The following is a 144,179-nucleotide window of genomic DNA, read 5'->3' on the forward strand; positions in this document are numbered from 1 at the left end:
TAACTATTTTTATTTTTTGAACAATGAAAAATAAATAAAATTAATTTCACATTTCAATATTATATCTTTTATATTTTGCATGCATAACAAAATTATGACAAGCAAATTGATTGTCTAAGTTCAAACTGAAAATAAGTGGCATTGTAAGAACGTTTATATTGCGAGAAAAACAACTTACTTATGGATAATATAAATGAGTCGTAATCCGTAAAAGAATCAAAGTAAACATTTGATTCAAATCTTGAGAAGGATTATTATTTCGTCTACAATTCCAATTGGAGAAATGACTAGTCCTGCTATCGAAGCAGATGACTCCACAAATAGAGACATAGATGTATTCATTGGTAGAATGATACATTAGACTAGACCCAAGATGAATTAATTCTGATTCCATTTGTGAATTAATTCACTTATGTCGTTTATGGTGTGATTTATCTAAATCCTGAGTTAGTCACTGACAATGCTTATGCAACTCATGTGCTTTGATATAAGTGGAGGCTTATGCTCTAAAGATGATCGAACCCATAGCCAGTATATTGGATACCTGACTTGTGTGTGACATGGCTTTACTAGCAACAATGAAATTCATATCACAATTAAGGAGTAATGATATCCTCTTATTGGCATTGTGTGGATTGATAAATATAGAACGTGGCCACGGGTTGCTTGTTCTCAAACGAGTAATTTATCATAGTCATTTGTTAACAATAATCATATTAATCATTAAGAAGACACAATGGTGACAATGAGATAAAATAGGATTCTATTGAGTGAACGAATTTAACTTAAAGGAATCAATGATATCATATGAGGGTAACACATACATGATAAGGTCATTGGATAAAGCAGTTGGATGAATTGCTTTCGTAAAGAATATACAATAAGGAGTTTTCAATCATGGTACTTCTTGTGAACTAACTCCCTGATTAAATAATTGCGAATTATCGGAACAATACTTCTAGACATAAATGCAATCACTAGAGCCTAATTGTATATATCGATTGGTCCTCCGCTAGCTCAACAAAAGCTCGATCGGATCGTATTTGAATCAGAAGAAAATTCTACAACTTTGGGAATAATTTAATTGAGTCGATTTATTTGATGTGGAATTAAATTAGGTAGGCGTGTGAATTGTTCAACTAGAGAATTTGAATAAATAATTTTATTGAAAAAATAATTTGAAAAATCTAAGTGATCTTTGGATAAATTTGTTTTAATCAAGTAAAATTAAATTAATCAAATAAATTAAAATTAATATGATATTTTTGGAAGTTAATTTTCAAGTCAGACAATTGGCTCAATGGGTAATTGAACTTGAATATTGGACCGAGATCGTAAATTGAGTCCGGAAATACAAAACGAGACCAAGATCCAAAATTGGTCGAACCGAGCTTAGTATATGAAACCGGCCGACGGTCCAATCGATGGCTAGACTAGACCCGTCAAGTCGTCATTGACCGGACGAACACGGCACAACTGGCTTGGAGTACAGTAAGGTGTCACACCTACATCACGGACACGGTGCAGTGTGCTTGAGCAGCTCCTAGTGACCATGCAGTTGGTCATCGTGAGTTGAGCATGCAAGGGTTAAACTCCTCGGGACTCTGCCAGAGAATTTGATTTTAGATTAATTATTCCAAAAATAATATTATTTTAATAGTTTAATATTAAATTTAATTTAGTACTTATCTTAATACTATTTTATTAATTTAATATTAAAGTGATTATCTTAATATTAAATTTAATTTAATGTTTATCTTGTAAATAAACATTCTATTATTTTAATAAGATTTTATATTAAATTTAATCTAATATTTATCTTAACATTTATTATATTAATTTAATATTAAAGTGATTAAGTTTAATCATAATTGAACTCTAAACTCTCCCTAAATAAAACGAGCATTGGGTCATTATTTACATACACTTGAATTTAAGAGAAAGTTATAAAGAGAAATTTCTCCGAAGAAATTATTACATAAAATTTCTAAAGATATTTTTTTGATTTACAACTTGACCCAAAAGTTTAGAGAAATTATAAAATTACCCTACTGATAATTTTTGTGAAAAATTTTCTGATTTGAAGCAAGTCCACACTTGGTAGACGCAGGCTTAAGGATAGCAAAGAAGACTACTCAGTCAAAGCGCTCATCCTAGACGAATCGAAAAGGTAAAATTTTGATTAAGTGTTTATTACTTTAGATATCACAACCAAGATCTTGTTTTGGAAAAAAAATTAAACTCTATTTTCCCTAAATTTAATTTCAGCTGCATTTTCCAAACTCATTTTTCCAACACTACGATGGTAGCCAATCGATTCCAAAGGGTGTTGGAGGATTGCATTGACAGTTTGAAAGCTACTTCAGACCGTCAGAAATCATATGCAGATTTGAAAAGAAGAGATATAGAATTTGTGGTTGGCGATCGAGTGTTCTTAAAAGTTTCACCATAGAAGAAAGTATTACGGTTTGGTAGAAAAGGGAAACTGAGTTTAAGATTTATTGGACCATATGAAATTGTAGAAAGAATTGACCCTGTGGCTTATCAGTTAGCTCTGCCTCCAGAACTTGAGAAGATTCATAACGTGTTTCATGTGTCTATGTTAAGACGGTACAGATCAGATCCTTCACGTGTGATTCCTCATAGTGAAATTAAGATATATGACCAAATATGACTTACTCAGAAGAACTAGTAAAAATTTTAACTAGAGAAGTTAAAGAATTACGGAATAAACGAGTACCATTAGTTAAAGTGTTATGGCATCGTCATGGTTTGGAGGAGGCTACCTGGGAAACAGAAGAATCGATGAGATCACGGTACCTGAACTTATTCTCAGGTAACAAATTTTGAGGACGAAATTTCCTAAAGGGGGAGAGTTGTAACAGCTCAATTTTTAGTAGTGTCGGAAACAGTGGTTTGAGATCACTAAAATCAGACAAATGAGCTCATAAATTTTATTATTTAGTGTTTATAAGCAATTTATGAATTTAGGAAAAACTATGAATTAGTGATTTATGTTTTAGAATATTTATTAGATTAATTGGTTTCGAAAACAAGGAAATGAGACCTCGATTTCAGAAACTGAGTTGTAAATATTTTTATAAATATTTATAGAGTGTTTTAGGTTAGTATTAAAGTTTTCTTAGAAAATTTTAATGTCTTGATAGTTAATTAATTAAAAAGACTAAATTGAAAGAGGTGCAAAACTTATAAATTAAAGAAATAGTGACTAGATAGCTCAAATAATAAATAAGAAGAATTTAAAGAGCAATTGGGCCTAATTAAAAAGATTGGACGGCAAGGATATAAAAATTAGTAAGGAAATAATTTGAACTATGGACAAAATTGTAAATTTTGTAAAATTAAACAAATAAATAAACAATTAAAAGAGTTTCTAGAAAATTCTTCATATTTCTTTAGCTAAAAACACCATAGAATATCATTAGAAGCTGATTTTGCATATTCTTACTTCAAGTGAGTTCAATTCTTGCTTTTTCTTTGAAATTTTTATGTTTTAAGACTTTTACAATTAGATCCAATTGTCTATTTCATTAGTTTTTTATTTCATGAGTGATTTTGAAAGTTACCATTGATGATTTTTGGAAGTTTATGATGAATTAATATGTATTTGAAGCTTTAATTTTACTCATATGATGATTTTATCAAGTAATTTCAATAGAAATTAATTATTAGGACTAAATTGTGAAGAATAAAAGAATTAGGGTTTGCTGTTAGATTTCTATGAATCAAAGGCTTTAAAATAGCTTAGAATAATGGAATAAATTGTTAATTGAGAAAAAATAGCTCAATTGGTGGGAAAATTGATAATGGACTAAATTGTGAAAAACTGTAAAAGTTGGGGTAAATGTGTAATTTAGAAAATTTTAGGGCATAAATTGTGAAGTTAATTAGAATTGAATTTGATGATGATGAATGAATAATTTTGTATTATAATTCAAGAACCCAAAGACAAACATGAAAAAGGAACATTAACAGAATAGTTCCTGAATTTCTATAACTTCTACAAACTACCCTAGGTAAGTTCATATGGTTGAAATTTCATGATTAATTGTTAATTTAGGAACGATATAATGTATTATTTTGTATTTTTGTTATTGAATTATGATTATTGTAAATATATGAAAATTAAACTGAAATTTCAAATTAAGTGGAATGCAGGATTGAGTACGACTGTCCTGTGACACAAGATGAATTGACGGATAAGACCATGGTTGGACCATGGAAATTTTTGAATGTAAGACTATAGCTAGGATATGGAATTTTAATGAAAAGACCATAACTGGGTTATGACACATTAAACGTAAGACTATGGTTGGACCATGGCAGTATATGTATACATGTAAGACCATAGCTAGGCTATGGCAACCTGATGATAAGACCATAACTGGGTTATGGCATTACGAGTGTAAGACTATGGCAAGGCTATGAAAATTGTGTAAGACTATAGTTAGACTATGGCATCAAGAAAACGATGTATTCAAATCCGTAAGACGTTCTCTAATTTGACAAAGATTGTTAAGTATAACATGGATTAATGTGAAAGAAATTAAATAGTTATAGATATTGAGCTCACTTATGTGAATTCATCAATTGAAGTTGCGGTTGGCAGGAAATGTTGTGAAATACTTAATCTAAATGAATTATTTAGTATGTTTAGTAAGATTTAAATTTAAAGCTTATGACCTTACTAAACTTCATTAAGCTTAATCGGGTTGTTTAATGTTCTTTGTAGATTAACGAGAGGTCAGAGGATTGAATCAACACATCAAGCCACACTATTTAGATTAATTTGGTAGTTTTTGTAATGTAAATTTTGGTTTATATGGCATGTATAGAGTTGGTTTGACAATAAAATAGATTGAAGTGTGGTTGTGAATCTTAAATGTTTCTATGTAAGTAGTTAGAAATAGAATTTGATAAATCTATTGAATGAGTTAAATAGGTAGGTATAAGCAATGGAAATGTTTGAGATGTTATGTCATGTTGAGAAAATGTTTTGACTTGTATTGGTTGCATGGTTGAGATATATTGGTATATGAGATTGTTGTGCGCAGGTTGATGTTAAAAAGGGTGAGAAAAGTGGCCTTAAAATGGCCCATTTTCGTCCACAAGGGCAGAGACACGGACGTGTGTCTCAGCCATGTATAAAACACAACCTGACACATGGGCATGTGGTCTGACCGTGTGTCCCTTGCATTTTGAAATTTCAAAACAGAATGCCTAGGTTTTTACACACGATCTAGTACATGGGCGTGTCGCTTGGTTGTGTGACCCCTGCACTTTGCACACAGGCGTGTGGTTAGCCGTGTGGCACAAGTCAGAGAGTGACACGGGTAAGAACACGGGCTGAGAAACGGTCATGTATTTCACATTAAATGCCCACACGGCCTAAGACACGAGCGTGTCTCCTGGCCGTGTGAGCCACACGGTCTGGCCACGCGGGCGTGTGTCCCCTGTTTCTAAGAATATTTTTGACATTTTGCGAAAAAATTTTGAAGTCTTCGATCGAGTCCTATATACTTCTAATGCCTATTTTGGGCTTCGAGGGATCATATGAGTGTTTTATGAATGAATTATGATATATGTATTAAAGATTATGAAATGTTTATAATTAATCTGTAAAGTTCGGTAATACTCCATAACCTTGTTCTGGCAACGGATATGCGTTAAGGATGTTACAGAAATTCAATTTACTAATCATGTGAAAGAAACAATAACTTGGTTTATTCGGTGGGTAAAGATTATATTTCTGCAATGAAGAATATGAGAAGAGAGAAAAATAAAGGAGAAAAAGAAAAGGAAAATAAAGAAATAAAAAGAAAAAATTAAATTTTTCAAAAAAAATAAAAGTATAGGGACTAGTTTTTTAACAAATGAAAAACATAGAAAAACTACGTTAAAAGAAACACAGAAGGGATGAAAATAGAGGGAGAAGGAGAAGAGAATGAAAAAAAAGGAGAGGAAAGTTCAAAGAACATAAAAGACAAAATTAAATTGCTCAAAATGAAAAAATATAGAGATCAATTGTATAATTTAACCTAAGTTTTCGTTTGAAATGATGATTTAACGTGCCATGTCATCTTATCATTACATCGTTAACGACAATTAACACTTAGTGACTAAAATGTCACAACACGATAATGTAAGTGACTAAAACTTAACATTTCAAATATAAGTGACTAAAATGTAACCTGAAACAAACAAAAGTGACTATTTTAGTAGTTTACCCATTAATAAAATAATTTAAAATAAATTTATATTAAAATTAAAATAAGTAATTTTTTTATTTGTGAAATAAGTCATTTGGACAAAATTGGACAAACCGACTCAGAATTCAAGCTTGGAATTTTTAAAATTGGGCTGTGAACACTTTTAATTTTGTCACATCCTTGTATATCTAGTTATTTTAAATAATAGTATCCTTAAAATACTTTAATTTTTTTAAAAAATAAATTTTTAGTCCTTAAGTTGAAATTTTATAATGATTGAGATATATGTGTATCTTTGTTTTCTCTAAATGCCAAGATCGGCAAGGACTTTGGCTTCAAAATTGAAAAAATTATAATTAAGCCTCTCTAAAATGATAAAATATTAAGTCAATAAAATGTTACAATTATAGTTCAGATCCCTAATTTATATTTCAAATTTCCCATTAAACAATAAATTTATGGTTTAACCACCCTAAAATTATAAATTTTGAAGTTATTATAATGATAAAATTACATTTTAATCCAATTATTGTATTATGCACTAGTTAAATTCAAAATCGAGTTAAGTCGAATATACAATGATAGAATTGTATTTTAAATCCCTAATTTATAATTAAATACTAACACACAATAATAAATTTATTATTTAACCCTCTAGAAACGGTTTAGATTTGCTCGGTTTTTAAATCAACGATAAAAATTTTCTATATTTGAACCTAGTACCTTATGTTATAACAGAGTTTTCTATTAACTTTTGGGTAAACTACATCCAAAGTCACTAAACTATTAATAAGTTTACATTTTGGTCACACAACTTCAAAAAGTTACAAAATGGTCACTAAACTACTTGAAAATTTTCATTTAAGTCATCAAACTGTTAAAATTGTTTGTATGACATTTTATGTTTGCACCACTTACACCAATCAAAAGCTCTCATTCTCATTCTCTTCTAGTCTAGTTTTTTTTTTATGAAACAACTTTGAATGTTATGAATATGCGAATCAAAATCCAAATACCTTTTCTTTTATCTCCAACGATGACTATCAGATCGACTTAGACCTAAGGTATGTTCTTCTACTTATCGATGGGTATTGACCTATTGTATCAATCGACGGATCATCGTTTAGAGCCCGCTAGCTAGACTTCAAAAAAAGAAAACCTTAACAACCTAGTGACTTAAATAAAAACTTTTGAATAGTTCAGTGGCTTAAATGAAAACTTTTGAATAGTTTAGTGACCATTTTGTAACCTGTAACGCCCCAAAATTTATATTTCTGATTCAGTTAGAATATGACACAAATATCTGCGCTTTAGTGGTTAAGTGTTCGGGTGTGTGAGAAGTCCCAAGTTCAAGCCCCCTTTGGCAAATCTTGATGTTTTTCGAATAAAGCCTTAATCTGTTCAATAGGCTTATGTTTTATTGTTGTAAAACCATATCAAATGGGCCTGTTGGTTTAGTGGTTAAGTAGAGTGTTAGTTTGTTGGAGGTTTTAGGTTTGAATCTCGCATGAGTGTAGGAATATATATTTTTACTCGGTGAGGTGGCTTAGAGTTTGAGTTATCCCGAAATCTGTAGTGGATGGTTGAAATAGAGTAGGTAGTGGGATTTGGGTGATCGGTTTCCCAAAATTCTCTCTAGGAAAAAAATTATTCATCTCCCTCGGTTTCCCTTTCTTTCTTTTTGCCTTATGCCAAAATTTTCCCTTATCTCTCATTTTTGAATTTTTACTTTTTTTTTGAAATCGATCGTCCTTTCTTATTCTTGGTGTTTCTTTGCACAATATCGATAAGTGAAATTGTGGTATTTTGTAAGATGGATTTTCTAGAACACTAGTGGGGTTATATTGACTTTTGGCTGCACATAACGAGAATTAGGGCTCTCTTCGTATCGGTTCGTAGTGAATCGATTCAAGTCCACGTAAGTGTTCATCGTTTAGGGATGAGTATTTTGGTTTTGGGATTTCGATTTTCACAAAGTAAAACCGATTGTGGTGTTGGATTGACAATATGTAGGTTCTGGAGTGCTTGGGGTGCGGTTTAGCTTCAATCGAAACCAGGTGTGTACTCCAAATGCACTGAAAACAAGATTCGACGAAAGCTAAAAAGCATTCGGTTGACGCCACACGGGTGTGTGGTCGTCCGTGTAGGTAAACCATATGGCGATCACAGAGTGTGTCGACGAACCGGCCATGTGTGAGCGAAATGAGGTGATGAACGACTTGTGATGATGTGGCGAGCGTGTCGGAGACACGAGCTCGGCTAATCGAGCCGTATGGGCCATACAGATGTAAAGTTCGGCGAGCCGTGTGGTCCATTCGGCCAAGGCTAAATTGGGTGTGTGGCTACATGGGCATGTGGGCCACATGGGTGTGTGAGCCCATTTTTCTTCGTAGGGTTGCACGGTCGCTAAGTCTGATCGATCTGTAGGTCGATAATCATTACTTAGACCTCGTTACGTGATGTGATGTTGTGATGTATATGTTAACATATTACACCTAGCATGTATAACTACAGTGTTCGAAAATAAATGTATGATTTGTTTATCGCATTATAGCATTCCATATGGTATGATACATTGCATTATGGTGGGTTTGATGAAGTGAATGAAGTATCGAAGGCTTCAAATCTAAGTGCATATTTATGACATGTGCCGCATTACAATACTTTATGGTGTGTAGGGTTAGATGGGTGACTAAAATGTAACTCTGAAACAAACAAAAGTGACTATTTTAGTAGTTTACCCATTAATAAAATAATTTAAAATAAATTTATATTAAAATTAAAATAAGTAATTTTTTATTTGTGAAATAAGTCATTTGGACAAAATTGGACAAACCGACTCGTAATTCAAGCTTGAATTTTTAAAATTGGGTGTGAACACTTTTAATTTTGTCACATCCTTGTATATCTAGTTATTTTAAATAATAGTATCCTTAAAATACTTTAATTTTTTAAAAATAAATTTTAGTCCTTAAGTTGAAATTTTATAATGATTGAGATATATGTGTATCTTTGTTTTCTCTAAATGCCAAGATCGTGCAAGGACTTTGGCTTCAAAATTGAAAAATTATAATTAAGCCTCTCTAAAATGATAAAATATTAAGTCAATAAAATGTTACAATTATAGTTCAGATCCCTAATTTATATTTCAAATTTCCCATTAAACAATAAATTTATGGTTTAACCACCCTAAAAATTATAAATTTTGAAGTTATTATAATGATAAAATTACATTTTAATCCAATTATTGTATTATGCACTAGTTAAATTCAAAATCGAGTTAAGTCGAATATACAATGATAGAATTGTATTTTAAATCCCTAATTTATAATTAAATACTAACACACAATAATAAATTTATTATTTAACCCCTCTAGAAACGGTTTAGATTTGCTCTGGTTTTTAAATCAACTGATAAAAAATTTTCTATATTTGAACCTAGTACCTTATGTTATAACAGAGTTTTCTCTATTAACTTTTGGGTAAACTACATCCAAAGTCACTAAACTATTAATAAGTTTACATTTTGGTCACACAACTTCAAAAAGTTACAAAATGGTCACTAAACTACTTGAAAATTTTCATTTAAGTCATCAAACTGTTAAAATTGTTTGTATGACATTTTATGTTTGCACCACTTACACCAATCAAAAGCTCTCATTCTCATTCTCTTCTACAGTCTAGTTTTTTTTTTTTTTATGAAACAACTTTGAATGTTATGAATATGCGAATCAAAATCCAAATACCTTTTCTTTTATCTCCAACGATGACTATCAGATCGACTTAGACCTAAGGTATGTTCTTCTACTTATCGATGGGTATTGACCTATTGTATCAATCGACGGATCATCGTTTAGAGCCCGCTAGCTAGACTTCAAAAAAAGAAAACCTTAACAACCTAGTGACTTAAATAAAAACTTTTGAATAGTTCAGTGGCTTAAATGAAAACTTTTGAATAGTTTAGTGACCATTTTGTAACCTGTAACGCCCCAAAATTTATATTTCTGATTCTGTTAGAATATGACACAAATATCTGTCTGCTTTAGTGGTTAAGTGTTCTGGGTGTGTGTGAGAAGTCCCAAGTTCAAGCCCTGCCTTTGGCAAATCTTGATGTTTTTCTGAATAAAGCCTTAATCTGGTTCAATAGGCTTATGTTTTATTGTTGTAAAACCATATCAAATGGGCCTGTTGGTTTAGTGGTTAAGTAGAGTGTTAGTTTGTTGGAGGTTTTAGGTTTGAATCTCTGCATGAGTGTAGGAATATATATTTTTTACTCGGTGAGGTGGCTTAGAGTTTGAGTTATCCTGGAAATCTGTGTAGTGGATGGTTGAAATAGAGTAGGTAGTGGGATTTGGGTGATCAGTTTCCCAAAATTCTCTCTGTAGGAAAAAAAATTATTCATCTCCCCTCCGGTTTCCCCTTTCTTTCTTTTTGCCTTATGCCAAAATTTTCCCTTATCTCTCATTTTTCGAATTTTTACTTTTTTTGTTACTGAAATCGTATCGTCCTTTCTTATTCTTCGGTGTTTCTTTGCACAATATCAGTAAGTGAAATTGTGGTATTTTGTAAGATGGATTTTCTAGAACACTAGCTGGGGTTATATTGACTTTTTGGCAGCGGCACATAACGAGAATTAGGGCTCTCTTCGTATCGGTTCGTAGTGAATCGATTCGAAGTCCTACGTTAAGTGTTCATCGTTTTAGGGATGAGTATTTTGGTTTTGGGATTTCGATTTTTCACAAAGTAAAACTGATTGTGGTGTTGGATTGACAATATGTAGGTTCTGGAGTGCTTGGGGTGCGGTTTAGCTTCAATCGAAACCAGGTGTGTACTCCAAATGCACTGAAAACAAGATTCGACGAAAGCTAAAAAGCATTCTGTTGACGCCACACGGGTGTGTGGTCGTCCGTGTGGTAGGCCATATGGCAGTACACGAGAGTGTGTCGACGAACCAGGCCATGTGTGAGCGAAATGAGGGTGACAGACACAGCTTTGTGATGGCTGGCGAGGCCGTGTGCGAGACACGAGCTCGGCCAATCGAGCCGTATGGGCCATACAGGCGTGTAAAGTTCTGGGCCAGGCCGTGTGGTCCATTCGGCCAAGGCTAAATTGGGGTGTGTGGGCTACATGGGCATGTGGGCCACATGGGTGTGTGAGCCCATTTTTCTTCTGTAGGGTTGCACGGGTCGCTTAAGTCGACTGTGATCTGTTGTAGGGTCGATAATCATTACTTAGACCTCTGTTCTGTGATGTGATGTTGTGATGTATATGTTAACATATTACACCTAGCATGTATAACTACAGTGTTCTGAAAATAAATGTATGATTTGTTTATCTGCATTATAGCATTCCATATGGTATGATACATTGCATTATGGTGGGTTTGATGAAGTGAATGAAGTATCTGAAAGGCTTCAAATCTAAGCTGCATATTTATGACATGTGCCGCATTACAATACTTTATGGTGTGTAGGGTTAGATGGGTCGATTTTATCCCTATATTTGGTGTGCAAGGATAGGTAGGTCGATTTTATCCCCAAATGGTATGTTGGGTTGGACGGAGTTGGTGTGCAGAGTTGATGGGCATGTTCTGTTTTTCTGATCTATTATGCATGCTATATCTGAGATGAGCTAAGGCCTTGAGTATAGGTCTGATTCTGTTCTGAGTGGGCCTTAGCCCATACCGGTTCTGTAAAGGGTTCAGGCCCGAGTGATGTCTGTATTCCGTTATCTGACTGTATGCATGCTGAACTGTGGGTAGGTACACACTGAGTTTGCGAAAACTCACCCTTTATTTGTTTAATATGTTTAGGTAATCCCTAGCAGTAGATGGATCGGTGCAGCGGAGGACTCGACGGTGACCACAGCCACCTACCCATGGGCTTTATGTTTTAAATGCTTTACCACGTTATTTTATTATTATTTTGGGGATTTTTGAGTTGTAAATATGGACTTGGACTGTTGGTTTAGTTTGGGTTTTTGAACTGTGATAGTGGAATATAAATTGCAACGCTAAAGCATGTTTTTTTTAAAAAATTAACTAAGGTTTTCATAAATAAAACGGTATCAAGAGTTAATTGGATTTTATAACTTCCGCATAAGAGTAAAAGATAATAATTTGACAGATTTATTTTTATGTATCAATACGGTTTCCAAAAACACTCTCATGTGACATTGCCGGATTCGACCATAACATCTAGGCCGAGTTTGGGGTGTTACATAACATTTTGAAGCTGAGTGACTAAAACGTAAACTTACTAATAGTTTAGTGATATTGGGTATAGCTTACCCTTAACTTTATTACTTTATACCACATTGTCAAGGGACTTTCTTGATGTCTAACCATATTGATCAGTTTCATCCATCATGCTTTTATCATTACGCGCAAATAATATTCCAACATGTTGTCCTTTATATTAAGGTAAACTAGATCAGTAACCACCCAACTATTCAACTCATTCCTTTTTGGTCACCAAACGTTAAATGGCTAACAGAAAGGTAGCTTTTAAAATTGACATAATAATAAATTTAGCCCTCAACATTTATATATTGTGCCAATTTTAGTATTGTTTTTTAAGAATTTAGCCTTCAATGTTTACACATTACATAATTTTTATCCTTTTTACATGAAAACATTATTTAATATAGAACATGTAAATTAGAAATAAAAACAAAAAATAAAATTTGATTATTATTAAACTAGATAATCCCCAAAGACATTGATTTCCTTGTACTTCAAATGGCTGACAACTTGATATTTCTCAATGGCAATTGACTCATTTTTTGTTAGCTTGAGCTAGTTGCCATTGATGAAGCAAATCCAAACTTAAAAAAATTGAAGTTGTTAGAATTAATATGGTTAAAATATACCATAAGTCCTTATACTATTCACAAATTTGAAATTTAGCCCATGTACTTTTATTTCTAGGAGTTTTGTCCCTTTACTTTTCATATTTAAAATTTCAGGTCCAATTGTTAATACTGCTAAAATTATTTTATTAAATTTAGGTTCATCACAACACCATTTTTTTTAGTTACATGGCTATCAAGTGAGTGTTTTTTTTAACAATGTTAACAATTGGACTTGAATTTTGAAATCTGAAAAGTAAAGGGACTAAATTCTTGGAAATAAAAGTACAGGGGATAAATTCCAAATTTGTGAAGAGTACATGAACTTATGGCACATTTTAACCAATTAAAATTGGGTTGAATTACGAAGTGGGTACTTCTATATTTTGAGGAATTGAATTGGCTATTTTTCAAAATTTGGGTTGTTTTGTTTCTTATTATTGTTCTTCATTTCCATTGAGTCAAATGCAAGGACAATGTTGCAAAAGGACAAAGTGGCAACACTTTATTTGTCTTATCTGCCTGTAAAAATTTTCTTTTAATGCCAAATCCAGCAATCAATAATACGAGTTCATCCATGTTTTTATTTGAACTCTCAAGTCCCTTAGACGTTCAACTTATCCACTCCCTAGACTCAACTAAGCTTCTGGTGACTCTGGTTCTGGAAGTTGATGATTTTAGAGGCACTTTCATATTCCTTTTAACAGCAGGTTAGTTGAACAAGTAATAAGGCTTTTTGTGTTCGCAGAAGACGATAATAACGATGACAATAATAACAACAACAACAACAATAATAAGAGTTGGTCAGCTGAACCAAAATCGAACTGTTCAAGCGTGAATCTTATGAAATCTTTGAAGAGTGAATTAGTGAAAACCAAGTCATCTCAGCCATTAGTGTTCAATCTAATAATGGAGAATAGAAGTATCGAGAGAAAAGAATGAGAAAGGTGAAAACTATGATCTTGGTTGTTTGAGTCTTTCTATGTTTTAGGCAAAAGGGTCACAAAGAAAGCAAAACTATAAAAAGGATCAAATTGCATAATATGTAAATATTAAGGGTTAGTTTTTCAAAATCAAGACTAAATTGACATAATTTCTAATGTTGAGGGATAAAGTTGCTATTATACCACTTTTAAAAGCTACCATGTCATATTTCCAGTAGCCATTTAACGGCTGGTGAACCAAAAAAAAAACAACAAATAGTTAAAGAACTATTTTATAATTTTTTATAGTTAAGTGATTAAAAAGAAATTTACTAATAATTAAATAACTATTACTGTAATTTACCCTTTAACTTACAGATGCGGTTGATAGAGAGTTAGGCCATTGTATAAGGATAAACTTATGTTGAAAAGTGTGCACATATAGATCCGCAACCAACCATGTAATTAACAACCTCCCTATGTTTTTCTTTCTGTGTTATTAAATTGTCCACCATGTCTACTGTATTTAATGAGTTTGCCTAAGTTGTATTATAGCTTCACCCACTTTGTTTAATTCCTTCTCCCATATCTTAAATTGGTACTTAAGTTGAGTTTTGAAGTTTAATTTGATACCTGTATTTTTATTTTCTAATTTAATGCTCAAGTTTTTTTTGTCCTAATTAAACATTTGAGTTTGATTTAATGTTTAATTTGATAAATGGATTATCTTTTTGTCTCAATGAAATGTCTATATTTTTTATTAGAGTACACGTTTCAAATATTAATTAGGTCACATGATACTATTGGTCTAAATATCAAATTAAATATTGAAATCAAATCTAAGTATGAAATTGAACATTAAAACTAATCAACAATCTTTTATTTTATTTTAACTTTTAAGTTATTTTAACCCTTAATTAAATGAAATTTTTATTTTGACCCATCCTACAAATAAACAATTTTATTTATATAATTTTAACATAAAATTTTAACTTTAAAGTGATTCACATAGATATACTAACAACCATTAAAGATTGGGCATGATATTAACATATTTTATATTTGTCCAAGCCTGATTTGGCCCAAAATATAGGCTTAAAATTTACCCAAACTCATTTATATTTGCAAAAACTAACTTAAGCCCATTTTAGACCTACCCATATTATTTTTAAAATTTTTAAATACTTATATTATATTATTTTAATATTTAATATTTTTATATATTTTTATTTATTGAAAATTTTATATAGTCATCTTAGCATTATTTTAATATTTACATAAGGGTAGTATTATCTATTTCATATAGGTTTATTTTTTTAATGTGTTCTAAATTACATAATATATATATATATATATATATATATATATATATAAATAGGATAATATAAAGTATTATGAACGTAAAATGAGTAAGGTTAGACTCGAGCCTTGAATGTTTAAACCCGAGTCTGACTCATATTTTAAATAGACTTGATTTTTTTTTGCCTAAACCTATTTTTTAAACTTAATATTTTAACCTAAATCCTTCCAAATTTCAGATTGATCTTCGAGTCTCAACGTATAATCCGAACCATAAACAAGTCTAGAGAAATCTAATAACATAATTGTTTTTTTCATGGTTAGATGTTAAATACCATTGACATAGTCAAAATTTTATATGTTAAAATATAGTTGGAAATATTTATAAAAAGATAATCAGTAAGTTGTATTAATGTAAATAATTATTTAAATAAATAATAAACAAGAACTAACATCACTCTATATTTTTTAATTTCACAAAAATCAATTTCATCGTACGTACCAAAGTATCCTTAGTTGGGCGCGATGAAATCCAAATGCATTCAACTTTATTACTTTTAACTACATTGTCAACGGACTTTCTTCATGTCTAACACCGTATCCATCACTTTCATCCATCATGCTCTTATCCTTACACGCCAACAATATTCCGACATGCTGTCGTAAGCTAGATAAATAATTATTCAATATTTATATATTGTATTAATTTTAGTTTTAATTTTTAAAAATTTAGCCTACTTACACATTACCTAATTTTTATCCCTTTTACATAAAAATATTATTCAATACAGAACGTGTAAATTAGAAATAAAGACAAAACAAATTCAAATTTTGTTTATTTTAAATTATATAATCTCCTAAGATATTGCTTTCCTTATACTTCAAATGGTTGAGAACTTGATATTTTTAATGATAAATTAACTCATTTTTTTGTAAGCTTGAGCTAGTTGCCATTGATGAAGCAAATCCAAACTTAAAATTGAAGTTGTTAGAATTAAAATTGTTAAAATATGCCATAAGTCTCTATATTCTTTATAAATTTGAAATTTAGTCTATGTACGTTTATTTCTAAGAATTTAGCCCTTTACTTTTCATATTTAAAAATCCAGGTCCAATTATTAATACTGTTAGAATTATTTTATTAAATTTAAGTTTATTACAACATTTTTTTAGTTATATGGCTACCAAGTGAGTTCTTTTTAATAATGTTAACAATTAGACTTGAATTTTGAAATCTTAAAAGTAGAAGGACTAAATTCTTAGAAATAAAAGTACAAGGGCTAAATTCTAAATTTGTAAAGAGTACATGAACTTATAGCACATTTTAATTAATTAAAATAAGGTTGAATTACAAAGGAGGTACTTTTTATTTTCGAGGAATTGAATTGGCTATTTTTCAAATTTGGGCCTGTTTTGTTTCTTCTTCTTGTTCTTCATTTCCGTTAAGTCAAACGCAAGGCCAAAGTCGCAAAAGGACAAAGTGGTAGTACTCCAATTGGTCCTATTTAACTACACAAAATTTCTTTTGATATCAGATCTAGCAATTGATAATGCAAGTTTATCCATGTTTTTATTTGAACTCTTGAGTCCCCAAGTCGTTCAACTTATCCACTCCCTGGATTCAACTAAATTTATTGTGGCTCTGGTTCCGGAAGTTGATGACTTCAAAGGTACTTTCATCTTCCGTTTAACAACAGGTTGGTTGAACAAGTGACAAGGTTCTCTGTGTTCACAGAAGACAATAATAACAATGACAATAATAATAAGAGCTGCTCAACTCAACCAAAATCGAACTATTCAAGCATGAATCTTATGAAATCGTTGAAGAGTGAATTGGTGAAAACCAAGTCATCTCAACCATTAGTATTCTATCTAGTGATGGAAAGTCGAAGTATCGAGAGAAAAGAATGAGAAAAGGTGAAAAATATTATCTTGGTTGTTTGGGTGTTTTTATTTTTTAGACGAAATGGTTGCAGAAAGAAAAGCTACAAAAATGATCAAATTACACAATATGTAAACATTAAGAGTTAATTTTTTAGAATCAAGACTAAGTTGACATAATTTATAGTGTTGAGGGTTAAAGTTGTTATTATATCACTTTTAAAAGCTGTCATGTTATATTTCCATTAGCTATTTAACGATTGGTGAACAAAAAAAAAGAGAGTTAAATAACCATTTTGTAACCTTTTATATTTAAGTGACCAAAAAAGAAATTTACTAATAGTTGAATGGGTATTAATGTAATTTACCCTTTAACTTGTAGATGCAGTTGATAGAGTTAGACCGTTGTATAAGGATAAGCTTATCTTGAAAATTTGATACCTGAATTTTCTTTTTGTCTCAACGAAGAACGTATATTTTTTACTAGAGCACATGTTTCAAATATTAATTGGGTCACATGACATTATTGGTCTAGATATCAAATTAAATATTGAAACCAAACTCAAATACGAAATTGAACATTAAAACTAAACTAAAGTACTGAATGGTACATCAAAATGCTCGACAACAATATCAAGAGCAAGTAACATATTTGATTTCCTTGATTAAATGAAATTTTATTTAATTTTAGCTTTAAGTTATTTTAGCCCTTAATTAAATGGAAATGGAAATGGAAATGGAAATGGAAATGGAAATTTTTATTTTGACTCTTGCTATAAATTAACAATTTAATTTGTATAATTTTAACTTTAAACTTGTTGATATAAGATTTGGTGATGGACTTACATGTGATTAGAGGTGCTCATGGAGTAGGTTGGGCCTAAGCATAATATTAATATATTTAATGTTTGTTTAATCTCGGTCCGACTCAAAATATAGGTCTAAAATTTTACCCAAATTCTAATAACTCAAAATACTAAGAGCCATTAGAGATATCTAACGACATAACTATCTTTTTTATCCTTAGATGTTAAGGAACCAACGGTAGAGTCTAGTAGAGGCCCGGGGGGGCCATGGTCTCCCAATGTTTAAATTTTTTACAATTTAGCTCTTTGTAGATGTACCATGACTTCCCAAAAATATAAGTAGGCCCCTCAAGGTTTAAGATTTTTGCAATTTCTCCCTTTATAGATTGTCATGTTAGAATACTATTTTTAAAAAAAAATCAATTGTTTATATGTTTAAATCAGTTATTACGTTTGGAATACTGCTTCTTTTAGATCAATTATTTATATATTTAAATCGATTATTACGTAGCACATCTAATTTTAGCTTTTACCCCTACAATTAATATCCTAACTCCGCCACTGAAGATAACAACTTTAATTTCTATGTTAAATACCATTGAGATTACCAAAATTTTATATGTTAAAATCAGTAACTTGTATTAATGTAAATAATTATTTAAATAAAATAAACAACAACTAATATCACTATATATTTTTAAAATTCACAAAAATCAATTTCACCGTCCATATAAAAATATCCTTAGTTGGGTGCGATGAAATCCAGACGCACTTTCTAAAGCATAGAGTTGTTGGAAAGGAATCCAGTGCTCGTTACAAATGAGGTTAGCCATCCATTTGTGAAAATTCCTTTACACATTTTTAAAATAATATTTATTTCTCAATAGTATTCACGTTTAACAAAATATTCTCCATTTATAAACTTGGGCTCAACAACAAGTGAGCCACTTGCTCTTTTTTTTTAATTATTTTTCCTTTTCTTTTTTTATGTAGTTATTATTTTAATTTCAGTTGTTATGTTTAATAATTTCATTAATTAAAAAATAATTATTCTTGTAATAGAGTAGAGATAAGATTGTTACCACAGATTTAAGGAGAAATTATTTTATGAACTATTTTCATCATATTATTTATGGCCCTTTCTAATTTTTCAATGATATTTCAACAAATTTTTTCATATCATTAATATATTATTTTGGTTATTTTTTACTATGAATCCTGAATCCCCAACATTAAAATCTGAACTCCAAATCTTGAACCTTAATATTAAACTTAGGGTTTGTGGGTTGAGGTTCGAGGTTTGTGTTCATGGTTTGGGTTTAGAGTTCAGTGTTCGAGGTTTAAAATTTAGTGTTCAAGGTTTCAAGTTCAGGGTCTTGGGTTTGGGGAAAAATTATTAAAATTATATATCGATAACATGGAAAAAATTATTAAAATGTCATTAAATAATTGAAAAAGGACTATGAATAATATGGTGGGAAGGGTCCATAAAATAATTTATCAGATCTAAAATAATGTATCATTATTGATTGGTAAAATTGTAATGTGTTTTAATCTTTTAACAATATTTAAATTAATATTTAATATTTATTTATTTTAATATTTTGTACACCTACATTTAAAATATATACATATTCACAACTAAATAAAATTTTAGAGATTGTAATTATATAATTAAATTATGTTTATGTATAAATATAATTGAAAAGCTAAAACAGTTAAATGTTATACTAAGATATTGTATTGATTTTAATGGTGCGGTGATTAAAGTTATTATCGATACATGTTTGACATAAATTTAAATTATATTACTTACCCTTAATATTGTATTAAAATACTCAAATATAATGATGGAAATGATATAAAATGAATTGATTTTTTACTTACTCGACCCTCCTTGAGTTTTATTTGTAGATACTCTCGAATTTTATTTAATACATTAGTTCCCATATTTTTATCAACTTTGTCTCTACTCAATCTAATTCTTTATAAATCATGTAATTATAGAACCATTAAAAAAAAAAGGTGTACTAACAATGGAATGTTTGGTAAACATAGCTTTGGATTTTTTTAGCCGATTTGGACATAAATAAAAAATTGGGTAATTAAATCTTCTAATTATAGTATTTAATTAAAGGAGATTTGCAAGAGCTTGTTAAGCTAAAACCTCTAAAGCAAAAAATTTAAGGATGTGTAACTCTTTTCACAGCTGATTGAGAATGAGATATTAGGAATGACATATCTAACCATGCTTGCTCAAAATTTTCTTGAATATTTATGCACTCTCTTAATTTATTTTCAATTTACTTGTGAAAATGATTTATTATGCAATTTGACAAATTTATTCAGAGTATAACATAATTATCATTAATTTACATACTAAGAACATTATATAATTATCATTAAAAGTATAGTTTACAGTTATATCGATACACTATTAATATTTATCGGTTTCCACAATGTTAATATTTGCAAATTAAGGAACTTAAGAAATATTTTTTTAAAATTTTAAAATATTCATCAATATATATTGATAATGGATGTTTTAATTTTTTGATAATAGTGTTTTATTTTAATTATTTCACCTACTAAAGTATTATAAATAAAAAATATTTAATAATAAAATGTAAAATGTCTTTATTTGTCATTTTACACATATCAACTTTTAACTTTCATCAAATTTTATTAAATTTTTTAAATAAACAATTAAATAGAATCAGCTGATCAAATCTATTAATTAAATTAGTAATAGCGGATATATGTTATAAAATCTTTTAAAAATAAGAAATTAAAAATATAAATATAAAAATAAAAATAAAAGAGGTACCGACAACCGTGGGTCATTGCGTTGAAGTTTAGAAAACTATGGTGATAGATCGATATGGCATATCCATCAGATCGATATCCGCCCCAATTTCATCGTCGTCTTCATCCGTTCTTTAGAAAAAGTAAACACTAAAGTATTCATAGCTGATAAAAGCCCCTTAGCAGCTGACTGTGACACTGCCCCACCATCACCATCCCATCATTTTCACTTTTTTAATTATGCCCCTTAGCCTCCTTTTTTTTTTTTTTTAAATTCCTTCATCCTTTTCTTCTACCTCACTTCTTTTCATCTAAAGTTCACCAAGCATGGTTTCCATCATTCACGTCATGAGCTTTAGTAACCAATCTTAGATCTTTGCTTTGCTTTCACTTGTTCTTCTTGTATATAAAAACCCATCACCTCATGACCTTACACTAGATTTGACTTGAAAATCCCAAAGCAATGATTCCATCTTCATCGTCATTATCGTCTCCGATTGTTTACGCTTTGACCCTTTTCGTTTCTTTGTCCTTTCTTTTACTCTTTGCCCCTCAAATCCTTCCTCTCGGGAAACACCGGCAAGTTCCGATCTCTGCCCAGGATGAACTCGACGATCTCCATCTCTTCCGTGAAGCTATCACGGCGGCATCATCTCGTGGTGGCTCTTCCAAGGTTTCCCATCTGGGTACTATTAACCCCAAGCCCAAAATCGCTTTCCTTTTCCTCACGAACTCGGATCTCGTGTTCGCCCCTTTATGGGAACGTTTCTTTGAATCGAACGATGGTCTCTTCAATGTCTACATCCATGCCGATCCATCTACCAAGCTAAACCCCCTACAGTGGTCAATAAAAGCCAACTTCATCGCTTCCAGAAGAACAGCACGCGCCTCCCCGACGCTAATCTCCGCCGCCCGGAGACTCCTCGCTAACGCCATCATCGACGATCCGTTCAATTTGTACTTTGCACTGGTGTCCCAACATTGTATCCCTCTCCATTCCTTTAAATACGTTTACACTTCCCTCCTCGGCAACCCATCATCGGCAACCAAAGCCTTTTTGACTCAACGTTCGCACCAAAGCTACATCGAGATCTTATCCGATGCGCCGTATCTGCACAACCGGTACGTCGCTCGTGGCGACGGTATGATGGCACCCGAAATACCGTACGATGAATTCAGGGTGGGGTCCCAGTTCTTCGTGCTTGCCAAACGACATGCTTTGCTTGTGCTAAAAGAAAGGAAACTATGGAAAAAATTCAAGCTCCCTTGCTTAGATTTAGAATCTTGCTACCCTGAAGAACACTATTTCCCCACATTGTTATCAATGGAGGATCCTAAAGGAAGCAGCCATTACACATTGACGAGAGTGAATTGGACTGACAGTGTCGATGGTCATCCCCATACATACCATTCGCCGGAGATTTCGCCGGAGCTCATTCACACATTGAGGGAATCCAATTCGAGTTATTCATATTTTTTCGCTCGGAAATTCTCACCGGATTGCTTGAAACCGTTGATGGGTATCGCCAAGGACGTCATTTTCAGAGATTGAACTGAATTTGGTAAGCTTCCTTAATCAATTTCAATACTTGCAAAAGATGGTTTTTTATTTGACTGAGTTAACTCGTTAGAGACTGAGTTGAATTTTGAGAGTCCAATTGATTTCCGTTTCTGTCGTAGTGATATGGTTTGGTTGGTAAGTTAACAAGTCTCCACAATTTCAGGCTATAATTGCAAATGGGTGTTCATTAAAGTCAATAAAATAACAGTTTACCATTACACAGTTATTTTGATTCGGTTCTAATCGAATCAATTTCAAATATTAAAGATAATTTAATTGAATCGAATTGAAGTTTATTTTTTTTTATAATTTTATCAGTCGAGTTATTAGTTTAATAAAATAAAATCTTAATTCACATTGATTTTTGTAAATAATTTTAGTGGTTCAGGCTTTATTTATTGAAATAACCTCAAAGTAGGTACAAGACAAAGACAATTTCAAAGGTGCAAATTTGTCTTGAACTCTGAGTACAGAGTTTAATATATTTTTTTCAGGGGATGGAGGAGTGGATGGATAGTGTTTGTAATTAATTCTAATTTAAGCTATAATCTAAGTTTATTTTGGAATGATTGATGCCAACATTTTTTTGTATAGTTTAAAAAAAAATGTTGATGTTCACATGAATCAGTCAACAGCTAATGCAATTTGTTTGTTATTAAATAGATTGTGTTCCCTAAATCTGATTAAAAAAAATAATATAAAAAAAAGGGTACTGATGTCATGTGATTGGTTTCAGCAGGTGAGGTTGAAGAACATGGAAGGCTTTGGACTTTGAGAAACAAAGTTGGTGGTCTTTGTGTTCTATTGTACATAAATTGTTTTTTTTTTATATAAAAAATGAGTTTTTCTTTTTGATCTTAGGTTTAGTTTGAATGGATAATAAGTTTATTTTCGATGAAGTTAAAAATAGCGGTGACGGTAAAATTAATTACTGTAATTGTGAAATAAAATATTTCACTATATTACAACTATTGTCCATCTAAAGGAAGGCTTAAATAGAATTTTATTGGAAAGATGGGAAGGTAAAGGGGGCCAAAGAGTGGAGTTAATGGAGAGAAGCAAAGAGTAAGGTTTAAGTAAACATTGCTTCTTGATTTTGTGGTGTGTGGGTGTAGTTATGAAGATCTCCCATTTGCTCTTTTCCTTTTCCATATAGGCAAAAGCCTCTTAAATTGTAATTATGTATCTTATCCATACTTGAGAGTTGAGAATGAAATTTCTCTTTCATTTTCTTTTCTTTTCCCAAGTTATGAAAATTGAACACCCACTTATATAATATAATATATAAAATAATAATTGTGAAATGTTTTATTATATCAATAAATGATTGAAAAAAGTGAAAGTAAAATTTTTTCTTCGATATTTAGAACAAGTTTAAAACTTGAATTCATTATTGATGGAGGAGTTTTATCTAAATACTACTAACGAATTAAGATACTGGTTATACCAAAAAAGAAAATATTTTGTTGACTGAGTATTCTATTTGATTGGCACACATAATATTACATGGGTTTGGTTGGTTGTCTTGATGGGGATTTTATGTATGATATTAATAGTATGAATAGTTGCCTAAACTAAATTAGGGCATTTCAAATTTTGTTTACATATGTGTTTTTTATAAATGATTAACTCAAATTTGTTTAAATCTCTTTATACATATAAATATTATTTTTATTTAATATTAAATAATTTTATATATAATCATTTCTTTTACCATTCTTATATATATTTTATTAAAATTTTAAATATAAAAAACTTTAACATTATTTTATTTAAAAACATTAGGAACTTAGCAGAATCTTGTACCCGATCCTAAACAAGTAACACATGTTGATAGAAGCTCTTATACATCTTGGTAATGATGTTCCTATTCCTGAATCACTAGTTATTGTTAAAGATATTGCTGAAAAAGTTTTCTTTGAACAAATTCATGAGGGGAATCAAGAAGTTGAATCTGAGGTAGAGGTTACCTCAGTTGCAACTGGCCTTGCCGCTTGGAGAAGAACTAGGGCTGATGTTACTGAAGAAATAAGTCTTCTTATGTTTCAAAGAAGAATGTAGGGAAAAGGCAAGGAGCCACTATTTATTGATGCTCCTAAAAAACAACATTGAAGAGGAAGTTGTCTGAATCAGAATATGAGTAAGAAATAGACATTGAAGACTATGATCCAATTTTTGAAATTACTACTCAGATGCAGAGTGTTCACACTAAGAGGCCAAATGTACCTTCTTCTTCATAGAAGAGTTCCTGAGATGCTTTAAAAGGCTGCCAGTGAAGCAAGGTTTGAGCTTATTCAACCAAAAAGGAAGTTTCTCAATCTTACATATGCCAAACGGATGAAGGTAATGACTAAAAAAGGGTTGATTCCCTAGATAAACCTTGAAGAAAAAGGCTTCTATGACAATGACATTGATGTATTTCTAGAGCATGAAAAACTACTTTTCTTTGTGAGGTACATAAAAACTTATATTAGGAATGTAGTTTAGTGTTGTATGCTCACCTGAAGAAATCTATTAAGGATTCATCTCACAAGCACCACATTAAGGTCTTTTTATGAGGTCACTTTTTCACCTTCGATCCTGGTAAAATTAGTGACTTTCTCTATCATCAATGCATGGATGTTGTTCCACTGAAGGAACTGTACTATAATGAACTTACTGTATTGCTGTCAAACAATGTAAGGACTGCATATCTTAAAGACAATATTTCAAGGCTTCTGAGCTTACTCCTACTTACACTGCTCTTCATGCCATTGCCACCAAAAATTGGCTTACAGTTAGCCAACGAAATGTGGTAACTAAAATGATGGTCATGTTTTAGCATAAGATTGTCATATTCACCCCATTTGATTTTGGGTCAGATGATCTTTGATGAGATTACAAAGCATGCTAAAATGAAGAATGCAAGTCTTTCTCTACCTTTTTCCTTTTTTAATCTTCTAGATCCTTATGCAACAAAAGCCTTAGGTTATATCTAAGGCTGAAGATGAACCTATGCTATCCGAGTTGAAGTTTTCTTTTAAGTGGAAAATTGGAAAAAAAATGCCACAGTAAATGCCGAGAAAGCTATAAATGAGAATGAAGATGATGCTGAGCCTGCCACAGACCCAACTGCAATTGTCTCCACAATTGCCAAACCTTCCCAGACTGCTCAGAACAGATTAATGCAACACCTGGATGAGGAGATTGCTTGTCTGGATAAAAGCATCCAATACCTAGAGAATCATTAGAGGGTGCTTCATCGCCAAATGACTAGAGCTCAACGCTATAATCTGGATCTCCTTGCCCAACAAAAATAATTACTTTGGTAGTTTTTGAATAAAAAATGGGGAAGAGGAGTGCAACAAGGGGAGTGAATTGATATTTTTCTACTGTTGATTGATATTATGATGTTTTTTGGTGTTGCTTTTGATAATACAGAACCTATGGAATTTGGATGATGATATTTCTCCTTTAGCTTACCATGATTTTCTTTGTCTTGTTTTTTAATTATTAATGGTTTGATACTTATTTATAATCACAGTTAAATTGAATATCCTTGCTTGAATGACTACTAAATGTTTTTGTTCAAAAATTACTAGAGAGGAAGATTATCAGTGATGATTTTACCTACTAGTTACAACCCCAATTTCAACTTAAGAAATAACTGACACTAACATAAAACTTGACTTGACCGGCACAGTTTGGACCTTTGTTTGATGGCTTGTTATGCTTAATCGTGCAAGAAGCAAACAAAGGAACGATTGGATTGAAGATTTTTAATATAATCCAAGTTTCTTTGTATAAAACATGGGATCTTAATGAGAGTTCGACATTTGAGTAAAGCCCTGACATTATAAGGATGATTACTGAAGAGTGGCTAGTTTAGTGAAATATGTTATTGTAATTAATTCTAACTTAACAAGCCATATTACTCTTGTATAAGAACAAGTAAACCAAATTGAGTAAATCAGATTATATCTAAGCTTTTAGAGGTTAGAGTATAGGGGTGAGGTTGACATTTGATAAGTGCGTGAGGCTTAAATTATAATTTGTACTCGTTGATTATAGTGGACTAACTCTTTCCACAAAGCTGCATAGATGTAGGGGGTTTCTAATTTACATAAACAAACCTTTAGTATCCATATTTATTTTTCCTGTAATAGTGACTTAGTCCAGTTGTAACTTAACATATATCTAGACATAAATTTGATAGGACAAAATCAACAATCTAACAAAGTATTATAAACTTTTATTGATATGTCTCCTATAATTATTTGATAGGTGGAGTTTTTTAACTCGATAAACGAGGTTAAAAATAATCATATTGTATTTGATTAATATTTAAAAAATATAAATTGACGATTTCTTAATTCCGTTTGTAAAGTTAAAAGATTTGTATTGTCAATATATCAAATAATAAAATATTATAAACTTTATCGATACTTGAGAAGTGCATAAATTTCAATTTATTTGTGATAATTTTCCTTTTGAATTGTGCTATTTAAGTTCTTAATTATTTTATGTTGACTTGTATTTGATTTTAATGGAGCAAGGGAAAGAATCGGAGAAAAATAAGCTTAAAAAATAATTTTGACAAGTTTTACAATTTGGACTTTTAACTTGACACTACTTTAATATTTTGGCCTCGAACTACAAAAATTCGATTTAAGCCCATAATATACTATTTCGTAGAGAATTGAAAGATCTTACTTGACTTATTTCATGAATTGAGGAAAAAAAAAAAAAAAAACTAAGAAAGTGCCCAAACATGACATAGAAGTTCACGAGACAAAATCTACCAAAAACTTTAAAAACTTGCTTTAATTTATTAAGAACATTTTGTTTTTCTTCATTATATGAATTTTGCTTTATAAATACATAGTTTTAGATTTAGAATTAGATATAGCTACATTTAGTATTATTTTATTTTTCCTTTTTTTTCTGTGAGTTTGATAAATTCTTTTTTAGTCAAAGAGATTTCGAGGTTTTGCTTCTAAAAGCTTGTGATATCTAATTTGTTTTTAATGTTTCTTTATTCTTTGGTATTTTCATTTATTTTGATTTAATTACAAATATTTTGGTTTATTGAATAATGGATCTGTATTTAATAACTTAGCATATTTGTCTTCTTAATTAGAATTGTTTAATTACTCTAATAGTTGTGTTGAATAGCATGATTGAGTACAAGCTGCACATTTAATTCATGTTATGTAGATATCTAATTTAGTCTAAATAAACTTTGTTTGTGTGTTTGTTGGCTAGAATTTAACCTCTTTCAATTTTTAAATCTATTGATAAATTAAATCTTAGATATTCGTTAGAAAGTTATTTATCGATAACAGAAATAATCAATGGTGTTAATATTGGTTATCGAGAAGGTAAAAAGAGATTGGTTGCTAGGTGTTCGTTAGTAACTATAACCCATTTATCATAAAATATTGAAATTTATCTTTATATCGATGATTAAACTCATGAATCAAAATTGAAATTTTGTCTTTAACTAGATTCTCATTAAATTGATTTTCTTAAATTTTATTTTGCGATCTTTACTTTGCATAGTTTTAAACTAGTTTTGTATCCGTATGCGATGCACGAGTTGATTGTGTGTATTAATTAAAAAATATTATATTAAATTATTAAAAACTGTAAAATTTTTATAACATTTTATAAATATTGTTATTGAAAAAGTAAAATAATATAAATATTAACTTTTGATGATGATGATGATAGTTTAAATTGTAATCAATATAAATTAAGATAAAAAATTTTAATATTTAAAATAAACTTGAATAATTTCCCAATTATGAGTTCAGTTGTACTCTTAAAAAGAAATAGAATATAATTTAAAAATTAAAAGAGAAAAAAACTACGTAATGAAAAGATGTATAGAAAAAGAAACTATGCTCCTTCAGAAAGAAGAAGAAAACACAATTGGTAAGTAAATTAATAAATTAATATGATCTTTCTCATTTATCTATTAAATAAAAAATATTTAATATATTATATATGAAACTCAATTTTCAATAATTAAAAAAAAAGTGTACTAATGAAAGAGTGAAATTTAAATTATAGGAATTTGAAGCATATATTTATATTTTTCTATAATGGATATTAAAATTATATATAATAACTTAATATTAAGAATAAATTAAAATTGGATAAAAGGTGTATGTTTTTATATTTTTTTGTGTAATCTATGACTAAATTCAGGGGAAGTAAAAAAATTTTGGGGAGTCGGCATTAAGTTTTATATTTTATGATAGTAAAAATATAATTTTATTATTTCAATAGCCTATATTTTTAAAAATTTAAAGGATTAAATCAAAATTTTATTATTTTTGGGTGCCAAATTGTAGTTTTATCATTACTAGTTTAAAATTTTATAAATTATAAAGGAACCAAAATAGAATTTTCTATTTTAGGAAGACCGGACCCTCCCAGCCCTCTAACTCTGCCCTTGACTAAATCAATTATAGCAAAGATTATTGATATATTTGATCATTGTTATATGAATGGATATTCAATATTGATATATTTTTATAAGGAAATTAAATTAAAATAATATTCATTTTAGTCTTTCATCAATAAAGACACATGACAAATAATTAACATGCCAAATGACAAATTCTTAGACATGCCACATAAAATTGTTTTCTTTTATTGTAACATCAAATTGTTAAAGTGTATATATATTAGATGTAATTTTAATTTTAATTTCAAATCTCTTTGTTTTTATTTTACTTTTTTTATTAAATAAATAAAATTATCACCCGCTCTTGTAAATCTCACTCTATTTATTATTTATTTTATTAAGAATTTAATTTTGTTGGTTTTGACGCTATACTATATAATATATATAAACCACAAATTATTATCTATAAGAAAATAGAGGGAGGGTTGATTGAATCTTAACTCGATTGACATTAGTATTATTGTCAGTATAGGAGAACATAAATTCGAATACATTGAAGCGTATTAGCCTCCTATTTAAAGGTTGGAGGGTCATAACACTTCCTCCTTTACAAATGTACTTAACTAGTTACATGCCTACATTTTATCGTGAGATGCAATCATATATCTAAGTAATTTGTGATGCATGGAGTTCACTAACTAAATTATATTATGCAAAATGTTTGTTTATGATTTAGTCGCTACCAAAGAGGAACATTGACACAAAGTGCAAGTGTTCTAATCTGGGGCTGCAAAATTCCACTCTATAGCAGCTGTGATGGGCACCTTTTATCAATCATAACTGATATGTTTCACTGCCTAAATTATATTATGAAGAATGCTTTAATATACATGCTATAAAACGACAGGCATCAATCACGAGAAACACATAGTTTTGCATCATTCTGTTGGAAGGGCTGGTTTCTCATATTTACATGTCTTAAGAACAAAAAATGATGGACCATAAGCTCTCAACTTTTACATGTCCAATCAACAATAGAAGAAACTAAAACATGTACTGAGTTTTTAATACACATGGTATGTCTCATCATCTAATTTGAGCAAAAGGTACGTGGGATATTTTGGACCACTTGGGTCCACTATCCCTTTTGCACCGTTCTTCTAGCAATGCACATCTCGAGCTCACTATATGCAAAAGCGAAGCAAGCATGTCATTCCCCAGAAGAAATTTGAGGTTTGGGCAATTGTCGATGCTCAAGGACTCCAAAGAGGTGAGGTTACAAGAGCCATTGGAGGATCAGATTTCCAGCTTTGGGAAATTCACGATGTTGAGATGGGTGAGAGAGGAGGGTAGTGCCATTCCTATCTCATCTTGTGGAAACGATACTACATCTGAACACCCATTTGATATCCATAGGGATTTAAGAGAGGTGAGCCTATGCAATCCCCACTCAATCATCGGCTTACAGATATTGGATCCTTCAATATTAAGTGATCTGAGATTGGTAAGAATATTACCCCCTTCTGGGAAGGATATTGCACATTTCAACAATATTTTATTGCTAGTTCTTCTAGAGAGTTGAGGTTGTGTACGCCCTCAGGTAGACCTTGTAGTAGTTCACAATTTGCAAGGAGGAGCACATTGAGGTTTGTGGGGAGCAAACCATTGTCCGGAAAGCAAATCAAATTTGAACAGCTCCATATGTTTACGCTCTGGAGATGCTTGAGCTGGTTCAATCCTTGCGGTAGATCCTTAATCATATGACAACTAATGATATCAATATATTCCAGACAAGAGTTATCTTGAACTTCTCGAGCAATGGACTCTAGCTTTGAACACCATTTTAGCTTAAGTTGCTTAAGCGTGGAGGGCAACGAATTCTTGTTTATTCTCTTTAGAGATTCACAGCTGTAAATCTCTAACTCTTGAAGAACACATGCATTGCTGGAGTTGACATTTTGATCTTCATCCAACAACAAAAATTGCAAATTTTTGCAAAAATAAATACTTAGCACTTTCAAGTTCCAAGGCAAATTGCTCATTTCAAGAGAAATCAATTTTGGGCAATTGTAAAGCTACCATCGTAAGTGATGAGAAGAAATGCAAGGTTGTTGACAGCTTTTCTAGCCTTCCAAACTTCTTTATCTTCATTTGCTTAATGTTGCAAGGGATCTTCAGCTACATTAATTCTTCTACTTGCGGACATTTTCCAATACTCAAAACACCAACAGACATGGATTGAGTTAGCCATCCCCAATTGTTCTCTCGGAAAGAGCACACTCCTCACAATTGTTCTCTCGGAAAGAGCACACTCCTCACAACAATCATCAATCTCAAGGGATTCCACTTTTATTGATCTTAACATCAAACATTCTGTTGCACAACTAAACTTGGAAATACCTGAAAATGAGACTCTTTTTAATGAGCTATCTTCCGCAAAACCTTTGTACACTACCTTTTTGCACCTTTCAATTTTCAGCTCCGAAAGCATTGGAAAGTTTTGAATTGGAATTATCAATTTCTCACAATCACTAACTGTAAGTTTTTCTAAAGAAGAAAGATGTTCCGGCATACTCCCCGACAACAATGGACATTTTCGAATAAGGAGCTCACGAAGTCTAGGGAATTTCCTAGCTTCCTCGTCAACTTCACTCAAGTTCCAATTCCCCCATACAGGCGTGTCTTCAAACCGTAAAATCTCCAATGAAGAAAATGCAATCTTCATGTTTTCCCCAAAGAACTTTACTCCCACATTAGTTACACTTTTCAATCCCTTAATATGTACCTCTTTCAACAATGGCAATTTCCCAATTGATGGCAATGATAATAAATTTGGACAATCTTCAAGGCATAAAGATTGTAGATCATTGAAGGATGAATCTCCTACCCAATTTGCCAACATTGCACCACAATAGAAGGTGATGCTAAGCTCCTTAAGGTTTTTGGAAGGTTGAAGCCCATCCAACACCTTTTTATCAACATATTGTCTTTCATTCTTAAAGTCCTTGCTCCACCTCAATTCTATCTTCTCGAGTATTGACTTATCACATAATTTAGCCATCCAAGCATCTTGAGGCTCAAAAACATTCTGTAACCCTGAAATACTAAGTTTTCCCTTGAGATTTGACAAATCTTTTAACTCCCTTATTTGATATCCCTTATCTTCACCCAACATAAAATTGGATAGTGTTTGAAGATCAGCTAGTTTGCCAATGTTACTTGTCATGCCTTCTAATTTATTTGAACCAGTGATATCAAGATAACATAGGTTGACTAAGTTTTCTATCTCCAAAGGTAGCTTCTCAAGGCTTATGCAATTCTTTAATAGAAGGGTTTCTAAATTATAGAGGGTACTTATAGACTCGGGCAAACTTTTAATACTTGTCTGAGAAAAATCTAAGTACCTTAAGTGTTTTAAATTTCCCATAAAATCTGGTAACTCTTCAATCTTATACCCTCTCAAAGAAAGCACCCTTAACCATCTTAACTTCGGCAACAAACATTTTATAACATGATTGGTCACATAGCCTCCTATATATTTTGACAACCTTAATGGCAAAAATGTTCGTAAATATTGCGCTTCACAAATGCCCTTAAATTTTTTGATGCCATCAAAAAGATTTTGCATGTAAGATAAGTCGCGAGCGTGCTTCGAAACTTTCTAATTACCCTTCATCTTAAAGCATACTTCTCCAGCAATCGATTGAGCCAAGTCATTAATGAGATCATGCATAACATATCGAGAATTATCTCTGATGGACATTTGCAAAAGAGACCTTGACACTGGATCCCTGAAGTACTTTCGACCCAAATCATCAATGCATTGTTTATCTTGTGCTTCTTGTAGTAATCCTTATGCCGTCTATAGCAAGATTATTTCTTCCTCGCCAAACTCATAGTCCTTGGGAAGAATGGAGCAATATGCAAAACATCGCTTCAAATGTGAAGGAAGATGATGGTAACTCAATTGTAGAGCTGGAATTATACCAGACTGATGTTCTGATAACTTCCATATCTCACTTTGTAATATATCTTCCCATGCATCAAGGTCAACATTAGTGCGCAATAGGCCACCAAGAGTTTTAGCAGCCAAAGGCAAACCATTTCACTTTGTCACTATTTTCTCAGCAACTTCCTTTAGGCTTGGATGTCACCCAAAATCCCTTCCTCCTAATGCATGTTGAACAAATAATGACATACAATCATCATCTAATAAAACCCCTAAAGAATGAGCATAGAAGGCACCCATTGTTGATGAAACACCATGGTTCCTTGTTGTCACATTGATTTTGCTTCCTCGAGTTCTAGTTAAAAAAGGAGATTGCAAGATGGTCCATACATGATAATTTTCATTCTAGACATCATCTAAAACAATCAAGAATTTTTTCTCCGACAACACCTTCTTTAACTTTTCTTGAACTCTATTCAAATCATTATCATCGCATGGCTTGGAAGTGACTGATTGCAAGATTTCTTTAGTTATTCTCATAACATCAAAATCATCAGAAACACAAACCCATGCTTTGAGGTTAAAATGATTTTAAATGGAAGCATCATTGTAAACAAGCTGGGCAAGGGTTGTCTTACCGATCCCGCCCATTCCAATGATAGGAATCACGAAATTTGCTTCATTGTCACTCTTCAAGAGCAAATCAAGCATTGTTTGTTTGTCTTTATCTCTACCATGCACATGACTTTCAATCTCCACAGCAGTAGGCTGCAATCTTTCTTCTAGTCTTTTGGGTCTCTTGCAATAAATAATTTTAAATTGCAACTGGTTTCTTTGAGGTTCCAAATCTTTCAATTTGGCAGTGATATCTTTTATCTTGGACATCATATCTCTATTAAACATAACAGCAGTGAATGAATCAGGAATGAGTTTGGGTCTCTTACTTGAGCAACCCCAACGTTCCATCATCAAGTTGCGCCTGCCAATTTCGGTTGCAAATCCTCCACATCATACGCCAAGTTTTGAAGGTTGGTCAACTAGCTTTTCACGGACTTCTCTTTCACCCGTCTCTCTTCAGCATCATCAAGCACTGCACGAATCTCCTTCAGCTCCATGTCCAACTTATGGATCGCCTCTTGAACCTCTTTTCCAGTAGCGAATTGCAGGAGCTCAGACGAGGCTAACTTGTCAAGGAGAAAGTCGAAAACCTTGGAAACAACAACTTCTCGTATGACGGACAAGGCTTCAAGCAGTGACATGGTGGTTGTACTGAAAAACAAAATAAAGGAATACACGAATAAATTGGTAATGACACCAGTTCTTCTATATTTTCTACCTTTGTCATATCAATGCGATAGCCTTCGCCCTACTCACACAATAAATTAATAATAATTGCGAAAACACAATCGGAGTTGATAAGGAACCCACAAAAGAACATTTGGTAGAGGTGATGATGTTTATATTTTTTTAATATTTTATAAAGTTTAATTTATATGTCTTCCAATTGATAGTATGTCCATGTTTTCCGTGTTGTAATATTTTATCATGTTTTTAATTATTTTTAATACAGTTTCGTCTCTGTTTTACTCATTGATTTTGTGGATCTTTTCTTTGAAACAATTCCTAAAACTAATTGTAAATCTTGGTTGCATCTCCCCCAAGTTGGAAAATTTTTTTTTGGAATTAAATTATAATTTTTATAATAATAAAAATGTAATTTTATCATTTTAATCATTTATATTTTAATAATTTTTAAAATATTAAATCAAAATTTTATCATTTTTAAGGGGCTAAAGTGTAATTTTAACTTTTTAATTTAAAATTTTAAAGGACCTAAATGAAAATTTTTTCATTTTAGGGGGGTCAGGGCCCCTGTCAACCTTTTTAGCTACGCCCCTGATGGAGCCAGAAAATCTTTTTTGGGGGGGTCAGAATTAAATTATATATTTTTACGATAGTAAAAACGCAATTTCATCGTTATCTTTCAAAGATAGCTCGAGTTCGATGGTGCAATTTTTTTTTAAAAAAAAGAATAATATCAGTAATAAATTGTTAGAGGCAAAGAAGGATAATATTGTTGGCAAAGGTCGGGGATTTGGTGGTAAAAATGATTGAAGTAAAAGTGAGAAAGTTCTTAATAAAGCACTTCAGGGCCGGGGCGATAAATTCAAGACCTCTGGTAATTCTCGAATTTCACTCTCGGATTTCATGAATTCTATGGTTGAACTTATTAATCTTCAAATTGATACTATTAGTGATTTAGATGCTCCTAAAAGGAATGAGAATGGTTTACAGGGATCTACTCTTTCCGATTAATAAGGTTTTGAAAAAAAAATTCCTAGTAGTTTTATATGGATTATCTATATTTTTATGGAATTGTCAAGGATGCGCCAATGTTAAATTTTCGAGTATTTTTCGCAAGTATAATTTAGAACATAAGCCATATATTATTAGTCTTCTAGAAACAAGAGTTAGTGGCATAAAAGTTGATAATATTATTGCTAAATTAGGCATTCAGTTTTCTCATCGTGTGGAAGCTGTTGGATTCTCAGGAGGAATTTGGATAGGTTAGAAAGATTCGGTTCGGGTTGAGGTGGTTCATAACCATCCCTAATTTATTTTGGTCAGAGTCTTCGACAGCTCTCAACAATACTCTATCTTTATCACTTTTGTGTACGGTAACCCTGATAGATAGAAACGAAAAATGCTTTGGGAAGGTCTATATGCTACTATTCTTATTGGAGGGACTCCCTAGTTAGCTATTAGAGACTTTAATGCCATTTTATCTGACAGTGAGAAGAAAGGTGGAAGGGCCAAAGGGGTGAGGTGTTCGCTATTTGGGGAATTTATGGATACTACGGCTATGCATGATTTGGATTTTCGTGACCCTTCCTTTACTTGGCACAGAGGGGAGATTTTTGAGAGATTAGACATAGCTATTGGAAACAGAGCTTGGCTTAACGAATTTCCTAGAACAATAGTTACTCATCTCCCAACTCTTAAATCTGATCACAAACCACTTCTTCTTTCAATAAGACCAGAGCTTAGAATTTCCAAGGAGCGTCCATTTAGATTCCTAACTAGATGGTTGGAGCATCCAAGGTTTCCAGATTTTGTTAAGGATCAATGGGGGTTTCATGAAAATTTGGCTTCACTTTCTAATCTTTTTGTAAGGCTCAAGAAGTGAAATAAAACAGTTTATGGTCATTTAAACACTCACAAAGATAGTTGATGAACAAAATCTCTAGTTTACAAAGGAAGTTGGAGGTTTCTAATTCTAGTTCACTCATTCATTCAGTGATAGAAATCCGTGAAGAGTTGGAAAATGTCCTCCACCATGAGAAATTTCTTTGGAAACAAAAATCCAAATGTGGGTGGTTAAATTTGAGGACCATAATACTAAGTTTATTTTATTATTATCGTACCCTACAAAGAAGAAAATATAATTGTATTGCTACTTTGAAAAATGAAAATGATTCTTGGATCTATGATCATGAAGCCATTCAACTTAGAGCTATAAACTTTTTGCAAAAGTTGTATGGTGACCAACCTAGACTTATAGGTATGTTACCTCCTAACTTTTTCCCTATTCTGGATAATTGTGATTCTTGATTTTTAGGAAATGAGGTGTCAAATGATAAGATCAAAGTAGCCATTTTCGATATGGCACCGTTGAAGGCTTAAGAAAATGATAGTTTTTAGGCACTATTTTTCCAGAAGCTGTGGGACTTAATTGGTCCAGAGATTTATGAATGGGTTAAAAAGGTTTTTACTAGTAAGAGTATCGAGCCTGAATTGAGTAACATATTGTTAGTTTTTATTCTTAAAGTCTCTAGTCCCGATAGCTTTTCTCAATTTTGTCTTATTAGTTTGTGTTCTAGATGTTTAAATTTATAATAAAGTCATTGCTAACCGTTTTAAAATAGTTTTTCCTAAGATCATTGGCCGGGAGCAGGCAGGATTTATTGCAAGACGTAACATTATAAATAATATCTTGATTGCCCAGGAGGTCATACATTTGATATAGAGTAAACATAGGAACAAGAATTATATGGTAGTCAAAATTGATCTAGAAAAAGCATATGACAAAGTCCGATAGGAGTTCATTAGGGCCTCTCTCCGGGCTGCAAGTATTTCTAATATGCTTATTAATGTTATAATGTTTGCTATTACGAATTCTACCATGCAGGTGTTATGAAACAGTGCTCAAACGCAGAAGTTCAAGCCTGCAAAGCGTATTCGTTAGGGATGTTCACTTTCCCCTTACCTTTTTGTTCTCTGTATGAAATGGTTGGGACATAGTTTTCATCAAGCCATAGAAGGTGGCCTTTGGCTGCCTATTAGATTATCTAGATCTGGCCCATCCTTTTTACATCTTTTCTTTACAAACAATCTTGTCATTTTTGGTCATGCAGATGCTCAACAAATTTCGGTACTCAAAGACATTCTAGAGAGGTTTTGTGGGTATTCCGGGTATTAGATCAATACTCAGAAGACTAAAGTTTATTTCTCCAAATGAGTGACTGATACCATGGGGCTATAATTGAGTGATACCCTTGGATTTCAAAGGGTTCACAATCTAGGTACATATTTGGGTGTTCCTCTCCTTCATGAAAGGATTTTGAGAAGTACTATATGTTTTGTTATTGATAAGATTCGTAAAAAATTGAATAGATGAGATGCTAAGAAGTTATTTATAGCTGGTAGAACTACATTGGGGTAATTAGTTTTGTTATTTGTTCCTAACTACTTCATGCAGTCTATGATGATTCCTAAAGGTTTGTATGGTGAGATTGAACGTATTGTCAAGCAGTTCATTTGGGGTTCATCTGAAGGGTAATTAGAATGTGTTGTTGGTTAACTGGGAGTCTGTTTGTCAACCTTGATCTTGTGGAGGACTTGGCATTAGACATTTAAGAGACCAGAATATTTCATTCATGATGAAGATAGGATACAACTTAGTCTCCAAAAAGGATGATTTATGGGTTCGAGTTATTAGGTCCAAATATGGTATGAAAAAGGCTTTACTTGATAGGATTTGGCGAGGAAATTGTTCCACTCTTTGGAGAGTTGTCTCAAAGGTATGACCCTTAATTCAAAAAAATTTATGTTGGTTAGTTGGTAATGGCAACAACATAGATGTTGGAGAGATCCGTAGATTCCGGATGTGGGCCCTTTGATTGATCATATTTTGGGCCATAGTAATATTAACTTAGATTACATGCTTAGTGGAATGATAAATGAGGAGAGATCTTGAAATCTGGATCTTTTTCATATATGGTTGCTAGAAGGAATTGTTAGGCGTATTGTGAGTATTCCTCTACCTCACCCATCTGCAGGCCATGACAAGGTTTTTTGGACTATGAATTCAAATGGTATTTTCTCTTTAAAGAGTGCTTACTGGCATATTCGAGAAAGGAACTAGAGACCAAATGATATACAATGGAATCTTCCATGAAAATTTTAGGAACCCCAAAAAGTCAGATTCTTCTTATGGCTTGTTTCAAACCAGAAGCTGTTGACTACCACGGAGCATGTTAAGAGAGGGATAGGGTATGATAGCTCTTGTGATATATGTGGTAACCATTCTAAAGATATTTTGCATGTTACTAGAGACTGTCTGGTAGCTAAAGAAATCTGGATGCTAGCTCTTCCAAATGGAATTATTGGGTGCTTCTTTGTTGGAGACCTTATCCAGTGGTTAAAGGCTAATTTGCAGAGTAATGCCTGATCAGTTGATAGTTAAGTAACTTGGTCATATTTATTTGGCTTACTAACTTGGAAAATTTGGAAAAATCAATATATTTTTCTTTTACAGGGGGTTCATGAAAGACAGGTGAGATAGTTAAAATTTCATATACATGGGAGAAATAATTTTTTTCTTTTCACAAGGAAGATGTATCTAGGCAGAAGGAACAAAATTTAGCACTCCAGACACCAAATAGCTGGATCAGCCTTTGCACCGATGGAGCAGTTCAATTTGCTTTTGAAAATGTTGCAGCGGGGGGAGTTATAAGAAATAGACATGAAGAGTAAATTATGGGGTACAACAAAAACTTGGGCAAGTGTTCAATTTTTTATGCTAAATTATGGGTATACTTGATGGTTTAACCCTCATCCAGAACATGAGCTATGATGGTGTGAAAATTGAATTTGATAGTGTGGAAGCGGTCAAAGCCATTCAGGATTCATCTCCGACAAGTTCAAACTTTGCTCCCATTAGATGTATTCAATACCTATTGATGAGCTTAAGATCTTAGGTTTTTAATCATCTTCCTAGAGAACGTAACAAAACAATTGGCTGCTTGGCCAAAATGGCTTTGGTAACAAACCAATGATTGAAGAAGCATTTTGTAGTTAGTTTATTTATTTGCTTTACCTATGAAAAAAAAATGGTACAAAAGTTCTTGAAATCGATAAAAAAATCAATTAAATCATTGAGCTTTCAAATATTAGTAAAAGTTAAACACTTAAAAAATATTTTAAAACTTTTTATGTTTGAGATGATCTTGGACAATCATTTATTTAGGTTCATGTTAGACTTAAATTTTTTAAATTATAAAAATTAAAAAGATATTTTTAAAAGAATATTAAAATTTATGAATATATTGAGTAAAACTCAAAAGTTCAAAAATAAAAATTATAAAAATCATTTAAAATTTAAGTCCATGGACATTATGGTTGGCCAAATTCAATATGAATCTAGATAGTCATTTGTACAAATTTGTTTAGGATGATTTTCTAAAATATATAAAATTGTACTAGTACCTTTTAGGTTATATAAAAATAAAAAATGATTTAGAGAAAAATATATCTTTTTATTATTAAATTTAAAAAGTCTTAAATGTAAAAATAATCAAATAATTTGAAGAATAAATAATTTAAATTTTATTAAATTAAAAATTGGGAAAACTAAAAAAAACTCAAGAATAACGTAAATATTGAAGAAGCTTCGAAAGATAAAAAAAAAAAAAAGGACTAAGGGTTGGGGAAAATTAGAAAGTTCCAAATATGGAGATTGAACGTGTTGAGGAAGCTCATAAAAATCTAAAGTTAAAGAAACTTTCAGAAAGAAAAAATGAGGGTGTAATGTGTTGGTCAAGTTAAAGAAATCTAAAAATTGAAATGAGATCTTTTGAGTTGAAACCAAAATGGAAAGAAAAAAAAAGTTAATAGTAAGAAATCTAAAAATAAAATGAGAAATATGAAATAAAAAATAATATGAGAAATTCTTAAAAGGAAATGAGAGATAAAGGAATCTAAACAACGGGGAAAATTAATTTTAAGGATTTGAGAAATGAGTTTTTTTATTTATCTTTTTCATATATTATACGAATTGTTAATGTTAATTTATTTTTTGTTAGACTTATAGAATAAAGTAAGTTTAGATCACTAGCAAGTGAGTTAAGTTATGTGACGTGTGAACTATAAAATATGGGTGAGTTAAGAAGTGTCAGAATTTGTGCTCTAAGATATTTTTCGATACTTAAATCAATGTTTTAACAAAGAGAAATAAAATTAAAAGTGATGATAGAGTAAAAATGTGTTTTTGTATATGGTCATATAGGAGAAAGAGGTTGAAGCTTAACATTTATAATAGATTTACGGGCTGTCAAGATTTAAATATTACTTTATGATTCGTTGATGAAATTTTTCTTATTCTTTAACAATGTTGGCAGTACATTTATCATTTGTTTTTGTTAATTATGTAGAACCTTGTATTTATTGAAGAAAGACGAAACCATCATGTACCTCTTGACACTATTTATGTTTTAAAAAATAAGCCTATTGTTTTTGGGGCTTCCACAGATCCAAGTCCATTTTATTTGGGTATTAGTTGTCTCTTCTTTAAACGAGTGGTTTGAAATGAATTTGCTTGTTTCAAGTATGCAGTTGTTACTGGGGCAAACAAGGTTGTTGGACTTGAAATATGTAAGCAATTAGCTCAAGATGGGATCATGGTGGTGTTAACCGCTAGAGATGAGAAAAGAGGTCTTGAAGCTCTTGAAAGTCTAAAATACTCTGTACTCTCGGATTATCTAATTTTTCACCAGTTCGATGTAGCAGACCTTGAAAGCATTGTTTCTCTGACAGATTTTGTGAAGAAACAATTTGGGAAGCTGGATTTCTTGGTATCAATTATCCAACTTACATGCCATAATTACCCGAACCCTAATTTTCTATGACAAGATTTTCTTAAAACATTCATCTTTTGCAGGTTAACAATGTTGGGATATTAGGTGCAACCTTTTCGATTGCTCCCGATACTAAGGTTTGTTGGCTAAACTACCTTTATAAAAGAAAGCATGTGTCACGACCTAACCTATTGGGTTATGAATACTTAATTGTCTTATTATTTTTCTCTAACTCAGAAGGAGATAGTGGTTAACAACTCTATGTTGGCATTAAAGGTTCATGATTCAAATTTTGATTATAACACCCCTCTCTCAATTTCAAATGTACCAAAAAAAGAAATTATTTTATTTAAGGAAAATTTTCAAAGGCTAAGGCTCCGTTTGTTTGCCAGTAAAATATTTTCCAAAAAATGATTTCTGGAAAATAATTTACTTTTCTGGAAATGATTTACTTTTCTGGTGTTTGGATGAATCTGTGTAAAATATTTTCTGTTGTTTGGCAAATTTAATGAAAATATTTTCCGGAAAAACTATTTTTACATATATTAATAAATTTATATATATTAATAAATTTATATTTTAAATTATTTTACATATATTGCAATGATTTATTTATAAATAAATAAATCAAATTAAATATATAATAATACGCAATTATTGCATTGTTCATTCTTCATCTGGGTTTATTACATTGTTGCTCTAGATTTTGATAGAGCTTCATACTTCATCCAGATAAATTGCTCAAAAACTTCAACAAATGTAAATTTATAAAGAGGAATAGAAAATCAGAAAGAAAACCATTTGTATGACTATATAGAGTTAATAACTTATGCGTGAACTCAAATGTTGGATCACATAAACAACATTTTACAAGAGAATAGAAAAGATACATGACAAATGCATTTAAATGGGAGCATGCATACCCATGTTACGCCAGTGCATGAAAACTTACTTAAACAATGCCCAGAACATTAATAAGCCTACACCTTGCAGAGGAAACAACAAATGCAAAGAAAGATTATAGCACTACAATGGAATTTTCTCCACCAATGAAGATGGCTATTTCAAGCAAACAAATGGCTCTGAGTTTTAATTGATTTGTGCATTCATGAAGCTAAGAAGAAGAGCACATATGAGTTTCTTGATGGACATTTTATAACTTTCAATAATTAGGTGATCAAAAAGATAATTTACTAATAATTGAATGATATTTTTTTAGCTTTGCATAGTTAAGTAACCAAAAGGGAAAAAGCCATTGTTAAGTGGCCTCTACTATAATTTACCCAAAGATATATAAATACACTTGCAGCAATATTTCTTATTTCAATTTTTGAAAAAGTTAAACTTTTAATTAAATTAATATTCGATTAAAGTAACATTTTTAACTTAAAAATGTTCTAATTTTTACCAGCAATCTTGGCTGTTCTTTCCTAAAGGAAAAAAAGAAGAAGAAGAAGAAAAGAAACCTAAGCAAAAATAAGTTACACGTAGTGTTGTTGTAAGTCAAATTTTACAGGCTATTCTCTGCCATTTATCATCCACCCCCCATTATAAGTATACAAGCTGTGTACATTAATGCATAGAAGTTAAAACCTCCAAAACATTAAGTTCTTGTCTCTGCCACATTATTACAAGTATTTGCATGTTTAGAACATAAATTAAGGCTGAAAGCTAATGGTTCTTAGAGCTGTAAGACTGATTTAATGAAGAATATACACTTCACTAACAATGGGTTGAGCATAAATTCAACCGCAGATAAATTTTAGCTACTTCTTTCAGTAATCGACTCTTCTCTAGTTCTCTAGTTTCATTTTAGCTACTTCTTTCAGTAATACACTGGAGGATACAAGGAAGTAGAAATGAGAGCCGCGATCCCAGCATAGTCTAGCCTGAGCATGACATATGATAGGCGCTCAGAGTGGTTGCTAGCCAGCAAGCAGAACATTGCACCACCCAAGAAGGTAAAGAAAGGCCACCGTGTTATTGGTCTCACCATCAGGGGTGCTATTATGTTTGCCACATCCTCCTTCACACTTTGCTGCAATTAGAAAGAATAAAATGTATTAGTTGCATGAAGCTCCTACATGCATAGTGCAACCATTGGTATTAAAAGAACAGGTATCATTACGTCATAGAAAACCACTGTAATAAGACAATGAAACAAAATAAAAAGAAGAAATCAAAGAATTAGAATAAAATATCTGATTGATTCTTTTCATTCACAAAAAACCACTTTTCTGATAGAGCTAAGGGCTGCTTATATAGTGAAGCTTAAGCCTTCTCAACTGCTCATACCAGCTTTACAACCTCTTTAACCCTGCAACTAACAGTAACTAACAATATTACTGCTATCACCACTTAACTTTCCAAAATTATTAAGGATAACAATTTCCAAGGAGACAAGATAAGACATGAAATGTTCATGCATACACATTTATCTTAAAACTGTATCCACTATGGATCCATAAGGTTAAAACTGGCAGCTGCAAAAAATGTTACAGGATTCAAGCACCGCTACCCTCTCATTTTTCGGACTCTGAAGTGTACTCCCAGTAAGATCCTATTAACATGAATATACTAAAAGAAACTTTTGACCTATTACAATCGTGGCAGTTGATTTCCCATTGCAAGGACGCTAGCAAAATAAACTACATACTTCGTATTTAAAGTTCCACATATTGTGTTCAAAACATTGTAAGTTAAAGAGAAAAATTTGCAAGACAGACATGTACCATCTTGGTTGTTATATGCTTAAAGAAGATTTCCCTGGATAACAATACTAAGCTTTCCATGGTTTTTGCTTATAAGAGAAGCCTTTATTGAATCATGTCAACACAGTAGATATCAACTTTATAACTTAGCACCTATGGCTATAATCATAAGCCTTCAATTGTTTATAAAGATTCTTGAGTAAAAATTTTCAGTCTTTATGGATTCTCTGCCTCAGAAACAAGATTCAGTGTTGTCAGGGCATGCGCCTAGGCACACTTGAGCTGTGCGCCTTAGCACTAGACAACAGAAGTGCCTCAAACCCTTCCAGGCAATGCCCATTTAACCAGGCACACACCTTTTTTGCAAGGCAAAAGGAATAAAAAGCATCCGCCTTATATAAGTTCTCTTTAATTTAATTTAAATTTCACTTTTTTCATTAGATATACCTTTACCAATAAGAAAAGGGTTAGTATTAAACTCTATCCTTATCAAAATTCGTGTATTAAACAATAGACATGAACCATAAGTAAATCATGTATATTGACCAATAAAAGAATTGCATGTTCTGTAGATATAGATCACACTTTAGAGTTTATTATATATCTTATGCTATATATATAGACACAGAAAAACGCACAGATATACATATTGCACTTCACTTCACTCAAGCTACTGCTTTTTTTTTACACCTTGCACCTGAGGCTATAAGGGACAAGAGTAGCCCCTTCCCTAGTAAGGCAGCAACCCAACTATTCCTTTCTTACCTGGAGGCTAATGATATTCACTAACCCATAAAATCCAGAGTCCTCTATTACAGAATAATTTAAGGCTTTCTTCATTTCTTTAATTCACCACCAGAAATTCAATTAATGGGATATCAGAAACCCAAAACCTTTCTCTACTGCTCGCAGAAACTTAAACATGTATTTCACGAAATTTGGCTCAAACATAAACCCAACATAAAATTCTGAAATGATATTGTAGCGACAGAAGCTATAATTGACATACTTGCATATTATCTTTATAGTGTTCAAGTATCAAAACTGATATGAAGTACAGTCAACTTCTAAAAAGATAGAGGCAACCATTTCCTAACATTGATGAAAAAAACCACACCAAAACCTTGAATCGACAGAATTTACCCAAACCCAGAAAAAGAGCTTTAAAAAGAACAAGAAGAAAATGTGGACAAGTAAAGAACAAGAAAAAAAAAAGCTTTAAAAAGAAGATGCCATACCTTAAGTCAAGACCTTGCGAAGAGGAATGAGATTTGCCTGAGAAAGAGAGAAAGAGAGGAATGAGATTGGCCTTTGCCTGAGAAAGAGAGAAAGGGAGGAATGAGATTTGCAGAAAGAGAGAGAGAGAAAGAAGATGAAGAACGGAAGGAAGGGAGAAGGACTTTTACCTGGACAAGAAGGAGATGGAAAATGTCTTACACAAAAAAAATCTGTAAGACATTTTCCCAAAAACGAATGAGATTTTACAACCAGATCCTTGCAAACAAACAGAGCCTAAGATTCACTCCATTACTTTTTCATCTATATGAAAAAATAATGGAGTGTACTTCACATATTCAAATCTAATGTATAGTGCAATATAGGTAGAGGTTCATCTTATAGGTACTCAAAGAAACAATAAAGACACAGTCGGATGGGATTGTGTCATGATAGCTTGTTACAAATGTAGGTAAATTCGCATGATATATGGAGTAAAGCGACTGATGACAAATACGAGTTAGCCGAAGAATGCCTAAAAATGAACTACTATGGCGCTAAAAGAACTGCCGAAGCACTTAATCCATTGCTGCAACTATCCGACTTACCAAGGATCGTAACCGTTTCCTCCTCAAAAGTCATGCTGAAGGTAGAATCCCGAGTTACTGTAAAATCCCAATTCAGATCATAAGCTTCAAAAATGGTTGATGGAAAAGTTTCTTTGTTACAGGGTAAAGGTGAAAAGCTTAAAGGAGTGTTAACAGGTGTTACAACAGACGAGAAACTGAATGACTTAATAACCGAGTATCTAAAAGATTTTAAGGAGGGCTTACATGGAAGTAAAGGATGGCCAACCTTTATCTCTGCCTATACTGTCTCAAAAGTAGCACTTAATGCCTACACTAGGATTTTGGCAAACAAGTACCCAGATTTCTGCATCAACTCTGTTTGCCCTGGATATGCCAAAACTGATATAAACCTCAACACTGGTACAATAACTGCTGAAGAAGGTGCTGTGACTCCTGTTAAGTTGGCATTGTTGCCTAAAGGTGGCCCTTCTGGCCTCTTTTTTGTGAACGGTGAGCCTGCAACTCCGAAACCTTGATGATCGACACCAGGACGACGGTAAAATGAAAATGGACAACAAATCTGGTTGCGAAATGCAAATTCGTTCTGTAAATTCCCACTTTATGTGTGGTTTAATTAGTTACTTGTTCACGTTATATCTGAAATTTTCTGTTATAAGTTGCAATATATGGCAATTTTAGTTTTAGTTTATCCATCAAAATACTTAGTTTTACCACAAAGATGGTTGCTTTTAATGGGAGTTGATTTTTCATGAAGAACTTTCTGCCTCGAAACTGACATTGTTGCCCACAGATGCCGGTTTCCTGAGGGTGTTGGACATTTAAAAATAATAGTATCTTATTATTGAAAATAATTTTTAATGTTTTTTTTAAAAGTTGAATTGCAAGTGGTAAATCTTTTAATAATTTTTAATGTTTTTTTTAAAAGTTGAATTGCAAGTGGTAAATTTTTTAAGGGATATAAATAATAAAACTCAAAAGTAAATAACACAAATTTACTCAGTTATTACAGACCTTTTGCACTTGTGTGGTTCATTTTGTGTCCCCACAAGGAGGCTGGTAGTTACGTGGGGATTTGGTTGATTTGAAATGTCTTGTTGACTAAGGTATCACAAACCGGTTTGAAGGGTAAGGAGCATTTTCTACTATATTATTTATGGTATTTAAAGATTGCCTATATATGAATCACTAAAACCCTATGAAAAGATTATTACCTTCTTTAATTTATCAGTTCATCATTTTCAAACTTCAGACTAGAGAGGGTCCTTTGACTTCACATCATCAATGGCAGAGGTGACCAAGAGGTATTTCCTTTTTTCTTCACACACCATAAAATGTCTCTTCAATTTTTCTTCAAATTACATGCTGTTGATGTCTTTCTTTTAGGCTTGGAAAATAGAGTGAGATAGGGTTTTGTAGTTGGTGAACTAGGCCCCGTGGCTATCTTGCTGGATTTTGTGGTGTGTAACTATAAACTGCAAAATAGGGGTGAGTTAAGACGCGTCGTAGCTTATGTGTTGGGATGCTTTCTTATGCTTAATTCGGTATTTTAGAACAGAAGATGTAAGGTTGGAAATGGAGTAAAAATACATGTGGAAGAGGTCATATTTGAGAAGATGTCAAAGCTTAACACTTATAATCGATTTATGGGCTACTCAAATCTCAATATTGTTCTTTGATTGGCTAATTTAACTTTTACTATTATCTTGCATGTTAGTAAATATATTTTTCATGTGTTTTCTTGAAAGGTGTAAAACATTGGTTTAAAGTAGATCTGTTCATCGGTTAAGTCATCCAGTCCGATCTAAAAGCTCACCCGAAATATAAGAGGGTTTGGGCAAAAATATAAGTCTGAAAAGTGAGCTTGGATAAAAAATAAGATTCGTTTAAAAAACAGGTTGGGCCTCGGGTAAAGCATTTTGGCCTAAGCCTGGCCCAAATTCACTAAATAACAAAAAAAATGTTTTTTATATTATATTCTCCCTATTTTGCTACAATTTTAGTATTATGTTGTTACTATTTTGTTGTTATTGTTTGGATATTGTATAAAACTTATTTTATTGTTAATTTTGTTATTATTTTAAAGACATTTGTTAATTTTGTTATTATTTTAGAGACATTTGCTTCTTAAGTTGCATCTATCTTAGTATTATTTAAGTATACATATTTTTTAAAATTTATTTTTAATTTGTTGAGAAATATTTATTTTGATGTTTTTAGTATTTTTGATGTATTATATATATTTTAAATTTATATAAAAATTAATATGGGGGGTCCAAGCCAGGCCCGGGTTTTAACATTTTTATCCTGGTCGGGCTTGGGCAAAATTTTAGGCCCTTTTTTCGAGCCGGTCCAGGCCTAAATTTTTAGCTAAGCCCAGCCCAAACCCAGCCTAACCCATGCACACCTCTAGTTTAAGGTGATAAGAAATAAAAAATTAATATCGATTTAAGTTGTTTGATTCAAGAAAGAATGATTCAGATTAGATCTGTAAAGAAAAAATAGATAAGTTTAGAAATAAAGAAAATGAAAACACTAAAAGAAGAAATTTAAAGAACGAAAATAAATAAATAAATAAATAAACAAAATTGTAAAAAATAAAATAAAATATGGAACGAAAAACTGATGGATATGATGATAAATGGATAAATGTCTAATTGAAACTTTTAAGATATAAATCTTAACAAACTCAATTAATTACTTTAATTAATCCTTCAAGAAATAATGTAAATCAAATAAAGAATCATTGGCAATTTGAAGAATGAATTTCCACGGCTTGTTAAAAAGATCAAAAAGAAAGTACTTCAAAAACCATAAGAAATAAATCTTACACACAAAAATAACTCTAATTAACCTCAACAAAAAGAAGTTTAAATTAGATTTTCTTATTTGATTAAGAAATATAAAACTCAAATAATTAAAAATATCTAAAATTCGGAATAAATAAATAATAAAATAATAAAACCTAATAAATACAATATTAGTCTCATATATAATAAAAATTAAGTCTAAAAATCGAACCTAATATGATTTAAAAGTCTAAATCTCGTAAATTTGTAATAATCCCGTCCAAAAATTCTGCTCGCGCAGTCTTCACTAAAACAATTATAACTTAAGTTCCCAAACTCTAAATTGAGTGATTAAAAGTGTGTTTCGAAGCTAATAGATAGATCTTTGAACACTATGAAGATATCTCAACTCAAAAATGCCTATATCTCATTCAAAAAGTTGTCACAAGTCGGTTGAGTTTCCAAACTTGGAAATTGGCAACTTTGGTGAATGGAATTTAATAAATTTCACACCATCCGTGCATGTACCACAAGGTGTAAAAAGGCTCCCAATTTTTGGTTAAAAAATTAGGGTGAACTACAAAAATAGTTTGCCTTTAGTTCTATTTTGGTCACCCAAATTAATTTTTTTTGATTTAGTCACTCAATTTTTCGAAATAAAATATTTTAGTCACTCTCTCGTTAGTTGCTATTAGATAAGTGATGGGAAGCTAACGTGAGACTTTTTTTTTATTGGTCTAATAACAAATTTAACTCTTCAGTATTTACATATTCTATTAATTTAATCTTAAATTTAAAAATTCTATAAATAGAATCAAATGCATAGTTAGATATCTATTTTTGTAGTTTACCCAAAAACGATTAAGTCCCTCCGAAAAAAAAAAGCACACTCATTAAACTCTCATGTAATCAAATTGCAGTTCAACAAAAAAATGAAAAATTTTAAATATTTCAAAATTAAAAGATTTTTAAAATGTTATGTTAACAATGAATCTTTGAATCTAAACAATCACTTATTTAAGTTGATTCTAAATTTGAAATTTTTAAATTATATATATATTTAAATTTTAAAAAATTATAAATTTGTAAAAATATTAAAATTTTTAAAATTATTGAATAAAATTCAAAATAAATTATTAAAAAATTAAAAGTTTAAGCTCAAAATGAATCTAGACATATAATTGTCCAAATTTAATCTAAATCTAAATAATCATATGTCTCAAGATAATTTCTTTAAAATATATAAAATTTTTAAAATATTAAAAATTATTTTTCGTCGTAGAAATTGACACCGCAAAATCAATGTCACAGAATAATGATCACTACATCATTGTCACAGAATTTTTCTCCTTAATTGTGTCAAGCATTTTATTTGTTGAAGAAAATGAATTCATTATGTTAAACAAATAAACTATTATCTTTGGGGGTTACATAGATCTAGGTCCATTTTATTTGAGTTTTAACTGCCTTTAATGGTTTGAAATGAATTTACTCGTTTCAGGTATGCAGTTGTCACTGGGGCAAATAAGGGTGTTGGATTTGAAATATGTAAGCAATTAGCTCAAAATGGGATCATGGTGGTATTAACTGCTAGAGATGAAAAAAGAGGTCTTGAAGCTCTTGAAAGTCTAAAACGCTCTGGTCTCTCAGATTATCTAGTTTTTCACCAGCTCGATATAACAGACCCTGAAAGCATTGCTTCTTTGGCAGATTTTGTGAAGAAACAATTTGGGAAGTTGGATATCTTGGTACCAATTATCCAACTTATATGCCATAATTAGCATAACACTGATTTTCTATGACATGATTTTCTTATAACATTGATTTTTTTGCAGGTTAACAATGCCGGGATATTAGGTGTAACCTTTTTGTTTACTCCTGGTACTGAGGTATGTTAGCTAAACTACCTTCATTACAGAATGCCTGTGTCACGAACTAACCTATTGGGTCATGAATACGTAATTGTCTTAAAGTTTTTTTATGTAACGCGTGTCTTCACATATTCGAATCAAACGTAAAGTGCACTATAGTAAAGGCACTGCTGAGGGTGGTAAAACTTTGATAGATTTATGGCTACTCGAACGAACAATAAAGACATAATCGGATGGGGTTGTGTCATGACAGCTTGTTACAAATGTAGGTAAATTCGAGTGATATACAGAGTAAAATGACTGATGGCAATTACGAGTTAGCCGAAGAATGCCTAAAAATTAACTACTATGGCGCTAAAAGAACTGCCGAAGCACTTATTCCATTGCTGCAACTATCCGACTTACCAAGGATCGTAAATCTTGCCTCCTCTGTAGTCATGCTGGAGGTAGAATCCCGAGTTCCTGTAAAATCCCATTTCAGATCATAAGCTTCAAAAACGGTTGATGGAAAAGTTTCTTTGTTACAGGGTACAGGTGAGAAGCTTAAAGGAGTGTTAACAGGTGTTACAACAGAGGAGAAACTGAATGACTTAATAGCCGAGTATCTAAAAGATTTTAAGGAGGGCTTACATGGAAGTAAAGGATGGCCAACCTTCACCTCTGCCTATACTGTCTCAAAAGTCGCACTTATTGCCTACACTAGGATTCTGGCAAACAAGTACCCAGATTTCTGCATCAACTCTGTTTGCCCCGGATATGCCAAAACTGATATAAACCTCAACACTGGTATTATAACTGCTGAAGAAGGTGCTGTGACTCCTGTTAAGTTGGCACTGTTGCCTAAAGGTGGCCCTTCTGGTCTCTTTTTTGTGAAGGGTGAGCCTGCAACTCCGGAACCTTGATGATCAACACCATGACGACGGTAACAATGCAATCTCAACTTAGATGAAACGCAGCAGTAAAATAAAAATGGACAACAAATCTTGTTGCGAAAAGCAAATTTTTTCTGTAAATTCTCACTTTATGTGGGCCAATTGTACTAGTGTGTGGTTTAGTTCGTTATTTTTCACGTTATATCTGAAATTTTGTGTTATAAGTTGTAATATGGGAATGGACCAACTTTTGAATCTAAACATATATATGGCAGTATTGGTTTTAGTTTCTCCATTAAAATACTTAGTTTTATCACAAAGATGGTTGCTTTTAATGGGAGTTGATTTTTATGAACGAAAGATCTGTGGGTCCTTGCCCGCTGCTTGAAACTGACATTGTTGCCCACACAAGCCGGTTTCGTGGGGTGTTTTGAACCGCTATTTGGATATCTTTTTGGGGGATTATTATATACCACAAAAAAAAAAAAAGGGACATGAAGAGCAAAACTTGTGAAAAGATCAGATTTTTCAACCTTCTTTATTTTCTGTTATTGTTGACATTCAACTTTTACCCAAATCTGTAAAAGCTGACATCTCCAGCAGCAAAGAGAGTTCTTCTCTACTTTCTCGACAGTATCAATGGCAGAAGTAACAAAGCGGTACTGCTTTTTTTTGTCTTTCTTCACACACCAGCTATATATGTTAAGTTTTCTACACTCTGAACCAAATTTGTTCAACTTTCTTCTCAGATATGCAGTGGTTACTGGTGCAAACAAGGGAATCGGATTGGAAATATGTAAGCAGATGGCTTCAAAAGGAACCATGGTTGTTTTAACAGCTAGAGATGAGAAGAGGGGTCTTGAAGCTGTTGATAAGCTGAAAGATCTTGGCCTGTCTGATAATGTAGTTTTTCATCAGCTTGATGTTGCAGACCCTGCTAGTGTTGCTTCTTTGGTGGATTTCATCAAAACACAATTCGGAAAGCTTGATATCTTGGTATTTTTTCATCAAAACGCTACATTTCTTTTTTTACTTTACTTCTTTCCGAGTTCATAATTTGACTGTTGTCACTTGTGCAGGTGAACAATGCAGGGATTGGTGGCGTCAAAAGTGATCTTGAAGCTCTTAGAGCTGCAGGCTTTGGTAAGGTAGTCTCCTATCAATCCACTTGGTTTCCATTAACCACAGTAGAGAATTGTCTCTCCAATCCGTAGTTAATGTTTGAGAGATTCGAAGAGATTGCAGATGATGGGATTTGAATCCCTGAATTCATTGAGTATCTCATTTTAACTATAGCTGCATAAGTTAACTAAGTTAAGCCCTGGGTTTATGTTTTTCGATACTAGACTATAGCAGGTTAGCCTTTTGGAATTTGGATGGACCTAATAATCCCACACTTGGTTTAGTATAAACTCTTTATCCTAAACATATTTCTTGATTGCTTGGGGATTATAGCTACTAAGTGGTAAGTATTTAGTGATAGAAAGTTTATCCAAAAGAACTATCCTGAATGCTCAAAGATGTTTAGAACACCTCTTGTAAATGAGTAAGCTTCTTCCCTCGTTGATGCAGCCTGGTGCACAACCAAACTGGGGTAGTCTACTGACTCAATCACCAGAGTTATCCAAGCAATGCCTTCAAACAAACTACTACGGCGCCAAAAGAATGTGCGAATCACTTATTCACCTTCTTCAGCTATCCAAGTCACCGAGAATTGTAAATGTTTCTTCTTCTATGGGGAAGTTAAAAGTAAGAAGATGAAAATAATCAATTGCTGGTATCATAGGTTTCAGCCTAAATTTTCTTGTTGTGTCTCAGAATGTATCGAACGAATGGGCGAAAGCAGTCCTGAGTGATGCTGAGAATCTTACAGAAGACAAGGTGGATGAGATAATGAGCCAGTATATGAAAGATTTCAAGGAGGGTTCATTGCAAGAGAAGGGTTGGCCTGCTTTTATGTCAGCCTACATACTGTCTAAAGCAGCCATGAATGCCTACACGAGGATCCTGGCTAAGAAATATCCCAATTTCATCATCAACTGTGTCTGCCCTGGCTTTGTGAAAACAGACATAAACTTCAATAGTGGGATCTTAAGTGTTGAAGAAGGTGCAGAGAGTCCCGTGAGATTAGCATTGTTGCCTAATAATGGCCCTTCTGGTCTCTTCTTTGTGAGGAAAGAAGAGTCAGAATTTTAATCAAAGCTTGCTTGACTCAAGTCAGTTAAGCTTGTGAAGAAGTGTTTTGAGTGTTGTGTGGTTGGCGTGTTAAGTTACAGAAAATCTAATAAAAGAATTTGGAAGAATAAGAGTCATGATATTTGTAAAATAATAATGTAATCGACATAGCTTGTAACCAGACATGCAATGATCTAATTGGCCAAAATATTTGTCAACAATATTATTGTTCTTGTTGCAGTTTCAAGCTCTGAAGATACAATGGAACAATGCTAAAATGCTAAGTTGTAGCGTTTTATCCGCGTAATTTGTCAAAATGGTGAAAATTTGTCAATTCAAAACTTGCAATTGCAAGCACTATTGGATCACGATTCTTTGGCTATAGTCTAAGAGAAACAAGTCGGCTTTTGGCGATCATTGCATATACAAAAACAAGATTAAACCAAATTAGGATCAAATCCTCTTATAAAAACAAATAAATGCATACTAGTGGTTTAACAACTAACAAGACTAGACTTTTTGATTGTTGCCAAAATTAAGCTTTGTTACAATTGACCCGGTATTTTATCAAAAGGAGCAATGTTTAGATGGAGGGCATAGCACAGAAAAGCTAGTCTATAACATTGCTACTCGAGAAAAAGCTTCATATGAACATTATGGCAGTCTCAGAACCTTGAATCTACACTCATTCAATGTATTTCGTTATGGCAAAACAGAACTGCCACTATGATAACATTGTATAAAGCGTCTTATTTGTAAAGGATTAGCCGAGCAAGTTTGTCTAGGGAATGCAGTCAAGGGAGAGTCTAACCAGCAACATAGACAAGTTGCCACAAGTGCAACTTGAGTCAAATGGATAAAATTCTCAATTGAAGTTATATGCTCTCTTTGCTGAACTGACTGTGTTAGAGAGAAGCATTGCAATTGTCATAGGACCGACACCCCCTGGAACTGGAGTAACGGCTGCAGCAATCTTGCAGGCCTCGTCATAACAAACATCTCCAACTAACCGATATCCTCGAGGACTAGTTGCATCCTTTCACATGGAACAACATATTACTTGTCAGTTAACTGAGGGGGGAAGGGATTCCAGAAAAAAGTGAGCGACTCTAAAGTCTCACTAACCAAGTCAGAAGAGGACACAAATAAGAAAGAAAAGAATGAAAATGTGCACCTACCTCAACTGGATTTATTCCAACATCAATAATAACAGCACCTGGCTTTATCCAGCTACCTCTCACCATATTTGGCTGCCCCACAGCAGATATTATGATATCTGCCTGTCTTGTAATTTCCTCAGGATTCTTGGTTCTAGAATGGACAATAGTTACAGTAGCATCTTCCCTCTACCAATATCAAGACACTGTTAGTGGGGTAAAAATAAATATGAAATTATGTGTCCAGAGATAATACAAATGAGGAGGAGAAGAGTCATTACTTGCAGTAACAGAGCTGCAGGCATTCCAACAATATTACTCCGACCAATGACAACAGCCCTCTTTCCTTTAATATCAACACCATATCTATGCAATAGCTCTATGCATCCTTTAGGAGTACATGGAACGAACAAGGGTTCTCTACCTCGCATGGCAAGATGACCAATGTTCAATGGGTGGAAGCCATCCACATCTTTCTCAATCGTAACAGCATTTAAAATGTTCTGCTCATTCATATGCTGGTGGAAATCCATGAAGCAGAATTAAGAGCCATGATTACTTTCAAGCATGCAAACCCCATATACTACATATAGTATGATTGACATTAAGAGGATAAACATGCAGGTTTTCAAAATTAGATTAGAATCATACAGAAGGTAGAGGCAATTGAACAAGGATGCCATGAACCGAAGGATCACCATTGAAGTCCGAGATATACTTGAGAACTTCTTGCTCAGAAGCATCATCAGGTAAATTTACTTCAAAGGAGTTAATCCCTACAGATTCACAAGCTTTTTTCTTGTTCCGCACATAAGTAGCAGAGTCCTTCCTATCCCCAACTAGAATAACGGCTAATCCAGGAACAACTCCAATTGCTTCCTTCAGTTTTGTTACTTCAGCACTTATTTCTTCTCTTATTTGCTTTGCCACTGATTTCCCATCGATCACCTTAGCGGATGGCTCAGCGGCCATTGAAGCTGTATAACAAATCAAAACCAGCCTTAATGATCCCATATTCCCATTTCCATATGAAAATTACTGTGATAAAATAATTAAGCCCTCGTAATGCACTCTAAGCGTTTGACGAAATGCGACAGTGACAGAAAATAACATAAAAGAAAATTTATAACAATATATAATATAACAAACTGAAAACTTCCGTAAAATTCCCATACCAGTAATGAAACGAGAAGAACGTGGAGCGTGGAGAGAGAGGGCTCGAGGAAGGGTAGGGGTATTTGAGAAAACATGAAGTGGACCCACAAACCGGCGAAGGGAAACGAGACCATTACTGAAACGGGTAAAGGAGAGGCGATGGAAGGCGGCAGCGGAAGAAGGATCATTGAATATCATGGACACCATAGTGTTATGAGTCCGGAAACGACGGTGGAGTAAGCTAAACGTTGCGTTGGTATTTTTAGGGCGGAAAAGGAAGCTGATTCTCAGGTTTTCACTTTGCAAGTGGCTTTGGCGGCGGTACTCTGCGCTGCTCACTTTCTCTGTGTTTGCGAAATAACTATTTATTTTTGTTTTATTTATTTTATTTAAAAAGTGTGAACTTTTTCATTTCTATCAAATTTGTTTTTCTTTTGTTTGGGGTGAGAAAATGGGTTATAAGATATTGAGTTTGAGTTTAATATTTATTATATTTAATAAGTTTCTTAATGTAGTTAACTTGATTTTAAATATTTTAAAAGTCAAAATTAAAATCAACCCGAAATCACCATCCAAACCTATGTTGAAAATTAATTTAAACTAAATTACATCAGTTTAATTAGTTTGAACAATTTCGTTCGAGCTTACACTATTAAAATTAGAAGATAAAAAAGTTTACACTCACGTATACTTTTAAGTCCTAACAAATATGATAATAAAACACAATATAAATATAAGAAAATATAAAATGTGTTATTAACTCAAATTCTAGCTCACAAATGAGGAGGATGATTCCTTATTAAAAAAAGGCTCTTTTATCCAATAAATATGATTAATATAAGTGTATAGTTAGAATGAAAAATTTTCTATTTAGACTCTATAAAATTTTTAAAATTTTAAATTAGTAAATGTAAAATTACACTTTAATTTTTTAAAAATAATAAAAATTTAATTTAATTTTTAAAAATTATAAAGATATAGACTATTCAAATGGTAAAATTATATTTTTACTATTATAAAATTAAAATTTAATTTTAACCCTCTTAAAAATAATCAACCCATGTTCAAAAGCATCTTGTTCTGAAATTGTTATACCTAAATGATATTGTGCCTAATTAATGAATTAAAAGCATTTGGAGTCCCGAGTCCCTGTACTTTGCCTTTAAAATTCAGTTTCAATTTTTTTCCTTAGCTAAGCAAATGAGGTAACGACAACAGAAGCGAAAGTTTCTTTTTTTTTTTTTTTTTTTGGGTTTTAGGGTTTTTTACTCTAATAATATAAAAAATAAAATAAAATATTAAAATAAGTTGTTTGAAAGATTAAGTATTAAAATAGTACATTTCACTTGGTGGAGGGTGGCGCATAGGCGGCACTACTCTCAATTTCTGACCCAAAACAGTAAAAAGTAATAATAATAGTGATTTAAAATATTTAGAGACCTGTTATGTAATTTTTTCATTTTTGAATAGCTGCTGAAAAGGAAAGGAAAGGGTGCTGTCTGACAATGTGACGGCACCAAACTTTAAATTTGAATAATTTCCTTGTAAGCCCTCCTTATTTATTATTTTATTTTTATTTCCCTTCAACTTACTATAATGTGTTTAAACAAACCATTAATCTATTTTTGTAGTTAAATAAGCCATTTTCTTATGGTTTTTACTCATAAAAGCCCTATATTTTAATATTAAAGTAAATATATTTTAATATGTTTTTCTAGTTTGAATTGATATTTAAATTATATGAGTCAATAATAATTTTATATTGAATTTTGAATTGATGAATTAAACTAATTGAATTAAAAGTTAGTATAAGTGGTTCGGTTCAAAAGTCAAGTGGTTATTGAAAACGAGATATTAGGACCCCATTTTAGTAATTTAGGGTTGTAAATATTTTTATTAAATATTTATGGAGTCGTATTATAGTTGAATTGAAGTTTGGTCCTGTAATTTTAACGATTGATTGCTTAATTTAAGCAAAATGATTAAATTGTAAAAGAGGTAAAAGTTAATTACTATAGATTAAAATTAGTAAATGGACCAAAATGGGAATTAGACCATGGTAATTAGTAAAGGGACCAAACGAATTAGATCAAGAATTCCGCTGCAAACTTAAATGTTTAGAAAGTGTAAGTAAGTAACAATTTCATCAAACAAATTGAATTTTTATTTAGCATGAGATAGCGTTATTTTTATAAGTCAAACGAATTCTGGGTTTTCAAATAAATTGCAGTGATTTCTCCAGATTCAGCCATAATGTCTAGGTCGAGTCTGGGGTGTTACATGAAATTATACAAATATGCAAAAATAATTTTTAGTGCAAATATTCAAATATAAAGCCAATCTAAGTCAAACTCTTAAGGAAGAGTAACATCCAAATTTATTTTAATTAAATTTGGGTTAAATTTACAAATTTAATCATATAATGTTCATGTATTTAGGTTTTTGTATAACATATTTGAATTAAGATTTGAATATAAATATTTTCACGCATATAAATTTGATAAGGTAATATGTTTTAATTAATCTCTTTAATTGGCCTAAAATTAAAATCAACTTAATCAAATTGTTTTGATTGAATTGAATCAATTATGATAATTAAGTTGATTTTAATAAACTTTTGTTCACCCATAAAGGCATTGACTTAGTTTAGGATTTAAAATATTAATAAAATATTTTTTATTCAAAACTTAATCAAAATAATTCAATGGTAAATATGGTGATATAATAAATAATAAATGATATTTTATTAGTTAAAAATAATGTATGGAAGAATTATTTACATATTAGATAATAAAGTAGACTACCTAAAAGTAAAAAGAAATTATTATATACAAAATTCATTATGTTTATAAAACTCATATGCATATATTCATAAATATTATATATAATATACTTTAGTTATGTTATATGTGATATAAAATATTTCTATTATAATAAAACATCTATGGTTTTTATGAAGTCAATTTATATTATATTATCATTAAGTAAAAGTAAAATTAATTATTATACTTAAAATAAAATTATTTATAACTTATAAACTATTAAAATTATTTGAATTATCCTAAGCCTACATGACTCGAGTTTATCCGAATATGAGAGAATTTAATTCTGAAAAAATTTAAATTCAAAAAGGTTCGAGTACAAAAAAGCTCTAATTTAAAAAAATTCGAGCCCGAGCTAATCCAAACCCAAAATAATTTGAATTTGAAGATAACCCAATTTGAGTTTTCTTAAACTCAATCTTTTGCCACCTCTATTGTTTTTTTAAGGGAAAAATTTGTCTTTAGAAAAAATTAAGGGGTTAAAGCTAAAAATTTTGTATTCAAAATGCTTAAATTGTATTTTTTTTTTTTTAACTTTTAGGAAGGCTAAAAATGTCAATTTTCCATTTAACAAAGAAGTTAAAAGGAAAATTTAAATTATTAATATTTGGTAATGACTAAAGTTGCAATTGTCCCATCTAATCAAAAGCCACTCAAATAATATAATTTATTTTTCAAAGTTACAACTAACTATATGAACTTTTATCAACCGGAACCGATCTTTATAAGCAATAAACTAAATAGTTTAACTTAAATTATCTCTACTTTCACATAATGGGACACGAATCTTATTTTGATTAAATGATATAATGTATTTTATAACATGAATAAATATTAGGTAAGTTATAAAATTAGTCACCTGTGTTTGTTAAATTTACATTTTAGTCACCGAATTTTATTTTGTTACGAAAACAATTTTTAACAACATTACCTAAAATGAAAATAATTTTTAATGACTGCTTAAAATAATTTTTTTTCCATTTTTAGGTTTACAATTTCTGTATGGCAAATTAATATAAAGAAGAATTATATTATTTTAATCGCTTTATTAGGTTAGTTTTTTTTTTTTATTGTAATTAAAATATCTATCACCGACCACAAGTGATCTCTGCAAAAATATTATTAAGTTGAATTTTTGTTTAGCTTTCAAATCATTTCACCAATCAACTAGATCATTCATAAGATTATACAGATCAAGTCAATTAAGTTGAAACAATAATAAAGGCACATTTAATTCAGACTCCACTCCCGAGCAGCTTTGAAATGTTAATTAGTCAATAAGAAATTACAAGTGTAAATTGGAAACAGCTAAGACAATTCACTATTGGAATTTTAGAACAAAATTTGGGGTGCATATTTACATAACTTACAAAAATTTATCACTTATAACTGTAAATTACATGCATGTACACGTGCATAATTACCATCAGGCTTCCACATGTCTACGAATCTTTTTCTTTAGTTTGTCTTGCTCTCGGTATCTCTCTTGCCTTTCTTCTCTCCGACGCTTTCTTAACACCTGTTCATCCTTTGCTCTCTGTGCCTCTACTTCTTTCCGTTTTTCCTCCTCCTTGAGCTTCCGCTTCTTCATCTGCAAATTTAAAGCTATTTTTTCATTAAAAAGCTTCCACTAGCAAAACGCTTTAGCTCGTCAAGGGATGGAAATATAAATATCACACACAGACCTTGTCATTTCTAATCAACTGAAGGTGTTGAACAAAAGCATGAACTTTCCGTTCATGAGGCTCCATGATAACAGCTCTTCTATCTTCAAGAAGTCGCCGTTTCTGGTGTGGTATATTCTTGGGCTTCGATTCAAACGGGAGATCTGCTTGTAACGCCTTAGGGATCACAGGGGGATTGGATTTCCTTGGCTTTCTCTCAATTGGCTATAATTATAAACATGCACAATAAGAATAGTAAACGTAACAGAAATAGAGAAATAGTAGGAACTCATATTAAAACAGAAATAGCATTCATAAATCCAAATAAAGACGACCTTGTAGAGGGAATCCCTGTTAACAGGAATAAAAAGATTGTGTTCTCTCCTCAATACTGCGACAGTTTTCATTCCTCGCCAGGTCTTCTGACGAGGTTGCAACGAAGTAGTTAATGCATTATAGAAATGAGGAACTTCAACTTGAGTCCATGCACGCAAAAAGACAATGTCCCTCGTCAAAATTCGATCCTCAAAGATGCACCTTTCAATTCCTTCCCTAGCTTGCCCTCCCTTCTTTTTGGGTTGATTACCAATCTCTTCCTTTGCTGCCTGAGCAATATAAAATGCCATTAGCTTTTAACTGCTATTTCTTTATGCAGGACATGGATTTATTTGGGTTGTGTTAAGATAGCAGATAATGCTTTAATTACGTCATACCAAGGCAAGATCCTAAGAAGGATTCTTAGGCATGGATATTCTCCACGTTTTACCACTCATCTTTAGAGCAGCCACTATCAGAGAAGACTGGTTCTCAAAAGTAAATGCCATTGGCAGAATCTAAGATAAATAGTCATACAAATCTCAAGATTCTCAAGTCTATATGAACAAAACATACCTTTTTCACCTGCCAACGGATCCCACTCACAGTTCGAATTGCTGCACCCTCAAACCGAGCCACTTCGAGATCTGAAGTAAACATATCCTTGATGAGGGCTGTTTTCTTGAATATTTTACAGGGGTATCCAACTAGCTTGATTTTTTTCACTATCCGTGCTGCATGGTTGAACTCAAGTACGTATGCTGTTGCTATGATGCGAAATGCCGCCTGTTATGTCAAATAAAAACTGATTAGTGAGTAGTATAAGAAACGGAAAGGAACAATGGAGTGAAAAACAGAGCAAAGCAATAAGGGTTTGGAGTCATTCAGGCAACTCCAAGGGTTCAAATTGAAACTCACTCCAAATATACACTGTAAATGGTAGATCTAATAACCCTCTGAAAATAACAAATTGGATAGTGTCGAACATTCAATTTTTTACCATCCATTTCCAACCCTAGATTAATAATTCACACAACTTTAATATCAGGAAGGTTGTTTCTTAGAAAGACTAAATATGTACAATTCATTGACTATCAAACTACAGAAGTTCGACAGTACTAGAGGATGGCATTAGATTAGTTAATATCGGGATTGCAATAGCCAAGAATTTTATATACAGCTTCAGCTTTGACTTAGGAGCAGAAAGCAGCATGGTCAAGGTTGAGTTGCTGGCCCAGTGAAGCGATCAGTTTTGATCTTATAGATGACATTTCGAGGGATATTGGGCTCCAATCCAAAGCAAGATATGGCAAGGATCATAACTAATAGGATTTTATCTGATGGTGGAATAAGTACTGGTCACCTGATGAGCAAAGTAACCAGAGGTATCCATACATACATACATACATACTTTCTGATGAATCATTTTCTTCATTTCCTTCAGGGGCTGCTCCATTGCATAACTACAAAAAAGTTTTACCACTTAAACCTCTCATTGTATTAGAGGCCACATCTAATTTAGTAAAAGAAGAATATTTAATTCTCTGTATAACAATGATCCACCAGAACCAATAAATAACTGGGTGGTGATGTAGGCTTTAATTTCCGATGGTTTCAGGTCACCATTTTACCGGCACATCAGCAATATTTAAATATTCACCAAACCCAGTTACATATTATATCTTTTTGCTTAAGTTTTAAAAGTACGAAGATTAAATTGGCTATGTTTTTAGGAGAGGGACTAAACTGCCAGACGGTACTGTCAAGACTTCCCAGATTCTTGACTATATTATCACTCACTACCATCCTCACTTGTTCCAAATTTTATTAGGATCATAACATGAAAAGTACATAAAATTGAGCAAAGTGACCTGATTGTTAGATAAATTCTGAACAGCAAGCACTCCGGTCTTGGGTGGAGCAAGAGGACCCCAAAACATAGCAAGGCAATGCATATGTTCTGGAGTATACTTGAGCATGCGATGTCTTCCATTTTGGTCCTCAATGGCATAAACAGGCGTGGTCTAGTAACGCCTCCATCGAATTGAAACAATTATTGCATCTCCAGGACTTTCTTGTGCCATCTGTGTCGTTTTAGCCTCGTCTGGAAGAAAAAGGAAACCTCGTAGATCATGTATGTTCTACAACAAGATAGAATACAAACACCATAAGAATCACAATAGAGACACTATGCACCAGAATGTAGCACAGATTACCAAATTGTTATACTAAATATACCCTGTCTAAATCTCATCAAATTTTATTTCACAACCTTCCTATAGTTTAGATCTATATTTACTTGTTCAATAATGTTTTAGCTCTGAACTCTACTGCCAAAACAATTACCAATTATTAAGATCCAATTCAAAATCACTTGACAATAGGGTTAGAGACAGAACCAGAACACGGGGCCACTGTAAACTCAAGATAGAAACTTAAATGATAAGAGCTCCAATTGACATATAAACCCAGTATCATTAAGTGAAAGAATTGAATTTATTACATGGAAAATAAATAATTTTTACAAACAAGAGAGTTCTAATAAGTTTCGACTTTTCGCCTATTAATTTTAAATTCATTTAGTGATGAAGTTATTCCATTATAATATCGTGACTGAGCTCTGCCCAGCGACACCATTACGAAAGCAAATACTCGGTGCTCGTCCAATGACCTTGTTATAACTATGTTACCTTTATAGGATAATACCCGCTCTCCCAATATAATCTTATTTTATCTCATGGTAATCATTACATCTTCCTTTATGAAAAGTCAATCACTATCAAATAGTGATCAAGTCATCCATCTTTGTGATGGATGACCCGTAGGCACATTTACTTTTCATCAACCATGTAATGTCAATGAGAGGACATCATTTACTCATGTTTTGGGTTATAATTTTCACTGTTGTGAATGACGCTATATACTACAGAATTTATACACTTAACGCATCGGTTTTCGTTTCATTATCTATGTAACAGCCCGATTTGAATATTTATCTTTTGATTCAATTATTTTTATGAAGTCAATTTATATTATATTATCATTAAGAAAAAGTAAAATTAATTATTATACTTAAAATAAAATTATTTATAACTTATAAACTATTAAAATTATTTGATTGCATGACTCGAGTTTATCCGATTATGAGAGAATTTAAGTCTGAAAAAATTCAAATTCAAAAAGGTTCGAGCTCAAAAAAGCTCTAATTTAAAAAAATTCAAGCTAGAGATAATCCGAACTCAAAATAATTTGAATCTAAAGATAACCCAATTCGAGCCTTCTTAAACCCAATCTTTTGCGACCTCTAGTATTTTTTTATGGGAAAATTTTGTCTAAAAATTTAAGGGGTTATAAAAATTTGTATTCAAAATGCTTAAATTGATTTATTTATTTTAACTTTTAAGAAGGCTAAAAATGTCAATTTTCCATTTTACAAAGAAGTTAAGAGGAAAATTTAAATTACTAATATTTGGTAATGACTAAAGTTGGAATTGTCCCATCTAATCAAAGGCCACTCAAATAATATAATTTATTTTTAAAGTTACAACTAATTATATGAACTTTTTCAATGGAACCGATCTTTATAAGCAATAAACTAAATAGTTCAACTTAAACTATCTCTACTTTCACATAATGGGACGCGAATTTATTTTGATTAAATGATATATATGTATTTTAATATATATTTTAGGGATTTTTAAACAATTTTTATATCATGAATATATATTACCTACTTGTGTTTGTTAAGTTTACATTTATTTTGTTACGAAAACAGTTTTTAATAACACTGCCTTAAATGAAAACAATTTTTAATGGCAACACCTAAAACAAAAATAGTTTTTAGTGACTGCTTAAAATAATTTTTTTTTTCATATTTCGGTTCCTAAACCGCACAATTTCCCCATAGCAGATTAATATAAAGAAAAATTACTTTATTTTAATCGCTTTATTAGGTTGAGTTTTTTTTTTTATTGTAATCAAAATATCCATCACCAATAATAAGGATTAACCCCTCAGCACAAGTGATCTCTGCAAAGTATTTTTAAAGTCGAATTTTTGTTTAGCTTTCAAATTATTTCACCCATCAACTAGATCATTCATAAGATTATACACATCATGTCGATTAAGTTGAAAAAATAATAAAGGCACATGTAATTCAGACTCCACCCCCATTTGTTTTCCAAAGAAAAACAAAAAGGAGCTTTGAAATGTTAATTAATCAATAAGAAATTACTGTAAATTGGAAAGAGCTAAGACAAATTTTAGAACAAAATTTGGGGTGCATATCTACATAACGTACAAAAATTTATCACTTATGACTGTAAATTACATGCATGCACACGTGCATAATTACCATCAGGCTTCCACATGTCTGCGAATCTTTTTCTTTAGTTTGTCCTGCTCCCGGTATCTCTCTTGCCTTTCTTCTCTCCGACGCTTTCTTAACACCTGTTCATCCTTTGCTCTCTGTGCCTCTACTTCTTTCCGTTTTTCCTCCTCCTTGATCTTCCGCTTCTTCATCTGCAAATTTAAAGTTATTTTTTCATTAAAAAGCTTCCACTAGCAAAACACTTTAGCTCGTCAATGGATGGAAATATAAATATCACACACAGACCTTGTCATTTCTAATCAACTGAAGGTGTTGAACAAGAGCGTGAACTTTCCGTTCATGAGGCTCCATGACAACAGCTCTTCTATCTTCAAGAAGTGGCCGTTTCCTGTGTGGTATATTCTTGGGCTTCGATTCAAACGGGAGATCTGCTTGTAACGCCTTAGGGATCACAAGGGGATTGAATTTCCTTGGCTTTCTCTCAATTGGCTATAATTATAAACATGCACAATAAGAACAGTAAACGTAACAGAAATAGAGAAATAGTAGGAACTCATATTAAAACAGAAATAGCATTCATAAATCCAAATAAAGACGACCTTGTAGAGGGAATCCTTGTTAACAGGAATAGAAAGATTGTGTTCTCTCCTCAATTCTGCGACAGTTTTCATTCCTTGCCAGGTCTTCTGACGAGGTTGCAACGAAGTAGTTAATGCATTATAGAACTGAGGAACTTCAACTTGAGTCCATGCACGCAAAAAGACAATGTCACTCATCAAAATTCGATCCTCGAAGGTGCACCTTGCAATTCCTTCCCTCGCTTGCCCTCCCTTCTTTTTGGGTTGATTACCAATCTCTTCCTTTGCTGCCTGAACAATATAAAATGCCATTAGCTTTTAACTGCTATTTCTTTATGCAGGACATGGATTTAGTTGGGTTGTTTTAAAATAGCAGATAATGCTTTAATTACGTCATACCAAGGCAAGATCCTAAGAAGGATTCTTAGGCATGGATATTCTCCACGTTTTACCACTCATCTTTAGAGCAGTCACTATCAGAGAAGACTGGTTCCCAAAAGTAAATGCCATTGGCAGAATCTAAGATATATAGTCATACAAATCTCAAGATTCTCAAGTCTATATGAACAAAGCATACCTTTTTCACCTGCCCACGGATCCCACTCACAGTTCGAATTGCTGCACCCTCAAACCGAGCCACTTCGAGATCTGAAGTAAACATATCCTTGATGAGGGCTGTTTTCTTGAATATTTTACAGGGGTATCCAACTAGCTTGATTTTTTTCACTATCCGTGCTGCATGGTTGAACTCAAGTACGTATGCTGTTGCTATGATGCGAAATGCCGCCTGTTATGCCAAATAAAAACTGATTAGTGAGTAGTATAAGAAACGGAAAAGAACAATGGAGTGAAAAACAGAACAAAGCAATAAGGGTTCGGAGTCATTCAGGCAACTCCAAGGGTTCAAATTGAAACTCACTCCAAATATACACTGTAAATGGTAGATCTAATAACCCTCTGAAAATAACAAATTGGATAGTGTTGAACATTCAATTTTTTACCATCCATTTCCAACCCTAAATTAATAATTCACACAACTTTAATATCAGGAAGGTTGTTTCTTAGAAAGACTAAATATGTACAATTCATTGACTATCAAACTACAGAAGTTCGACAGTACTAGAGGATTGCATTAGATTAGTTAATATCGGGATTGCAATAGCCAAGAATTTTATATACAACTTCAGCTTTGACTTAGGAGCAGAAAGCAGCATGGTCAAGGTTGAGTTGCTGGCCTAGTGAAGCAATCAGTTTTGATCTTATAGATGACATTTCGAGAGATATTGGGCTCCAATCCAAAGCAAGATATGGCAAGGATCATAACTAATAGGATTAAAAACTAGTTCAAGGCTTCAAAAGGGCTTTTCTTGGGCTTCATGCATAACTACAAAAAAGTTTTACCACTTAAACCTCTCATTGTATTAGAGGCCACATCTAATTTAGTTAATGAAGAATATTTAATTCTCAGTATAACAATGATCCATCAGAACCAATAAATAACTGGATGGTGATGTAGGCTTTAATTTCCGATGGTTTCAGGTCACCATTTTACCGGCACATCAACAATATTTAAATATTCACCAAACCCAGTTACATATATCTTTTTGCTTAAGTTTTAAAAGCACGAAGATTAAATTGGCTATGTTTTTAAGAGAGGGACTAAACTGCCAGACGGTACTGTGAAGACTTCCCAGATTCTTGCCTATATTATCACTCACCACCATCCTCACTTGTTCCATATTTTGTAAGGATCATAACATATCCTCACTTGTTCCATATTTTATAAGGATCATAACATGAAAAATACATAAAATTGAGCAAAGTGACCTGATTGTTAGATAAATTCTGAACAGCAAGCACTCCAGTCTTGGGTGGAGCAAGAGGGCCCCAAAACATAGCAAGGCAATGCATATGTTCTGGAGTATACTTGAGCATGCGATGTCTTCCATTTTGGTCCTCAATGGCATAAACAGGGGTGGTCTGGTAACGCCTCCATCCAATTGAAACAATTATTGGATCTCTAGTCTTCAGCACTTTCTTGTGCCATCTGTGTCGTTTTAGCCTCGTCTGGAAGAAAAAGGAAACCTCTTAGATCATGTATGTTCTACAACAAGATAGAATACAAACACCATAGAAATCACAATAGAGACACACATGCAACTCTCTAGTTTTTTGTATTTTTCACGTAGAAACCAAATAGATTCCTGAAATTTTTTAAACAAGTAATACCATTTGAATCGAGAAGTAGCTTTTAACTGATTCAGTGTTCCACATTTTTCGATTTTGGAAACTTATTTATTCTGAATTCATATAATTTATGGTTCAGATATTTACTACAGATATAAGAGCCGTTCTTCAACAAGAAGCACCAATCCCTCGATAAGGCAAACAATCATGAAACAGCACTAGATACTATAAATTCTCCAAAAATCCATTGTAGTCAGTCAAACTCACAAAGTAAAGATATTTAAAATTCATGAAGACAGTGGTTCAACTAAAGTAGTGGAAGAAGCCACAAATTAACATGAGAGATGATCTATAACATTTATCCTACATGATGCTAGAACTACAGATTAAGTAAAAATATCTTCCAATCCTTAAAGTGAAAAAGGGGGCACCCATGGGCAGATAAAAACTAGAAAACAGTGCAACATATAGACACGAGAAAGACTATCATTCAGCAGTACAATAGCACAATATTAATAATCTTAAGTGTATTCTAACCTGCATGTATCCAACATTTTCCTCACCGAGACCAATTCCTCCAACCAAAATGGGATGACAGGGATCAAAATACTCTATCATCTCAAAAGGAACATCGTGAACTTCTAGCCTTAGATACATTCCTGTTCGGAATCCCTCAATTTCCAATCGGGTAGTCTCATCGAGATCGTCGAGTTCTGCTATATTAATTTGTTTCTGGAGTTCAATCTCTTCTTTCAACTGGAAGAACGAGAAAGATTTAGTGCTTAAACCTAAAAGTTAGATTATAGATCTATCAATAGAAATGCATAGTTACCTTGTCATAATACCCACTGTCATTCGCTTGACTGCGGTGAAACTTTCCCCCATTTTGTACATCAGTTTCTTCTTCCGGTGATTCGGATCCCTCATAAGTAATAGAAGTTAAGGTTGCAAAAGCAAGAAAGTTTCCCATATATACATCTTACTTAACAGAAATCAAAACCGAACTTTCATTGAGAGAATAAGAATCATGCAGTCCGGAAAAAGGCACAAGTGCAAGCAACAATCTTGAGCATGGATGAGAGAATACAGACAGCAATAGCAGGAGTGCGTACCACATTCAAACCCCCACCCCCTGCCATTAATAGAATTTACCAATATAAACAGCAAGAGATGGATCCAAGTAGGCAGAAAATAAGATTATAAATGGCTACATTCAAAGTAGTTTAACTAATAAAAGGATATTGAGCATCAAATTTTGCGCGGAGAGCTAGCTTTTTTAACCTCCGCTCCTCAATTGCATCATCATCTTCCTTTTGGATTCCACCATTACTAGAATCATCTTTCTGATGACTCTCATACTTCTCGCCAGTTTCTAAATCTTCAAAGTCACCATCAATATCATCTTCTTCAGTTTTAGCTTCTGACATTTGATTTCTGAGGGCACCTTTAGACCAATCACCAGTGACAAATCGATCACGAATACTCTCATATACTTCTTCTTCTTTCCAGTTCTTAAGTTCTGAAATTTTAGTGGATTTCGAACAGTCCTCAGTGTTGATGTTCCCACAACCTAATCCTTCAATCGAATTCTACAGTAATACAAAATAATATTAGAGATGAGAAAATATAAACAAATAAAATTATCAACAAGATGGCACACTGAAGCATCCATACATGTGAACTTCTGAAATTATAAATCAGTCATGCCTACATGGAGGACACACCTTTGCCCTTTGCCCTTTGGGCTTAAAAAATTCATCTTCATCACTCTCTTCATTCTCACTGTCATCCTTCACTTCATTAGCGGAAGTGTTTGATGTTGATGCAGATTTCCCATATACAAGCTGCATCAGGTTTATATTCTGTTTTTTAGAGGCCCTTTCCACCAGTGATGCTCTCCACTTTGATATGTTTCCCATGCCATCTTCTAGAAGGACAATGTTAAAATTGCAATTAAAAGCAAAACAAGATCTTGGAGGAAAATATCTAACATGATAATTAACCACTTCTGAAATTAAACTGCTAGAGACACTATCTAGAGACGTCCAATGCTGGGCCCTAACACTAGACATTTGAAAAGCTAAGTGTGAGCCAGAAAAACAATTTTTTTATTAAATTTATAATTTTTTAATCAAAATTAAACAATTCAGTTATTTACAACTAAAACAATTTCAGGCCCAGCAACGCTTGAAATATAAATTTAAGCCAAAGTCTGGCTTTAGCAGACTAAGATTATGAGTGCCTACCCTTGGACAGCTATGCTGTTATGTAGCCAAAATTCATTATATTGCTTTATAAAGCATAGCCTACGGTATAACGTCTATTAGTGGAGAAGTATTACACGTGTACAATAGAATAGAATATATGAACAGTACCCTCAGACTTCAGATCCTCCTCGTCACCATCAGAAAACTCTGAACCTGAACATGACTCGTTATCTTCGTTGCTTCTGTCATCTTCTAGAAGAACAATGTTAAAATTGCAATTAAAAGCAAAACAAGAACTTGGAGGAAAATATCTAACATGATAGTTAACCACTTCTGAAATTAAACTGCTAGAGACACTATCTAGAGACGTCCAATGCTGGGCCCTATCACTCTGACATTTGAAAAGCTAAGTGTGAGCCAGAAAAACAATTTTTTATTAAATTTATATTGTTTTAATCAAAATTAAACAATTCAGTCATTTACAAATAAAACAATTTCAGGCCCAGCAACGCTTGAAATATAAAATTAAGCCGAAGTCTGGCTTTAGCAGACTAAGATTATGAGCCCAGCACTGAATGTATGTGCCTAACCTTGGACAGCTATGCTATTATGTAGCCAAAATTCATTATATTGCGTTATAAAGCATAATTTCTAAAAGCATAGCCTATGGTATAACGTCTATTAGTGGAGAAGTATTACATGTGTACAGTAGAATATAATATATGAACAGTACCCTCAGACTTCAGATCCTCTTCGTCACCGTCGGAAAACTCTGAACCTGAACATGACTCGTTATCTTCATTGCTTCTGTCATTTTCACCTTCATCGTTGTCGTTGTCACTGTCATCATCTTCATCACCTTCATTCTCTTCATCTGTACTCTGCAGGTAAGTTAGTGTAAGAAAAAGGGGTTTCCAAACAATACAACCTCATCAACGCATTGGAGAGAAGGAAAGGATATGATTTCATGACTCTTCCACCTGCCTGCTATGGAACAAAACTATAGTTCTTCAAATACAAGCAAAAAGAATAATCACTAAATACCTTGAGGTTACTATGATCAACACCGTCTCCAAAGATTGCTTTTCTCCTTTTCCTACCATTGTGACTAAAAAGGGAAATTTTAGTTTTTTCCAACTTCTCATCAATTGGGCTCTTTACAGCCCGAAGTGATTTCACAAGGTCCTCACCAACATCTCGTTTATTTTCTATGACGACAAAAAGGAATGGTTAAGATACCTTCAACAATAGGGCGAAAATTATGAGAAAATGAAAGAGATTAAAAACCTTTATTTGTTGTTCCCCCCATTTCATCAACTTTAGAATACTGAACAAAGTGGTCATTAATGTTTATGTAGACTGCATCTTTGTCATACAAGAGATCCCCAAGTCCAGACATGGGGGCATAAAAAAGTTTTTCTTTGTCACGGAGTCCCTTCTTTTTTGCAGCTGATGGTAAAGGGCAAGGATCAGATAGGCCTGTAACACCAGCCAAGCTAAAGTCTCCAACACCGGCAATATGGACCTGATCACAGATTGTATATGAAACTTAGGTGCAATAAAACTTAAGTCATTTCCCAGATCAGATAACAATAAAAAGAATTAATTAAAGAAGAAAAAGATCTGTTATCCATATTGAAAGTGCAATACTAACAAGTAAAGATGATATTTATAACTTTGTTTCCATGTAGAAAGTCAAATTCAATTTTATTGATAAAAACGCAAGTCGTGAACACTGGTACTAAATGGAACAAATAAATGAAAACAAGCATGTAACACCAGCCATACAGAATGCTTGCAAGAACCAAATCCATCCTAAGAGCTTTCACCCTGGTGTACTCAGAACTTTAGAACTATTTCAAGATTACAAATATCAAATGCCAGTGTTTGGATCATTATTCACCTGAATTAGATTTCAGCCTAAAATACAAATCAAATTCATAAATCAATATACCAGTTGTGGTGGATATAATAAAGAAAATACTGAATTTCACCCCAATCAGTTGACATGACATGTAACTCACAGAATAGAACAAAGAAATGAGGAACAGAACAACAAATTAGCAAACACTAATTAACATGAGCATATTAGAAGCTCAAGGTCATATCATTAACTAAAGAAATGGGCTTGGAAAAAATTATCCAAAAGAAAATATATGGATTGACAGGTTATTATCAAGGTAGAGACATCCCTAGTGAACCAATCTTGGGACTAAACATGATTCACTCTTTTAAACATTAAGATCATCAAGTACAGTGAGGATGCTTCCACCCATGGGAAACTTGATCCTGATACGATATGAGGCTACCACAACCAAGTTAGCGAGGAGCCAAGGTTATTCTAGCAATATCACAAGCTAAGAAACCGAATGATTCTTGTAAAAGAAAAAAGGTAAAGGCTGGAGTTCTAGGGCATAATGGCAATGGATGAGGCCATCTTTCATGGCAACTATAGCCTTACTGAAAAAATATAGCAGAATCTTCACTGTTAAAATCTTTTAAATCTTTAAAAATACCCAACAGTTTAACATGCAGCATAGCAATGATTGTTAGAAAAGATTCAAAGGGCATACCTTAGTTCCCTTTTTCAAATTACAACCTCGCAGATAACCGTAAAGCGTAACATTCCTATCACATTTACTGTTCATTTGCACTCTCTCAGGGGGAGTAACATCTTCAAAACGGTCAACCAAGAGATACGGATGAGAAGTCCTCCACGATAAAGGAGGGAACTTCATAACAGATATAAATCTTGCAAGATTGTGAACTTCTCGCTTGGGATACCTGTTAGATAAGAGGGAGAAGCAACAATAAATCTCACAATTTAACTTATTAAAGTAAACTGCCACGGAATTTCACAGCTGAGCATAGTCAAAATAGAATCTTAGGTAGGATGCTTACGTCCCGTGAATGAGACCAGATAAATAAAACAATTTAGCTCCATCATATATTTCTGTCCAGAAACGGTGTTTGAGACGCTGTTTTGTTTTCTTTAGTTTCTTTACGTCCTTAAACTTATCAAGGTGAGTAAGAACTCCCATCACCTTTGGAAAACCATGAACTTGCAATATGTTAAGGAATTCAAATGTTTCCTACAAAATACCAAAAAGCATCTAAAACATAAAAAACTCTCACTAAATGGAACTTGACATTCAAAGAGAAGATTTATAAAAATAATAATTTTCAAAGAAGCAGATTGCCATCTTCTAAAAGTAAAAGCTATGGACAGCATAACAAAAATATTCAGTATCTCACCATTTCAAAGCCGTAACTTCCATCAATTAGAAGCAATGCTAGATCAGCAAACTTTGCAGCATCAATCATACCATTGATATCATTTGGACACTCAACAAACTGCAAGCGCCGCTGCTTGCCTAACAAGTTCAATGAATCCCACATCAGACAAGGGAGCCTCAACTCCACTACTTTTCTAAACAAGATAAATACATATAAACAACTACTAAAATTTAGGGAGATATCAACCTGATACTATGGTTATTGGTCCTCGAACATCAGGTAGATTATGCTTTGTGTAATGCTTTACGAGAGTCTTGATTAAAAGAGACTTTCCAACCTGCAACAAGTAAAACGTTCAACAATAGTTAACCAATATAATGATGGGAAAAGACTTCTAGATGTTACCACATAGAGTTAATTGTACACATCCAGACAGACAGATAGACAAATTACTAAGTCGTAAAAATCTGAAACTAGGCATCAAATGGCATTTGGAACAAACAATTTCCAAGGTTTTCTAGGCTGCAGTTCTATATTCAATATTTCTCTACTTGATAACGTCAAACATAAATAATTCCGAAGTCAGCACTTTAAAATCTACATTATTCTGTTATTTCCTGCAAATTACATCAATACTGATAGAAAATTCTTCCCTCCCCCTCTTTTCTCTATTCAAAGGTTTCTTCACCCTTTCTTTATAACACATATTACAAGGCAAACATATGCTATCCGTAACATCAGAGCTCCTCACAGAACTATGAAATAGTGAAATCTCAAACGAGGAAATTAGGACATCCTTAAATTAAAGTTTCAATCCAATATTAGGCTAAACAGCACCGTTTCTCCTCCAGCAGCAGCTCTCAATCAAGTATATATATTTCATTGGTCCAGGATGTTAGAAAAGGACTTTATATTTCCTTATAATTTTCTTTTACACTCAATGTAACAGGCAGATCTGATTCAAATGGAACCACCTCTTTTTCAACCTAGTTCTTATAGTGAAGAACCAATTTAGACATCCTAAAAGGACAATCAAATTAAAAAACTCCTCTATTCCATTATATCAATTACTTTGGTTCCAAAATATAACAAAAAATAGAGAATAATCGTGGAAGTAAGAAATTTACCTGAGGGGGCCCCTGCACCACGACCACAAATGGAGGCAGCTCACCATAAGAGCGATCGATAACAGGAAGATGAAGCCTTCGTTGTTCTTTTTCAACAGCACGCGATTGCAAACGCTTCGCTTTTGCATTGGAACGAAAAGCAAATGCCTAATATATACAACGAAAGATTAATTTAAAAAGCCGAAGAGAAAATTCATAGCAAGTAAAAAAGAGGAAAACAATGGAACCTTAGGATTTTGCTGCTTCTGGTCGGAGTTTTGATCCTTGTTTTTGGCTTTGGTTTTCTTTTTTGCAGAGGCACCCGAGTGGCGAGAGCGGTGAGCCTTGTGAGACTGCCCATCAGCGCCACTATCCATGGCCATGGCAGCTTCTTGGCGAATAGAAAGGGAACTGGCAGTAATATGTTTGTTACTATTGTGGCTAACAATTGCAAAACAAGTAGAGACTCAAAGTGAGGAGGCACTGGCAAATTATATTTGTTGAGGCGGAGAGTTCCAGAGGGGCTAGAATTAGGTTTTAGTTTAGTCTAGGGTTGGCTATGTTTGATGTTTTTATATCCTTTGGATTTTTTTTTTAATTTTGAATTTTTGCAAATTACTTTCAAATTTCATACTTTTTTCAGGAGCTTTGGAAAAGGGCAAATTACTAACAAAAAGCCCTTTTATTTCGTTATTTATCACTGGAGAAGCGTTTTGTCCTGTTTATTGGGGTTAGGATTTTTATTATTTTAAGATTAAGATTAGGGTTTAGTAGTTTAAGATTTTTAAGATTTAGGGTTTTAGTATTTTTAAGAGAAAAAATAGTTTAATTAGAGTTAAGGGTTAATTAATTAAATTAACTATGAAATTAAAAAATAATTAAATTAGGGTTTAGGGTTTTTAAGGTTATGGTTTTTGATTATTTTAGGATTAGGGTTTAGTGGTTTAGGGTTTTATTATTTTAAGAGAAAAGTTAATTTAATTAGAGTTGAGAGTTAATTAATTAAATTAACTATGAAATTAAAAATCAATTAGATTAGGGTTTAGGGTTTTTAAGGTTAGGGTTTTTATTATTTTGGGATTAGGGTTTTAATAGTTTAGGATTTTAGTATTTTTAAGGAAAATTTAATTTAATTAAAAACTCTAACCTAAAAACCTTAAACCCTAATTTAATTGATTTTTTAATTTCTTAGTTAATTTACTTAATTAACCCTCAACTCTAATTAAATTAATTTTTCCTTAAAAAAACACTAAAATCCTAAATCTTAAAAATCCTAAACCACTAAACCCTAACCCTAATAGTAAAATAATCAAAAATCCTAACCCTAGAAAAAGGGACAAAACACTTCCCTAGGGTAGCGTTTTGCTGACACATACCTTGACTTCGCGCTTTCGGTGAAAATGATCATTTCCTGTAAGTAATGAAAAAGTCGGACCATTTCGGTAAATAACGAAATAAAAGGGTTTTTTAGTAAATTGCCCTTTGGAAAATTATATTATTTTTAATGATATTTAATTTTTTTAAACATTTTGTGATTTTATTAGTTTTTAAAAATTATAGTCGGGAAGTTTCTTTTCCAAAATTTTGAACTTTTTTTTGGATTATTTAGATTTTCTTCTCTTCTTTTTGTATTGTTTTTTTAAATTTTTAGTATTCAACCGAAAATAGTTGGACAAATAGCATGTATTAATTAGAATAGTTAATACCCTTTTCAATTGTCTTTATTTGTTCATTTTAAAAAGTATAGAAATCCAGTTATTCCTTTTTAAAAAATCAATTTTCTCAAAATTGAAATTTAGGTGTTTTCACCCAACTTTTACCTTATTCTTTTTAATTAAATCGTATATGAAAATATATTTACATTATTTACTATGCCACATCATTATTTATAAAAAAAATTGCCACGTTAGATTCTTTTAAGGAGAAAAATTCTAAAAATAAAAATAAACATAGAAATACAATTAGAACTACAAACTAAATTAACAAGCTTTTAATTTATCTAAGTTCTTACTCTTCTTTTCACCCTTAATAAAAATTTTGTACTTATTTAATAAATTCTCTATTTATGATTCAACTTTAGTTTCGATTAATTAGCTCCAAAATCATTTTTAATTCGTGTCTAAACTACTATCTTGATCTAACTAGATGATCTAATTCAAACAACATCATATCTTATAAATAAACTAAAAACAAATATGTTTAAGAATAAAATCAAAATGAAATTGACTCGAAATTAAACAAAATTATTTTGATATATCATTTAAATGTATAGTTTATGATCTATAGTTAAAAGAATTGAATTTTCAGACTAAATAAAATTATTAATACATATATTAAAAGCTAACTACAAACTTAATTTAAGATGTTCATGGACAAATTGAAATTAGACAGACCTATGCATACTTGTCAAAGCTTAACTCAATTTAAAATATAGGCCTCAAATGTTATCCAAATCCATTTGAGTCCGCCTATTATTTAATATAACTATTTTATTTAATAAATAATAATTATATGTCTTTTATTATGGTTTTATGTATTTTCCTCTTTTATTAAGCTTTTAAATATAAACAATTTAATAGTTTTTTATTTATATTATAATATAGTATATGTAATTTCAATTTGATTAAGTTACACGAGATATATATATATATATAAAAGTATATATTATAAATTTGAGAATGGTCTGACTTTATTCGGTTTTCAATATTAGAGTCCTAAACTTATGTTATCTCTTTTTTACTCAACTCAAAATTTTAAATTTAATATTTTATCTAAACTCTCTCAAATATTAGACATACCTTCAAATGTAGAGGTTAGACCAATCCTTAAATAAATTTATTCAAAACTAAAATAAAAACAAAAACAGAAAAATTATAATTATAATTATAATAACATTAAAACTTGAAAAAGAAGGTTTGTAAAATTAAAAAAAACTAAAATAACATTAAAACTTTAAAAATGTCAAATTCATATATTAGTCCCTATACTTTACAAAAGTTATGATTTAGTCCATATACTTTAATTTGATCAATTTTAGTCATTGTACTTTTGAATTGGTCAATTTTAGTCCCTATACTTTTCAATTCTAAAATTTTGGTCTTGACCCAAACAACATCAATTAAATTCATTTGGTTAAATTCAATTACTAATCTTTTTATTAGCATATCATGGGACTAAGTTTGGGTGGCTAGTAAATTTTTCTAAAATTTTAGAAGTTTAATAAGGTTTATTTTAAAAAAATTTGGGGTCTAATTAATTTTTTTGTGAGATTAATGAGAATTTCCAAAAATTTTAATAAAGTTTGAAGAAAGTTTCAAAAATTTGAGGGGGCCTAATTAAATTTTTCTAAAAACTTCAAGAGAGAAATGAAAATTTTCGAAAATTTTGACGGGCTTAATTAAAATTTTCTAAAAATTTCAATGGAGAAATCAAAATTTCCCAATTTTTTTGGGGGGAACCATAATGGTCTGCCTCTAAGTCTTGTACTGTGCATACAGTTATAGATTAATTCATATTCTCCTATTAGATTATTCTAGATTCCTATAGTTTTCGAATTTTAAATTTTTAGTATTGATACAAATAACAACTGCTAATCTATTAACTGAATTTTTAAAGAGTAATAAATAAAAATAACAAGTTGACATAACATTATACATATAATAATATTTTTGTCATATTAAATTTCTAATATAACAAGAACTAAATCTACAACTTTTTCAAAGTATAGAACTAATAGCAAAATTCACCTTAAAAACACACAACCTAAAACAAAGCTCACCCAATATTTTGTAATGTTGAATCTTTTTGCTCAACATATTGTTTATACGGTTTTGGATTTATAGATATTCTTAAAAAAACAATTTAATATTTATAAAATTACTTACAAATATCAATTAAACAATATTAAACAAATTCTTATAAAGAACTATAGTTTAATATGGAATTGTATATATGAAATTTTGATTTGATCCAAATCTTGTAAATTATTAACACAATTATTGATATTACATTATTTTATATTTATATATTGCATACATAAATGTTACATTTTAGATACTTATGTTTGAAATATTATGTTTTAGTCACTTACATTGTCATTTTGTTACAAAATGGTCACTTTGTCGTTAAAATTTGTGACCTCCTAAATAACAACCCAAAGTGACAGTTAAAATGGATTTTGAATGTCAATGTGGATGTCCAGCTGAGATGAGAAAAGTTAAAATTTTTTATGAAAATAAAATACAAAATTTTACCTTAAAACCAAATTTTATCCAGTTTAAAAAGAAGTAACAATTGGGTTTTTTTTTTATTACCATCAGAGAAAAGAAGTGAAGAGCAGAACGACTGAAAAGAAGAAATGGACGTACCAACCTCTATATTTGCTTGCTATTATGGTTGCTCACAATATACAAAAAAATAAAGATAAAGCATGTCTTTTTTTTTTTCTGTCACATATATAGAAAAATATGAAAAGATGGACCACATTTTTACAAAAAAAAAACCATAATATCTGAACCCAAAACTCAAGTAAAGAACAAAAAAACTCATTACTTATTGTAATCCATGCTTGGACCCTCTATTTGATCGATCATTTGTTCTTCCATTTTGAATAAAAAATTCTATCAATTGATGGAGCACTCAATTTGATTTCTACTGTTTTGATTCAACAAAAATGACCATGAAATGGAAACTTTTTTAGTCAAAATGAAAACGAAAACTAAAAGAAGAAAGAAACCAAGGGTTTCTTTTCAGTTTAATAATTAATCTGATGCATTGTTTTTTATTATTTCAAGAAACTAAATCAATATGTTCATTTAATTAATTTATAAAATTTAATTAATTAAATTTATTTAATTAAAAATTAATTAAGTTACTTGGTTGGATATTCACGTTAGTATTTAAAACTCATTTTATCTGCTACGTCGGACTGCCATTTGGGAGGTAATAGATTTTAACGGCAGAGTGACCATTTCGTAACAAAATAATAACGTAAATAACTAAAACATAACATTTCAAATATAAGTAACTAAAATGAAGCTTAATACAAACAAAAGTAACTATTTTAATAATTTACCTTTAATAAAATGATATCATCATCTTAATAAAATTGTCTTCATCATCACTTAAAGTTGAAGAAATAATCGAAAGTTTTATATAACTTTTCAATATATATCAAAATCATTCTCATCAATAAGAGTTAGCTCCTCAACTACTCAATCTTACATAATATCAATACAAGGGGAAGCCGAAAAATTTTTTAGGAGACGGATGAAATTTTAATTTTTATAGTTTATATTTTTATAATTTATAAAGGATTAAATTGAATTTTTATAATTTTAAGGGGCCAAAGTGTAATTTTACCTTTACTAATTTAAAATTTTAAAAATTTCAAGAACTTAAAATGAAATTTTCCATTTTAGGGGGTTGGGCCATGCCACCCACAGCTACACCTGTATCAATATTATCAAATTTAATAAAATGTAATTTTTTCATCTTATTAAAGAAAAAAGTTTAAATAATAGTTCAGAGATATAAAATTTAATTTGGAATTTACTAGGTCATTGCACAACCAATCCAATTAAATATAATGGAAGTTGACTCTTCCTTTCTATAAATATCCACAGTTTCATCTTTCCTCATCTTCCAAAATTCTCTCAAACTTTTCAAATCTCAAACACTCCAAAAAATTTATAATTTCTTTACTTATTTTATAGGGTAAAATGGTCAAACATATTGTCAACTATGTTTTCGATATGATAAACTCTCCAAATCAATTCTTTTCATTTTTTTTATTTTTTGTGGAAATATTGTTAAGAATTTTTAAAAATATTTTTTTATGATTTTTAATACCTAGAAGATCGAATTATTCAAAATTGACATAATTTAAATTCTTAGTGCTTGATGGTTGGATAGGATAACGCTTGAGGGATGTCGATTTACATGTGCCAACAACAATGGTGAAGTTCAATATCATTTTAGAGTTGGTTGTTGCCTTGCAGGAAAGATGAAAATCGAAAATATTTACTTTTCATTCTCTAAGTGGGGAAACAACCATTATGATCAAATATGTCACTTTAAAAATCAACCTTCTAATTGATGGGGAGGCGATGATCATACCTTGTGGCATTGATCTAGTACAAGTGTGACTGATCGTTGGGTGCTATGTTGTTGAATGAGAAAGCAATGAAGGATTTAGACGGGTATTGAGTGAAGTGCATATGGTTGGATTGCTTTGTCTTGACAAAGGCATTTGGTACCATAAGAATCAACTAAAAATACTTCAACGCCAGAAGATTAAATCTCATCGGTATAAACTGAATCTTTTTTATCAGCAATAGTAAATGTTTTTGGCATTTTTTAATTAAAAAAAATGAGAGAATGACCTCAAGGAAAGTTGCTTGCTAGTTTGATTAGTTGATTGTGGCTACCGTTGTTTGTTGATAATAATGTTGATGGAAACAAGTTTTTTTTTTTTTTGCTATTGAACTTGAAAAAAGTTGCTTTTATTGTTTGTTCTTTATTATTATTATTATTATTATTATTATTATTATTATTATTATTATTATTATTATTATGACATATTGATGATTTTTTTTAAATATATATGTGACGGTGAATTGTTTTTCGTTTGTTACTTAATATTTCCCAAACTTTAAATGGTATTTCTAATACATTGTGTTTTAATTATTGATGCTTTCTTTTATTGCATTAATAGTTGATTCCATAGTTCAAATTCAAACTTGAGTGTGTAGATTAAGGGGGAGTGTTAAGTTAATTTTCTGTACTTGATATGTTGCTAAGCTTTTGTTTAAAAATGTCAACTGAGAATTTGTTAGTGTTGGTTATAACTCTGTCAACCACAATGCTAGTTTCAAGTTTTGAAAAAGAAGGCAAGACATTATAACTTACCTTATTTTATTAGTATATTTTGACCAAATTTGATTGTACATTTTTTTCTTTTAATTTTCAAAGATTGTTAGCAACATATTTGTGAAGAATTTGAGTGGAAGAATAAAGACAAACAAGGATTAGATTCAAAATTTCAATGTTATTGAACTTATCTTAATTTGAATGTTTGATCTTTAAAAGAATTTGATTTTGAGAAAATCTCATAATATTTTACGAAATTGTTTTTAAATGGATATTTTAAATGAATTAGTGATTGTATTTGATTGTATCTCAACAAGCCTTTTATCACTTATTATAATGTACGGCTTGTTTAGGTTAGATGCACAAATGAGAGAGCACTTACTTATTCAATTAAAAACTATTTTTGAGTGCAACAATTGTAAATAAACTGAAAATTCAAGAGAAAAAATGAATCATAAAGTGGTTTGATTACAATATTAAAAAAAAAAAGTCTCTCCTTATGATGTGGTGTATGTATCCTATAACAATAATGGAGGTTGAGTATATCTACACTCTTAACAATGTCTATAGCTTGATCAAGAGGGGTGTAGAGTTAGAAAAGCATCTCAGATATCATCATCTATATGAGTGTGGCAATAAGATTGCTTCCTATTAGAATTAGGGCTTATATTTTAGAACACTCGTTATAATCGGGAAAAAATACATGACCATGATGTGATGACTTTATGAATCTCATTGCAATGCATTGGAAATCTATGCATGTGACGTAATACTTTATTTCCCTAAAATAACTTCAGTTTATGACATAGTTCACTATTGGCACTAGAAGTCGTTGGCACTTACCATATAAGTTGTCAAATTGGTGCCATTAAATTTTTGAACCATGGATAAATTTTCAAAAAAATTATGAACCAATTTTCAATTTTGTTAACTTTGTTTTTCTTTTTTTGAATTTTATGAAATATACATGGATCGTCATATGAGTTAGTCACATTGGTGCCATTAATTTTTTAATGGATTGGTTACTTGTCCATATAAAAAAAGTAACTTGAGATTGAATTTTAAAGGCTGAGTGGTAAAGTGATTTAGAGAAAAAAAGAATTAGATTAAAATATTAAAATAAATAAATGTTAAGGGTTAAATTTATCATTATATGTTTTTAAAAAGACAATAAGCTTTCGTAAGTTATAAAAGTGCTAATTAATTGGGTGAATAAAGTGAATTTTTTTATTGGGGCTTCTACCTTCTACCTTCTACGTGTTAGTTAAGTGTAAAATAGATGATTGAACTTATTGTATCATTGGGGACTGCTTGCAATAAAATCTAGTATTGGATAAAACACGTCAGCGAACAAAATATATAAATATAAATAAATAAATATTTATATATAAAATTTTACTAAACGCTGAGTTCTGTTTAACACAGTTTCCTTAAGATAGATTCGGCCGCTCCTACGGTACTTGGAGAAATATTGGTCGAATGTTTCTCATGATACAACTACACAATGATCAAAGCAGTAGCACCTCTGCAATGATCAACGAACGAACGTTGCCTTTTTCTATCACCAAAACGTTAGAAAATATGGAGAGAAAAAGAAGAATTTTTTAAAGCGAAATAAATTCGATGTAAGAGAGTATGAGTGTGAAATTTTTTTTCAGAATTCATAGCCTTTTATAGGCATTCAATATGGTGAAATTTTTGAAAATTTCAGCAAAATTTGCCATTAAAGGAGCTAATAAATCAATTTGGTTAAAATAAAATCAAATTGATTGAAATAAAATAAAATAAGATAAATGTCATTTTAAAACATATTCTGTTTGTTAAGGAAAAAATAAATTCGTATTGGACTAGAATATTTGCAAGCGGGAACATTTTGCATTACCCACGTCGTATAAGTCCACCCTAACCCCTACACACGAGGTAAGATTTCAAATTTAATTGTTCAATTATCTTTTAAGAGAGTTTTCATATATATACACATTTCACACTTGGTATTTAATCAATGAAGAATCTAAGCTTTTACTTTTCCTTAACAAATATTTCCAAATAGCTTATTTTAAGTATTAATTTCTCATTCATCACTCAACTATTTTGAGCATTTGATATATAGTTGTAAAGGTCTTATTCAGTAGAATATAAAACCATAATTTTATGATTCAACTTTCTAACTTTACCTATTAAAAATATGTCTCAAAGTTCTCATAAATTATAATTTTTCCAACACCTATTTCCATTGATTATCACCACCAAGAGGGCACATGTCATGTCAAGAGTGCAACCTAGTCCGTGCCTCAATCCCTGTCCCTCAATTTCAATTACTGAAGTTCTATACTTCTATCAAGAATAATTACTGTGCAAGAATATTTAACAATAAAATTTAGAATTATAGAATTTATATTTATTTTTGTATATTATTAAAATTCAACTATTGACTATATTTATGTTGTAATATTTGTATATTATTAATAATAAATATTGATTATTTTATAAATTGAATTCTATTAATGTAATATTTTATATTATTTTGAATACATTGAGATAAAAAATAAATATAATTTGAATATTTTATTTTAATAAAATATAATTTATTTTAATATATATTAAAAAATCAACTTGTTAAAAATATTTTTTCTGTCTATTATTTGATTTAATTGAAAAATTAATTGGAAGAAAATAAAACATTTAAAAATGTATCATTTTAAATTAATATACTCTCGACTCTCTATTAAGAGAGAAGTAACTATCTTCCTAATTATCTCATTTAATATTTTTGTTATTTTCACCAAAAAAACAAAAGAATTTTGATATTACATAAAAATTTAGTATAATCATAAAAAGCTAAAAAAATTATTTACTATATTTTATCAAACACACTTGAACTTGTTTTATCTAAGTTAAGATATGTTTTAGCTCATGTATTTATCTAAAATTGAGAATTTTTTGTACTTAAAAGTTAAAATTAAGTCTTCCAATCATTTCAATTAAAATGCTAGTCCAATCATTATTATTGTTTGTAATTTCTATAAAAAATTGTTAACTTAGTATTTTTTTGTCAATCATATGCAAACAAGTTGGCGTATTTCGATAAAAATTACTAACAACGTTAATAATTGGATTGAGATTTTTAAATCAGAAAAGTAAGAGGACTTAATTTTTAGCCTTCTTGATACAGGGACTAAAATTACATATTTTCAAAGTACAGGGACTAACAACAGATTTTAACCTTTTATTACCTTAAAACTAACTCATTTTATTTATTCATTAATTTTTTAGCCAATAACTAACTGGACCAATATCTTTGGACCGGTAAGTTTCCGGTTCAGGTTGAACGACCCGGTCAGACCGAAATCAAAGCCAAAAGAGAAAGGGAAAGAAAGAAATAGGAAATTAGAATTGTCAACCCATTTTCGACACCAAATTCAGAATAAATAAACTCATTGCTTTAACAGTAATTATTTGACAGAGACAAAGAGAAGAGAAAGCAAAAGAAAAGAAGAATAAAGAAACGAAGATGGGAATAGCAGTTGCAGGGATGGATTCCCTAAGCGATAGAGCGTCAATGATGAGGGAAGCTCTCCAGAAGAGCCAAACCATTACGGACAACGTCGTCTCCATCCTCGGCTCCTTCGACAGCCGCCTCTCCGCCCTCGAAACCGCCATGCGACCTACTCAGGTCTCTTTCTGCTTCCTCTAAAGATCTCACTTCCAAACAAAACCAGATGATTCAATTGCCTTTTCCTTATGCTTTCTTTTCTGTTCTCTTTTTCGCGTTTTGCAGATTAGAACTCATGCTATAAGGAAAGCTCATGAGAATATAGACAAGTCTTTGAAGTCTGCGGAAGTTATTTTGGCACAATTTGATCTATCTCGTCAGGTTGGTGCTTCATTGCATTTTGTTTCACTGAAAAGAACAAAAAGTAGTTCTAGATCTGTTGTTAGCTGTATGTTAGTTTTTGTATATTCAAACCTAATCCATGAATTATGAAAGTTTGAATGATTTACTGTTGATCGTTTGAAATTTTGGTAGGCGGAGGCTAAAATACTTAAGGGTCCCCATGAGGATCTAGAAGGTTATCTGGGAGCAATTGATCAGCTAAGAAGCAACATTCGCTTTTTTAGCAGCAACAAGAACTTTAAGAATAGCGAGGGGGTGATTAACCATTCTAACACTTTACTTGCTAAAGCTATTTCAAAGCTAGAGGATGAGTTTAAGCAGCGATTAAATTCTTATAGGTTTGTGTTCCTAACTTATCTGCTTCTGATCTCGTGTTTTTGTCTTCTGAGTTGTATGTTTTCAGATTCTTGCCTTGTAAAGATCTAGGCTCCATGATGAGATAATGACTTCTTGGGGTGTATTGGAATTTTCTGTCGCCAGATCTTTTACCTACTACTAGTATATATCTTCCTGGCAATAGCTTTTGGTTTGAACTTATTAAGCAATTGCATGGATGTCTAGGGTTTGCTTTCTCAAATTTTCTTGCATTTTTTTTGTGTGAGTGTCAGCATGTATGTGTCTTGGGAGCATCATTTCCGTCATGTTTTCATTTTTCAGAATATACATAGAAAAAAATGCCATTGTCTTATTTGTTAATATGATTGAAAATACGGCTAACAGCTATGAGGTTGAGATCCAAATGGACTAATTGCTAAATCATAAATTGATAATGTTAATACTGCTAGCTATGTCATACTTTGGTCTGATTCTCCCCATACTTTAATCCAGTAATAAATCCAAGGATTAACTGGGAGATACCAGATTCCCTCTTTTCTGATTTAGTTTTAGGTTTTTCAGGGAATTTAGCAATAACTTACTTTATGGGTGTTTTGTTATTATCTTTAGGATGGGATATTTCAATTTTTAAGGATGTAGTTTACATAATCTTGCAATTTTCTTTATGTTTTATTCCATCCATTTATTTCTTTGGCATTTTAATTGAATTTCAGCAAACCTATTGAGCCTGATCGTCTGTTTGATGGCCTTCCAAATTCATTACGTCCATCATCAGGATCACCTGGAAATCAAGGAGAACCTGGTGGCAGGGGTCCATCTCATAACCACTCTGAGCATCAAAATGTTGACTTGGAAACTGCTGTGTATACTCCTCCCACTCTTATACCTCCTCGAATTATGCCATTGCTGCATGATCTGGCCAAGCAAATGGTCCGAGCTGGCCACAACCAGCAGTTACTCAAGATCTATAAGTAAGATTTTCATTTTTTTTCTTTCAGTTATTTATGCGTATATTCTCATTACTCGTTTAATTGTTTAGACTTCAAGCCCTATAATATTTTTTGAACAATTAAATTATTATATGGTTTGGTATGATGCTACTGTCATTTCAATGATAATTGTTTGCTTGGAGTTTTAATTAAATAAAAGTGGTAAGCTAGAGGGTGGGGTGGTTGTGGTGGTGGAAGTCATGTTGGCAACATCAGAGAGCTAATATTGATAAAGTTTTAAAAAATGACTCCCTAGTCTTCTTTGAATCAATAACATCTTAAAGTGTATCTTGTTCTTCCATGTGGCATTAGGATAAAATCATTGGCTGCTTCTTGAAAAGTATTCTTCTTGAAGTTTAATAGCCTTCGACAAGACAAAGGCATCAGCTGCAATTTGAGGCACTATCACTAGAGTCGAGTGGCAACATAACCACTAGTTGATGAGGTCATTATTGTTTTGCTTGAACTGATCTTACATTTTTATTCTTTTCTCAGAGAAACTCGTTCTTTGGTTCTGGAAGAAAGTCTCCGCAAATTGGGAGTTGAAAAACTTGGCAAAGATGATGTCCAGAAGATGCAATGGGAGGTTTTGGAGGCAAAGATCGGAAATTGGATTCACTTTATGCGTATTGCTGTAAGTAACATAGTGACATTTTGGAATATAGAGAAATTTCACTCAACATGTTCTTCCAAATGACTTATTATATTGGAACAGGTCAAACTACTATTTGCCGGAGAACGAAAAGTTTGTGATGAAATGTTTGAAGGCTTCGATTCTCTTAGTGATCAATGTTTTGCTGAAGTTACTGCAAGTAGTGTTTCTGTTCTACTTAGTTTCGGTGAGGCGATTGCAAGAAGCAAGAGATCACCAGAAAAGTTATTTGTACTTTTAGACATGTACGAGATAATGAGAGAGCTTCACTCTGAGGTATGCTTACTATTACTAAACTCATGAGGTCATTGAGAGGGAATGGATAAAATAGAGGTGTCCATTTTGTTTAGTTCCATTTAATTAGGCTGATCTGGAATTTTCAATTTTTAGGATTTCCAATTTGGCTAGATTATTATTACATAGGTCAAATGCAACAACTTATGATCTTTTATATCATCTTGGCCAAACATGCATCCTATAATATTCCATTGAATAGAATAGTTCTAAAATAAAAAGGACAAATGTTTCATTTTTGTTCTTTATTTCTCATTTATCTCTGTTAATACATATTTTTCTTGGTAAAAATTATGACAACAAATGGCTTACACTATAAGACTATGACTTTCTACTAGATCTCCTATACTTTGATCAACTTATCAAATTACTTGTATTTACCAATTATTGCAGTCTATGAAGACCATTACTTCCAAATAAAATTAATAAAGTGAAACTGATGTCCAGATTCATGTGAACCTACTTAATTTTGCATCTTTACTGATGTTAAAATTTGTCAACATCATGTACCAAGCGCATACCTTTAAAGTTGTACTTTTGTATTTTATTCTTTTGAAATTAGGTATTAAGGTTTTAAAGTATTTTGTTTCATAACTATGTTATGATATCTTCATAATTTCATAGATCTCATGGGTTGGACATTTAAGGTTTATAACAATATTAGTTAATCTCTTCAAAATCTATGACATATTCTATCAGATTTCATCTGGTCTTCCAGTTTGGTTGATAATCTAGCGGCCAAATGATAATCAGGTTTAACGTGTAGCCATCATTTCCCTGCTGTAAAGGTGGGGGCATACTCAAACCGTGCTAGGTACTTTTCATTAACTTAAGAGATGGTTCCTTTTGCAGATCGAAACAATTTTCAAAGGTAAAGCATGCAATGAGATTAGAGAATCTGCATTGGGCTTAACAAAGCGTCTTGCCCAGACAGCTCAGGAGACCTTTGGTGATTTTGAAGAAGCAGTTGAAAAAGATGCGACAAAAACTGCTGTCCTGGATGGAACTGTCCATCCTTTAACCAGCTATGTGATCAATTATGTAAAGTTTTTATTTGAGTAAGTTCTGCCTTCTGTAGTTAATAGTTTATTGCTCTATCTCTTTGGGTCATGGTAATGCATGCTTCCCATCTACATTATTGCTCTATCTCAAGGATCTCGCACCAATTTAGCTAGTGCTTAACAAATATACAATCAAAGAAATTCCAGACTGCTGGAGATAATCAGCCATATTCCATCTGATATATGGAAAAAATAGCTTAATTTGATCATTCTTCATCGAAATCTTCGTCTATCTTTGTGGTTATTACTTGCTTGCTCTCATTCATGTGATACTAACTGCGTGTTTCTTTACATTGAAATGGTGCATGATCTATGGTTTTTAAGACTAATTTATACTTGGTTTTTGTTTTAGCAAGTGGAAGACTGGGCATATGTCAGTAGGATTAACCATCCTACAGTTTTCATAATCAAATCATGATATGATTATATGATATTTTGCATTGTCTTGGTCTTGAAGCAAATTTAGCTGTCCAATTTGAAGAAGCTCTTATTGCGGGATATTTATTTATGTATTTATATTTTCTGAATGATTCCACTGCCAACTTATATATTCAAGCCATTGAATTGACAAGTACATGTTAAATTCTTGCAGCTACCAATCAACACTGACACAACTTTTCCAGGAATTTGAAACTGGTGATGGTACAGTATCTCAGTTGGCTTCTGTAACAATGAGAATTATGCAGGCTCTTCAAACAAATTTGGATGGAAAATCCAAACAGTATAGAGATCCTGCTTTGACTCACTTATTTCTGATGAATAACATTCACTATATGGTGAGATCTGTGCGCAGGTCTGTCATAAATCTGAATTCTGTACTTTATAAGTTGCTTGTTCGTCTTACATGGATTTATTGATAGTTTCTGATTTCTTGTTTAGGTCTGAAGCCAAAGACCTGTTAGGGGATGATTGGGTCCAAAGACACAGGAGGATTGTGCAACAGCATGCAAATCAATATAAAAGGAATGCTTGGCAAAAGGTAGTTTTCTGATGATCTAATTGACATAATGCAAAACAGGACAAATTTGGCATTGTTCTTCTCATTGATGTTTCTTACCAAGTCATTCAAAAAAAGAAATCACTCATTTATCTAATAGATTTATGATAAGCTACTAGTTTTGTACTGTTGCGCGTGAAAGATATTTACAATTTCATCATTTTAACTGCTTTGGCTTGTCTCTGAACTGGTTCTTATGGAACAAACGTCTGCATTCTGCATCCTTCTACAGCAGTGAAAGTACCACCTATATTGCCATCGTTTGATACATCTTCTGCTGTCATCTTGTTGCCTTCTGCTCATGATGTCCTTGTGGGAAACATGGGTTCTTATTACTTGTCATGCATCTAATCGTTTAAAGTAGTTTTTTTTCCTTTTCATAGTTCTAGTCTATATTTAAAAGGTTATATTGAGTTTTAATGTATGTTTCATCCATCTCTAAAAGGCAATAGGTATTCGGCACAAGTGAAGGTGCATCTTTTATTTTAAAATATCTGATAGTTCTTGACCTGTCTGGTGACTATCATAATTTTCAGAACTCCTAGCTAAAATATCTGCACATATTTCATAGTAGTCCTTTAGCACAAGGAATACTTATGAGGACTTTTTTAGTATCTTAATGCTCAAATAATGAAATCAACCTTTGAATAGAGACTAAATTAAACCATATATTATAAGTTATAACTAAATTAGAAAGTAAGGACCATAAATTCTCCATGTAGGAACTTGGAAAAAGCCCAGCTATATAGGCCCAAAATCAAGAAAATCAAAATCTGAAGTGGTGTCAACAAAATTGTAGCAAGATTCATGTTGTAAATATAGGCTTGACAATCAGCCATTATCTCAAAGGGATTATTACAACCTTCTTATAGGCTTCAAGCTAGTAAAATATTTAACCTGTGCTGGTGCAAGTGTGACTAGTCTTTTTTTTTTTTTTTGTGTGTGTGTAACTATTAAATGTCTAGCACTGGTAACGTAGTGCATACAGCAACATGTAATGTCTAACCATTTAGTGCCATGCTAAAAGCCTAAAACACTGGAAATTTTTTAAGCTTAAAGATGGAATATTAATTATTAAGTACAAATTGTAAGAATTAAGCTTCTTTGTAGTCAATAGTTAGCCAACTCCATTCATTACCATGGGTCTTTGACAAAATTTTTTTGGTAGTAGCTCCAATGAGATGATTTTCTCCATTCGTGACATGCCTATTGCCTCGTATACATTTGTAAATAGCTTGCCAGTTTTACTATACTTTCAGATTAGTAATTTCCTGATATTTAACACATTAACCAACTTTTTGTAAATGGCTTTTTTCTACTGTAGATCCTGCAGTGCCTATCTATACAAGGATTAACCTCATCTGGAGGTGGTAGTTCAGTAGGTGATGGAGGCAATAGCAGTGGAGTTTCCAGAGCATTGATTAAAGACAGGTCAATTTTGACTGGCTTGTTGACCCTGTTTGGTTTTTCATTTAATTCCTCAAAAATTTTGTATCTGAATCCATCTTCTTTATTTGTCCTATACCTCTGACCTTGATGTGAAGTTATTTGTGGATCAGGTTCAAGATATTCAATATGCAATTTGAGGAGCTTCATCAAAGACAATCTCAATGGACAGTGCCTGACACAGAATTGAGGGAGTCCCTGAGGCTTGCAGTTGCTGAAGTTTTGTTGCCAGCCTATAGATCATTCCTAAAACGCTTTGGGTACATTTTACTTATTCATAAACCTATTATTTTAAGTAAGACTAAAATATTAAAAAACCTCTGAACTTTCTTATTTTAGGTTCCTTTGTTTTTCCTGTCCCAAATCAGCTTTAATTCTTTGATTTTCACCAAAATAAGAAGCTGGCTTTTGTTACCATCTGCCGAATAGATTTTTTTTGCTCACATAGAAGTTTGACCTTACATGATGACGTGGCCTAGATTTGCAAATTTCCTCTCTTTATTTTTTATTGTCTCCAGATCCCTGTTTGCCCATGCCTCAACCCTCATTTCTTCTGACCATTGTCTGGTCAGATAAGCTGCTCACCCCAGATTTAATGTCAGTAAGGCTGAAAACAGCCTCAAAACAGGTCAAAACGAACTGAAATAGGCTGGATCTAGCTGGAAATCCAGTTTCTTTTAGGTCATTCCGAGCAACTCAGGGCCATTTTGTCCGTACAATCTCGGATTTAGGGTATTGCATTCGCTGTTTGCTCCAGTCAAATACTGGTTGGACGAATCTGGGTTGAGGATTAAGAGTGAGAATCAGGAGGAAAGAGAGAAAGGAAGAAAGAAAAAGGAGGGAAAAAAAAGAAAAAAGAAAAAGAGATATTTTTTGTCCTTTTCCAGCAAATAAATTATTTAATTTTCAATTTTTGGTTCATGTCATTAGGCCATGTCAAAAATAAAATATTTTTTGTTTGTAAATGCCAGTTTTTCCACATCATCCAACATATCATCAAAGACAGAAAAATCCTGCAGGGATTGACTGTAACAAAAGTTTTAACTTTCCGGTTGCAATAAAGCTTATTTTGGTAAAAATCAAAGGAAATTGAGGGCAATTGGAAAGTGTTGAAGGCTTTTATAGCATTTTAGCATAATATTGGGAGTCTTGTTCTTGCAAATGGAGTCATGTTCCAGTAGCTGTAGAATTGTGTCAATTTTTTATATTTCTGTTTCCATACGTGTTGGTAATGGATTTCCTCGCATTTCAAATTGCATTGAAGTGAAGGTAATTTTCCCATGCTTGCATAAGTTTTATACTTGATACTAAAATCAATTGAAAGTAACACGATGTTTTTACTTTGGTTTCTCGAAATCTGTAGGGTCATCTATTTGAACTTTTGTTCTTATTTCTCCTTGTTTTACTGCAGACCTCTAGTTGAGAATGGGAAGAACCCTCAGAAGTATGTCAAGTATACAGCGGAGGACCTTGAACGAATGTTGGGAGAATTCTTTGAAGGCAAGAATATAAATGAACCAAAACGATAGTTTAGATCCTGCCGTTTTTGAGAAGTCGCTGAGATGATTGTTTTTTCCGGTATGTAGTCCGATATCGTATATCCTTTGCTTGAATATCTGGTGGTTCTGCTTTTGGAAATATTTGTTAATCATTGGATTGCTAAAAAAATTGGGAGTTGTTGTGAGAAAAGTAAATCAAAAAAGGAAAATGAGGACGCTAAGGTGAGAATAAGAGATTCAATATTTGTTTGTAAAGAATGCGTCTTGTCTATAATGGATTCAATTTCCCTCAGTCATGCAATTGTTTTTCTTTTTAAGGGTCTCGGGTTACGTATGGTTCAAAATCGAGTTTAGGACATTTTTATTGAACATAAGTCCTTCAGTCATTAATTAGCAAAAGTTATTAAGAAAGAAATATAGATATTGGGAATGGATTAAAAAACAGACTCTGATTGGATGTTATTAAATCAGTCATATTCGTTTCAAATTTTGTTAAAAAGGGTTGTACATCATATTTTTATAACATTAAAAGTATTGTTTAAAAAAAAATATCCCCAATTAGAGGACATAGATAATGTAGGCAGGTAAACTAGGGTGGTGGTCTGTATCATTTTGGAACCAGTTGTACACGTCGGCACTTACAATTTTGATTTTAAATTCATTTCAAATAACTTAAGTTTTATTTCTATCAAAATATGGATTTTTTTCTCCAGTTCCTATTAATATTGGCTTGTGTTGATGTGTATTAGTTTGTCTAGTTGGTACACCTTTTTTAAAACGTTTTCTTGGCTTAAATCATTTTTATTTTTATACTTGCATTAAAAATAAAATATAATTTTAAAGTAAGTTATTTAACTTAATTAATGATTTAAAATGCAATATATATTTTATTAAAAATAAAGAGAAATTATAAATATGTATATAAAGAATTATTGTAACATACCAATTTTATTATTATAAGGGTGTTTTTATTTTTATATTTTATAAATTAATAAAATTTACACATGATGACTAATGAGATTTAAATCAAAATTAACTTGATTGTTGCAACTAAAGCGTCTTTTGATTTTTATTTTATTTTAAAAAATATAGTTGTTCCATAATTTTTTCATTCATATCACAATTGTGCCTTAAATTTAGTATTTTTCAGATATTGTATATCTATTCTATTGTACATATTTAAAATTCGTAATTATTCTTTTTAATAATATAATCTTCAAAATTGGAAGTTGTGTTCCATAAATCTAAATCTAGTATAATTTATATCTACCGACAATGTGAGAAGAAAAGAAATGTAGGACTTGTAAGGCAAGTAAGGGTAAGTGAGTGAGGTGTGGTTGAGTGTGCTTTTACCCCTATTTGTCTCATTACCTATCTTATTCAATCCAAAACCAGGAAAAAAGGATAAGGAAAGAAGGATGCACTCCAAAAACTGGTTCTGATCTTTCTTTCTCTTTTGTCTCACTCACTGCTCAATCAAATCCAGTGGATCCCCATAACTCTCCATACCATACCCTCTAACATCAATCAATTTCTCCACCTCCCACTCTTATCCCCCTCCTCTCTCTCCTTTCCAAACTACAAAAACTCCCAACTTCTTCATTTTCCTTATAAAAAGCTGAAATCAACAAATACAATATGGTTTTGGTAAATAAATTACTACAGAAGCACAAAGGATAATATCATTTATTACTAACTTCCATCTACTCCATCTTTTACCAAATTAAATCTAAAAAGGTGATTTAAAAAATTACAAGTATAAATATAATATATATAAATATATGTCTGAATAATTATAAAATTTAATTAAATTATTACAACCTAGATTAAAAAAAAAACCTTAATTCTTAGCATACTAAAGGACCCATATGTATTTATACAATTTTTTACTGTTTATATTTAATGCAATTAACTACATGATTTAGATTTGTTTAATCACAACAAAAACATTTAGATTTTTTTTGGGCATGATTTTAGTTAATGTATAATACTAAATTATAACGCACCTACGATATATGTGTGATATATTTATTAAGAATTGACATAAAGAAAATATTATTATAGTTGAAATAGTAAAATTGAGAGAGCGTTTGGTTCATGTCTCAGATTCAAATTTTGTCATAAATATATATTTTTTGAATTTTATATAAAAAATAAAAATATTTTAAAATTAATATTTATTATTATTTTTAAAATAAATTTTTTGATAATTTAACAACTAAATTAAAACCCAAATATAAATGACACATCTCAATCAATATCTTTATATATAGTATAGATATAAAATTGTACTCAATCCCACAAATATATATATATATATATTTTGAATACTAATCTCATTATAAGTTCTTATTATATCATCTTCTTTTTATATAATATTTAGAATTATTTATAATATTTTTTAACCTAAAATAGAATGATAAGGTACTTCAACGTACGTAAATCTATATTCTTTTACCATGATAATAATACTCATATTAATTTAATTAACACTCAATCTCTAAATATATATATATATATATATATAATCAACTAAATTATCAATGGGGCGATAAAATCAATACATTCATATACCCTTTTAAAGTAAAAGGAAGGAAAGGAGAAAAAAAAGCAGTATTTTGTTTGAAAAGCATAAAAAAACAAAATAAAAGGTGGAAGGTAGGACACGCGCTTAGAGATGAGGTGTGGGATGCAAACACCTGGTATTTTAGGTCAAATCTTAAAGTAATCGCAGAAGTGAAACGCTCGCCAGAAATGCCCTTTATATCTAGTAACCGATAAGTTTCTACATCACATCATTTATCATATCATATTTTTTATATTTTCATTTATTTTATTATATGAAAATAATTTTTATTCAGTGACATTTTAAATAAAATCATTCAAATAATGATGATTTAAGGATTCGAATTTAATCTAAGTATTTCGGTAAAAACCTATTTATCACTTCTTTTAACCATTTACTGATTTACATATATGTTTTTCTTTAGTACAAGAAGTAGGATAAAAATCATAACTAGGTTAGGTAAGACTAAATTATTTCAGAGTAATTATCGTGTAGAGATGAAGAACTTCATTCAACGATTGCATATAAATATACCTACTTAAAGGTCTTGAGGATAAGGGCGAAGCCAAAATAATTTTTTAAGGGGTCGAATAAAATTTTAATTTTTTTAGTATATATCTTTATAATTTTTAAAAAATTAAATTGAATTTTTATAATTTTAGAGGGGTCAAAGTACAATTTTACTTTTATTAATTTAAAATTTTAAAAAAAATTTAAAGACTTAAATAATAATTTCACATTTTAAGAGGCAGGGCCCATGCCAGCCCCTTCTCGATTCACCATTGCTTGAGGATGCCATTAATGCCAAACCATCTAATACTTAATTAACCTCTCTAAATACATGTGTAATCCGAACCATTTAATATGGGTAGATATATGGTTTTTCATTAGATTATGATATATTTGCAATATAGGTAAAAATTATATAAAAACTTTGGTTAAAATGATAATTTTGAAGGTTTGAGAATTTTAGTGTACTAAGTTAAAGTTTTATTGTGTGGGTTTTTTAGATTAGTTTTGAGTTTAAATTATTTTTATAAGTTTTATATAAAAACAAAAATATAACCCATAGTAATAATTGTATTTAAAAAAACTGAATTTTAATTTTTACAATTAAATTAATCAAAAGCAATTAAATTTATTAGGTGAAATAAAAAAGGTAAAAAAGAAGAAGCTTTTTGGAACTAATTATAGTTTTTAAAAGTAATTGTTTATAGCAATATTTTAAAATGAATTAAAATTAAATAGTTTTATTGACCATTTATCTTTTGAAATTTGCACTTAATAACTTGTAAAAAGACTGACCACTTTAATCTTTTGCTTTTTCAAAAATGAAAAGAAAAGAAAAAGCTTTCAATTTATTTATTAATTTTTCTTTCTCTAATAATAATGATATAAAAGAGCTGACTGAATTTGTCATCAAGACTTAACCCACTCTTTGAAATCAGTTTAAAAAATATATATGTACTTTAATATCGTTAAAAAGAGCTAATTCCATCAAGCATCCCCAATTTGTCACACACGCTTCAACTTAGTCCTTAAATTTTAAAATATTCTAATTAGGTCTTTAAAGTATTAGTTTTACATTCATTAAGTGTTTTTATTTGTCCACCCAATAGTTTAGGTATTAAATATCAATCTGGCTTAATTTGAGATATTTTTAAAACATATAAATCAATTTGTAAATATGTATTTGCCTATCATGTATACACAATTTGGACCTAAAATGTTAAAATCAAGAGCAATATTTCTTTTTTTTTTTAAACGCATCATATCCAAGTTGTTCATGTGCTTGCAGTTTGACCTACATGTTTTAAATATACTCTACATCAACTTTTAAGATGGTACGATGGATTTAATTAATATGATATTGATATTTTTAGAATTCAGTTAGAACATTTCATAGTTTGAGGATGTCTAATGCAATTCATCATATAAATGTTAATTTTAGGTAAAAGTATCATGGAGGTCTCTATAGTAAAAATCAAATTGCATTTTGGCCTGTATACTAAAAAATAGATAAATTAGTCTCTATTCATTATATAAAAGAGAAAATTGGTCATTTTATTAAAAAATTCATCCATTTCTTATCATTAAAAACTGGTCCTTGTATGTTAGTACGTGGTACATATGGTATAACACGTGTTATTATTTGGTTATTCTTCAGCTAAGCTAGTTTTTAACAATACAAAGGGATGAAAATTTTAAAAGAAATGGCTAGTTTACTTTTTAATCTAACGTAAATAGAATAAATTGTTAATTTTTTTAATATAAGGATAAAATATAATCTAACTCTTAATACAAGAACTTCGATTATGTTAATTTTAATATAATAAATAAGTAGAAAAATATTTAAGGAATTAGCTAATGTATTGATGCGTGTCGCGGCATCTGCTACTCAAAATACTTTCTTTTTCGTGTATCCAAAACTAGATGAAAAAGGAAAGATACTCAAAAGGTGGCTTCTCTTTCCCTTCAATCTCCATTATAAAATCATCAATGAAGCCATAACTCTACATACCCCCCCTTCCATCTTCTTCCCTATTTCTAATGGAAACCCACTCTTCCTCTTCCTCTTTCTCTACCCTCCAATCTTACCTAAAAGCCTTGGCCCAAACCCCACGTCGCTTGGCTCGCCGTGCCCCCTCTGTTTCTTCCTCATATGAAGAACTGAGTCGGGTCAAGGCCCGTTCCGGCTCCGACATGCAACGGACCCTCCGTTGGTTTGATTTGGTTGGGCTGGGAATCGGAGGTATGGTCGGAGCCGGTGTGTTTGTCACCACTGGCAGAGCTAGCCGACTCTACGCTGGCCCTGCCATCGTTGTCTCATACGCCATTGCTGGCCTCTGTGCCCTCCTCTCCGCCTTCTGCTACACAGAATTCGCCGTCCATATGCCCGTCGCCGGCGGTGCTTTCAGCTACCTTCGAATCACCTTTGGGGAGTTCGCCGCGTTCTTGACGGGAGCCAACCTAATAACCGAATATGTCATGTCAAACGCCGCCGTTTCCAGGGGGTTGACCTCCTATATGGGCGCCGCAATGGGTATCTCCACCACGAAATGGAGGTTCATACTTCCATTATTCCCAAATGGGTTCAATGAAATCGACCTCGTAGCTCCGGCCATCGTACTAATCCTCACACTCGTCATCTGTTACAGCACGAGAGAAAGCTCAGTCGTCAACATGATACTCACCACATTACACATCCTCTTCATAGCTTTCCTAATATTAATGGGGCTTTGGAAAGGAGATTGGAACAATTTCACACACCCAGGGAATCCCCAGCATCCGTCGGGTTTCTTCCCCTACGGTGCCTCCGGTGTCTTCAATGGGGCAGCCATGGTATACTTGAGTTACATAGGATACGACGCCGTATCAACCATGGCCGAGGAAGTTCGCGATCCCGTTAAAGATATCCCAATCGGGGTTTCAGGCTCCGTCATCATCGTCACCATTCTTTACTGCCTCATGGCCGCTTCCATGTCCATGTTACTCCCTTACGACATGGTAATAATAACAACAATAATAATTAAAATAAATGCTAATAATAACTACTCGTTTAAATTTGTTTGATGGGGGTTGAATTGTGGAGGCAGATCGATGTGGAGGCGCCGTTTTCGGCGGCGTTCAGTGGGAGATCGGAATTGGTGGCGAGGGTAATAGGGGTGGGGGCCAGCTTCGGGATATTGACATCGCTGTTAGTGGCGATGCTGGGACAGGCTCGGTACATGTGCGTCATCGGACGGTCTAACGTGGTCCCGGCCTGGTTCGCTGGGGTCCACCCCAAAACATCGACCCCTGTGAACGCCTCCGCCTTTCTTGGTACGGCTTTTCTTTTATTAATATATTTATTTCGAATTCCAATTATTTTAAATTTAAATGAGGGTTCATTTGGTGGATTGGCAGTTGGGAAGTGGGGGCCCCACTTGAACCGTTTCGGTTCAGGGTGATGTCATGTGATTCTTCATTTTATATATTTGTCCACTAGTACCCCAAGTGTCCCACCCTCTTCTTGGATCTTATCCCTTTTTAAACCAAAACTGTACCACTTCACTTCCCATTCTTAAACCTGTACCGAAATAGTAATTTTTATGTTAATCAATTTGATTGATATTTATATTGTTAATTTTCATTGATATAGAAAGATAATATTATCGTCAAATATAAAAGAAATGTGAGTTTAAAAGTCTCTATTTTTACATCCATTTAAAAAATTACAAAATAGGGAAGGAAAAGAAAAAGTGAAATTGTGTAAACTAAGAATCAGGTGGCAAAGTGGAGACATGTGGCAGGCAAAACCATGACATACATTATTGACTGATAAGATCAGCACCGCCTTTCACTGCATATCTGTTTTGAAAGCAATTTTTAAGATTTATACTGTGGGTGTGGAGAATCCTGCCCTTATTTTATCATTGGTCCATCCATTTTAATTCTGGAAGATAATGCTCCTGCTATTTGACCCATCTTTGAAAGTGACCTTTCTTTCCCAAAAAATTTTAAAAAAAAATCTCTAGTGATAAGGTTACTGACCTGCCCACTGTATCTAAGCACTTCATAGCCACTAGTATTTCATTATCTGAAAAAGTTGGTCACTCTGTTACTAATTACTTTTTCCATTTCCAGGAATTTTCACAGCTGCAATTGCCCTTTTCACTGATCTAAACATCCTCCTCAACCTAGTTTCCATCGGCACTCTCTTTGTGTTCTACATGGTATCCAATGCTGTCATCTACAGGCGATATGTTATGGTTGGGACAACAAAGCCATGGCCTACTTTATCCTTCCTATGCTTATTCTCCCTCACATCCACCATTTTCACCCTCGTGTGGCATTTTACGCCACCAGGCAAGCCTAAGCCCTTCTTGCTTGGTGCTTGTGTTGTGATTGCCATTTCCATATTACAAGTTTTCCATTGTATGGTACCACAAGCAAGGAAGCCTGCATTTTGGGGTGTCCCTTTCATGCCTTGGTTACCATCCATATCCATCTTCTTGAATGTTTTCTTGTTGGGGTCTCTAGACGGACCGTCATACGTCCGGTTCGGGTTTTTTTCGGCTTTGGCGGTGCTGGTATATGTATTGTACAGTGTTCATGCTAGTTTCGATGCTGAAATAGACGGGTCTATGGGTCAAAAGAATGTTGAAATTGTAGAAGAATCAAAACAAAGTGAAGAAGAAGAGGACCCTAGTCAAAAAGTTTAAAAACAAACAACTTTGTTTTGGGGTCAAATATATTTTCTTTATTCTAATGGGGGAATTTAGATAGAAGAGAAGAGAATAGAATAGAATAGGATTAGATAGCAATTTTGCAAAAAACGGCAACTTGTATGTTGTATAGTGTCCTTCTGTTTGAACAAAGTAGATTAGATTCTGATCCTTCTGCAGTTGCACATTGTGAATTGTAATGTCATCTTCATTACCGTAAAAACCAAGCACTGATACTGATTTCACTTACTACACTTCCATCTACTTATCATGATTTGACTTTTATAACAAATAAAATATATTATCTTTAAATGCACTACACAAGTATCTTATTAGGAATAAGATTGAGTTGAGGTTAAAATATATTTTAGATTTTAAAATTTAAGTTTACATTAAAATTCTTTTAATGTAATATTTAATATTTAATATTATTTTAATATTTTCTTAATTTATAAAATAGAAGAATAATATATTTTAACGTATTTAAATTTATGTCTTTTTACATTAATAATAATACTTATATTAATTAAAATAAAATTTAATTAACTTATTAAATTTTAAACTCATTATAAAATTATATTTTAGTTAAAAAATTGAGATTCTTTTCAGATGAAGATTGAAAAGATATATAATATGTGGTAAAGATGCGACATGCGAGTAATGGTGGGGAAATTTTAGACCACCTATGTTGTCCAAAACCAAAGGTCGTAATGTGAAATATGTTTACCATGTTGGTTCTGAAGTGGACTTCTGCCTTTTATTCCATCTCAAGGTCAGAATATTTTATCAAGGATAAACTCGAGGCAACTAGATTTCATAGGCTTCTTTTTATTTATTTATTATGGTCTCAATATAACCATTCTAGTGCAATGCACAAACTGGCCCCATGGTAAAGTTTTTAGATTTTGTTGCATTTAGCATTTCTCTCTGTGTTTTTTGATTTGATTATGAACATGAGAGTAAGAAATAGTAAGCAATCTAGTGTGATGTTACTGTTCTCTCACATACTTATGGTATTAATGGGCTGGGTAGATCAGATTCAGGCTAGGTTAGACTTAAGCGTGGTATTAATTAACTTTAGTGATCTTTGTTACCACACAAACATTTGATTTCTCGAATTTCAGTAGTTTGTGAAAAATAAATATCTTCAGTGAGTATTTGAGAATTTCATTGCTGGCATTCTTGATAATAATATTGAGCAACACGGCACCTCCTCAATATTCTCTTCTACTCTTCTTAATGCCACATATCATAAAAGATTTGTCTCCACCAAACTAAGGCATAGTCGATGACATCCGCCGCAACAAGTTGAAGTTTCTTCTCTCCGGCATAGTTGTAGAAATCGAACACCAGATCAACCTTACTCTCCCAGTCAATGTAGGCATTAGGGTCGTTCTTGCCTTGGAATGGAGGAATCTAATTTGATGGAGCTAACATCACCATCTCTTCTTGTGGCAACATTTGGACCACCATCATAGTCTATCTTGTGATCAGGTCTCTTTCTCCTTTGAGTAACGTCACAATCATTTTGAGAGTTTCTCCTTGTTGACTTTGGTTCAAGGATCTCAACATTCGGAGCATTAATTCAATCATCTGAGCCATCTATCTATTCATCTTTACATGAAGTCTATCTTTTTGGGCTAGTTGCTCTTCATGAAGTTTGAGCTTCTCATTCATATCTTGTCAATACTTATTCTTTATTTAAAATGAAAAAACACTCACAAACAAAGAAAAAAAAGTGAAAGTAAAACAAATTCTCACTATTAGCTCTCAAAATGAAAAAAAAATTGACTAATCCTAAGCACTCAACAAGAGAGCAGGACTTGGTAACTTGTTAAGTTCTTATAGTACTTAATCAAACTTCAATTATTTAGAATTGATGGAGAAGAGTTCTACTGACAAAGGTTTCATAAGCTCTAAGATGTCAAGAAAAGCTCCAAGCAATGAAATACATTGTATGGAGGAAGTAACACGCAACTTTTCTTTAAACCTCCTAACATAAGAAGGAGATCAAAGTGTTAGTTAATGTATAAGAATCAATAGAAGTAGACAAAGAATCTTAACTCTAAGAATCAAGAAATAAGGCAAAACAATTAAAATCTTAGAAAGCAACTACCCAACTTCGATCGATTAGTTTTAGTGTTCTAGGTAGTCAAAGTTATGAAAAACTAGGACAAGGCCAATGAATATATGAATATATGAATATATATTTTGAAAAGTTTTAGCTCAAAATTCACTCCGATAAATAAAATAAAAATTATTTTATTCTTTTTACGCTTTTATTTTTTCTTTTTCTTTTGCTCGATGCATGTAATAAACACGTATAATAAAATTTAAAAGAGCTGAAAAAATAAAACAAAATTCAAAAAATGAAATATACAAGGTAAAAAGCAAATCTTGATGATTTTTGGTTTAAGGGTCGCAAGAAGGCTTTAAGCGCTTTTTTTATAATGAAGTGTCGAGTCAAATATGATGTTGAACACCAGAATATAAGCTCTGATACCAAATGATGCGGAAGCCTGAGATTGAATTTTAAGAACCTAAACAATTAGCTCAAAGTTTATATCTCTTTCTTGCAACCTAAGTATCTACTTACAAGAGTAGCTTTTAACCCAAAGTTCTTGAATTCAAATATGAAATTTCCCAACAAGAATTAAATGATAAATCAATGGAAAATAAATAGTTAAAGAACTAAAGAAAAGAAACAAAAGGTGATAGATGAATTGATGAAAAGAAAAAAGAAGATAAATGATATTGATGACAAATAGTTGGATAGATAGCCCAGCCTCATTTGATGAACTTGTACCGATAAAGAACTATATTGGCCTTTAATAAACCCTCTCAATCGACTTAAATTATGCAAATTGAAGTATCATGAACCTCCTCCACAATCTTCAAAAAATGAAGCAACAGTTCTATCAAGAAATAAACAAGAAACTAATATTGTAAGAAAATCTCTCTTGGAGTATTTCTTTAATAAAAAGAGCAAGCAAGTACATACTATGGTGGTTGACCACGTTCAGCTATTTATAAGCATGTCTAAGTCCTATTTGAACCCTAATTAATTACTAAGCCTCTTAAGACTTAGTCAACTATCTTGCAAAGTAAGTAACATAAACCTCTTTAAACTTAGTCAAAATTCTTATTAATCTAAAATATTAAAAAAATTGTAATAAAAAATTCTATAAAATATAAGACTTAATAAATGTATTACTGGGCTTATATATAATCAAATTTAAGTTTTAGACTTGAACTCAATATGATTTAAAAGCTAAAACAAAGTCTAAACTTGTCATTCCCTTGTTAACCATGTCCAAAAATTATGTTTGCATTGTCTTTACTAAAACGACCATATCTTGAGTTCTCAAAGTTGAAATGAGGTTATTTAAAGTGTGTTTCAAAGCTAATAGAGAGTGCTCTCATCAACATGAGGCAACTTGACCTAGAAATGCCTAGATTCCATCAAAAAAATGTGTCACAAAACTTGAAAATTGACAGCTTCAGTGAATTGAATTTAATAATTTTCACCCCATCCATCCGTGTATTACTAGGATTTCTTTAAGCTTTTCATCCCTCGTATTTCAGATTCTCCTGAAGCAAAAGCCAAATATCGTTGAAAAGAACAGGTCTATAAAGCTCAGTTAATTGAGTTGAAGTATTCCTCTATGCAGAAAAAGGGAAAGCATGTTGCCGCAGATACTCTAGTTGATATCGATGAAGATGAAAAGCCTACGCTAGTTATTATTATCCTGGTTGCAACTAGTTCAACATCTATTAGTGTTTCGAGTGTTGCACAACCTTGACTTATTGAACATTTGGATCAAGAAGTTGCATGTCTCGAAAGAATATGTAGTAACATGAACTCCAATTGAAGCTTTCTCAAAGTTAAAAGGCTAAGGCACTCTATTACAAGATGGATTTTCTTGCTCAAGGACTTTAATTCCTTTGTATTTTTTGAGCAAAAAAGGGGGAGAGTGAGTTCCTAAGGAGTAGGATATTGTTGTTATTTTTGAAATTCTTTTGATTTCATCCTGATGATAATTTTTTGGGCGTGTACTTGATGGATTGTCCTTGCCATGCTTTAGCTATAATATTTAATTAGTATGTTGTTTTGTTTGTTAATGCTTTTCTTTATCTCCATTTATCGAGATGATATTGGTTGAATTACATTATTTGATGTGTTGCTATATGTCTTTTTCTCAAAAATGTCAAAAAGAAGATTATTAATTTCAATTATAAGGGTAAAATGCAACATTAGTTGCAACTCAATGAATCTCTGGTAGGCTATTGTTACTTACCATATTTGCAATGTTGTTGAGGCGGACATGACCGGTCAATTGGATAAAAAACTGACTAGTACACAAGTTCTGAAATAATGTAAGAATTGGTACAAGCTATAGGTAAACTGCGAATCGCCAATTGGATGAACCAATAAAAAACTAGTTCAATCGAATTTTGTATTTTTTAGCTAAATCTAATCTAAATCGGAAAAAAAACTTTTTTCGAGCCCAAAAACTTTAAAAATCGACCCAAAACCTTATTTTAATCCTAATCCCAGCTAATAAAGCAAATAAAAAATTTCAAAAAATTAAAAACAAAAGTAGCCCTAAGTGCTATCACAATTGAGTACCCTAAATATGTTGGCTTTTTCTTTGCTTGGTCTTTGTGCCGTTTGCCCTGCTGCCTCTCTTCATCTCTATTTTGTGTTGTTTGTCTTGCTTTGTGCCGTCTCACCTTTGCTACTCTGTTGTTGTGGTTGCCTATCGTTAACTATTGCAAATACTTCAATGCTTTGTAAGGATAAACAAATCATATCTAGATAAAGATAGAAGGCTTTGAGATGAGTTTTTTGTTTGGGAAATAAAGAGGAAATAATGCAATTAAAAGGATTTTTTTTCTGCCATAATTACTTAAATGCTTTGTATGATGTGTAAATTTAATGACTTAGTCTTTTAGTGGTTTTACTCTTAGTGTGCCCTACAACTTTAATGAATGTGGTTTTGGTGCTTTGAATGTAGCCTGGCTTTTATGGTTAATTAATAAAGTTGCTGTGTGATTATTTTTATGTGACTAATGTTTATAGGTGGTTTGATGGGTTTGATCACTGATTTTATGTATTTGGTTAGTATATTTTGACTAAAATTGGTGGAGCTTTTAAATGCATATCTTTAAGTATTTTTATTAACCCATTATTGTACACAAATCATGTACGAATTAAACTAAGTAAGAATCTTTTAAAGACTTTTAACGTGATCAAAAGTTCACTTATATAATAAATTTGATTTGTAAAGAAGTTGATATTGAGAACATCTTTGCCAATATAATATTTATTGAAAACATCTTTGAAGGCTAATTTTGAGGAATTAAACTTTAACAAACAAAGTTATATTTATTTAAGGATTTGTTTTAGGTTTAAGGAGCAAGAGGCAGAGAACATTTAACTTGTTTGCCGAGGAACTTATTTTTAGTTCATATTTGTGTAAATGAATTGTTTTTGCTCGTAAGTTCACAACGAAGTTTTCAAGGGGAAAAACTTAGTAGGTGAATGATCTAGAATGGTGTATGGAAATTAAGTTGTAACTTAGTGAAAGAATGATCTAGATTGTAGTGATCTATAAGTAATAATTGAGTAATTTTGCAAATTTTTTTCTTTTAAATGAAGAAATTGAGAAAAGAGAGTTAAAGGTTAAAATAAGATTTCACATTGGACTCTATTTTTTTTTTATAAACTAATTAATACGAACTTTGATACAAGTTAGAAGCCTCAATTTACAATTTGATCTTTATGTATCTATACTATCTATAAAGCCTTTTTATTAAGTTAGTGTCACTCATCAACTGAATTTCAACTAAATTTGCAAAGTAAGTTATATGATTATATAGATGTTTTTGACCTTTTATATTTTTATAAATTAATAAAAAATTATTTATAATGAGATTTGAACAAAAAGACATCATACATATCAAACTTTTTCTTTTATCATTTGATCTAAAGTAAATTTTAATTTTTATATAGAGCTTTAATAAGTATATTTGTTATATAAATTTATTTTTAATATATAAAGCGTAAACTATAAAATGGTCACTAAATTTTGGTAAATTTTTTTGTGCTACTGAACTATGAAAAGTTGCATTTTGGTCATTAATATTATCACTCATTCGTTAAAAATCATTACACCCCTAATGGAAAAATGATTTGACACGATATTTGAAGGGTTAATATCTAATTTAAACTCAAATCAGTAGTTAAAATATTTAGTTTAGTCTTTTACAATATTTTTTAACCACAATCCTAAACAATATATTTTAAAAAAATCATAAATTTATTTATTTGGAATAATGCAAAAAATATTTTTAAAAAATTTATAATTATGTAAAAATTTTAAATTTCACCATTTCCTTCTTCTTCTCTCAATTCCTTCCCCTTTCTCCCATGACTCTCTCTTCCCCTTGCCCTTGCCCTTCCCCTTCCTTTTCCTTTTCCTTTTCCTTCCATCACTAATAACCACACTCATCATAATCAACGTCATGCGGTCGGCGTAGGGTTTCCGCAACGTTGACCATGACAACGGAGGGGAGGATATTCAATTCTGAGCATTAGAAATGTGGCAATTGCTTTTAGCCATTCAGCTCCATACCACCCCTCTGATTTTCTCGGTTAAAGAACCTAAATAATTTCTTTTTTCTGGAAAATATATCGAATCCCTATTTCTAATTAATAATAATATGGGCAATTGTTATATGCTGAATCGAAGTTGAATATTATTATGATTATGTATTCTTTAACTTATTAGGGTTTATTCATGGATAAAGATTTTATTTTGAAGTGAAAAAAGAATAACAGTTGAATTCAATCTTCTTTCGGTGGCTTAACATAGGGTTTATTCATGATAACGATGATGATAAGTGTGGTGATTTAATGATGGGATGATGGAAAAGGAAAAGGAAAAGGAAGGGGAAGGAATTCGGAGAAGAAGGAATTAGTGAATGTTAAATATTTTTACATAATTATAAATTTAAAAAATATTTTTTTGTCATTTTAAAAAAATAAATAAATAATTTCTTGAACTTTTAAAGATTTTTTTAAAGAATTTTTTTAAAATTATTGTTAAAAAAATGTTGTAAAAGGACCAAATTGAATATTTTAATTATAGCTCAAGGTCAAATTAGATAATAATCCTTCGATTAACGTGTGATGCTGCTTTTATTTGAACGGTTTAACAACTTTTAATGGACAAGTGACTAAAATATTATAAGTCGATAACGTTAGTGACAAAAATATAACTTTTCATAGTTCAGTGGCAAAAAAAGAAACTTTACCAAAATTTAGTGACCATTTTTGTATTTTACCCATATATAAATTCGTTATATATTTGTATATCATATACTAGAAACTCTATCACACGCGTATGCGTGTGGAAACCATATATTTAGAACACAAATTTATGTTTAAAAAAACAACAATAAGAAATGAAATGTGTTATTTGAAATTAATTAATAATCACATGAAATATGTACAATATTAAAATAAAAAAGATTGTTTTAAATTGTAAGTAAAACGATATTTAAATACATGAATACATCAAATTAAGAGGACTAAATGAATACAATTATTTATAATGGTATTGTCATCAATTTTAAGTTGGCGTCGAGTTAACTTGTAACACCATCTCAATCAACAACTTTATTAATACTAGAATCTCCATCATATGAGTATGCATGTGGAAACCATGTAGTTAAAGCACAAATTTGTGTTTAATAATAACATACAATAAATAATGAAATGTATGATTTGGAACTAATTAATAATAACATGAAATATATACGATACTAAAATAAAAAATAGATTAAATTGTAAATAAAAGTATTTTAAACACATAAATACATTAGATTAAAATTATTAAATGAATACAATTATTTATCATGGTATTGTCATCAATTTTAAGTTGGTGTCGAGTTAATTTATGGTACCATCTCTATGAATAAGATTATTAATATATACAATTGATGGATGTAATAAAATGTATATAATAAAATTACAATGTATAAAAATATTAAAATAAAACTTTAGTTTAGTGGTAAATTTAAGAATTTGTTAGCTCAATTGGCTAACAAAGTACATTATATGTATATTTTTATTAGTTTTTTAAATAATGAATAAATTACTCTCAAATAATATAATTTATTTTAAATGCGGAGGGACATTAAAATAATTTTTCTAACTAGGTTGGCACACGGTTGATGGGTGACATCAACTCAGCAAAGGACTTTATATATATTATAGATATAAAAATAGTTAATTGAGTTGGTGTCATGAGTAAACTCGACGCAAATTCAGTTGTAAAATTACTAAAATACCCTTATTTTAAAAGGTAATTAATATTGTTATAATGATATTTTTGTTTTTTCGTACTTTATAAATATTCAAATAAAACAATTGAAAAATATTATTTGAGAATCAAACACAAGACCGACAAATTTATATGAAAATCTTTTACAAAACCACCATTAATAATTTGATGAAACACTTATAAATATGTTTTTAATACAAAATATTTTATTCACCCAAATCAAGGGTGTGATAAAACTTATTGATTTGGGTGTGATAAAACTTAGTATTAATAATATTGTTGGTTGAGTTGGTGTCACAAAATATTATTGTATGTTATTTTTAAAACATATCTCTGTGTTCTAAATATGTGATTTCCACACGCATACGCGTGTGATAAAAATTTTTGGTATTAATAATGTTGTTGATTGAGTTGATTTCACAAATTTTTATTGCATATTATTTTTAACCATCTCTATGTTCTAAATATTACTATTACTAATAAAATATCATTAATTGGGTTCACCAAAAACCATCTTTAATTATTGATTGAGTTTTAGCTTGATTGACATAGATATTGTTGTCACTGTAAGAGGACGTGGGTTCGAGTGCGTTGAAATGCATTATTCTTCTATTTATGAGTTGAGAAGGGATTGTGGGTAGTTCTAAACAAACCTATCTTAATTGGAAGAATAAAATTTTGTCGAGACTTGTTAAAGAGTTACTTCTTAAAATTATCCTGTAGTCCATCCCAACCTATTGCATGAGTGTTTTCCTTTTTCCATTTAATACTTGTGATGAGTTACAAAAAATGATGAATGTCTTCTGGTGGGGTATGAGTTTCTATAATTTGTGTAACGACCCGAAATTTAAAGGTATCAGAAAAATATATTTTCGGGTCTCCGTTTTCGAAAAACGGTGTCGTAAATATTTTTAAAGCTAGTTGTGTGTTTAATTAGGTTTTAAATAGGTAAATTTGACTTAATTAGGAGTAATTAACAAAAAATACTAAATTGAATAAAGGGTAAAAGTTGAATTATAGATTAAAAGAAAATAAAAAGGACTAAAAGGGAAATTATACCAAAAGTCTAAATTGAGGTGATATATCGTGAGGAAAATCTAAGATTTTATGTTTAATATATTATTATATTATTATATAATAAAGATATTTTATGTTTTAATTATAATATAATATATTATATTGTATTAATTATTATATTATATATATAAACTAAAGAAATAAAAGAAAGGAAATAGAAACAGAATAGGGAACGAAACAGAAAGAAAAGAAAAAAAAAAGAAAAGAAGAAATTTAAGGTTTTCAAGGTTCAATTTCAAATTGCTAATATCGTACTAGAGACTTCGACAAAGAAAGGAAAAGAGAAGGTTGAAGAGCAGTGATTCGAGAATTTCGGTTTGTATTTCTATAACCGAACTCAATAATTATTTTGATACATTATTATTACTATGTACGATTATTGGAATTGAGTGTTTGTGAAATTATGATTTATGTGATATTTGAGCATCAGTATTGAATTTAAATTGAATTGGTATTTAATCCGAATTTAATTATTAATTGTTATAATTTGGTTTATATGTTATGGTACGTAATTAAGGTAAGTATTAGTAATTGTTATTGAATTGAATTTATATGGATACATGTGATTAATTGAAATCTGTATTGGTTGAAAAATTGAAAGTGAATTGAATACCCTATTAACAGTGTCAGTCTAAGTCGGATATAGTTGGCATGCCATAAGATTAAAAGCGTTCAGGGATACTTCGACCTTGAGTCGATGAGGCACTATAAGTGTTGTCTTCTTCTTCACACTTGAGTTTAATCCGATAAGGTACTAAGTATCTTTATCTTATTCTTTATTTACTTGACAAAGTGATGAGGCACTAAGTCTTTGTCTTGGTGTGTTGGTTGGATCTATGTATCCGTCATTATCCGAGTCATGTTAATAAGGGTAACCAATTGCACTAAACGACTGAATATTTCTAAATGGTTTATTGTTACTGACTGACTAATTGTATTGAATATCATTGATTGGTTGATAGCTACTGAAATATATTGAGTGATATTGAGTTTGGATTAGAATCGTATATAAATTGAAAAGTGAATGATTGAATATTTATTATTTTGAAAAGTTTGAATATATATATTTACATATGTTTTGCATTCATTAAGTGTTCGGTTAAAGAAATACCACTGAGTGCATACTCAACGTACGGTTTGTTTCCTTGCGCAGGTTAAGTAAAAGACAAATTGTTGAATTTGCATCCAAAGCCGATCCTGGTCTCAAGACTTGGTGATGTATGTTTCATTTTGGTAATGGCATCTACCTAGGATGTCAAATTTTGTTATTTTGGGAAATGTTTGTAAATGGTGTTTTAAAATGATACAAACTATATATATATTCCTGAAAATATGAATGTCATGTTTAAGTTTAAGAACATATGACTATGAAATAGGTAATTTTGAAGTAATAGTGCTATAAATATAGAAATTGGTTTTAATAATGATTTGTTTTGGATTGGTCTCGATTTGAAACTTGCAGGGAATGTTAGATATTTATAAAGGGATTATATTGAGTTAAAAAAAATATCCGAACAAGTCCTGATTCGATTCTAACGCGTGATTTGAATCTCGAGGGTCAATTATAGGGACTTTATGATTAAATCAAGATATGTATGTCATTTATTTTGAATTAATTGTAAATTGTCCGATATGTTCTGTAATGCTTCATAATCCTGTTCCGGTGACAGTCTAGGGTTAAGGGGCGTTACATTTAGTGGCATCAGAGCTATTCAAGTTTAGTTGATTCTAGGATTAAATTGAGTACAGAATTGAGTCTAGAGGTACATGCCATAATTAAGTCAAATTTGAGTCGGGATTGGATACTGATATATTGATTGTTTCTATTTTATAGTTAAAGATGTCTGATGAACATATTGAAGATACTGATCGAGAAACGTACAGTGAAGATGATGAATCATATGATATAAATGAATCAGAATCTACAACACCAAGTGTAAATCCGGTAGATAATCAACCACCAAATGTTAGAAGGGGTGAAATCCGAGAAAGAGATAATTCAAAAGTACTTAGAGTGATAATTGATGCTCTTTAGCAAGCAGTGGGAATTATACCTGCTATGACCTCTACACCTACAGTCTGATGAGCCCTGATTAAGAACTGCGTAAATATAGTGCTACCGAATTTTTGGGTTCGAAGGGAGTTGATTCGGCTACAACTGAAAACTAGATAAAGGCTACAAAGAGGATTCTGAAACAACTTGAATGCACCATTCAGGAAAGTTTATTGTGTGCCGTATCTTTATTACAAGGAGAAGCGTACATATGGTAGGAATCAGTAATGTAACATGTGCCAGAGGAGCAGATAAGCTGGGACTTCTTCCAGAGAGAATTTCAGAAAAAAGTATATGGGAGAGTTGTATATGGAAGATAAGAAATAGGAGTTTTTAATGCTAAAATAGGGTGAGATGTCCGTAGTGGACTATGAACGGGAATTCTTGAGATTTAGCAAATATGCAACTGAATTTGTACCAATTGAAGCTGATAGCTGTAGACGATTTCTACGAGGATTGCATGATGAATTACAACTACAATTGGTTTCTCTCTGAAATACTGAATTTGCAGATTTAATTGAGAGAGCCAAAATGGTTGAACAAGTGTTGGGATTAGATAAAAAGCCTGAAATTTTTTGTTCACTTGGGAAACGTCTTGGAACTACAAGTTCTAATCCATAACCCAAGAGATCAAAAGAATTTTGAGGCATCTGGAGATTTGGTTCTAGATCAGATAGAGGTGACAGAAACTGTAGTAGGTAGATGACAGTCTCTACTAGTAGTATTAGAGGTCCAACTCGGAATATTGAAATTCTAGAATGTTAACATTGTGGAAATAAACATCGGGGAGAGTGTTGGAAATTAACTGGAGGTTGTTTCCGTTGTGGATCCACCAATCATTTTGTAAAAGATTGTCCAAGGATTAAAGTATAGCACCAAAGGTATCACAGGGATCTGATTCTGCTTCCAGAGGTCGAGGGTTAGGTCGAGGTGGTTCAGTTAGTAGAGGTGGAGCTAGAAGATCAAGTGATCTTGCCATTCAGCAATCAGAGCCTAGAGCACCGGTCTGAGCATATGTAGTAAGAACTCGTGAAGAAGGTGATGCACACGATGTGGTGACATGTATACTTTTATTGCACTCAGAACCTGTTTATACTTTAATAGATTCAGGATCATCACATTCATATGTTAATACAAAACTGGTTGAGTCGGGAAATTTAAAACCTAAAATGTCTAAAGTAAATATAGAGGTATCTAATCCTTTGGGGCAAACTATGTTAGTGAATCGAGTATGTTGAAGATGTCCGTTAATGATTCAAGATAAAATCTTTTCTGTTGATTTGTTGATTATGCCATTTGGAAATTTCAATATTATACTGGTTTTGGATTGGTTATCTGAGCATGGGGTGATTTTAGATTGCTGCAAAAAAAAGTTCACTGTTCGGAATGAGAGTAGTGATCAGATTGAGGTAAACAATATTCAGACTAGTGGGTCAGCCAGTATTTTTTTGGCAATTCAAACTAATAAACTTCTTCATCAGGGGTGTACAACTTTTCTGGCATATGTTATTAATTCGGATGCAGTTGAAAGTCAATGCAATAAAACCCGTACAGTTTGTGAATTTCCTGATTTTTTCCTGAAGAATTACCGGGATTACCACTTGACTGGGAGGTTGAGTTTGTAATTGAAGTTTACTTGGGTACAGCTCCAGTGTCAATACTCCGTATCGTATGTCACCTACAGAGTTGAAAGAATTAAAGGTACAGTTGCAAGATTTGTTGGATCGTGGTTTTAAACGTCCGAGTACTTCGCCTTGGTGAGCTTCAATACTATTTGAAAAAAGAAAGATGGTTCAATGCGATTATGTATTGATTATAGGTAACTAAACAAGATAACGATTAAGAACAAATATCCGTTACCTCGTATTAACGATTTATTTGATCAGTTGAAAGGAGCTTCTGTGTTTTCGAAGATTGATTTAAGATTGGGTTACTACCAGTTAAAGGTAAAAGAAAGTGATGTAATGAAGATAGCATTTTGTACGAGGTATGGTCATTATGAATTCTTAGTGATGCCATTTGGATTAAAAAATACCCCAGTTGCTTTTATAGATATTATGAACCGAATATTTCAACCGTATTTGGATCAGTTCGTAGTAGTTTTTATTGATGATATTTTAGTTTGTTCAAAGTTTGAATCTGAACATGAGCAACATCTCCAAATTGTTTTGCAAATATTACGGGAGAAGCAATTGTATGGAAAATTCAGTAAATGTGAATTTTGGTTATCAGAGGTTATATTTCTTGGACATGTGGTATCAGCAGATGGAATTAGAGTTGATCCAAAGAAGATTGAAGCAATTGTTCAGTGGAAAGCTCCTAAAAATGTGTCAGAGGTCCGTAGTTTTCTGGGACTGGCTGGGTATTATCGAAGGTTCGTGAATGGATTTTCAAAGATAGCTTTACCGATGACAAGGTTGTTGCAAAAGAATGTTCCATTTGTTTGGGATGATCAGTGCCAAGAAAGCTTTGAGAAATTGAAGCAGATGTTGACTGAGGCACCTGTTCTGACTTTACCAGAATCGGTAAAAGATTTTGTAGTATATAGTGATGCTTCCTTAAATGGACTTGGGTGTGTTCTGATGCAAAATGGAAAGGTAATAGCTTATGCTTCTAGGCAATTTAAACCACATGAACGTAACTATCCGGCATATGATTTGGAACTAGCAGTTGTGGTCTTTGCTTTGAAGATATGGAGACACTATCTGTATGGTGAAAAATGCTACATTTAAATTGATTATAAAAGTCTCAAGTATCTTTTATTGCAGAAGGAATTAAATTTGAGACAGCGTCGATGGATAGAACTTTTGAAAGATTATGATTATGTTATTGATTATCATCTAGGGAAGACGGATGTTATGGCTGATGCATTATGCAAGAAAGCAGCAAGTGAATTACGAGCAATGTTTACACAGCTCAGTATTAATGACGATGGAAGTCTGTTGGCTGAATTGAGAGTTAAACCAGTGATGTTTGATTAAATTAAGTTAGCACAGTTGGAAGATAGTAAGTTGATTAAGAAAAGAGAGATGATTCAGAACGGTATGGCAAAAAATTTCAGCATTGATGAGTATAATTGTCTGAGATTTCGTAATCAGATTTGTGTTCCAGCTGTTTCAGACCTGAAGGAGTCGATACTTTGTGAGGCACATGATAGTCCTTTTGCAATACATCCAAGAGGAACAAAAATGTACCGTAATCTACAAGAGTCTTATTGGTGGCTAGGTATGAAGAAAGATATAGTGAAATATGTGGCTAAATGTTTAACTTGTCAACGAGTTAAAGCTGAACATCAGGTTCCGACAAGACTACTTCAGCCTATTAATATTCCTAAATGGAAATGAGATTGTATTACGATGGATTTTGTAACAGGGTTGCCATTGTCAGCAAGTAAGAAAAATACTATTTGGGTGATTGTTGATCGACTTACTAAATCGCCTCATTTTATAGTTGTTAGAACTGATTGGTCACTTCAGAAACTTGCGGAAACATACATCCGATATATCGTGAGATTGCATGGTATTTCAGTATCGATAATTTATGATCGGGATCCACGATTTACATCGAGGTTTTAGAGAGAGTTTATGAGTCTCTTGGTACTCGACTTAGTTTTAGTACATCTTTTCATCCATAAACTGATGGGCAATCTAACGGTTTATTCAGATTTTAGAAGACATGCTTCGAGCTTATATCATTGACTTTGAATCTGGTTGGGAATGTTATTTACCATTAGCCGAGTTTGTTTATAATAAAAGTTTCCAATCTAGTATTCAGATGACTCCTTATGAAGCTTTATATGATCGAAAGTGTCGATCACCTGTATGTTGGGCAGAATTGAATGAAAGAAAAATGATTGGACCGAAATTAATCCGAGAAACAGAAGATACTGTTAAAAAGATTTGAGAAAGGTTGAAAGTAGATTTCGACAGACAAAAATCATATGTAGATTTGAAACGTCGAGATATCGAATATTCTGTCGGTGACAAGGTATTCCTTAAAGTTTCACCTTGGAAGAAAATTTTAAGATTTGGACGAAAAGGAAAGCTAAGCCCTCGTTTTATTGGGCCATATAAGATTGTGGAAAGAGTTTGACCAATTGCTTATCGATTAGCTTTGCCTCTAGATTTACAGAAGATTCACGATGTTTTTCTTGTTTCTATGTTGAGAAGATACAGATCTGATCCCTTTCATATGATTTCGACAGAAGATATTGAAATTCGACCCGATTTGACATACGAAGAGGAACCGGTTAGAATATTAGCTTGAGAGGTGAAAGAATTACGTAATAAATGAGTTCCTTTAGAGAAAGTGTTGTGGTGAAGTCATAGTGTTGAAGAAGTAACATGGGAACCGGAAGAGACTATGAGATCACAGTATCCCCACCTCTTTTCAGGTAAATTTCCAGGACGAAATTTATTAGGGGGAGAAATGTAACGACCCAAAATTTAAGGGTAACGGAAAAGTATATTTTCGGTTCTCCGTTTTTGAAAAAAAATTCATAAATATTTAATAAAAATATTTAAGAAGCTAGTTGTGTGTTTAATTAGGTTTTAAATAGGTGAATTTGACTTAATTAGGAGTAATTAATAAAAAGGACTAAATTGAATAAAGGGTAAAAGTTGAATTATAGATTAAAAGAAAATAAAAGGACTAAAAGGTGAATTATAGATTAAAAGAAAATAAAAGGACTAAAAGGACAATTATACTAAAAGTATAAATTGAGGCGGTTTATCGTGAGGAAAATCTAAGATTTTTATGTCTAATATATTATTATGTTACTATATAACAAAGATATTTTATGTTTTAATTATAATATAATATATTATATTATATTATATATATAAACTAAAGAAATAAAAGAAAAGAAATAGAAACAGAATAGGGAACAAAATAGAAAGAAAAGAAAAAAAAAGAAAAGAAGAAATTTAGGGTTTTCAACGTTCAATTTCAAATTGCTACTATTGTACTAGAGGCTTCAACAAAGAAAGCAAAAGAGAAGGTTGAAGAGCAATGATTCGAGAATTTCGGTTTGTATTTCTATAACCAAACTCAATAATTATTTTGATACATTACTATGTATGATTATTGGAATTGAGTGTTTGTGAAATTATGATTTATGTGATATTTGAGCATTGGTATTGAATTTAAATTGAACTGGTATTTAATCCGAATTTAATTATTAATTGTTATAATTTGGTTTATATGTTATGGTAAGTAATTAAGGTAAGTATTAGTAATTGTTATTGAATTGAATTTATATGGATACATGAGATTAATTGAAATGTGTATTGGTTGAAAAATTAAAAGTGAATTGAATACCCTATTAATAGTATCAGGCTAAGTCAGATATAGTTGGCATGCCACAGGATTGGAAGCGTTCAGGGATACTTCGACCTTAAGTCGATGAGGTACTATAAGTGTCGTACTGTTACTGTTACTGTTACTTCGGTTTAATCTGATGAGATACTGAGTACCATACTGTTACTATTTACTTCTGCAAAGCCAATGAGGCACTAAGTGTTGTACTGGTGTGTTGGTTGGATCTATGTATTCGTCATTATCCGAGTCATGTTAATAAGGGTAACCAATTGCACTAAACGACTGGATATTTCTAAATGGTTTATTGTTACTGACTGATTGATTGTATTGAATATCATTGATTGGTTGATGGCTACTGAAATATATTGACTGATATTGAGTTTGGATTAGAATGGTATATAAACTGAAAAGTGAATGATTGAATATTTATTGAAAAGTTTGAATATATATATTTACATATGTTTTATATTAAGTGTTCGGTTAAAGAAATACTACTGAGTGCATACTCAGCGTACGGTTTGTTTCCTTGCACAGGTTAGGTAAAAGGCAAATTGTTGAATTTGCATCCAAAGCCGATCCCGATCTCAAGACTTGGTGATGTATGTTTCATTTTGGTAATGGCATGTACCTAGGATGTCAAATTTAGTTATTTTGGGAAATGTTTGTAAATGGTGTTTTAAAATGATACAAACTATATATATATTCCTGAAAATATGAATGGCATGTTTAAGTTTAAGAACATATGAGTATGAAATAGGTAGTTTTGAAGTAATAGTGCTATACATATAGAAATTGGTTTGAATAATGATTTGTTTTGGATTGGTCTTGATTTGAAACTTGTAGGGAAGGTTAGATATTTATAAAGGGGTTATATTGAGTTAAAAAAAAATATCCGAACAAGTTCCGATTCAATTCTAACGCGTGATTTGGACCTAGAGGGTCCATTATAGGGACTTTATGATTAAATCAAGATATGTATGTCATTTATTTTAAATTAATTGTAAATTGTTCGATATGTTCTGTAATGCTTCGTAACCTTGTTCCGGTGATGGTCTAGGGTTAAGGAGTGTTACAATTTGTAGGTCGTATAAAGGAGACCAAATTTCTGAGTAGGGCAATACTTTTCGTTAAGGGCTCGAGACCCAAGTCCCCTCAACAGTATATAAATTTTTTTATTTTTTACGACACCATATAATATACTTGTTAAACCCTCAACTCACTTATGAAGTCTAAAATACTCCCTAAGTGATGTATGAAATAATTTTCCACTAATTATATACATGATTGAGGGTAACTATTTAAATTTTATCTTACATTTCTTTAAATATTTTATTTTTCATATTATCTCAAGAAAATATTGTAGAAAAGAACAATTTATAAACAAGTTATTTTAAAATTTAAGAGTTCAACTTTAAACATATTTGAAAGTATAGAATTTTTTAAAAATAAATATGAAAAATGATATATAAATAGGAGCTTACTTATCACTTAAGTGAAAATTTAACTAGTTTTTGTTTTATTCTATTTTATTTAAGGGTACATTATTCTTTGTCAAACAATGTAATTATATTCATTATTTACTTTTAAGTAATATAACAAACAAATTTTATAACTTAAAATTCTACACTTAATTTATCAATACTTATTATTTTCAATATTTATTTTTCAACACTTAATTTTTAATTTACCAAACATAACTTAAGCCTTTTTTTTCACTCAATTGGATATTCAAATTGTGAAAATGCATCAATTAAATCATTTAAAAAATTGATGACAATTAAATTTTAATTTTAGCCAAAGTTGATCGTTAACTTTTTTATCTAATTTTACCATGTATCGTTTAAAGGTAAAAGGATAAAAAAATGAAAGATAAATTTGATAATGAAAGTAATATTCCTCTATGAATCTTTTATATTTTGGGATATTAACATTACTGAAAATATAAAATTTTCAATTTAAAGTAATCTTTAAAATCCAAACATCGAAAAATAACCCTAATGCTTTTTCACATATATAATGTTGTGAACAAAAATGGTATAATTGTTTTAATATACTTGAGAAGGAAGAAGTCATATATGTTATAAGATCAAATACCAAGTAAATTTATCAATCATAAAATTCACAGAAACAATGAAACAAAATAATTTCATCAAATGAAAAGGCTTTACACTGCACAAACAATTTGATAAAAAAAATTAAACAACAGTGTTGATAGAAATAATTTTTAAATTAAATAAACTCAATTTATAATTTTACCTTTAAAAAATTGAGAAAATTTAAAAGCTACCCAAAATTTAATGTTGTCTCTGTTCTTAGGATAATATAATATTGCTTCTAAATTTATGTTATTTTATTTAAGAGTGTAATAAATGTAAACCATAAAACTAATTTAATGACATGAAAAAAAAAAAAAGTTGATGAGAGAACATTTTATGATCATCAAACTAATATTTAATATTTCCACAGTATTTTAAGCTAAATTTTGGGACTGCATTAATTTTGACATTAGACTTGGGAATGGTAGACAAGTGTTTTAGTGGTTGTTTAATATATTTTGGGTGGGTTTGGATGGGAGGTGAGGTGTAGTGCGATACGTTTAGTTTAATTTTTTGTTTTACATTACAATATCGTTATAGTATCTAATCTTTTTGTCACTGCTGTTTTTACACTGATTGTAAGTAAATGCACCACCTATCCAAATCCACCCTTAGTTTGTATTGTTGTCGTTGTATCAAAGAAAGATATAAGTTTGAGTGTGTAACACCCCATATCCGTAACCCACGCCGGAGCGGAATACGAGGCATTACCTAACTCGATCTCATGAACATAAACGTTCACAAGTCACCCAGACTCAGTCCAATTTAAAACCTTTTCAATTTCTACTTTAAACCTCTTGTTATGGGCCTACGAGCCCCTAATCGACCATTAGGAACTATTCGGGATTAACCCGAGCCCTTAAACCATCTGTAGAAAATTTGACTTTTAAACAAGGCACATGCTAGTGTAAAAGGACAACACGCCCGTGTGGCCATTTCAACATGGGCGTGTTGGTGGCCCGTGTGGCTCACACGGCGTAGGTAATATAAGGACACGCTCGTGTCCATCACCTGTGTGGAATTAATTCTAAATACACACCTACAAGGGTTTTCACACAGCCTGGCACACGTCCGTGTCCCTGGCCCATGTGCTTCACACTGCCATGACACGCCCCTGTCCTAGCCCGTGCATAAAAACGTGGACATTCTGTTTCTGACGTCAACATCTCAAAAATGCCACACGGCCAATGCACACGCCCATGTGCTAGGCTGGATCCATCACACGGCTGAGACACACGGCCGTGTCTCTGCCCGTGTGTTTACTATCATGCATATTGACTTGAAATTTTTACGTACAGGGGATACACGGCCGGACCACACGCCCATGGGGCAGACCGTGTGGACAATATAAGGCTATTTACCAAGCCTATTTGCCACCCTTACTTAAACAACCTGCATAGTAGTAACCACAATCAAGATGAGACTATCCCAAACAACCAAATCAGCCACAATAAACAACATTCCATTTGTGCATTTTACTCATCTATGAAAATAACATCTTTGCATATAAAACAAAATGAATATTATCCATCATTCAAGGCTTAATACAAAATGAAAGGTTCCCAACCCAAGTTAACACGTTTGGCCAGTTTCCAATAACACAAAAATAACGAAGTCTAAGACCTATACATGCCATATTCAAAAATATAAATCAAACTATACCGAAAGCTTCGATTGATAGTGTAATCGATATCTCCGACTTCTATTGATCCTTGAGCTAGATAGGCGGCACTATAAGAAAATTGAAAAGGAGAGGGAGTAAGCATAAAGCTTAGTAAGTTGCACATAAATAAATATACAACATATCTTTACCATTCATCCATAGGTATCATAATACAACAGTAGCATAAGCAAAACTTACTCATCAATATTCATTACGCTTCATATAGCATATATTGAGCTCACATTTCATACATACCATATAGGTACCTTTACCACTCACAACACAGTTATACTTTCCTAGTTAACTTTAAATCATGCTTTTACCACTGAACCATTTGGAACATATTTGGATATTCATTTAGCCTTCAATATGGGGTCAGACATCGATGCCATATCCCAGACATGGTCTTACACAAGTTCTAGTATATCTGTTCTGATGCCATGTCCTAGACATTGTCTTACACTGACACATCTTGTAGCCGATGCATGTCCCAGACATGTCTTATACTAGCTTACGTCTCGAGGCCGATGCATGTCCCAGACATGTCTTACACTAGCACTCGTCTCAATGCCGATGACATGTCCCAAACATGGTCTTATACTGGCTCTCATAATGTGGCCGATGCATGTCCCAGACATGTCTTATACTAGCTTATAATAACCCATATGTTATGGCATGAATATCCAATTTATTTCTTGAGGTTCATTCGGGAATTCTATTATCTCTATTCTCATCATGTTACCTTATTTCCAAAATCAAGCAATTCATGCTATAATAATTCAAATACAATTCAACATGTAACGCCCCAAAAACGTAGGGTCTATAATTTTGCATGATTTGACACAAATTTCTTATTTGCTTTAGTGGCTATGTGATTTGGGTATGTTTAGGGGTGTTTAGAAAGCCTGGGTTCGAGTCTGGGCCTTAGCAAAATTTTTAGTTTTGATATTAAGTGAGACTGGCTGTTAGCAGTTAGGACTTATGTTTAAGTGTATGGGATTTTATGTCATAAAAAGCCTTGTGGCTTAGTGGCAAGTGGCGTGTGGATCATTTGAGAGGGCATGGGTTCGAATTTCATGGCAAGTAAGGAGCATTTATTTTGCTACCAGAGGACGGCAAGAGTTGGTGTTGGATTTGAACTCAGGTGATGGAGAGTTTGAATGGGTCATAAAGGTTGTTCTGGAGGATATTTAGGAGGGATAAGGGGAGAAAATCTCCATTTTCAAGGAGTTTGAAATTGGGTTGAGTTATAGCCGAATGGGGTGTTTGTGGGTGCAAATTCGGCCAAAGGGTGTTGGCAGTGCATTTTTAGAAATTGGTTTGGGAGTAGGTGCCCAATTCCTTCTCTTCTGTTTCGGGTTTTGTCCTTTTTCAATAATTTTGGAACCATTATCCCTTGTGCCGATCTCACTGGTAGTCTTTCTTACTTTTCGGGATTTTACCAAAATCTCTTGTCGTAACTTCCTTCTTTTATTCTATTTTGCGCCGAATCATATTTCTATTTTTTTTTCCCTTCTAAATATTTGGTCGAATATAGCCTATCTCTAATACCCATCTTTCTCTTCTTCTCTTCACATTTCTCTTTGGCCGAACCCTGCTGTCAAATTTAACACCCTCTTTTCCGAAACTTTTTCCTTTTTCTTCAAACTTTTCCCTGTTTCTTTTATTCATCATTTTATTGCCTGTGTTACTTGGTTGGTGTGGTTGGCCAAATTCTGGGGTCCTCCGCTATTGCTAAGTATATCGTGTAGGGATTGGTAACCCTGTTTCTTCTACTATGTTCTTAAAGTAGAATATCCCTTCTCTTAAATCTCTGTACTTTTTGATTGGTGACCTATTTTTCCCATGATGCGTGTTCATAGATTCCAGGTATCATTGAGAAATGAAGGGAGGAGGACGTTCTCGAACCATCGAAACCCTATCTTCCAATACTTGAGTAAGGCTGATTACTCTTAGTCTTTCAAAGGGTTATCTTTATGATTTTAGGCTACTTTTTAATTAGTTCTACATATTAATCTGTCGTGAGTGCAGTTAGGTTCCTAAATACAGGTGATCAACCCTAACTAATCCAAGTGTAGTTGGCTACCCTCTTTTCGGTCAGGGTAAGCAGAAGAGTTGGGTTATAAATTAGTTGTTTTTTATTGATCTAGGTGGAGACTAACTGTATGTTGGATCGATTGTAGGCTTTGGGTTTGTAGGAGATTCTCTCATTTTCACAAATCCAGGTGTGTATCCGTACACCATTCTGTTACTGCACAAAAGCCAAAAGGTGTGTATTCATACCATTATGCTAATGTGAATCAGCAAAAGCCAAAAAGCTGAAATGCCGAAGTTTTGGCATTTGCAGCCTCTTGAGCGAGTGATCACCCACGTGATGAACCGAGCCCACTGGAGGTCGCCACGAGCGTTCTCGTAGGTTTGGGCCGTTATGGACCCTAGTGGGCCAAGATGGGCCCTATGGGCTCGTGGGCCCCACACGGATGAAACTTTCGGTGAGTAGTAGATAATGAAGTAGGCTATGGTAATCGCGTAGTCGCTACTGGATTTGGGCTAAATGGGCCACACGAGCGTGTGGGCCCACTTGGGCCGAGTAATAGGCCATAAGCCCATTTATACTGTTTTGGCCAGATGGGCTATCTGAGTTGTTCGAGATGACTGTAGGGCTTTTTGAAGGATTGTTAACTATATCGAGACCCCGAAATAGGTTAGATGACTGAAATACCCCTGAGGGGTAAAATTATTAATTTACCCCTAATGGATAGAAATGACCATTATACCCTGAGGTAGGTTGATTGATGAGTGTATGATATATATATAACTGTATCTGAGTATGAGACCTTGCATATACACATTATTTATGACATGACATGTAACACCTTGAAAATTTCTATAGTAAGATATTATCCTTAATATAGTAAAATAAGGAAATAAAGTGACAAGAAGAGGAAAATTTGAGTTATGTCATTGGGAAGTATATTATGATATACTGATTTAAGAAAGGACTAAATTGTAAAAGTGAGAAAAGTTTTGTGGCCAAGAGTAAATACTTAAAATTTGAGGGATTAAAATGTAAATATGAAAAGTTGAAGGACTAATAGTGCAAATATTTTAATGGTGGAATGATCTAGAAACCAAGGAAAATTGATGAATTAGGACCAAATTGAATAGGTGAAGAATTATGAGGGACTAAATTGTAATTTTACCAAATTAAGTGATGACTCAAGAATGGAATTTTAAAAGATCACTAAGGGCAAAATAGTCAATTGGAAGAGAGAGAAATCTAGAGACAATGATGATGTTAGAGATATTTTAGATAAATTAAATAAATAAATATTAGTTTATTAATACTTTATATTAATTTTTAAATGATATTTTATTATTTCATTATTATTTTATTTAGTATACATAAGGAAAGAAAGATGAAGAATCATCATCTTTTCTTTCCCATGCAAACCAACGTGAGAGAGAGGAAGAAGAAAAGAAGTTTTCTTTCTTTACAATTTGGTCCTTCCACAAAAAATTCACCATTTTCACCTAGAAATCAAAAGAATTTCCATAGCTACTAAGAGAGAAAAATGTTAAGGAGACCATGAGGAGTTAGAATATCAAGTTGGATTCAAGAAATAGGAGCTGGAGGAGAGAGAAAATCAAGTTAAAGACTAGTATCAATAGAACAAGGTAAGTACATCAAGATTTCAATATGTTTTTAAGTTTGTTATTATTGACAAAGCATGGAAATAATGTAATAGTAGAGTTTTCTTACATAAGGTCCTATATTCTTGATATGTTAGTGAAGAGAAAAGAAGAGAAAGTGATGAGAAATGGTGTAGAAAAAGAAAATAAGGGTGTTATAACATGGTAATTAATATCTTGCACTAAAATAGTTTTGGACAGCAGCAGTAGTCTAACTTTGAAAAATCATCAAAAATTTTAGAAATCTAATTATAGGATTAATAAAATATGAAATTAAATCTTATTAATTCTAGTTTCTTATAGAAGAAATTATGTAAGCAATGGAATTGTAAATCATGAGATATGATGAATTTTGTGAGATAAGGTCAGAATGATTTTGGGTTCCCCTATTCTGACTTTCTAAAATCATAAAAAAATTGGATAAAAATAATTATGGGCTTAAATTTATATATTTAGAATCCTGAATGAGTCTATTTTCAATAAAAACAAACGGAAACATCATTCGAATTCTGTATGAGGAGATAATTAATTTTTAGTGAAGAAGGGTCACAACTGTCAGACAGTAGAATAAGGGTGACTTTAAAGAATAAACTGTACTTATTGGATAAACCAAAAATTCTGAAAATTTTATGGAAAGAATATATACGAGTCTAGTTTCAAGGAAAATTAGCGGATATTAATTTGGAGTTCTATATATCTAGATATAAATAATTTAGTGATTATGATGCAGATAGACAGCTTGAATATTCATAAAAGTATATAATAAAAATTATAGAGAATGTTACTTACAAGTGTGTATATACATTAAGGATGTGGAATGGAGAAGAGGAGGAGGAAAAATATGTATGAATATTCATCTAGCATAGCTAATTTGCATATTTTAGGCTCAGGGACTAAATTGAATAAAAGTAAAACTTTATGGGTAATTTTGTAAAAATGTCAAAAATGACCAAATTGCATGAAATGGATTATTTTATTATTTAAATTATAAAATTGAATGAAATTATTAATTTAGTTCAAGATCGGGAAAACATGTTTTAGGGATTAAATTGAAAAGAGTTAAAATTATGGAAAATTCGATATTTTATAGAATTCATGGACAGTTATCAATATGTATGGGAATAATAGCTAGAAATAAGGATTAAATTGCAAGAATTTTATTTTCCTGACCCTAAGGATGAAATCGTCATTAATTAAAAGTTTAAGGGCAAAATGGTAATTTTGCCTAGAGCATTAATTAAATGCAGTAGAATATGAAATGAATGAAAATGATGATCAAATTTATTTATAAAGATCCAGACGACTCAAATACGAGACTTGATCGTGGAAAAAAAATATCGGATTAATGAAATTATAAACATAATGAGGTAAGTTTGTGTAACTTGAATTGTTTTTTTAAATACTTGAAATATGTGGTTATGTGATGAAAATATGATTTGAATGTTCAATTCATGATAATTGATGAAATATTGATAATATTCGATATAAATTGAAAATAAATCCCGGTTGAATGGAATGGAATTCGATGGATCATTGGAAAAAGAATTGACGGTAAAAAGGATCTAGCCCGGACGGGTGATCCTATTCTGATATAGCCCTCTCGAAGAATACGTGTAAAATGGATTTAGCCGGATGGGTAATCCGAATTAGGTCTGAATTTAGCTTTGATGGTAATTCAGATCCAAGCTCATTAGAGTAATTGTCGTTGTAGGGATTTAGCTTTGGGTGGCAATCCCAACAATACTCTATGAGTTTATATTACAGGGGATTTAGCCTGGACTGGTAATCCCGCTGTAAGGATGAGGTTCGCGGGAGTGTGCTTTCTGAAATGAAAATTGTAGGACCATGGTTGAAAGATAGCATGGCAACAGGATATAAAATACGTAAGACCATGGTTGAAAGATACCATGGCAACAGGATATAAAATGTGTAAGACCATGGTTGAAAGATACCATGACAACATGACGGGAATGAATAAGACCATGGTTGAAAGATACCATGGCAATGTAACATGAAATGAACAAGACCATGGTTGAAAGATACCATGGCAACCTGACAGAAAATGAGTAAGACCATAGTTGAAAGACACTATGGCATCATGTCAAAGATAAATAAGACTGTGGATGGGAGACGCGATGACATCTATTGAACAATTGATATTCAGGTAATATGTATCAGATGACGAATGGTTATATGAAATGGTTGTGTGAAATGTTTACAAGAACTGGTCATATGGAAATGTATGTACAAAATAGTTGTATGAAATAATTATGAAGATAGATAAACGAAATAAGAATAAGTATATGGAATATAATTTATGTTAAGTTTGATATAAACTTTACTAGGAACAAATATACATAAAATAAATGGAAATGATGGAGCATGAAATATTCATATAATGAAATGATTGATATATACTTATGAAGAAATGGTAAGAGAATGATATGTTTCATGACATGTACATATATGATTATCTTTGATATGTTGATACAAGGAAATTATGTAAGTCAAGACAATTATTAAACTCAAGCGTGACATGTCGAGAAAATAAGTATATCAATGTTGAATTTATATGAAATATGTGCAAGTATACTAACAATGATGCTGTTTGACGCTTAGACAAGTGTCAAGCTATTGATTGAATGATAACATGTTTAATTATAAGAAGCATTGAAATGGTAAATACTTAGATGAAAATATTTAAGATTTTGCGAAATTTTTTTATGATCCCGATTTAATTCTGGTTGGTTTTTAATGTATGTTTGGGGCTTCAAGGGCCCAATAGAGAGACGTTATGATTATTTTCAAAATATGAATAATAAATGACTCAGAATTATCTAAAAATGTTCAATAAACTCCAGTAATGCCTCCTACCTATTCCGGAAATGGATACGGGTAGGGGGTGTTACATGACATTTTGTATTGGGGTTGGGATTCTGTTATGGAGGAAGTACTGTGCTAGTGGCTTTGCCACATTTTTACTGTTCTGGTGGCTTTGCCACGTATTCTGACATTAGTGGCTACGCCACGTTTACTGTTATCAGCAGCTTCTCTACGATATTGGTGTGTTGGCTGGGTGGGTCGATTTAATCCCCACATGATATGTTGGTTGGTACGGGTAATGTGTTGGTTGGATTGAGATGGGTTGCATACCTATACTGTACTGATACTGAATTGGGCTTAGGCCTACATTGTCACTGTATAGGGCTAAGGCCTAGACTGTACTGTTACTGAATAGGGCCCTGGCCCAGACCATTAATGTATGCATTGTTTACTGTTTACACACTGAATTTTCGTAAAATCACTCTTACTTTTAACTGTGCAGGTAATCCCTACCCTTAGACGATTTGGAGCCGTGAGGGACTCAGAGGTGGCTATAAAATTGCAGATGTTTTGATTATGACTTAAATTTATTCTAAAAATTTATATTTGGGTTTTAATTACGTAATAAGGCCATTTGGGGATTTTTAAATTTTATTGAGCTTTTGATTTCGTATTTTAAACTGCTTGAGTAGGGACGTCGAGTTTTCCAAGCAATAACGGTTTCAAAGAAAAATATGCATTTTTAACTTTAAGGTTTCAACCAGAAAAGTTTCTGCGGTTTTAAACGGATTATGAGATCAATGACAACAAACGTTTTGATAAGTTAATTTCAGTTTTAGTAAGGAATTTACCAAGTTTTCCAAAGTAATTAAAAACTAAATGGGTTTTAACTTTAAAACGGTTTTTCACCAAAAAAGTTCAGCACTTCGATGTGACATGTCAGATTCGGTCATAGAGTGGAGTGGGTTTTTGAAATTTTGAATTTTAAACGTTGCGATGGGAAATGTGGCACATCCAGTCTCCGGCACCAAATCTGAATGTTTTCTAACACTGTTTATTGTTATAGACTGAAAAGTGTTACTGAGGGACTACTATAAGTAGTAGGACTACATTGAAACTTTTTAGTTAGAGTAAATTGCGACTATAATGACAGAAAAAGTGTGATAAAACTTTTTTCTGTGGAAACAAACCCTAAATACTCTTGTTCATAACGCATTGATTAATAATTACGAAAATTATAAACTGATATCATAAAACTTCTAAATTCAGATTAAGCGTATATCGATATGAGCGCTAGAGGTACTCTTGGAAAGGGTACACGGAGCCGTGGGAGAGGCCTAGGAAGTGCTAGAGCTGGGTCTTCAGCATCAGGTCACATGCCTGCTAGGAAGATACCAGCCTCATCAGTAACGGAGACAAGGTCTCATGACCGAGCAGTTAGGGATGATGCTCTATCCCAAGTGATGTTACTAGTGCTTGAAAGGGTTGCTGGAGTGAGTACGGGATCAGTGGGCCGAGGGTCAATTTCTGAGCGACTCCGATCTAATGGAGCGAAAATCTTCAGGGGTGTTTTTGGTGTAGCCCCGAATGTGGCGGAATATTGGTTAGAGGCTACTGAGTGGATAATGGATAACCTTGATTATACTGTAGAACAGAAGTTAAAAGGGGTAGTGTCTTTACTGCGAGATGAGGCCCACCAATGGTGGCTCACTGTGAGAGAAGGTACACAAGCTGACCGTTTGACATGAGATTTTTTCAAAGCAGCCTTTTCAGAAAAGTATGTGGGTGCAAGTTATGTAGACACCCGAAAGAAGAAATTTCTAAACTTGACCCAGGGGAATAAGACAGTGGCAGAATACTAGGCGAAGTTTCTGCGGCTAAGTCGTTATGCATATGGTATAGTAGCGACTGAGGATGAACGCTGTGTACGTTTCGAAGATGGCCTCCGAGATGAGTTGAGTTTGCTGATAGCTCTGCAGAGGGAGCGAGATTTTGTTGCCCTTGTGGAAAAGGCAAAAATTACTGAGAATGTGAAACGCTCTGAGCGTCAAAACCGTGAAAAAGATATGGCCAGAAATAAGAGGGATTTTGGGCCCTCAAGTTTTTTTGTTGGGCCTAAGAAGAAGCTTAGATTTGTTGGGCCAGTTCGAGCTGGAGTCTCTGTTGTTGCTGCTAGTCCGCAGCCTTGTGCTGATTGTGGGAGAGCTCACCAAGGTGAGTGTTGGAAATGAACTAGAGCGTTCTTTAGATGTGGGTCTATGGATCATCAGGTAAAGAACTGTACTCAGAGGCCTGTTCAGATGCAAGCTGCAGGTTAGGGCTATGTTTAGCTAAAGATAGGTGGTGAATAGCAACTGAAAGGCCGTGGTCAGGCCAGGGGTGGAAACGGGTTAGGACGAGGCCGTGGAACTTCAGACAGATATGTTGGTGGCACTGAGGCGAGGCAGCCTACGCTGGTCTATGCTTCTCGTCGTTGAGAGGATGGTGACGTTCCTGACGTCATAACTGCTACGTTCCTAATTTAGAATGTACTATACACTGCCTTTATTGATATTGGGTCTACACACTCGTATGTTGTATGTACTGTGTCTGGGACGTTGAGTATTCAGTTTGAAAGTACTGTTAGTGAGATGACTGTGTTAAGTTCACTGGGACAATCAGTTAGGGTAAATAAGTTATTTAGAGATGTGTCTCTTGAGGTTTAAGGAATAGTTTTTCTGACGGATTTGATGGAATTACTGTTTGGTGAATTCGACCTTATATTGGGTGTGGATTGGCTAGTGAAACATCGTACGAGTTTGGATTACGCTGCTAAGCGTATGGTATTGAGGACTACTGAGGGTGAGGAGGTGATCGTGATAGGAGAGCAAATGGATTATCTGTCTAATGTAATTTCAGCGTTAATGGCCGAGAAACTGGTTCACAAGGGTTGCGAGGCATTTCTAGCTTATGTCAGCATTTCTGATTCTAAAGGTCCTTTTGTTGAAGATGTCAGAACTATTAAGGAGTTTCTGAATGTATTTCCTAAAGAGCTTCCTGGGTTACCTCCGAACCGTGTGGTCAAATTTGGTATTGAGCTTCTACAGAGAATAGTTCCAGTGTCCATCGCCCCTTATAGGATGGCACCGAAGGAGCTGGTGGAATTAAAGGCTCAAACTCAAGAGCTACTGGATCTAGGATTCATTCTACTGAGTGTATCCCCGTGGAGAGCACTGGTGTTGTTTGTGAAGAAGAAGGATGGATCTATGAGCATGTGCATCGATTATCGTCAATTGAATAAACTGACTATCAAGAACATGTACCTTTTACTGAGGATAGATGATCTGTTTGACTAGCTGCAAGGGGCCACAGTTTTCTCTAAGATAGATCTTCGGTCAGGGTATCATCAGCTGAAGGTGAAAGAGGCTAATGTGTATAAGGCTGCGCTTAGAACTCACTATGGTCATTACGAGTTTCTAGTGATGCCGTTTGGGTTGACGAATGCACCAGTGGCTTTCATGAATTTGATGAACTGAGTATTCCAGCCTTATTTAGATCGGTTCATAGTTGTGTTTATAGATGACATCTTGGTGTAATCAAGAACCAAAGAGGATCATGATGCACATATTCGAATTGTCTTACAAATTCTGAGGGAAAAGTAACTTTACACAAAGTTCAAGAAGTGTGAGTTCTGGTTGCGAGAAGTGACATTTCTAGGTCATGTAGTATCAGCAGAGGGAATTAGTGTGGATCCTTGAAAAATTGAAGCTGTAGTGGATTGGAAACCACCTAAGACAGTATCCGAGATTTGAAGCTTTCTAGGTCTGGTTGGGGACGTTTTGTTGAAGTGTTTTCACTGATTGCTGCACCTCTGACCAAGCTACTACTTTAAGGGGTACCATTCAATTGGACTGATAAACAGCATGAGAGTTTTGAGAAATTGAAGGATGTTCTGACTAAGGCTCCTGTTTTGATACAGCCCGAGGCTGGGAATGAATTTATTGTCTACAGTGATTCGTCGCACATTGGTTTGGGTTGTGTGTTGATGCAAGAGGGTAAGGTGGTCGCTTACGCTGTTTGTCAGCTTAAGCCCCACGAGGCGAATAACCCCATTCATGATTCAGAATTAGCTGTAGTAATATTCGTATTGAAGATTTAGAGGCATTACTTATACGGTGAAAAGACTATTACTTTCACAGATTATAAATGCCTCAAGTATCTTTTTACTCAGAAAGAGTTGAATCTTAGGCAACGGAGGTGGATAGAGTTGCTTTAGGATTATGATTGTTTAATTGAGTACCACCTTGGTAAAGTTAATATGGCAGCTGACGCATTGATCCATAGGGTTGTATCTGATTTGAGGGCAATGTTTGGTCGTCTCAGTCTGTTCGATGATGGTAGCTTGTTAGCTGAACTGCAAGTGAGACTAACTTGCATTAATCAAATTAAGGAGAAACAATTGCTGGATGAGTGGCTAATTCCTCGTTATCGACAAATCAAGAATGGTGAGACTACAGATTTTGGGCTGAATAGTGAAGGAGTATTATGTTTCCGTGGAAGAGTTTGTATGCTGAGGGATTCAGATTTGAGGTAGTCTATACTACAAGAGGTGCATAGTAGTCCATATGCTATGCATCCTGGCGGAAACAAGTTATACCAAGATCTTCGCGAGTTGTATTGGGGACCAGGGCTTAAGCGCGAAGTTACTGATTATGTGAGTAAGTGTCTGGCATGCTAGCAAGTTAAGGCTGAGTATCAACGACCTTCTGGGTTACTGCAGCTAGTTAAAATTCCACTCTGGAAGTGGGAGAGGTTAACCATGGATTTTGTGAGTGGGCTACCCTTAACGCCTACTAAGAAGGATTCGATATGGGTGATTGTAGACTGATTGACTAAGTCTGCCCATTTTATACCGGTCCACACTGATTATTCGCTGCAAAAGTTGGCCAAGTTGTATGCAGCTGAGATTGTAAGACTGCATGGTGTACTAGTTTTAATCATATCTGGCAGAGATCCTAAATTCACATCTAGTTTCTAGAAGAAATTACACGAGGCTTTGGGTACAAGACTGGATTTCAGCATTGCGTTTCACCCTTAAACAGATGGGCAGTCAGAGAGGGTGATTCAGATACTGGAAGACATGTTAAGAAGTTGTGTAATTGATTTCAGAGGTAGCTGGGAGGATTATTTGTCGTTGGTAGAGTTTGCGTATAACAATAGCTGCCAGTCCAGTATTCAAATGGCATCGTACGAGGCGTTATATGGTCGTAGGTGTCGTACTCCTACCTGTTAGACTGAATTGGGTGAACGGCAGATTCTGGGGCCGGAATTAATTTCTGATACAGAAAACAAGGTAAAGTTGATTGAGACCGGTTAAAGGAAGCATCTGATAGGCAGAAGTCTTATGCAGACTTAAAGCGTAAAAAGATCGAGTACTCTATGGGGGATTATGTCTTTCTTAAAGTCTCATCATGGAAGAAAATTTTGAGGTTTGGGTGGAAGGGCAAACTTAGCCCTAGGTTTATTGGGCCTTACCGAATAATTAAGCGCGTGGGACCGGTCGTATCAACTTGAGTTGCCTTCAGAGCTGGATAGGACTCATGACGTGTTTCATGTTTCAATGTTGAGGCGGTACCGTTCTGATCCCTCACACATAGTGTCAGTTGAGGAAATTGAGCTTAGACCTGATTTGACTATCGAGGAAGAACTGATGCTGATATTGGATCGTGATGTTAAAGTATTAAGAAAGAAATCTATTCCACTAGTCAAGGTGCTTTGGCGCAACCACGGTTCAAAAGAAGCCACGTGGGAACCAGAGGAGGCAATGTGACAACAATACCCTCACTTATCCTGATTAGGTAAATTTCGAGGCCAAAATTTCTTTAAGGGTAGAGTTGTAACGCCCCAAAAATGTAAGGTCTGTAATTTTGCATGCTTTGACACAAATTTCTTGTTTGCTTTAGTGACTATGATTTGGGTATGTATGGGAGTGTTTAGGAAGCCTGGGTTCGAGTCTGGGCCTTGGCAAAATTTTTAGTTTTGATTTTAAGTGAGACTGGCTGTTAGCAGTTAGGACTTATGTTTATGTGTGTGGGATTTTATGTCACAAAAAGCCTTGTAGCTTAGTGGCAAATGGCGTGTGGAGCATATGAGAGGGAATGGGTTTAAATTCCATGGCAAGCAAAAGTTGGTGTTGGATTTGAACTCTGGTGATAGAGAGTTTGAATGGGTCATAGAGGTTGTTATGGAGGATATCAAGGAGGGATAAGGGGAGAAAATCTTGGAGATTTTCAAGGAGTTTGAAATTGGGTTGAGTCGTAGCCAAATAGGGGTGTTTGTGGGTGAAAATTCAGCCAAAGGATGTTGGGAGAGCATTTTCGGCAATTGGTTTGGGAGTAGGTGATGAATTCCTTCTCTTCTATTTTGGGTTTTGTTCTTTTTTGACAATTTTGGTACCATTCTCCCTTGTGCCGATCTCATTGGTAGTCTTTCGTGCTTTTTGGGATTTTAGCCGAAATCCCTTGTCGTAACTTTTTTCTTTTTTTTTATTTTGCGTCGAATCATATTTCTTTTTTCTTTCTTCCCTTCTAAATCTTTAGCCGAATATAGCCTATCTCTAATACCCATCTTTCTCTTCTTCTCTTCACATTTCTCTTTGGCCGAACCCTGGTGTCGAATTTAACACTCTCTTTGCCGAAACTTCTTCCCTTTTCTTCAAACTTTTCCCTGTTTCTTTTATTCATCATTTTACTGCCTGTGTTACTCGGTTTGTGTGGTTGGTCGAATTCTGGGCTCCTCTGCTGTTAGTAAGTATATCGTGTAGGGATTGGCAACCCTGTTTCTTCTACTATCTTCTTAAAGTTGAATATTCTTTCTCTTAAATCTCTATACTTGTCGATTGGTGACCTCTTTTTCCCATGATACGTGTTTGTAGATTCCAGGTATCACTGAGAAACGAAGGGAGAAGGACGTTCTCAAACCATTGAAACCCTGTCTTTCAATACTTGAGTAAGTCCGATTGCTCTTAGTCTCTCGAAGGGTTATCTTTATGATTTTAGGCTAGTTTTTAATTAGTTCTACCTATTAATCTGTCGTGAGTGCAGTTAGGTGCCTAAATACAGATGATCGACCTTAACTAATCCAGGCGCAGTTGGCCACCCTCTTTTCGGTCAGGGTAAGCAGAAGAGTTGGGTTATAGATTAGTTGTTTTCGATTGATTTAAGTGGAGACTAACTGTATATTGGATGATTGTAGGCTTTAGGTTCATAGGAGATTCTCTCATTTTAGCAAATCCAGATGTGTATCCGTACACCATTCTGTTACTGCCTAAAAGCCAAAAGGTGTGTATTTACACCATTACGCTAATGTGAATCGGCAAAAGCCGAAAGGCCAAAATGCTGAAGTTTCGGCATCTGTAGCCTCGCGAGGGAGCTATCACCCACGAGATAAACCGAGCCCACAAGTCATGGGCGACAGATAGTAGAGGCCACCACGGGCATTCTCGTAGGTTTGGGTCGTTATGGGTCCTGGTGGGTCGAGATGGGTCGTGTGGGCTCGTGGGCCCCACACGGATGAAACTTTTGATAAGTAGCAGATAACAGAGTAGGCTATGGTAATCGCATAGTCGCTATTGGATTTGGGCTAAATGGGCCACATGAGCTTGTGGGCCTACTTGAGACGAGTAATGGGCCGTGGGCCCATTTACACTATTTTGCCAGATGGGCGATCTGAGTCGTTCAAGACGATTGTAGACCTTTTGAAGGGTCGTTAACTGTATTGAGACCCCGAAATAGGTTAGATGATCAAAATACCCCTGAGGGGTAAAATTACTAATTTACCCGTAATGGATGGAAATGACCATTATACCTTAGAGGTAGGTTGATTGATGAGTGTATGATATATATATATATATAACTGTATCTGAGTATGAGACCTTGCATATACACATTATTTATGACATGATATTTTGCATTGGGGTTGGGATTCTGTTATGAAGGAAGTACTGTGCTAGTGGCTTTGCCACGTTTTTACTGTTCTGGTGGTTTTGCCACGTATTCTGACATTAGTAGCTACGCCACGTTCACTAATATCAGCAGCTTCGCTGCGATATTGGTGTGTTGGCTGGGTGAGTCGATTTAATCCCCACATGGTGTGCTGGTTGGTTCGGGTGGTGTGTTGGTTGGATTAGGATGGGTTGCATCCCCAGACTGTACTGTTACTGAATAGGGCCCTGGCCGAGACCATTATTGTATGCACTGCTTATTGTTTGACTGATAGGGGATTACACACTGAGTTTTCGTAAACTCACCCTTAATTTTAACTATGCAGATAATCCCCAGCCTTAGACGATTTGGAGCTGCGAGGGACTCAGAGGTGGCCGCACAATTGCTGATGTTTTGATTATGACTTAAATTTATTCTAAAACTTTATATTTGGGTTTTAATTATGTAATAAGGCCATTTGGGGGATTTTTAACTTTTATTGGGCTTTTGATTTCATATTTTAAACTGCTTGAGTAGGACGTCGAGTTTTCCAAACAATAACGGTTTCAAAGAAAAACATGCATTTTTAACCTTAAGGTTTCAACCAGAGAAGCTTCCATGGTTTTAAACGGATTATGAGATCAATGACAACAAACGTTTTGATAAGTTAATTTCAAATTTAGTAACGAAATTTACCAAGTTTTCCAAAGCAATTAAAAACTAAATGGGTTTTAACTTTAAAATGGTTTTTCACCAAACAAGTTCATCACTTCAATGTGACATGTCAGATTCGGTCGTAACATCTAGGCTGGATTTGAGGTGTTACACAACACATACATAATCAATGTAGTTTTATTATTTACAAACAACTTACCTCGGATTACAAAATGTGGCGACTAGTCGATTTAGTCAATTTGCTTGACTTTCCCCAAGTCTGGGTTCAGATTCGGTATTCCTTGATCTATAATAGCAAAATGTACTTATTTAGTCACTAAATAAAATTTAGTAATCGGATATTCATATCTTTGGTGAAATGACCATTTTGCCCCTAGAATTTAACAAAATGACCATTTTAGCCCTAGGCCCGAAAATTGATTTTTATCGAATTTCTTCATATCTTAAGCCTAACCGAACCCTTTATAATCTTATAGCAACTCAAAATTCCCACTATTTCACACGATTATAATCTATTTTACAACTTATGCAAAATAGTCCTTTTAGGTGTTTTCATGCTAACACCTTTTTCAAAAGTTGGTTACAAGACACCCAAAACTCATTTTCTTCCATAATAACTCAACAAAAATAACAAATCCTTTCTTTGAAAAACCTTAAAATCTTAATCATTTTGGAAAATAGTACCCTCATTTGAAAGCTTATGCTTTAAGGGTCTCAAAAGTACAAAAATATTCAAGAAAAACCATAGAAATCACTTACTTACAAGAGGAATAAGTTGCTGAAATTTTTTTGAAGCTCAACACCCCCAAAAATCGTTGAAAAATTGGTGGAGAAGAAATTGGAAATAGGATGATATCATCTTTCTTTTATTTTATTTTTAATCTGGTCAAAATTGATCACCAACTCACCTAATTTTGACAAATTTGTCTCCTCTTTGACTCTATGGCTGGCTATGCCTTCTTCCAAGGGTCTATTTGCCTTTTAAAGACCCCTAATTTTGGTTCTCTAACTATTTAACACCTTAGCTATCAATTCAAGACTTTTGCACTTTATGCGATTTAGTCCTTTTTCACAATTGGGCTCATAAACACTAAAATTAATCCGTCAAATTTTTCATGCACTCTTATAAACATGCCATAACATCAATTTAATAATAAAATAATTTATTCAACTCCAAATTTGTGGTCCCAAGACAACTATTCTGACTAGGCCCTAAATTGGGCTGTTACAGAGTGTGTTTAAATACATATTATCTTGTAATTTAAGGGTTTGAAAGATTTATTAATAATTTTGAAACTGCATAAAAAAGATTAAATGCTCAAATTAAGACTCAACTTTTAAGGATTTCTCATAAAAGGATTAAATCTTTGAAAATGCTTAAACAAGGATTTTTTATACATTTCAACTCAATTTATAGTAAAAATTAGGTGAATGCTTATATGTTTAAAATAGATCACATGAGATATTATTTGAAAGGAAAGGAAAAATAAAAACATAATTTGAAACTTAATATATGCCATTTGAAATGACTTTATTTGAGTACTTTCAAAAAAGTTTGACCCATTTGTTGATTGTTTTGAAAGGTTTTGGCATATCTCAACACTGTGATAAAGGTTTGATTGAGAGGTGTTCATGAACCAAGTCAGGCTAAAGCATGATATTAACACTCTTTAAAAATATTTATTTTATTTATAATTTAATATTTAGTAATTTATATATTAATTATTCAAATTATATAAATTCATCTTAACATTTTTTATGTTTACAATATATTAGTATTATATATATTATTATAGATTTAATTTTATGTGTTATAAATTACATAATATAAAATATTACAAATATAAAAAAATTATCAAGCCATAAATTTTTAGTCAACCCATTTTTCATACCTAATATTTTTATTTAAATCTCTTCAAACTTCAGTATGTACCTCTAAACATTTGTCATTGAATCAATAGCTTCTTGGTGACTATATCTAATTTGCCCCAATAATAATAGTTCCTCTAATTATATTTTTACATATTATCTAAACACAAAAAATTAAGCCAAAGCTGATTGAGTTTTAGCTCGATTGGCATGGACATTGTTGTCAATACAGAATGACGTGGGTTCGAGTGCGCTGAAGCGTATTAATCTCCTATATATGAGTTGGGAAGGAGTTATAGGTAGTTCTAAGCATTGTGTCACAAAGAATATATATTATCAAAACTTATAATGAGATTGTTCAAAAAATATATTTGAACCTAAAATAATTGAATTAAAAAAAAACTCAATCAACGTGATCATTCCCAACTGGAATCAAATGGTTATGATTCAAAATCCATAAAAGAACTAAATAAAATTAGAATATAAATTAAAAAATTCTCTTAAATACAAATTTTTATTTTTGTAACAAATGACAATATTTATAGTAAAAGCACCTAAGGATAATGTTTATAGTCTATTCATGTCAATCGGAATCCATAATGATTTGAATATGAAAAAAATTGAGCTCAAAACGATTTGAGCTCGAGAAAAAACTCAATCATTGAGTCTGAAACAATCTGAGTCTGTAACAATCCAAACCGAGATAAATTTGATTTAAAACTTGAAAAACTTGAATTTATAACTAAACAAACAAAAATAATTAAAATAGTTATATGATATATTTAAAATAAAAATAGATGAATAAAATATACTTATTTAAGTTACGGAAATATATTTATAAGTATTATATAATTATATTAAAAGTTTATTAAAAATAAAAGTAATTAATAATAAATATTTCTATTAAATTATAATTTAAAATAAATTTTAAAAATATAATAAACCTATGAGAATTATAGTAAGAATAAGAGAGAAAGAGTAGTCACAAAAGTGAAAGGACAATTTTACTAAAGAGTAGACACAAAAATGAAAGGATAATTTCACTTTTTATTAGATTCAATAAGCTTATATATACCCTCTATTTATATGGTCTCAATCACTATAGGCTACAAATACATAATAAAGATAATTAAGGCACTCTATAATTTTTTTAAGGGTTACAAGAATTACAAAAAAATGAATTTGGAGGTTTTGTGAGTTATATGGACATTCATTTATCAATAGATTTATAACACTCCCATTGGATGTCCATTAACAAAATGTCCTCGTTAAAACATTATTAGGGAAATTCCTATGGGATAAAAACCTAATGAAGGAAAAAGAGTACACAATCTCCTACTACAAGCTACCTTATTAAAAACCTTTACCAGAAAAACTCAATAGGACAAAACCTTAGTTAAAGGAAAATTGTACAATATGTTATGAACTCCCCCTAATGGCAACATCACATTACATATTTGATTCGATGCTTTCAATCTTGTATACTAATGTTTCAAACTAGAACGAATTTGTTGATATTCTATATTACTTTTCTTCTCAACATCATGAGTGAAGAATAATTCTGGTGAAATATATTTCATACTATCACCTCTGATGTAATCACCTTGCAATTGAGCTATGCATGATATATTATCTCCGTATAAGATAGTTGACATATTTTCCTGTAAAGGCAAATTACATATCTTCTGGATATTTTGGATCAATAACCTTATCCAAGCACAATCTTGACTTGTCTTATATATTGCAATTATTTTTGCATGATTTGAAGAGGCGGTAGCTAATGTCTACTTTGTTGAATGCCATGACATGATAGTACCTCCACATGTAAATAAATATCCCATTTGAGATTGATCTTCATGTGGATCCAATAAATATGAAGCATCAGAATAGCCAACTAATAGGGATTTTGAATCATTTGAAAAAAAATAATCCCACATATCAATGATCCCTCTAAGATATCTGAATACATTTTTAATTTCATTCTAATGTTTATGTGTTGGAGAAGAATTAAATCTTGCTAACAAGTTTACAATGAAAGCTATATCAGGTCTTGTGTTGTTCGTAAGATATATCAATGCCCTTATGGCACTTCAGAACTAAGAAACTCTTCATCATTCTCGTAAGGACGAAAAACGATCATACAACCATTGGGATACTCAATTAATGTGCTTTATCCAAGTAAAGTTTTTTTAAGATATTTTCAGTATAAGTTGACTGATGGACATGAATTTCATCTTTTAATGCTCGATTTACAGGTTAAGACAAAAAAATATTTTTCTAAGATCTTTCATCTCAAATTCTTTCCTAAAATAATTTACTGCATTTTGAAACTTTTTAGCAGTTCCAATAATATTTAGATCAACATAACCAACAATTATCACAAAATCTAATCCAGGTCTTTATATGGACAAATTAAATCATTTTTTATCGAGCTACTTTCCCGGGATACTCTATATCCTTCTAGAGTTTTAAATCATTAAGGAATTTTTATATAAAATTCATTATTAAGTAAATCATACAAATTGGTTGTAACAACACCCATTAGATACCTATCAAGTTTTTCACGTATTGTCAAACTAATAAGATATATAAATGTAATTGCATCCACCACAAGAGAATATGTCTCTTCATAATTAATGTTGGGCCTTTGCGAAAATCCTTATGCTACAAGTCATGTTTTATATCTTACGACTTCATTTTTCTCATTTTGTTTCCGCATAAATACCCATTTATATCCCATCAGCTTTACATCTTTAGATGTCTGGACTATAGGTCCAAAAACCTCACATTTAAAAGTGAATTCAATTCTACTTGAATTGTGTCTTTCCATTTTGGTCATTCTTTTCTATTTCTACATTCCTAAATAAATTTAGGCTCAGGATCTTCATTTTCTTTTGCTATTTCAATAGCAACATTATAAGCAAAATTGTTGTCGGCATCTATATTTTTTCGATTCCATATTTTTTTGTATTGACATAACTTATTAAGATCTCGTTATTTCATTATTTTCATTTTCACTTCTAGGTACCTGGATATCTTTTTGAGTTTTATAATTAGTTATGTCATGGGTCTCTTCAAGAACCCCTAGCTCTGCTATATAACCGTTTTGAATGTTTGCTCCTTTCCTTTTACGAGGATTTTTATCTTTGAAATCGACTGGTCTTCCACGCTTCAAGCATGGATTACTTTCTTTTGCACTAATAGTTTACCCTATTGGGACATCGATTCGTATTGGAGTATTTTCAATTGGTATGTGAGATTTTGTAATTCTCTTTAGGTTAGTAAATTAATATAGTAGCTGATTTTTAAAATGAATTATTTGCTGAACTTCTAGTTCACATTGCTTTGTACGAAGATCTTAGACAATGATAATTCATTTCAAGTACTTTATTCTCTCCCCCTAATGTTGAGAAAATTATCTCATAATAATTAACAACTCATGTCATAACTAAATCTTGAATTAATAGCCCAACCTCCTATGATGACCCATCTTTGTGCGTTATGGTAGAGTAGTTGAAACATATACCTCACATCCAAAAATTCCAAGATGGGAAATATTTGGCTCCTAACCAAAAATCAATTGTAATAGGGAGTATTTATTATAACTTGTTGGCTTGATGAGCACAAGTGTTTTTGCATGCAAAATAACATATCCCTAAGCTGTAAAAGAGAGTTTTGTTATCATAAGTAATAGTCTAACTATTAGTTGGAGGCGTTTGATAAACGATTCAACTAAACCTTTTTATGTGTGAACATGAGCTATAAGATGTTCAACTTGTATCTCAATTGACATACAATAATTATTGAAAGCTTGGATCGTAAACTCACCAGCATTAACAGGATGAATTGTTTTAATTGCATAATTTGAAATTAATCATTTAAACAAATAATTTCGCAAACGACAAGTTGCGAGTTGATAACACATGTGATTATTTTGTAGATGCATCTACCAAAATCATATAATATCAAAACCATCCACGTGGTTGATGAATAGACCCATATTCATTTCAGAAATGCAAGACATTAAATCTCAACTTTAGCTAGTGAGTTTTTAATAATCAATTATCATTGAAAACAAGCAACACATGATAATTCTTAAAATTAAAGAAACTTCTGGTTCTTGAATGAATGTCCATATAATTTTTCGTTAATTTTCGCATCATATATGATCTAGGATGGTTTAACTAGTCAGGCCAAGTAATAAAAGTATTTGTATCAGTAAACTTTAGGTTTACTTTAACATGCTTTTTCAATTGTACTAATAATGTCAATATAAATTTTGATAATTAATAATTTTATTCTCATTCCTTTTAGTTTGTGTCTAGATATAGCAGTATTGTGACATTTACTTTTAGAAATGTCTAAATCAATGTGAAGTCCATAATGTCATTAACTCAATAAAAGAAATATAATTTTCAAACAATTATATGAAATATTCACTTCCGGGAATATGAAAAAATCTTCAAATGTCCAAATTGACTTTAATAATCAAAAGTGGTTATAAAATATTTATTGTAAACATTCACTTCATGGAATATGCAAAAAAAAAAAAAAATTGGACAATAATCTAAGCATATATCATATTTCTTACCAGTAAGATCATATAGGTATCATCTGCTTCAAGGAATGATTAATTAAAATAAATCATTGATTATTCTATTCTAAGAATGAACATTTAGCAACATTTTGAATCATCCATCTTCTTATCTATTTGCCAATAATGACAATAGGTTTCATTTTCATAATTGTTATGTATTGTTACATTCACTTCGAGGAATGGGGTAGAATCAGTGGAATGAATAACTCATTATTTTGTTTATCCATAAGAATATATGAAATCAATTCATAATACTTTTAAAATCCTTTTCACAAGAGTTTTGCATCATCAATTAACTAGAAAGAAATAGTCAGGTCATGCATGGAGTTTGTTGTAAACCAAATGTATGGACAAAACTAACATATAAAATATCAAACTTGATATAATGCTAGTGCTAGAAAAAAAATTATAAACTATTGTAGACATGCATAAAATTTACTTTAAAACAATACATTTCATGTTCACTAAACCTTTCCATTTATAATTGATCATATCTAAATAATTAACAAATGGAATAATATAAAGCGTATGAATTACCTTTAACAACTCTACAAAAGTAACAAGTTCCGTAAGGCTGTATAATAGGAAAAATATAAGTCATTTACAAAATTAAACCACATGAGTTCTTTTTATGCTTCTTATCAAACAACAATTGGTTAATACAAATGAGGTCCATAGAAATGTCAATGGTCAAATTAATATAATAATTTTTATTTTTAAATTTATGAAAAAGTTTCCAACCAAAATAATTCAAGAATTAAAAATGACACCAATTATATTTGAAATTCTATATTAGAATCAACCCAAAAGTCAATTTAGACATTCTTCAAAATTATCTTTAGAATCTGCATGTATTAGTATTGAAAAATTTCAAATTGTATAACCAAATTAAGAAGAGACATTAGAGGAACGTAATATATATTTGAACTAAATCAAATATGAACAATCATAAAATTTATTGGTTTATCAATACAAATTTGCCTATTAAATATGTTTTAGTCGAATATATTATTTAATTATAGAACCTATTATACTGACATAAATAAGTCAATTAATATTCATTTTTATGAACAAATAATATGCTTAAAATAATAAGTAGCCCATGGAATAAAAAACTTAAAAAGGAATATCATCTTAAATATTTAAATCATAGATCAAGCCAATTTAATATTTTGAAACCTAAATTACTGGGTTTTTATTAGAAAATGAACTTAAAACATCACAATCCTTGACCTCAGGCCTATAAAGCAAACAGGAAAACTGAAAGGCCCAAAACAAGTAAAATAAAAAAAAACCAGAAGCTTCCTAAAATAATCAACTCAGAAATAAAATAATAAAAAAATCGACAGAAAAATTAATGAACCTAGAAAAAGGAGAAACCTAAACCACCCCCAGTCATATCTAAACGGCTGGACTCCATATCTTTTGATCGACTTCTCATATCAAGTTGTCCACCCATCTCTGACGATAACTTTCCAAAAAATTAAATATTCATTGCTATCTTTTAAACTCTTTCATTTCCTCTCGAGACTTCTGTTGTCTGGCCATCTTGCCCATCGCCCTTCTGGCTCCAAGTCTTGTTAGTTTGAGTCTTCTTGCACTAGGTAAGAGATTACTTCACTTTCTAATGCTTCCTTTGCAACTTTGTGGGCATACATGTTTTCTCTTCTATGTATATGTTTAAAGTCTATTTTTTGAAAATGGACACTCAAATTCTGAATATATCATATAATCGCTCCTATAGTGAATTTGTCTTTTACTTTTGTTTGGCATTTCCGGATTACTGTTCTTGAATCTCCTTTAATTTGAATTTCCTAAAAACCCAATGAGATTCCTAACTTTATGGCTTCCAATCCTACAAACGCTTCTGTCGCAAACGGAGATGAAACATTGTTGTGGAGGACTGTCTTCGAGGCCAAAAATTCGTCCCTATATCCCCAAAGCACCACCCTTGACGCAGATCTGAAGGTTCTCTTGTCAAACGCAGCATCAAAATGCATATTTACCTTTGGTAAAGTTTCTGGACATCTGTGTATTCTGGCCAAGTCTAGAAGATTCTGTTTTATCCTTATTTCATCCTGTTCCATCTTTAAACTCAGTATTTTTTGAGCAAGATTTCCTCATAAAATAGATATTCTTTTATGAAAAAGCTGGTTCCTGGAATACCAGATTTTCCATAATACATAGCAGAAGACCTGACACTGATCCTCAAATCCTTGCATGAATTGTAACACCCTATACCCGTAACCCACACTGACTCGGAGTACGAAGCATTGCCTAACTTTATCTTATGCATACAACAGTCTCAAGTCATCGAAACTTGGTCCAAATTAAAAATTTTTCAATTTCTACTTTAAACTTCTTATTATGGGCCTACAAG

The 144,179-nt window shown here is 32.1% G+C and overlaps 10 protein-coding genes across 16 annotated transcripts; 6 read left to right on the forward strand and 4 right to left on the reverse strand.

Moving 5' to 3' along the window:
* Nucleotides 1-20,819: 20,819 nt before the first annotated feature.
* On the forward strand, nucleotides 20,820-23,570 carry LOC108487065 (glycosyltransferase BC10). 2 transcript variants are annotated; one of them, XM_017791291.2, is made up of 2 exons: nucleotides 20,820-22,355; nucleotides 23,094-23,570. In XM_017791291.2, the coding sequence occupies exon 1, from the start codon at nucleotides 21,257-21,259 to the stop codon at nucleotides 22,343-22,345; it is 1,089 nt and encodes a 362-aa protein (XP_017646780.1). In that variant the 5' UTR covers nucleotides 20,820-21,256; the 3' UTR covers nucleotides 22,346-22,355; nucleotides 23,094-23,570. The 2 variants fall into 2 exon arrangements, with proteins under 2 accessions (XP_017646780.1, XP_017646779.1); XM_017791290.2 differs by having other exon boundaries at nucleotides 20,824-22,355; nucleotides 23,091-23,570.
* An 11,990-nt stretch (nucleotides 23,571-35,560) lies between these two features.
* Nucleotides 35,561-46,131, forward strand: LOC108488121 ((+)-neomenthol dehydrogenase-like). Its single transcript, XM_053020322.1, has 12 exons — nucleotides 35,561-35,799; nucleotides 36,887-36,977; nucleotides 37,457-37,533; nucleotides 37,607-37,778; nucleotides 38,210-38,404; nucleotides 38,516-38,533; nucleotides 40,584-40,829; nucleotides 40,916-40,937; nucleotides 41,608-41,665; nucleotides 44,905-44,955; nucleotides 45,272-45,395; nucleotides 45,489-46,131. Exons 1-12 carry the CDS (start codon nucleotides 35,561-35,563, stop codon nucleotides 45,861-45,863), a joined length of 1,668 nt encoding a protein of 555 aa, XP_052876282.1. The 3' UTR covers nucleotides 45,864-46,131.
* Nucleotides 46,132-46,478: 347 nt separating this feature from the next.
* Nucleotides 46,479-51,178, forward strand: LOC108487246 ((+)-neomenthol dehydrogenase-like). Its single transcript, XM_017791541.2, has 5 exons — nucleotides 46,479-46,649; nucleotides 49,636-49,882; nucleotides 49,970-50,023; nucleotides 50,275-50,451; nucleotides 50,533-51,178. Exons 1-5 carry the CDS (start codon nucleotides 46,630-46,632, stop codon nucleotides 50,905-50,907), a joined length of 873 nt encoding a protein of 290 aa, XP_017647030.1. The 5' UTR covers nucleotides 46,479-46,629; the 3' UTR covers nucleotides 50,908-51,178.
* A 149-nt stretch (nucleotides 51,179-51,327) lies between these two features.
* Nucleotides 51,328-53,273, forward strand: LOC108487635 ((+)-neomenthol dehydrogenase-like). Of its 2 annotated transcripts, none has more exons than XM_053019663.1 (5): nucleotides 51,328-51,536; nucleotides 51,627-51,873; nucleotides 51,957-52,025; nucleotides 52,450-52,593; nucleotides 52,696-53,273. In XM_053019663.1, exons 1-5 carry the CDS (start codon nucleotides 51,517-51,519, stop codon nucleotides 53,071-53,073), a joined length of 858 nt encoding a protein of 285 aa, XP_052875623.1. In that variant the 5' UTR covers nucleotides 51,328-51,516; the 3' UTR covers nucleotides 53,074-53,273. The 2 variants fall into 2 exon arrangements, with proteins under 2 accessions (XP_052875623.1, XP_017647505.1); XM_017792016.2 differs by having other exon boundaries at nucleotides 51,330-51,536; nucleotides 52,450-52,626.
* Nucleotides 52,928-55,776, reverse strand: LOC108487235 (bifunctional protein FolD 4, chloroplastic-like). The gene is made up of 5 exons (XM_017791529.2): nucleotides 55,385-55,776; nucleotides 54,861-55,186; nucleotides 54,491-54,727; nucleotides 54,231-54,398; nucleotides 52,928-54,088 (listed from the first exon to the last, which is right to left on the reverse strand). The coding sequence occupies exons 1-5, from the start codon at nucleotides 55,569-55,571 to the stop codon at nucleotides 53,918-53,920; spliced, it is 1,089 nt and encodes a 362-aa protein (XP_017647018.1). The 5' UTR covers nucleotides 55,572-55,776; the 3' UTR covers nucleotides 52,928-53,917.
* A 3,645-nt stretch (nucleotides 55,777-59,421) lies between these two features.
* LOC108489295 (uncharacterized) lies at nucleotides 59,422-60,476 on the reverse strand. Its single transcript, XM_017793734.2, has 3 exons — nucleotides 60,186-60,476; nucleotides 59,872-60,075; nucleotides 59,422-59,777 (listed from the first exon to the last, which is right to left on the reverse strand). The coding sequence occupies exons 1-3, from the start codon at nucleotides 60,474-60,476 to the stop codon at nucleotides 59,613-59,615; spliced, it is 660 nt and encodes a 219-aa protein (XP_017649223.2). The 3' UTR covers nucleotides 59,422-59,612.
* A 99-nt stretch (nucleotides 60,477-60,575) lies between these two features.
* Nucleotides 60,576-62,151, reverse strand: LOC128282152 (uncharacterized). The gene is made up of 3 exons (XM_053020323.1): nucleotides 62,037-62,151; nucleotides 60,742-60,951; nucleotides 60,576-60,683 (listed from the first exon to the last, which is right to left on the reverse strand). Exons 1-3 carry the CDS (start codon nucleotides 62,142-62,144, stop codon nucleotides 60,576-60,578), a joined length of 426 nt encoding a protein of 141 aa, XP_052876283.1. The 5' UTR covers nucleotides 62,145-62,151.
* Nucleotides 62,152-64,320: 2,169 nt separating this feature from the next.
* Nucleotides 64,321-74,455, reverse strand: LOC108489293 (ribosome biogenesis protein bms1-like). Of its 4 annotated transcripts, none has more exons than XM_017793729.2 (19): nucleotides 74,059-74,455; nucleotides 73,832-73,978; nucleotides 72,951-73,041; nucleotides 72,723-72,841; nucleotides 72,369-72,559; nucleotides 72,041-72,251; nucleotides 70,755-70,992; nucleotides 70,512-70,675; nucleotides 70,201-70,348; nucleotides 69,636-69,719; nucleotides 68,985-69,187; nucleotides 68,503-68,849; nucleotides 68,093-68,189; nucleotides 67,798-68,016; nucleotides 66,901-67,140; nucleotides 65,651-65,860; nucleotides 65,095-65,364; nucleotides 64,781-64,984; nucleotides 64,321-64,686 (listed from the first exon to the last, which is right to left on the reverse strand). In XM_017793729.2, the coding sequence occupies exons 1-19, from the start codon at nucleotides 74,191-74,193 to the stop codon at nucleotides 64,522-64,524; spliced, it is 3,483 nt and encodes a 1,160-aa protein (XP_017649218.1). In that variant the 5' UTR covers nucleotides 74,194-74,455; the 3' UTR covers nucleotides 64,321-64,521. The 4 variants fall into 4 exon arrangements, with proteins under 4 accessions (XP_017649218.1, XP_017649221.1, XP_017649219.1 ...); XM_017793732.2 differs by having other exon boundaries at nucleotides 68,985-69,184; nucleotides 69,636-69,716; nucleotides 74,059-74,416; XM_017793730.2 differs by having other exon boundaries at nucleotides 69,636-69,716; nucleotides 74,059-74,416.
* Nucleotides 74,456-84,051: 9,596 nt separating this feature from the next.
* Nucleotides 84,052-92,141, forward strand: LOC108489438 (exocyst complex component EXO70A1-like). Its single transcript, XM_017793992.2, has 12 exons — nucleotides 84,052-84,353; nucleotides 84,459-84,554; nucleotides 84,708-84,913; nucleotides 85,625-85,882; nucleotides 86,396-86,534; nucleotides 86,616-86,828; nucleotides 87,699-87,904; nucleotides 88,500-88,700; nucleotides 88,787-88,886; nucleotides 90,229-90,335; nucleotides 90,464-90,610; nucleotides 91,762-92,141. The coding sequence occupies exons 1-12, from the start codon at nucleotides 84,192-84,194 to the stop codon at nucleotides 91,877-91,879; spliced, it is 1,953 nt and encodes a 650-aa protein (XP_017649481.1). The 5' UTR covers nucleotides 84,052-84,191; the 3' UTR covers nucleotides 91,880-92,141.
* A 4,646-nt stretch (nucleotides 92,142-96,787) lies between these two features.
* LOC108489725 (cationic amino acid transporter 7, chloroplastic-like) lies at nucleotides 96,788-99,845 on the forward strand. 2 transcript variants are annotated; one of them, XM_053019664.1, is made up of 3 exons: nucleotides 96,788-97,922; nucleotides 98,012-98,237; nucleotides 98,322-98,541. In XM_053019664.1, the coding sequence occupies exons 1-3, from the start codon at nucleotides 96,966-96,968 to the stop codon at nucleotides 98,363-98,365; spliced, it is 1,227 nt and encodes a 408-aa protein (XP_052875624.1). In that variant the 5' UTR covers nucleotides 96,788-96,965; the 3' UTR covers nucleotides 98,366-98,541. The 2 variants fall into 2 exon arrangements, with proteins under 2 accessions (XP_052875624.1, XP_017649925.1); XM_017794436.2 differs by lacking the exon at nucleotides 98,322-98,541 and adding an exon at nucleotides 99,042-99,845 and having other exon boundaries at nucleotides 96,794-97,922.
* Nucleotides 99,846-144,179: the final 44,334 nt, after the last annotated feature.

The sequence above is a fragment of the Gossypium arboreum genome, chromosome 10 (assembly GCF_025698485.1).
Source record: "Gossypium arboreum isolate Shixiya-1 chromosome 10, ASM2569848v2, whole genome shotgun sequence".
Classification (NCBI taxonomy): Eukaryota; Viridiplantae; Streptophyta; class Magnoliopsida; order Malvales; family Malvaceae; genus Gossypium; species Gossypium arboreum.

What these genes read in the sequence shown, in the direction of transcription:
- LOC108489725 (XM_017794436.2), top strand. Translation starts at nt 96,966, where the DNA reads ATGGAAACCCACTCTTCCTCTTCCTCTTTCTCTACCCTCCAATCTTAC. An exon ending in TGTTACTCCCTTACGACATG is followed by an intron (nt 97,923 to 98,011) that starts GTAATAATAACA and finishes TTGTGGAGGCAG; the next exon opens with ATCGATGTGGAGGCGCCGTT. An exon ending in GAACGCCTCCGCCTTTCTTG is followed by an intron (nt 98,238 to 99,041) that starts GTACGGCTTTTC and finishes TTCCATTTCCAG; the next exon opens with GAATTTTCACAGCTGCAATT.
- LOC108487635 (XM_017792016.2), top strand. Translation starts at nt 51,517, where the DNA reads ATGGCAGAAGTAACAAAGCG. An exon ending in TCGGAAAGCTTGATATCTTG is followed by an intron (nt 51,874 to 51,956) that starts GTATTTTTTCAT and finishes TCACTTGTGCAG; the next exon opens with GTGAACAATGCAGGGATTGG. An exon ending in GAGCTGCAGGCTTTGGTAAG is followed by an intron (nt 52,026 to 52,449) that starts GTAGTCTCCTAT and finishes TCGTTGATGCAG; the next exon opens with CCTGGTGCACAACCAAACTG.
- LOC108487235 (XM_017791529.2), bottom strand. Translation starts at nt 55,571, where the DNA reads ATGGTGTCCATGATATTCAATGATCCTTCTTCCGCTGCCGCCTTCCAT. An exon ending in TTCAATTGCCTCTACCTTCT is followed by an intron (nt 54,728 to 54,860) that starts GTATGATTCTAA and finishes GATTTCCACCAG; the next exon opens with CATATGAATGAGCAGAACAT. An exon ending in CTGCAGCTCTGTTACTGCAA is followed by an intron (nt 54,399 to 54,490) that starts GTAATGACTCTT and finishes TGATATTGGTAG; the next exon opens with AGGGAAGATGCTACTGTAAC.
- LOC108489293 (XM_017793729.2), bottom strand. Translation starts at nt 74,193, where the DNA reads ATGGCCATGGATAGTGGCGCTGATGGGCAGTCTCACAAGGCTCACCGC. An exon ending in AGAAGCAGCAAAATCCTAAG is followed by an intron (nt 73,979 to 74,058) that starts GTTCCATTGTTT and finishes TGTATATATTAG; the next exon opens with GCATTTGCTTTTCGTTCCAA. An exon ending in AGAATTTATCTAACAATCAG is followed by an intron (nt 65,861 to 66,900) that starts GTCACTTTGCTC and finishes TTGGCATAACAG; the next exon opens with GCGGCATTTCGCATCATAGC.
- LOC108489438 (XM_017793992.2), top strand. Translation starts at nt 84,192, where the DNA reads ATGGGAATAGCAGTTGCAGGGATGGATTCCCTAAGCGATAGAGCGTCA. An exon ending in TTCACTTTATGCGTATTGCT is followed by an intron (nt 86,535 to 86,615) that starts GTAAGTAACATA and finishes ATATTGGAACAG; the next exon opens with GTCAAACTACTATTTGCCGG. An exon ending in TATGTAAAGTTTTTATTTGA is followed by an intron (nt 87,905 to 88,499) that starts GTAAGTTCTGCC and finishes AAATTCTTGCAG; the next exon opens with CTACCAATCAACACTGACAC.
- LOC108487065 (XM_017791291.2), top strand. Translation starts at nt 21,257, where the DNA reads ATGATTCCATCTTCATCGTCATTATCGTCTCCGATTGTTTACGCTTTG.
- LOC108488121 (XM_053020322.1), top strand. Translation starts at nt 35,561, where the DNA reads ATGCATGATTTGGATTTTCGTGACCCTTCCTTTACTTGGCACAGAGGG. An exon ending in ATAGAGTTAATAACTTATGC is followed by an intron (nt 41,666 to 44,904) that starts GTGAACTCAAAT and finishes AGAAAGAGAGAG; the next exon opens with AGAGAAAGAAGATGAAGAAC. An exon ending in TAACCGTTTCCTCCTCAAAA is followed by an intron (nt 45,396 to 45,488) that starts GTCATGCTGAAG and finishes TCTTTGTTACAG; the next exon opens with GGTAAAGGTGAAAAGCTTAA.
- LOC108489295 (XM_017793734.2), bottom strand. Translation starts at nt 60,476, where the DNA reads ATGGCATTTTATATTGCTCAGGCAGCAAAGGAAGAGATTGGTAATCAA. An exon ending in ACAGGGATTCCCTCTACAAG is followed by an intron (nt 60,076 to 60,185) that starts GTCGTCTTTATT and finishes TTATAATTATAG; the next exon opens with CCAATTGAGAGAAAGCCAAG. An exon ending in AGTTGATTAGAAATGACAAG is followed by an intron (nt 59,778 to 59,871) that starts GTCTGTGTGTGA and finishes TTAAATTTGCAG; the next exon opens with ATGAAGAAGCGGAAGCTCAA.
- LOC108487246 (XM_017791541.2), top strand. Translation starts at nt 46,630, where the DNA reads ATGGCAGAGGTGACCAAGAG. An exon ending in ATGGCAGAGGTGACCAAGAG is followed by an intron (nt 46,650 to 49,635) that starts GTATTTCCTTTT and finishes TACTCGTTTCAG; the next exon opens with GTATGCAGTTGTCACTGGGG. An exon ending in CCTCTGTAGTCATGCTGGAG is followed by an intron (nt 50,452 to 50,532) that starts GTAGAATCCCGA and finishes TCTTTGTTACAG; the next exon opens with GGTACAGGTGAGAAGCTTAA.
- LOC128282152 (XM_053020323.1), bottom strand. Translation starts at nt 62,144, where the DNA reads ATGCTCAAGTATACTCCAGAACATATGCATTGCCTTGCTATGTTTTGG. An exon ending in AGAATTTATCTAACAATCAG is followed by an intron (nt 60,952 to 62,036) that starts GTCACTTTGCTC and finishes TTGACATAACAG; the next exon opens with GCGGCATTTCGCATCATAGC. An exon ending in TCCGTTGGCAGGTGAAAAAG is followed by an intron (nt 60,684 to 60,741) that starts GTATGTTTTGTT and finishes TATTTATCTTAG; the next exon opens with ATTCTGCCAATGGCATTTAC.